Consider the following 139,054-nt stretch of genomic DNA (forward strand, 5'->3'; position numbering starts at 1 on the left):
GGTTGGTGGATGAGAGCCAGACAGCTTCACATTTCCTTGTATAATTTTTATGTGAGCTAGTTAATCAGCATACAGATATTCAGAATTTTCCTAAGCTGAAGATGTACAACTGAAAAATTAAAACTATTCAGTGACTTTCCCTTGTTCTCAGGATAAAAGCCAAAATCATTAATGGGCCTAGAAAGCCCTGCATGGTTTGGCATCTGCCTCTTTCTTTGCACTTCACCTCTAGTCACTCAAACCCTTGCTTACTACACTCTGGTCACACTGCTTCAGGGGCATTGTACATACTGTACCAAAATATGATACATTACTAAAATTATTTTGCCCTCCCATTAGAAAATATTTCAAATATAACAATAAGTATATAAAATGCTAACTGATAAAATATGCTCATAAGGGAACTATTTGAGGAATTCTGGATTAATGCAATAAAGTTTACATTTATCAAAAACAAATTACTTTTTATGAATCACATGTCTTGATAAAATTAAACATGCTGGGCAAAGCTAAATGTTATTTGCTTTTTTAAATACAATATTATTTTTTATCCAAAGAATTTGAGGAAGCTCTAAAACCAGTTTTAAAGAGTGACACTACACTCTTCTGGTTCCCCTCTGTCTGCTCCTTAAATGTATGTACATAACAGGGGGAAAAAGCAGGGAGATGTAGAATAAAACAAACTTAAGAGATATAACAACCAAACGTGATGTGTGGACCTTATCTGGATACTGACAAGAAAACAATAAATGAAAGTCATCTTTGTGGTAATCAGGAAAAATTTAATGTAGCCTGGGTATCAGATGGTTTTAAGGAACTACTGTTAATTTTGTTAGGTATGATAATGGCATGATAGTTACATGAAAAAATAAGTCCTATCAGTTAGACATGCATACTGAAGTATTTAGGAGTGAACAGACATGATATCTGGATTTGCTTTAAGATATTCCAATAAAAGGCAAAGGAAGAAACAGATACAAGGGGATTATACTAATGTACATTGAACACCCAGAATAAACTCTGAATGTTAAAAAAAAGAGGCTACAAAAAGACAAAAAGAAAACACCAGTGAATGTTTTTTATAATCGAGGGATAGGAAAGGCCTTTTTAACTATGGCTTAAAATGCAGAAGCCAAAAAAGAAAAGATTGATAATGTCGACTACTTAAAAAATATCTTCTGCATGACAGGGAAAAAGTCATGAATTTTTTTTTTTTCAAATGAGCAATGAAAAGCTGGAAAAATACTTGCAACTGATAAAAGAGAGCTAATCTTCCTAGTTTATTAAGAGGCCTTAGAAATTGATATGAAAAAGACATGTAATCCATTAGAAAAAGGAGAAAAAGACATAAATGCACAGTTCAGGGAAAAAGGAATATGAATTCCCCATATATAAAAAAATGCTCAACCTCACTCATAATAAGAGAAATATACATTAAGATACAAATAGAATTTTTACCAATCAGCTTTGGGAAACAAGCATTCTCATATATTTTGGTAGGTTAATTCCTATGGATAATTTGGTAATTATCAAAAATACAAATGAATTTATTCTTTGACTCAGTACTCCTAATGAGAATTTATGTCTACAGATATACTTGCATATGTATACAAGGATATTTATTGGTATACTGTTTGTAATTAATAAAAGATTGGAAATAGCCCAAATGTCCATCACTAGTTTAGTAAATTATGGGATACCAATACAATGGAATACTATGCATCTGTTTACAAAACAAAGGAACCTCTCTATATATACTGATATGGAAAGACCTCCAGGATACATAGTTAAGTGAAAAAAAAGTAAGAAAAGGAATAATTCATCCTTTTGAATAAATAAAGGTTGGAAGTGATAATGACATATATCTTCGTTTTCTTGTATTTACATAAACAATGGAAGTATACACAAGAGCTAATAAAAGTAGTTACTTGGAGGATAGGGAAGAGTGGTGTAGATAGGGAAGGGATGGGACTTAATATAAACCTTGATTTATTGTTATATTTTTGAACCATTTGAGTATATTACATATTCAAAACAATATAAATAAATAAAATTTTAAAAGTTAACTCCTCAGCAAACCTTCTTCATTTTATATCATACAAGATTAAGTCTTTTCCTTTACTGTTCTCCCACATTATTTTGTATGCAGTTTTTTATAACACTCCACAGTTAGTACCATAATTTTTGTTTATTTTCAGTCAATCCTACAAAGGTATGAACTTAAGTGTAGAAATCTTATGTTAATGCATCTCTGTCTGTTTCATAACGTGCACAGTGCCTGGCATGTGATAGTTGCCCAATAAATTGTCTTTTGAATGAATATAACTTTTTCAGGTACACCTTGTCTTAATGAATCTTTTCCTATAACATCTTGCTTTTGCCTCTTTTATTGCATTTGTAACTCCCTTGTAGTAGAATTATTTACTTAGATGTGTTTGTCTTTATGAGATTGTGAATCCCTGAAGTATAGTAGGTATTCATTTAGGATGGTGAACTTAGAGACCTTGAAAAATTAGAAATAATTTTTCCATAATTATTAACAAATGATACTAATACTATCATAATATGTAGTGATATCTAAGATGAGCACTCTCCAGTAAAGTAATAGAGTCTTGGTAGTGGAAAATAAGAATCTAAACTTTGAGAAAATCTTTGTTCATTACACTGATGCCTTTATCCATGGAGACTTCACACATCCTGCAGTCCATTATTCAAGGGTATGAAAAATCTATTAAGCTGTTTTTTTCAATCTATTTTTGGTTTAATTTCCAGAATTTCAATGATTAATTTTGAAATACGTTAGTGGTATTTAGTCGGACTTTATAGAAGAACAACATTACATAGAACAACACTAATGAATTGGAATTGAAATTCCAAGAATGATAGGGATATTATCCTAGAGCACATAAATTACTTGAATGCATGAAAGTCCCTTGACCTAGCTGAAATGTAGTTATTTATATATTCATTCATTCAGCAAATATTTTTTGAGCAACTACTATGCTAGGCATTCTGAAGTATCACAATATAAATAAAATATGGTCTTTGTCCTCAAGGAGGCATTATAGCATAGTGGTTAAGAACACATTGACAAAAAAAATTATAAATCACTATATTGTACTCCTGTAACTTATATAATATTGTACATCAACTATACATCAATAAATAAGAATGTGAAAAAAAGTGCACGTGAAATCAAATAAACCTACTTTTGAAATATTGCTTCTCTCTTTACTAGTTACATTAGCTTGAGTAAGTTATTTAAACACTGTGCTTAGTTTTCTGTCAAAAAGGGACAATAATAGTTACTTCAGAGGATTTTCATGAAGGTTGAAATGAAATAATGGACATATAGTGGTATACACAGTTGTTGGCACATAATAACCACTCCTAAAGTGTTTCTTTTCAGTCTTATCGCCTAAAAATAGAAGTGTTCTTTTCTCCAGTCAACCTTTTCATCATATTAGCATTCATCTGCTTTATTATAGTATATCACCCCATACCAAATACTTACAGGTAGACTTGGTATTCACACATGGTACGCTTATCCTAATTCTCAGGCTCTATGAGGCATGGGGGAACAACTTCCTAGAGTAGTGAGGATTTTAGTGAATGGAATTGATGAATGATTATTAGTAATCTTAAGAAGAATAAAAGAGGTTCCATAAGACTGATGATGGGAGGATATCATGTTATTTATTTGAGTGAAACAATGGAATTCTAAGAAAGATTCTAAATGTACTAAAAGGTACTTTGAAAGGAAATGGTGATCACTAAACGTCAGTATGGGTTCACTAAGAATATATTATATATATTATGCTACTCCAGTAGACCACTGTTACCTAACTGGTATCCTTCAGAATATTGAATGTTAATACGATAGTGCTGCTAAAACAAACATACAATAAAACCACACACACACACACACACCAAACTTTTCTATGACCAAATAAATTTAGGAAACATGAGATTAAGCAAAGTTAAACATGCCTTCACATGTATTTACTGTAGGACTTTTCAGTGTCTTAATACACTAAAGTATGTTATATTTTTCCAGTAGCATAACATAGCACATAGTATTTCCCAAATGGTAACATAGAACTATTTTGTGGTGTGTGTGTGTGTGTGTGTGTGCACATTACTTATCAACATTACCCAAACTAATATATATATATATACATTTTTTTTTTTTTTTTTTTGCTGTACGCGGGCCTCTCACTGTTGTGGACTCTCCCGTTGCAGAGCACAGTCTCCGGACGCTCAAGCTCAGCGGCCATGGCTCACGGGCCCAGCCACTCCGCGGCATGTGGGATCTTCCCGGACCGGGGCACGAACACGTGTCCCCTGCATCGGCAGGTGGACTCTCAACCACTGCGCCACGAGGGAAGCCCCCAAACTAATATTTTATAAAATTGTTTTGGGAACACAGGTCTAGTTTTTTTCTTTATAGTTACTAGAGTAGTAGAAAGAATAATGAGCAGACATATTTCAGTTTTTAGAGGGCTGAAAAAATTAATTTTATTAATCTAAGATGAAAAACTGTCTTCTAGATGAGTCGGCTTTAAAAATTTTTCTTGCATAACCCCTGAAAGAATTTTGAAAAAAGAATATCCTCTCACACATTTTTAAGTTGACATCAAATGTTTTTCATCATAATTTAAAATTTATTTTTTTTAGTCTGTATTTCTTTTATTGGAGTATAATTGCTTTACAATGGTGTGTTAGTTTCTGTTTTATAACAAAGTGAATTAGTAATACATATACATATGTTCCCATATCTCTTCCTTCTTGTGTCTCCCTCCCTTCCACCCTCCCTATCCCACCCCTCCAGGCGGTCACAAAGCACCGAGCTGATCTCCCTGTGCTATGCGGCTGCTTCCCACTAGCTATCTACCTTACGTTTGGTAGTGTATATATGTCCATGCCTCTCTCTCACTTTGTCACAGCTTACCCTTCCCCCTCCCCATGTCCTCAAGTCCATTCTCTAGTAGGTCTGTAAAATTTATTTTTTTAAAAAGTTGGATCACAGGACATTCCTGGTGTTGCAGTGGTTAAGAATCCGCCTACCAATGCAGGGGACACAGGTTTGAGCCCTGGCCCAGGAAGATCCCACATGCCGCAGAGTGACTAAGCTCGTGCACCACAACTAATGAGCCCACACGCCACAACTACTGAAGCCTGCATGCCTGGAGCCTGTGCTCCATAATAAGAGAAGCCACTGCAATGAGAAGCCCGTGCACTGAAATTAAGGGTAGCCCCTGCTCGCCACAACTAGAGAAAGCCCACGTGCAGCAACAAAGACCCAGTGCAGCCAAAAAAAAAAAAAGTTGGATCACAGATGCTCAGAATTGCCTTCATTATAAACATTTTTAATGGCATACTCTATTTATTGGTCTCATACATAGAGTACTTTTAGTTATATATTTAGTAAATCAGTATTTATAATATAATAGCATGCACAAACCCAACACTCAAAAGGAAACTTTGGTCTTGACAGTAATTTGACTTTTAACCATATACCTTCCCCCTGCTGTTCCATTCCCCTGGGACACCTATCCTGAATCCTGTGTTCACTGTTCCCTGGCTTTCTGTTTTATTTAGCTTTATTGCATTTGTTTTTATTCTGAAGATATATATCTTATATATCATATATGTAATATATATATAATTTTTGATGTTTTAACTTTATAAAAAAGGCTTAATGCTATCTATAACCTTCTGGAAATTAATATTTTCATTCAACGTTATTTTTCTAAGGTTCATGCATATTTTTGGACATCTTTGTTTATTATTTAAAAAAAATATTTTATTCAACTATGTAACATATGTAAAACATATATACCCAAAAAAAGTGTGCAAATCATAGGTACAACTTGACGAATTGAAATAAACAAAACTGTCTTACTACTACCTATATCAAGAAATAGATATATGTAGGTATTTGATATATTTTATATTATTTAAATGATGTTTCAAAAAGTTCATTTCCGAAGTTTGTTGTTAATATGTTGGAATAGTATTTTATTTATGTATTGATCTTGCAACCAGCTATTTTGCTAAATAAATTCATTTATTATTTAAAGTAGTTTATCCATACACTTCTTGGATATTCTATATACATGTATATTATTTATAAAAAATACATTTAGATTTCTTCCCTCCTATAATTTATGTCTTTTCTCTTAACACCTTTATTGGAGTATAATTGCTTAACAATGGTGTGTTAGTTTCTGCTTTATAACAAAGTGAATCAGATATACATATACATATATCCCCATATCTCTTCCCTCTTCCATCTCCCTCTCTCCAACATTTCCTATCCCACCCCTCTAGATGGTCACAAAGCACCGAGCTGATCTCCCTGTGCTATGTGGCTGCTTCCCACTAGCTATCAGTTTTACATTTGGTAGTGTATATATGTCCATGCCACCCTCTCACTTTGTCCCAGTTTACCGTCCCCCCTCCCTGTGTCCTCAAGTCCATTCTCTAGTACGTCTGCGTCTTTACTCCCATCATGCCCCTAGGTTCTTCATGATCATTTTTTTAAGATTCTACATATATATATGTGTTAGAATACAATATTTGTTTATCCCTTTCTTTTTTTTTTTTTTTTTTTTTGCGGTACACGGGCCTCTCACTGTTGTGGCCTCTCCCGTTGCGTGGCACAGGCTCCGGACGTGCAGGCTCAGCGGCCATGGCTCACGGGTCCAGCCGCTCCGCGGCATGTGGGATCCTCCCAGACCGGGGCACGAACCCGTGTCCCCTGCATCGGCAGGCGGACTCTCAACCACTGCGCCACCAGGGAAGCCCTGTTTATCCCTTTCTGACTTACTTCACTCTGTATGACAGACTCTAGGTCCATCCACCTCACTACAAATAACTCAGTTCCGTCCTTTTTATGGCTGAGTAATATTCCATTGTATATATGTGCCACAACTTCTTTACCCATTCATCTGTTGATGGACACTTAGGTTGCTTCCATGTCCTGCCTATTGTAAATAGAGCTGCAATGAGCATTTTGGTACATGACTCTTTTTGAATTATGGTTTTCTCAGGGTACATGCCCAGTAGTTGAATTGCTGGGTCGTATGGTAGTTCTATTTTTTAGTTTTTTAAGAAAACTCCATACTGTTCTCCATAGTGGCTGTATCAATTTACATTCCCACCAACAGTGCAAGAGGGTTCATTTTCTCCACACCCTCTCCAGCATTTATTGTTTCTAGATTTTTTGATGATGGCCATTCTGACCTGTGTGAGATGATATCTCATTGTAGTTTTGATTTTCATTTCTCTAATGATTAATGATGTTGAGCATTCTTTCATGTGTTTGTTGGCAATCTGTATATCTTCTTTGGAGAAATGTCTATTTAGGTCTTCTGCCCATTTTTGGATTGGGTTGTTTCTTTTTTTGGTATTGAGCTGCATGAGCTGCTTGTAAATTTTGGAGATTAAACTTTTGTCAGTTGCTTCATTTGCAAATATTTTCTCCCATTCTGAGGGTTGTCTTTTGGTCTTGTTTATGGTTTCCTTTGCTATGCAAAAGCTTTGAAGTTTCATTAGGTCCCATTTGTTTATTTTTGTTTTTATTTCCATTTCTCTAGCAGATGGGTCAAAAGGGATCTTGTTGTGATTTATGTCGTAGAGTGTTCTGCCTATGTTTTCCTCTAAGAGTTTGATGGTGTCTGGCCATACATTTAGGTGTTTAATCCATTTTGAGATTATTTTTGTGTATGGTGTTAGGGAGTGTTCTAATTTCATTCTTTTACATGTAGCTGTCCAGTTCTTACAGCACTACTTATTGAAGAGGCTGTCTTTTCTCCACAGTATATTCTTGCCTCCTTTATCAAAGATAAGGTGACCATATGTGTGTGGGTTTATCTCTGGGCTTTGTATCCTGTTCCATTGTTCTATATTTTGGTTCTTGTGCCAGTACCATACTGTCTTGATTACTGTAGCTTTGTAATATAGTCTGAAGTCAGGGAGCCTGATTCCTCTACTTCCATTTTTCTTTCTCAAGATTGCTTTGGCTATTCTGGGTCTTTTGTGTTTCTATACAAATTGTGAAAATTTTTGTTCTAGTTCTGTGAAAAATGCCAGTGGTAGTCTGACAGGGATTGCATTGAATCGATAGATTGCTTTGGGTAGTAGAGTCATTTTCACAATGTTGATACTTCCAATCCAAGTACATAGTATATCTCTCCATCTATTTGTATCATGTTTAATTTCTTTCATCAGTGTCTTATAATTTTCTGCATACAGGTCTTTTGTCTCCTTAGGTAGGTTTATTCCTAGATATTTTATTCTTTTTGTTGCAATGGTAAATGGGAGTGTTTTCTTAATTTCACTTTCACATTTTTCATCAGTAGCATGTACGAATGCAAGCAATTTGTATGCATTAATTTTTTTCCTCTTACTTAACCAAATTCATTGATTAATTAGCTCTACTAATTTTCTGGTAGCATCTTTAGGATTCTCTATGTATAGGATAATGTCATCTGCAAACAATGACAGCTTTACTTCTTCTTTGCCAATTTGGATTAATTTTATTTATTTTTCTTCTCTGATTGCTGTGGCTAAAACTTCCAAAACTATGTTGAATAATAGTGGTGAGAGTGGGCAAACTTGTCTTGTTCCAGATCTTAGTGGAAATGGTTTCAGTTTTTCACCATTGAGGATGATGTTGGGTACAGGTTTGTCATATATAGTTTTTATTATGTTGAGAAAAGTTCCCTCTATGCCTACTTTCTCAAGGGTTTTTATCATAAATAGGTGTTGAACTTTATTGAAAGCTTTCTCTGCATCTACTGGGATGATCATACGGTTCTTCTCCTTCAGTTAGTTAATATGGTGTATCACGTTGATTGATTAGCATATATTGAAGAATCCTTGCATTCCTGGAATAAACCCCACTTGATCATGGTGTATGAACCTTTCAATGTGCTGTTGGATTCTTTTTGCTAGTATTTGGTTGAGGAGTTTTGCCTCTATGTTCAGCAGTGTTGTTGGCCTGTAGTTTTCTTTCTTTGTGACATCTTTGTCTGGTTTTGTTATCAGAGTGATGGTGGCTTCGTAGAATGAGTTTGGGAGTGTTCCTCCCTCTGCTATATTTTGGAAGGGTTTGAGAAGGATAGGTGTTAGCTCCTTTCTAAATGTTTGTTAGAATTCACCTGTAAAGCCATCTGGTCCTGGGATTTTGTTTGTTTGAATATTTTTAATCACAGTTTCAATTTCAGTGCTTGTGTTTGATCAGTTCATATTTTCTATTTCTTCCTGGTTCAGTCTTGGAAGGTTGTGCATTTTTAAGAATTTGTCCATTTCTTCCAGCTTGTCCATGTTATTGGCATAGAGTTGCTTGCAGTAATCTCTCAGGATCCTTTATATTTCTGCAGTGTTAGTTGGTACATCCCCTTTTTCATTTCTAATTCTATTGTTTTGAGTCTTCTCCCTTTTTTTCTTGATAACTCTGGCTAATGGTTTATCAATTTTTTTTATCTTTTCAAAGAACCAGCTTTTAGTTTTTTCATCTTTTCTATCGTTTCCTTCATTTCTTTTTCATTTATTTCTCATCTGATCTTTATTATTTCTTTCCTTCTGCTAACTTTGGGGTATTTTTGTTCTTCTTTGTCTAACTGCTTTAGGTGTAAGGTTAGGTTGTTTATTTGAGATGTTTCTTGTTTCTTAAGGTAGTATTGTATTGCTATAAACTTCCCTCTTAGAACTGCCTTTGCTGAATCCCGTAGATTTAAGTTGTCATGTTTTCACTGTCATTTGGTTCTACATATTTTTGATTTCCTCTTTTATTTTTTCAGTGACCGCTTGGTTATTAAGTAGTGTGTTGTTTAGCTTCCATGAGTTTGTATTTCTTACACATTTTGTCCTGTAATTGATATCTATTCTCATAGCGTTGTGGTTGGAAAGATACTTGATACGATTTCAAATTTCTTAAATTTTCCAAACTTGATTTGTGACCCAAGGTATGATCTATCTTGGAGAATGTTCCATGAGTACTTGAGAAGAAAGTATATTCTGTTGTTTTTGGTTGGAGTGTCCTAAAAATATCAGTTAAGTCCATCTTGTATAATGTATCATTTAAAGCTTGTGTTTCTTTATTTATTTTTATTTTGGATGATCTGTCCATTTGTGAAAGTGGTGTGCTGAAGTCCCCTACTATGATTATGTTACTGTCATTATCCCCTTTTATGGCTGTTAGTATTTTCCTTATGTATTGAGGTGTTCCTATGTTGGGTGCATAAATAATTACAATTGTTATAGCTTCTTCTTGGATTGATCCCTTGATCATTATGTAGTGTGCTCCTTTGTCTCTTTTAATAGTCTTTGTTTTAAAGTCTGTTTTGTGTGTTATGAGAATTGCTACTCCAACTTTCTTTTGGTTTCCATTTGCATGGAATATCTTTTTCCATCCCCTCACTTTCAGTCTGTATGTGTCCCTACATCTGAAATGGGTCTCTTGTAGACAGCATATATACGGGCCATTTTTATATCCAGTCAGCCAATCTATGTCTTTTGGTTGGAGCATTTAATCCATTTACATTTAAGGTAATTATCGATATGTATGTTCCTATTACCATTTTCATAATTATTTTGGGTGTATTATTGTATGTCTTTTCCTTCTCTTGCATTTCCTGTGTAGAAAACTTCCTTTAGCATTTGTTGTAAAGCTGGTTTGGTGGTGCTGAATTCTCTTGCTTTTACTTGTCTGTAAAGGTTTTAATTTCTCCATCAAATCTGAATGAGATCCTTGCTAGGTAGAGTAATCTTGGCTGTCTATTTTTCTCCTTTATCACTTTAAATATGTCCTGCCACTCCCTTCTGGCTTGAAGGGTTTCTGCAGAAAGATCAGCTGTTAAACTTATGGGAATGCCCTTATGTGCTATTAGCTGTTTTTCCCTTGCTGCTTTTAATATTTGTTCTTTGTATTTAATTTTTGATAGTTTGATTAATATGTTTTGGCATGTTTCTCCTTCGATTTATCCTGTATGGGACTCTCTGTGCTTCCTGGATTTGATTAACTATTTCCTTTCCCATATTAGGGAAGTTTTCAACTCTGTTCTCTTCAAATATTTTCTCAGTCCCTTTCTTTTTCTCTTCTTCTTCTGGGACCCCTATAATTCGAATGTTGGTGCATTTAATGTTGTCCCAGAAGTCTTGGAAACTGTCTTCTATTCTTTTCTTTGTTTTTTCTTTATTCTGCTCTGTAATAGTTATTTCCACTAGTTTATCTTCCAAGTCACTTATCCTTTCTTCTGTCTCAGTTATTCTGCAACTGGCCCCCTCTAGAGAATTTTTAATTTCAGTTATTGTGTTGTTCATCACTGTTTGTTTGCTCTTTAGTTCTTTTAGATCCTTGTTAAACAGTTCTTGTATTTTCTCCATTCTATTCCCAAGATTTTGGATCATTTTTCTATCATTTTTCTGAATTATTTTACAGGTAGACTGCCTGTTTCCTCTTCATTTGTTAGGTCTGGTGGGTTTTTTCCTTGCTCCTTCATCTGCTGTGTGTTTCTCTGTCTTCTCATTTTGCTTAACTTGCTGTGTTTGCGGTCTCCTTTTTGCAGACTGCAAGTTCGTAATTCTCGTTGTTTTTGGTGTCTGTCCCCAGTGGCTAAAGTTGGTTCAGTGGGTTGTGTAGGCTTCCTGGTGGAGGGGACTAGTGCCTCTGTTCCCATGAATGAGGCTGAATCTTGCCTTTTTGGTGGGCCATTCCACATCTGGTGGTGTGTTTTGGGGTGTCAACAGCCTTATTATGATTTTAGGCAGCCTCTGTGCTAATGGATGGGGTTGTGTTCCTCTCTTGCTAGTTGTTTGGCATAGGGTGTCCTTCACTGTAGCTTGCTGGTCATTGATTGGAGCTGGGTCTTGGCGTTGAGATGGAGATCTCTGGGATACTTTCACCCTTTGATACTACATGCAGCTGGGAGGTCTCTGTTTTACTAGTGTCCTGAACTTGGCTCTCCCACTTCAGTGTCACAGCCCTGACACCTGTCTGGAGCGCCAGGAGCCTATCCTCCACATGGCTCAGAATAAAAAGGAGAAGATAAAAAGAAAGAATAAAATAAAGTTATTAAAATAAAAAATAATTGTTAAGGAAAAAAATTAGGTAATACAATAATAAAAAGGAAAAAAAAAACCGGACAGACAGAACCCTAGGACAAATGGTAAAAGCAAAGCTATACAGACAAAATCCCACACAGAAGCATACACATACACACTCACAAAAAGAGAAAAAGGGAAAAAATATATATATATATATAATTGCTCCCAAAGTCCACCTCCTCAATTTGGGATGATTCATTGTCTATTCAGGTATTCCACAGTTGCAGGGTATATCAAGTTGATTGTGGAGATTTAATCCACTGGTCCTGAGGATGCTGGGAGAGACTTCCCTTTCTCTTCTTTGTTTGCACAGCTCCCGGTTTCAGCTTTGGATTTGGACCCCCCTTTTCGTGTAGGACACATGAGGGTGTGTGTTCTTTGCTCAGACAGGACGGTTTTAAAGGAGCAGGTGATTCGGGGGCTCTGGGTCACTCAGCCCGGGGGCAAGGGAGGGGTACAGATGCGGGGCACGCGTGCTGTGGCAGAGGCCAGCGTGTCATTGCACCAGTCTGAGGCATGCCGTGTATTCTCGTGGGGAAGTTGTCTCTGGATCATGGGACCCTGGCTGTGGCGAGCTGCATAGGATCCCAGGAGGGGAGGTGTGGATGGTGACCTGTGCTTGCACGCAGGCTTCTTGGTGGTGACAGCAGCAGCCTTAGCTTCTATTGCCCATCTCTGGGGTCCACGCTGATAGCCACGGCTCACACCCGTCTCTGGAGCTCCTTTAAGCAGCACACTTAATCCCCTCTCCTCACGCACCAGGAAACAAAGAGGGAAGAAAAAGTCTCTTGCCTCTTCGGCAATTCCATGGTTTTTCCCGGAATCCCTCCCAGCTAGCCGTGGTGCACTAGCCCCCTTCAGGCTGTGTTCACGCAGCCAACCCCAGTCATCTCCCTGGAGTCCTACCTCCGAAGCCTGAGCCTCAGCTCCCAGCCCCTGCCCACCCCAGCGGGTGAGCAGACAAGCCTCTCAGGCTGGTGAGTGCTGTTCGGCACTGATCCTCTGTGCGGGAATCTCTCTCTTTTTCCCTCTGCACCCCTGTTGCTGTGCTCTCCTCCGTGGCTTCGAAGCTTCCCCCCTCTGCCACCCACATTCTCCGCCAGCGATGGGGCTTCCTAGTATGTGGAAACCTTTCCTTCTTCACAGCTCCCTCCCACTGGTGCAGGTTCCATCCCTATTCTTTGTCTCTGTGTTTTCTTTTTTCTCTTACCCTATCCAGGTACATGGGGAGTTTCTTGCCTTTTGGGAGGTCTGAGGTCTCCTGCCAGAGTTCATTCGGTGTTCTGTAGGAGTTTTTCCACATGTAGATGTATTTTTGATGTATTTGTTGTGAGGATGGTGATCTCCACATCTTACTCTTCCGCCATCTTGAAGCTCCTCCAGTTGTGTTTTTATATTGCAGTTACAGACATTCTAACATTTTGAAAGGAAATATAAATGACTACAAACAGACACTTAATGAAGAAGGCCACAATAGGAGAACTTGCTCTACAAGTTTTCACGATGCCCGTCTCTGGGGTCTGCGCCAGAAGTGGGCATAGTAAAATTGATAGTAATTAAGGTAGTGTGGTATTGACACAATGATAGATAAACAGACAAGTGGAATAGAAGAGAGATACCAGGAGCAGACACATGCATGTATGATCACTTGATCTTTGGCAAAAGTGACATTGCAAAGTGGTGCAAAAAGAATGTTTTTTTCAATTACTAGTGCTTGAATAATTTTATATCTATTTGGAAAATATTAAATTTTATCTATATCTCATACCTTACATGAAAATCAATTCTGGGTGGATTGTAGCTCTAAAAGTAATTTAAAAACCACCACAATAAAGCTTTTGTAAATGAATATGAGAACATCTTCATGTCCTCAGGGTCTGGAAAGCCCTCTTAAATAATTGACATGAAACCAATTAACCATAAAGGAAAAGATTGATGTATTTAAATAAATTAAAATTAAGAGCTATTGTTTATAACATGAAACTATTAAGTCAGGCTGGAAGACGTTATTTACAGTACAGATAAGGGACACAAAGCTGCTATTTGGGATAGAGACAAAGAAAGGCAAACAAACTTAAAAATGGGCAAAAGTTCTGAACAGATATACTGCAAAATAAAATATCAAAAAGACAATAAATGTATGAAAAGGTGCACAACTTCTTAGTATACAGGGAAATGCACAATAAGATTACCATTCCCCACTAACATGAGAGCTAAAAGAGAAACACTGGGTCCTGAATGAGAGTCCCATAGTACTCTACATGATGCTAGTCATACCATGCTTGGAGCATGATATTCAGTTCTGGGGATCACCCTTTGCAGAAGAGAGAAATTGACAAACCAGAGCATATTTAGAGGAGAGACCTCTAGACATCTATCACAGCATATGAACAATGGTTAGAAAAACTGGAAATATAAACTTGGAGGAGAGAAGTCCTCCTGTTACAAAGGCTTTCACAAGAATAGAGATGAGTTAATAACTGGAAATTATTAGTATCAAAGAAAAATAAAAGAAAATAGTTCTGAGCTCAACCTCATAAATTATTTTCTAAAGTTTTGAGCTCACGCCAAAATGGAATGGGAATGCCGCAGGAATTGTGAGTTCACTGTAACTGGAGGTGTTCACAAGCATTGCCCAGGCAACTACTTGATGAGGTTATTATTACTAGGGTGTGGAGGAAGCTAGGGCTTTAGACTGACTTCTGAGGCTCTTTTAAGATTTATAGTTACATAAATCATGGTGTGTTTGCATGTGTTTGTGTATGTGTATGTGTGTGTGTGTGTGTGTGTGTGTGTGAGAGAGAGAGAGAGAGAGAATGGGACCTCAGAGCAGGCCACTCTTTGGAAGAAATAATACCTGAGAAATCAACCTCCACCCTAACTTCATCACATTTCTTCTAAAGACAAATGAGTTATCTTCACAGGTTGACTCACAACTCTTCTCGAATCAGTGATAACCAATGAAAGAATAAGGGGCCAGTGACCCTTACTCTAGGTATCAAAAGGTTTTTAGAAATAGTTGTTTCTCTTGCCTGGAATCCCATTGTTCCCTGAGATATTTTCTTGTTACTGTTCAGGGACAATGGATGAAATGACATTCTAACTCTCTTCTGGAATTCTGTACAGTGCTAACAATGTTGTCTTGCTTTTCCAAGCACAGAACATTTTTCCCATGGGTATGTGGCACCCTCTAGCGGCCACAACTATGGACATAATGTCTTGGGAGAAATCAGAATTCTAGACCCAACCAAGACAATTTGTGGCACCAAGTCCTAAAGTCGTGTCCTGCTGATGCACAACACCATGTAGCAGGTGACTGAGACAGGCTTAGAAATCCTAAGTACAACACTCTGTCATTGACCTACCCTATTTCCACTGCAGATATTGCCCTTGCTGCTGACACTTGGAAAGAACAACAGTAAGTCCTTCAGAGTGCAGGGGGTTTTTGTTTCTGTTTTGTGTTTTTGGATTTAGATATTGTTGTAATAATGTGCTGTCTCTTAATAGAAGAAAAATGTTATATTCCTAGTCTCCCATCTGCCAGAGCAGTCAGAGAGGTGGGGACCAGGGAATCATTGAATAACATTGTTGGTGGTTCCAGCTAACTATCAAGGCTCTTTGAATATCATCAAGATCCCAGCCATTGAGAGACCTTCAAGATGGCAAAGGACTAAGATGCAGAGACCAACTTCCTCTCCACAAATACATCAGAAATACATCTACATGTGGAACAACTCGTACAGAACACCTACTGAACACTGGAAGAAGACCTCAGATTTCCCAAAAGGCAAGAAACTCCCCAAGTACCCGGGCAGGGCAAAAGAAAAAAGAAAAAACAGAGACAAAAGAATAGGGACGGGACCTGCAGCTCTGGGAGGGAACTGTGAAGGAGGAAAGGTTTCCACACACTAGGAAGCCCCTTCGTGGGCGGAGACTGCAGGTGGCAGAGGGGGAAAGTTTTGGAGCCACGGAGGAGAGCGCAGCAACAGGGGTGTGGAGGGCAAAGCGGAGAGATTCCCGCACAGAAGATCAGTGTGGACCAGCACTCACCAGCCTCGGAGGCTTGTCTGCTCACCTGTTCACCTGCCGGGGTGGGTGGGGGTTGGGAGCTGAGGCTCTCTTTCTTTATATATATATATATATATATATATATATATATATATATACACATATATATGTTTTTTTTTCTTTTTCTCTTTTTGTGAGTGGGCATGTGTATGCTTCTTTGTGTGACTTTGTCTGTATAGCTTTGTTTTTACCATTTGTCCTGGGGTTCTGTCTGTCCATTATTTTCTTTTTTTTTAATTGCTTTTTAATTTTTTTGAATTTTTGTTAATTTTTAATTTTTTTTACTTTAATAACCTTTCTTTCTTTCTTTCTTCTTTCCTTCCTTCCTTCCTTCCTTCCTTTCTTTCTTCTTTCTTTTCTTTTCTCATTTTTCAACTGAGCTGTGTGGCTGAAAGGGCCTTGATGCTCTGGCTGCATGTCAGGCCTGTGCCTCTGAGTTGGGAGAGCCATGTTCAGGACATTGGGCTACCAGAGACCTCCTTGCTCCATGTAATATCAAAGGGCAAAAGCTCTCCCAGAGATCTCCACCTCAGCGCTAAGACCCAGCTCCACTCAATGACTGGCAAATTATAGTGCTGGACACCCCGCATGAAACAACTAGCAAGACAGGAACACAACTCAACTCATTAGCAGAGAGGCTGCATAAAATGATAATAAGGTCACAGACACCCCAAATCACACCACCGGATGTGGTCCTGCCCAACAGCAAAAAAAAAAAAAGATCCATGCTCATCCATCAGGAAACAGGCACAAGTCCCCTCCACCAGAAAGTTGACACAACCCACATAACAAACCTTAGACACTGGGGACAGACACCAAACACAATGGGAACTATGAACCTGTAGCCTGTGAAAAGGATACCCCAAACACAGCAAAATGAGGAAACAGAGAATCACACAGCAGACGAAGGATCAAGGTAAAAACCCATCAGACCAAACAAATGAAGAGGAAATAGGCAGTTTACCTGAAAAAGAATTCAGAGTAATGATAGTAAAGATGATCCAAAATCTTAGAAATAGAAAGAAGAAAACACAAGAAACGTTTAAGGACTTAGAAGAACAAAAGAGCAAGTAAACAATGATGAATAACACAATAAATAAATTTTAAAATTCTCTAGAGGGAATCAATAGTAGAATAACTGAAGCAGAAGAACAGATAAGTGACCCAGAAGATAAAATATTAGTAATAACTACCACAGAGCAGAATAAAGAAAAAAGAATGAAAATATTTGAGAACAGTATCACAGACCTCTGGGATAACATTAAATGCACCAACATTTCAATTATAGGGATCCCAGAAGAAGAAGAGAAAAAGAAATGGACTAAGAAAATATTTGAAGAGATTATAGTTGAAAACTTCCCTAATATGGGAAAGGAAATAGTGAATCACATCCAGGAAATGCAGAGACTATCATACAGGATAAATCCAAGGAGAAACATGCCAATACACATACTAATCAAACTATCAAAAATTAAATACAAAGAAAAAGTATTAAAAGCAGCAAGGGAAAAACAATAAATAACACACAAAGGAATCCCCATAAGGTTAACAGCTGATCTTTCAGCAGAAACTCTGCAAGCCAGAAGGGAGTGGCAGGACATAATAAAGCAATGAAAGGGAAAAACCTACAACCAAGATTACTCTACACAGCAAGGATCTCATTCAGATTCGATGGAGAAATTAAAAGCTATACAGACAATCAAAAGCTAAGAGAATTCAACACCACAAAACAAGCTTTACAACAAATGCTAAAGGAACTTTCCTAGGTAGGAAACAGAAGAGCAGGAAAAGACCTACAATAACAAACCCAAAACAACTGAGAAAATAGGAAGATACATACAGATAATTACCTTAAATGTAAATGGATTAAATGCTCCAACCCAAAGACATAAACTGGCTGAATGGATACAAAAGCAAGACCTGAATATATGCTCTCTACAGACCTAGGGACACATACAGACTGAAAGAGTGGGGATGGAGAAAGATATTCCATGCAAATGGAAATGAAAAGAAAGATGGAGTAGCAGATCTCATATCAGACAAAATAGATTATAAAATAAAGACTATTGCAAGAGACAAGGAAGGACAGTACATAATGATCAAGGGAACAAATCAAGAAGCAGATATAACAATTGTAAATATTTATGCACCCAACATAGGAACACCTCAATATATAAGGCAAATGCTAACAGCCATAAAAGGGGAAATCAACAGTAATGCAATCATAGTCAGGGACTTTAACACCCCACTTTCATCAATGGACAAGTAATCCAAAATGAAAATAAATAAGGAAACACAAGTTTTAAATGATACATTAAAAAAGATTGACTTAATTGATATTTATAGGACAGTCCATCCAAAAACATCAGATTAAACTTTCTTCTCAAGTGCTCATTGAACATTCTCCAGGATACATCATATCTTGGGTCACAAATCAAGCCTTGGTAAATTTAAGAAATTGAAATTGTATCAAGTATCTTTTCAGACCACAACATGATAAGACTAGATATCAATAACACGGACAAATCTGTAAAAACTACAAACACATGGCGGCTAAACAATACACTACTAAATGACCACAAGATCATTGAAGAAATCAAGGAGTAAATAAGAAAAATACCTACCCACAAATGACAATGAATATGTGATGACCCAAAACCTATTGGATGCAGCAAAAGCACTTCTAAGAGGGAAGTTTATAGCATTACAGTCCTACCTCAGGAAACAAGAAACATCTCAAATAAACAACCTAATCTTAAACCTATAGCAACTAAAGAAAGAAGAAGAAAAAAAAAAAACAAAGTGAGCAGAAGGAAAGAAATCATAAAGATCAGATCAGAAATACATGAAAAAGAAATGAAGGAAACAATAGCAAAGATCAATAAACCTAAAGGTTAATTCTTTGAGAAGGTAAACAATATTGATAAACTATTAGTCAGACTCATCAAGAAAAAAAGAGAGAACACTCAAATCAATAACATTAGAAATGAAAAAGCAGAGGTAACACCTGACACGGCAGAAATGCAAAAGATCATGAGATTACTGCAAGCAACTATATGCCAATAAAATGGACAACCTGGAAGAAATGGAAAAATTCTGAGAAAAGCACAACCTTCTGAGACTGAACCAGGAAGAAATATAAAATATAAACAGACCAGTAACAAGCACTGAAATTGAAACTGTGATTAAAAATCTTCCAACAAACAAAAGCCCAGGACCAGATGGATTCACAGGCGAATTCTATCAAACATGTAGCAAAGAGCTAACCCCTATCCTTTTCAAACACTTACAAAATATAGCAAAGAGACAAACACTCCCAAACACATTCTACAAGGTCACAATCACCCTGATACCAAAACAAGACAAACATGTTACAAAGAAAGAAATCTACAGGCTAATATCACTTATAAACATAGATGGAAAAATACTCAACAAAATACTAGCAAACAGAATCCAACAGCACATTAAAAGGATCATACACCATGATCACGCGGGGTTTATCCCAGGAATGCAAAGGTTCTTCAATATATGCAAATCAATCAACGTGATACACCATATTAAAAAATTGAAGGAGAAAAACCATATGATCATCTCAATAAATGCAGAAAAAGCTTTTGACAAAATTCAACACCCATTTATGATGCAAACCCTCCAGAAAGTAGGCATAGAGAGAACTTACCTCAACATAACAAAGGTCATATATGACAAACCCACAGCCAACATCGTTTGCAATGGTTAAAAACTGAAACCATTTCCGTGCAGATCAGGAACAAGAAAATGTTGTCCACTCTCACCACTACTATTCAACATAGTTTTGGAAGTTTTAGCCATAGCAATCAGAAAAGAAAAAGAAATAAAAATTGGACAGAAGAAATAAAGCTGTCACTGTTTGCAGATAACACGATACTATACATAGAGAATCTTAAAGATGCTACCAGAAATCTACTACAGCTAATCAATGAATGTGGTAAAGTAGCAGGACAGAAAATTAATGCACAGAAGTCTCTTGCATTCCTATACACTAATGATGAAAAATCTGAAAGAGAAATTAAGGAAACTCTCCCATGTACCACTGCAACAAAAGGAATAAAATACCTAGGAACAAGCCTACCTACGGAGAAAAAGACCTGTATGCAGAAAACTATAAGACATTGATGAAAGAAATTAAAGATGATAGAAATAGATGGGGAGATATACCATGTTCTTGGGTTGGAAGAATCAACATTGTGAAAATGTCTATATTACCCAAAGCTATCTACAACTTCAGTGCAATCCCTATCAAACTACCACTGACATTTTTCACAGAACTAGAACAAAAACTTTCACAATTGGTATGGAAACACAAAAGACCCTGAATAGCCAAAGCAATCTTGAGAAAGAAAAACAGAAGTGGAGGAATCAGGGTCCCTGACTTCAGACTATACTACAAAGTTACAGTAATCAAAGCAGTATGTTACTGGCACAAAAACAGAAATATAGATCAATGGAACAGGATAGAAAGCCCAGAGATAAACCCATACACCTATGGTTACCTTATCTTTGATAAAGGAGGCAAGAATATACAATGGAGAAAGGACAGCCTCTTCAATAAGTAGTGCTGTAAGAACTTGACAGTTACATGTAAAAGAATGAAGTTAGAACACTCCCAAACACCATACACAAAAATAAACAGGAAATGGATTAAGGACCTAAATGTAAGGCTAGACACTCTAAAACTCTTAGAAGAAAACATAGGTAGAACACTCTATGACATAAATCACAGCAAGATCCTTTTTGACCCACCTCCTAGAGAATTGGAAATAAAAACAAAAATAAACAAATGCGACCTAATAAAACTCAAATGCTTTTGCACAGCAAAAGAAACCATAAACAAGATGAGAAGACAACCCTCAGAATGGGAGAAAATATTTGCAAATGAAGCAACTGACAAAGGATTAATCTCCAAAATTTATAAGCGGCTCATGCAGCTTAATATCAAAGAAACAAACAACCCAATCCAAAAATTGGCAGAAGACCTAAATAGACTTTTCTCCAAAGAAGATATACAAATTATCAACAAACCCATGAAAGGATGCTCATCATCACTAATCATTAGAGAAATGCAAATCAAGACTACAATGGGGTATCACCTCACACCAGGCAGAATGACCATCATCAAAAAATCTACAAACAGTAAATGCTGGAGAGGGTGTAGAGAAAAGGGAACCCTCTTGCACTGTTGGTGAGAATGTAAATTGTTACAGCCACTATGGAGAACAGTATGGAGGTTCCTTAAAAAACTAAAAATAGAACTACTCTATGACACAGCAATCCCATTACTGGGCATGTACCCTTAGAGAACCATAATTCAAATAGAGTCATGTATCATCACAATGTTCATTGCAGCTCTATTTATAATAGCCAGGACATGGAAGCAACCTAAGTGTCCATCGACAGATGAATGGATAAAGAAGATGTGGCACATATATACAATGGAATATTACTCAGCCATAAAAGGAAATGAAATTGAGTTATTTGTAATGAGGTAGATAGACCTAGATTCTGTCATACAGAGTGAAGTAAGTCAGAAAGAGAAAATTAAATACTGTATGCTAACACATATATATGGAATCTAAAAACAATAAAAAGATTCTGAAGAACCTAGGGTCAGGACAGGAATAAAGACAAAGACGTAGAGAATGGACTTTAGGACACTGGGAGTGGGAAGGGTAAGTTGGGACGACGTGAGAGAGTGGCATGGTCATATATACACTACCAAATGTAAAATAGTGAGAAGCAGCTGCATAGCTCAGGGAGATCAGCTCAGTGCTTTGTGACTACTTAGACTTGTGGGATAGGGAGTGTGGGAGGGAGGCTCAAGGTGGAGGGGATATGGGGATATATGTATACATATAGCTGATTCACTTTATTATAAAGCAGAAAGTAACACACCATTGAAAAGCAATTATACTCCAATAAAGATGTTAAAATAATATATAAAAGAGGCACACTCATTTTGGAGACACTACTCCACAGTGTATTAAAATATAAAAATTAAAATGTACCTACATTCTTACCTAGATATAAATATTTTAAAAACTATTATTAAGATTTTATAGTTTGTTTTAAATTTAAAATCATTCAGCACCATGCAATTGATTAAATTATGCTTGACAGTTATTTCTCTGCAGCTATTGTATATACTTGGGAATTCTGCTGATGTAGAAAAAAATCTAAACTCCAAATTATTTTCAACTGAAATGAAATTTTTATGAATACCAAATTTAATATTTAAAGAAGTTGACATGGTAATATTTTGTAGATATTTCATTAAATATTTCCTAATTGTGGTTTTATAGTCTTCATTCTGTGTTATAGGGTAAATAATATATTAACTTTCTCACAGTTTAAAAGTAGGGGAAATTTCTGCTCTAGCAATTGTGGAGTTGGTAATCTGAACAACCCTCTTACAAAAGGCACTTTAGAATTTTAGAACGCACTTAACAAAATCTTAAAAACTTCAAAGACCTTGACAAGAAAGAGAGGAATTACCAGTGTAAGAAAAGGGGATGAGAGAAAAGGGAGTCAGGAAGATGGCAGAAGAGTAAGATGTGGAGATTTCCTTCCTCCCCACAGATATACCAGAAATACATCTACACGTGGAACAACTCCTACAGAATACCTACTGAATGCTGGCAGAAGACCTCAGACCTCCCAAAAGTCAAGAAACTCCCCACATACATGGGTAGGGCAAAAGAAAAAAAAGAATAAACAGAGACAAAAGAATAAGGATGGGACCTGCACAAGTGGGAGGGAGCTGTGAAGGAGGAAAGGTTTCCATACACTAGAAGGCCCTACACGGGAGGAAACTGCAGGTGGCAGAGGGGGGAAGCTTTGGAGCCATGGAAGAGAGCACAGAAACAGGGTTGCAGAGGGCAAAGTGGAGAGATTCCCGCACAGAGGATCGGTGCCAACTGGCACTCACCAGCCCGAAAGGCTTGTCTGCTCACCCACCAGGGCAGGAGGGGCTGGGATCTGAGGCCCGGGCTTCAGTCGGAGCTCAGGGAGAAGACTGGTGTTGGCAGCATGAACACAGCCTGCAGGGGGTTCATGCACCACAGCTAGCCGGGAGGTAGTCCAGGGAAAAGTCTGGACCTGTTGAAGAGGCAAGAGACTTTTTCTTCCCTCTTTGATTCCTGGTGCGCGAGGAGAGTGGATTAAGAATGCTGCTTAAAGGAGGTCCAGAGATGGGCGTGAGCCGCGGCTAACAGCGTGGACCACAGAGACGGGCATGAGACGCTAAATCTGCTGCTGCCGCCACCAAGAAGCCTGTGTGCGAGCACAGGTCACTATCACCACCTCCCTTCCGGAGAGCTTATGCAGCCAACCACTGCCAGGGTCCCGGGATTCAGGGACAATTTCCCTGGGAGAACGCACAGCGCACCTCAGGCTGGTGCAACATCACGCCGGCCTCTGCCTCTGCAGGCTCGCCCTGCATCTGCACCCCTCCCTCCCCACGGCCTGAGTGATCCAGAGCCCCCGAAGCAGCTGTTCCTTTAACCCTGTCCTGTCTGAGCAAAGAACAGATGCCCTTCGGTGACCTACACACAGAGGCAGGGCCAAATCTAAAGCTGAGTCCCTGGGAGCTGTGCAAACAAAGAAGAGAAAGGGAAATCCCTCCCAGCAGACCGAGAAGCAGCAGATTAAAGCTCCACAATCAAGTTGATGTACCCTGCGTCTGTGGAATACATGAATAGACAACAAATCATCCCAAATTGAGGAGGTGGACTTTGAGAGCAAGGTTTTTTATTTTTTCCCATTTCCTCTTTTTGTGAGTGTGTATGTGTATGCTTGTGTGTGAGATTTTGTCTGTATAGCTTTGCTTTCACCATGTGTCCTAGTGTTCTATCCGTCCGTCACTTTTTTTTCTTTAAAATTGTTTTTTCTTAATAATTATTCTTTATTTTAATTATTTTATTTTATTTTATCTTACTTTGTTTTATTTTATTTTATCTCCTTCCTTCCATCCTTCCTTCCTTTCTTTCTCTCTTTTTCTCTCCTCTCTTTCTTCCTTTCTTTCTTTTTTCTTTCTATCTTTCTTTCTTTCATTTTTCTTTCTTTCTTTCTTTCTTTCTTTCTTTCTTTCTATCTTTCTTTCTTCCTTCCTTCCTTTCTTTCTTTCTTCCTTCCTTCCTTCCTTCCTTCCTTTCTTTCTTTCTTTCTTTCTTTCTTTCTAATTATTCTCCCTTTTATTCTGAGCTGTGTGGATGAAAGTTCTTGGTACTGCAGCCAGGAGTCAGTGCTCTGCCTCTGAGGTGGGAGAGCCAACTTCAGGACACTGGTCCACAAGAGACCTCCCAGCTCCACATAATATCAAATGGCGAAAATCTCCCTGAGATCTCCATCTCAACACCATCACCCAGCTTCACTCAACAACCAGCAAGCTACAGTGCTGGACACCCTATGCCAAACAACCAGGAAGATAGGAACACAACCCCACCCATTAGCAGAGAGGCTGCCTAAATTCATAATAAACCCACAGACACCCCAAAACACACCACCAGTACGTGGACCTGCCCACCTGAAAGACAAGATTCAGCCTCATCCACCAGAACACAGGCACTAGTCCCCTCCACCAGGAAGACTACACAACCCATTGAACCAACTTTAGCCACTGGGGACAGACAACAAAAAAAAATGGGAACAACGAACCAGCAGCCGGCAAAAAGCAGACCCCAAACACAGTAAGATAAGCAAAATGAGAAGACAGAAAAACACACATCAGATGAAGGAGCAAGATAAAAACCCACCAGACCTAACAAATGAAGAGGAACTAGGCACTCTACCTGAAAAAGAATTCAGAATAATGATAGTAAAGATTATCCAAAATCTTGGAAATAGAATAGAGAAAATGCAATAAACGTTTAACAAGGACCTAGAAGAAGTAAAGATGAAACAAGCAACGATGCACAATACAGTAAATGAAATTGAAAATACTCTAGATGGGATCAATAGCAGAATAACTGAGGCAGAAGAACGGATAAGTGACCTGGAAGATAAAATAGTGGAAATAACTACTGCAGAGCAGAATAAAGAAAAAAGAATGAAAAGAACTGAAAACCATCTCAGAGACCTCTGAGACATCATTGAAAACTTCCCTAATATGGGAAAGGAAATAGTTAATCAAGTCCAGGAAACACAGAGAGTCCCATATAGGATAAATCCAAGGAGAAATACACCAAGACAAGTATTAATCAAACTGTCAAAAATAAAATACAAAAATAAACATATTAAAAGAAGCAAGGGAAAAACATCAAATAATGCACAAGGGAATCTCCGTAAGGGTAACAGCTGATCTTTCAGCAGAAACTCTGCAGACCAGAAGGGACTGGCAGGACATATTTAAAGTGATGAAGGAGAAAAACCTACAACCAAGATTAGTCTACACAGCAAGGATCTCATTCAGATTTGATGGAGAAATTAAAACCTTTACAGACAAGCAAAAGCTGAGAGAGTTCAGCACCACCAAACCAGCTTTACAACAAATGTTAAAGGAACTTCTCTAGGCAAGAAATATAAGAGAAGGAAAAGACCTACAATAACAAACCCAAAACAATTTAGAAAATGGAAATAGGAACATACATATTGATAATTACCTTAAATGTACATGGATTAAATGCTCCCACCAAAAGACACAGACTGGCTGAATGGACACAAAAACAAGACCCATATATATGCTGTCTACAAGAGACCCACTTCAGACCTAGAGAGACATACAGACTGAACGTAAGGAGATGGAAAAATATATTGCGTGCAAATGGAAACCAAAAGAAAGGTGGAGTAGCAATTCTCATATCAGACAAAATAGACTTTAAAATAAAAACTATTAGAAGAGACAAGGAAGGACACCACATAATGATCAAGGGATTGATCCACGAAGAAGATATAACAATTGTAAATATTTATGCATCCAATATAGGAGCACTTCAATTCATAAGGCAAATGCTAACAGCCATAAAAGGGGAAATTGACAGTAACACATTCATAGTAGGGGACTTTAACACCCCACTTTCACCAATGGACAAATCATCCAAAATGGAAATAAATAAGGAAACACAAACTTTAAATGATACATTAAACAAGATGGGCTTAATTGATATTTATAGGACATTCCATCCAAAACCAACAGAATACACATTTTTCTCAAATTCTCATGGAACATTCTCCAGGATAGATCATATCTTGTGTCACAAATCAAGCCTTGGTAAATTTAAGAAAACTGAAATTGTATCAAGTATCTTTGCCGACCACAACGCTATGAGACTATATCAACTACAGGAAAAGATCTGTGAAAAATACAAACACAAGCAGGCTAAACAATACACTACGTAATAACAAAGAAAAATACTGAAAAAATAAAAGAGGAAATCAAAAAATATCTAGAAGCAAATAACAATGGAGACACGATGACCCAAAACCTATGGGATGCAGCAAAAGCAGTTCTAATAGGGAATTTTATAGCAATACTATCCTAACTCAAGAAACAGGAAACATCTCGAATAAACAACCTAACATTGCACCTAAAGCAATTAGAGAAAGAAGAACAGAAAAATCCCAAAGTTAGCAGAAGGAAAAAAATCATAAAGATCAGGTCAGAAATAAATGAAAAAGAAATGAAAGAAACAATAGCAAAGATCAAGAAAACTAAAAGCTGTTTCTTTGAGAAGATAAACAAAATTGATTAACAATTAGCCAGACACATCATGAAAAAAAGAGAGAAGACTCAAATCAATAGAATTAGAAACGAAAAAGAAGTAACAACTGACACTGCAGAAATACAAAAGATCATGAGAGATTACTACAAGCAACTCTATGCCAATAAAATGGACAACCTGGAAGAAACCGACAAATTCCTAGAAATGCACTACCTGCCAAGACAGAATCAGGAGGAAGATGAAAATATGAACAGACCAATCAAAAGCACTGAAATTGAAGCTGTGATTAAAAATTTTCCAACAAACAAAAGCCCAGGACCAGATGGCTTCACAGAGGAATTCTATCAAACATTTAGAGAGAAGCTAACACCTATCCTTCTCAAACAGTTCCAAAATATAGCAGAGGGAGGAACACTCCCAAACTCCTTCTACGAGGTCACCATCATCCTGATACCAAAACCAGACAAGGATGTCAAAAGAAAATGAACTACAGGCCAATATCACTGATGAACAAAGATGCAAATATCCTCAACAAAATACTAGCAAACAGAATCCAACAGAACATTAAATGGATCATAGACCATGATCAAGTGGGGTTTATTCCAGGAATGCAAGGATTCTTCAATATACGCAAACCAATGAACGTGATACACCATATTAAAAAATTGAAGGAGAGAAACCATATGATCATCTCAATAGATGTAGAGAAAGCTTTCAACAAAATTAAACACCCTTTTATGATAAAAACCCTGCAGAAAGTAGGCATAGAGGGAACATTCCTCAACATAATAAAGGCCATATATGACAAACCCACAGCCAATATCATCCTCAATGGTGAAAAACTGAAAGCATTTCCAGTACGATCAGGAACAAGACAGGGTTTCCCACTCTCACCACTCTTATTCAACATAGTTTCAGAAGTTTCAGTCACAGCAATCAGAGAAGAAAAGGAAATAAAAGGGATCCAAATAAGAAAAGAAGAAGTAAACCTGTCACTGTTTGCAGATGACATGATACTCTACATAGAGAATCCTAAAGATGCTACTAGAAAGCTACAAGAGCTAATCAATGAATTTGGTAAAGTAGCAGGATACAAAATTAATGCATAGAAATATCTGGCATTCCTATACCCTAATGATGAAAAATCTGAAAGTGAAATCAAGGAAACACTCCCATTTACCACTGCAACAAAAAGAATAAAATATCTTGGAATAAACCTACCTAAGGAGACAAAACACTTGTAGGCAGAAAATTAAAAGACACTGATGAAAGAAATTTAAGATGATACAAATAGAATGAGAGATATACCATATTCTTGGATTGGAAGAATCAACATTGTGAAAATGACTCTACTAACTCAAAGCAATCTACCGATTCAATGCAATTCCTATCAAACTACTACTGGCATTTTTCACAGAACTAGAACAAAACATTTCACAATTTGTATGGAAACACAAAAGACCCCGAACAGTCAAAGCAATCTTGAGAACGAAAAACAGAGCTGGAGAAATCAGGCTCCCTGACTTCAGACTATACTACAAAGCTACAGTAATCAAGACAGTATGGTACTGGCACAAAAGCAGAAATATAGATCAATGGAACAGGATAGAAAGCCCAGGGATAAACCCACACACATGTGGTGACCTTATAATTGAGAAAGGAGGCAGGAACGTACAGTGGAGAAAGGACAGCCTCTTCAATTAGTGGTGCTGGGAAATTGGACAGGTACATGTAAAAGTATGAGATTAGGTCACTCCCTAACACCATACATGAAAATAAGCTCAAAATGGATTAAAGACCTAAATTTAAAGCCAGAAACTATCAAACTCTTAGAGGAAAACATAGGCAGAACACTCTATGCCATAAATCACAGCAAGATCCTTTTTGACCCACCTCCTAGAGAAATGGAAACAAAAATAAAAATAAACAAATGGGACCTAATGAAACTTCAAAGCTTTTTCACAGCAAAGGGAACCATAAAGAAGAACAAAAGACAACCCTCAGAATGGGAGAAAATATTTGCAAATGAAGCAACTGACAAAGGATTAATCTCCAAAATTTACAAGCAGCTCATGCAGCTCAATAACAAAAATCAAACAACTGAATCCAAAAATGGGCAGAAGACCTAAATAGACATTTCTCCAAAGAAGAGATACAGACTGCCAACAAACACATGAGACAATGCTCAACATCATTAATCATTAGAGAAATGCAAATCAAAACTACAATGAGATATCATCTCACACCAGTCAGAATGGCCAACATCAAAAAATCTAGAAACAATAAATGCTGGAGAAGGTGTGGAGGAAAGGGAGCACTCTTGCACTGCTGGTGGGAATGTGAATTGGTACAGCCAGTATGGAGAACAGTATGGATGTTCCTTCAAAAACTACAAATAAAACTACCAAATGACCCAGCAGTCCCACTACTGGGCATGTGCACTGAGAAAACCATAATTCAAAAAGAGTCAATTACCAAAATGTTCATTGCAGCTCTATTTACAATAGCCCAGAGATGGAAACAACCTAAGTGTCCATCATCAGATGAATGGATAAAGATGTGGCACATATATACAATGGAATGTTACTCAGCCATAAAAAGAAACAAAAATTGAGCTATTTGTAATGAGGTGGATGGACCTAGAGTGTGTCATACAGAGTGAAGTAAGTCAGAAAGAGAAAGACAAATACCATATGTGAACACATATATATGGAATTTAAAAAATGTCATGAAGAACCTAGGGGTAAGACAGGAATAAAGACACAGATCTACTAGAGAATGGACTTGAGGATATGGGGACGGGGAAGGGTAAGCTGCGAAAAAGAGAGAGAGTGGCATGGACATATATACAGTACTAAACGTAAAACAGATAGCTAGTGGCAAGCAGCCGCATTGTACAGGGAGATCAGCTCGGTGTTTTGTGACCCCCTAGAGGGGTGGGATAGGGAGGGTGGAAGGGAGGAAGATGCAAGGGGGAAGAGATATGGGAACATATGTATATGTATAACTGATTCACTTTGTTATAAAGCAGAAACCAACACACCATTGTAAAGCAATTATACTCCAATAAAGATGTAAAGATGTAAAGAAAAAAAAGTTCAAAAAAAAGATACTAGAAAACAAAAATCATATTAAAGCTAAAGCAAAAAAAAAGAAATAAGATCAATGAAGAAATCAATATGACTGAAAAAGAAGATAGAAGATCAGTGAAATCCAAATCTGTTTCCCTGAGAAGACCAACAAACTCAATAATCTTCTAGCCAAACAGATCAGAAAAAAAAAATAAAGACGCAAATTTCTAATGTCAGAAATGAGAGAGGCAATACCACTAAAAGTTCTACACATATTAAAAGGAGAATAAGACAATATTATGAACAACTTTATGCCAATAAATTCACAACTTAGGTGAATTTGAAAAAAAAAAAGAAAAGAAAAGGGGATGGATTTTAACTTCAAAGAGCTCAGTGATGAGTTAGCGCTGCTTTTGCCCAGAGTGGGCATTTGCTGAGCAAGATAATGAAGCTTCTAGGCAGACCTTCTCTTTCAGCATGCGGAATGAAAATAACCCACCTGGAGACAGCTAACCCTGAGAGGGGTGTGAGAGCATAAGCAGTCTCCACTTGCAAAAGGTAAAAGCTGTCCTGATGAATTAAGTATCAGTTAAGGCAAGGAGATAGAAGGAAAATTCAGAGAAATGTTGATGTGGGAGAGTCTTCTCATCATAAAACAGAACCTCTAGTGAATACAGCAAAAATGCTTCAGAGGAGTGAAGCATGGAGATTGAAACCTGAGGTAGAATTTCTGGATGTGAGACGTCTTCTAGTTTACATCCTATGTCATATGCACGACCCATATCTACCAGAATTTATTAGACACCTGTGTGAAACCATTCCATATGACAGATATCCTCAATTCTGTAACCTTCATATTCTATCTGTTCACCTGTGCCCATGCCATTCACCCCAATTCTACCACTGTATGTACATCTCACTGAAACTGTCCTATGCCCTCCAGCTCAGCAGGTGGCCCAAAAATTCAGCACAGAGAACCAAAATGTATGTTTCTGTGTAGTGCTGTACTCATTCTAATGCCATTACTAGTATGAGTGCCTGGTGCATCTAAAGAGGTATGGGGCAGGGAAGTATATGTAGGAACTTACCTGCCACCTCAGCAAAGTTCCAAACGTTAGGGACTTATATCAGGAAAATCAGTGAGGGAGAAGAGGAGAGTAAAACCTGCCAAGAACTGTCCTTAGATTCCATTCTCTACAACCATGGCCATAAAGCCTCTACTCAAACCTCCCCAACCGAATTCTTGTGATTGGGAAAACATCAGCTAGTTTTTCAATGAAATCAACATTCTTTTCCTCTCAGATCAGGGCAATACTGGGTCCAAATTATAACATTATAACAATAGGCTGGAGTAACTCTCCAGTTTGCCAGCAATTGCACATCTAAGAATTTACTTTGAAAAAACTTTTAGAGATGTGGGCAAAGATTTATTGATAAATGTATACTGCAGTCCTAACTACATAGAATAATTAAAAACAAGCAATATGTTCAACAATACAGAAATGTTTAAATACATTTTGGTACATCTGTAAAATGGAATCATGTAAAGCCATTAAAATCATGTAGGATAATATTTTCTGTCCTGTGCTAAGTTTTAAAATATATTTTCTAAGTGACAAAGAGCGATTTAAAAAATAGTATGTATCTTGTAATAAATTTGAAAAATACATTCTCTCTCTCTCTTCCTCTTTACCACTTCTCTCAACCCCTCAACCCACCCTCATCTATCTATCTCTGACTAGGTTGGAAAGGCTTATGCCACCATATTAAAAGTAGTTACCTCCAGATACTACTTTTAATATAGTAGTATTACTATATTAAATAGTAATGTGGGTGATTTTTTTCTTGTCAACGTTTGTTAAGTTTTCTGCACACAGTATAAAATCATTTTATAATTTATGAAAAATATTATTTCATTAAAAAATGAATAGATTTCCTGTGGCAATTGGTCACAAATACTGTTTGAAAACCCTTGATCCATCTTCTTTAATCAGACCTTAACCTTTCCAGTTGAATTATATGAACAGATGGTTTTGGAGACTGCTCTATGAACTATTAAAATGAAGCAAAAATGACCATTCTAAAATGTACATTCCAGAGATGGTTAACTATAGTAAGGAACAAGTATAATATAACCTACAATGTTATTTTCTAGGATAAAATCATTGGTAAAGCCCCCCTGCCCCTTGTATCCCAAGTATTGTTAATAAGGACCAATAGATTTTGCTTATATATGAATTTATGGGGAAATTTTTCACTTAGGTTAATACATCTGTATTTAAAAGAAATGAAACACCAGGAATTGTCTTCCCATTTCTCAAAGTTCCTGATAAGATCCACTGGACTCATTGCTAATCCTGTCTGCCACTCAGTTTTCTGGAGATATTAATTTTGTCATATGCGTATGTAGAATACATAGAAGAGTTTTCCTTTCTTTCTCTTTATGTTTTTCATCAATTCAAAATAAACTATAGGTCCAAATAGAATATATATTGACCACTGAGAGGTGGTAGGTTAGATTATGTTATTATATGGCAAATTATGCCCATTATGCCAAATCACAACCTGAAGGAAGATTTTCCTGTTCTGTGGTCTAAGAAGCACAATAACAGTCACCCTGATGTTGACCATGGTGAGGGTGGCTAGGTCACCCTGACTTACTTCAGCCTGATCATTTGTATAAAGATTTTTATTTGCATCTAATAAAGGTAAGAGTTGGACAGATGGAGAAGGCAGAAAAGTATGACGATGTGGGGAAAAGGCAAAGAAAGGAACAGGAAGAGCCAAGGCATGGAAATGGTAATAAGTATGGTTATTGCAGTGGAGAGTCACCAATGATTATTCAAGGAAGTTAGTTTGGGGGAGCAATGGGTAAGACTGTATGGATAGTGTAGGGCCAGATTATGGTGGGAGCACTTTAGAAACATAATCTAGCAATGGAAACCTATTTTTTTTTTTCTGTGTGTGGGCCTCTCATTGTTGTGGCCTCTCCCGTGGTGGAGCACAGGCTCCGGATGCGCAGGCTCAGCGGCCATGGCTCACGGGCCCAGCCGCTCCACGGCATGTGGGATCTTCCCAGACTGGGACACGAACCCATGTTCCCTGCATCGGCAGGTGGACTCTCAACAACTGCGCCACCAGGGAAGCCCTGGAAACCTATCTTAAGTATTTCAGCCTACATTGTCTTTAGTGACACATGAAACTGATATTTTAGGAAGAAAAATAGCTAACAATTATTGAGTACTTTCCCTGTTACAGGCAGTGTATTAAAATGATATTTAAGAGGGTGGCCTTTGGAGTTGGTTGGACTTGAAGACCAATCTTAACTCTGGAATTTACTAGCTAAATAATTTTAGGAAAATTATTTTCCTGGGTTTGTTTCTTCATCTGAAAAATTGATGTGATAATATCCACCTCTTGAGGTTGTTGTATGGATCACAGAGTTTGGAGAAGGGAGAATCTGTGAACAGGGAACAGTTAGGAAGCTGTTACAATTACTGAACCTAGACAAAGATGATAAATCACTAGAATGGAGAGGGAGGACAAACTTCAAAGTAAAAGTAAAGAAGTAGGGCAGGCAACTGACACCCTTTCTCCACTCTCATTCATCTTGCAAGTTCCTTATTTCTGTTCATTTGACATAATTTGGGAAGGTGAAATTACACTTTTGAAGTATATGGTCCCTCTCTGGGCATTACCAATTGTTTGCTCATTTCCCTAGAGCTACAAATAACCATTTGCTCTCTCTGTTCACCATTTCCACGTCTCCTGCAACATATGATACAAACTCCCTTTCCACAGTCAGTTAGAAAGCAAACAAAACGTAACAGAAATCTTTCACGTTCTTACACTGTATTTTCCTTTTTTTTTTTTTTTTTTTGATTTGCAGTTTCTTCCTCCATTCTTGAGTTTGCCAGTCAATCAGGTTTCCTGCAAATTCTCACGGAAACAGGATTCCGTAATTTAACACAAAGCAAAACTCAAAAAGAAAACCAATCCTGCTGTTTCTGGGCTTTGGGAAACTTGATACTTTTCCTAAACCTTCCAAGGCAGCACTCAGTGCTTCAAGGTCCAATTCCTGCCACCAGCTAACATCAGAACAATCACTACGTAATAGGAGTCTTAAAATGCACGAGGCTTTGAGAACTTGGTCTTTATCACTAGTGTCTGGATTCAACGCAGAACTTCCTCTTTTAAAGAAGACATCTTATTTGCATACACTTCTGAGCAGGAAGTTACACGCAGAACTTTGAGTCTACATGGGAAAAGATCCTTCATTGCAATCTAATTTAATTCAACGCTCTCTCTTTCTTTTTCTTTCTCCTTTCCCTCTTCTCAGAGAGGGAATGGTCAAAAATAAATGTTTCAACAGATCTCGCGGTGCTATTCGAGATTCCCAATTTAAAAAAAAAATTTAGAAATGATGTAAACGAGCCTGTGCCTTCCGGGGTTTGGGGCTGGGACTGCCGCCCTCTGAGCCCAGTGAAAGCAGCCAAGAGAGGAGGCGGGGCTCTGGCGAGTTCCCCTTCCACCTTCCCCCACCCTTCTTTCCCAACCTCTGTAAGGCCCCTAGCTTGATTCCAGCCTTTGCTGCAGCTGCTCTCCAGGCGTTTGCAGGACTCAAGCAACTACAGCCGCTGTTCCCAACCAAGATGGTGATCCGTGTGTATATTGCATCTTCCTCTGGCTCCACGGCGGTAAGGAGGGTGGGAAGCCCACCTTTGTTGTTTTTCTACACATCAGTCTCCTGCTGCCCCAGAACCGTTAAATTGCAGAAGTTAGTCTGGCAGTTTCTCCTTCGTTAGACACCCGCATTTCCCACCCCACCCCCTTCTTCCCTTTCTTCTCTTTGTTGCATCGATTTCATTTTTCCATGGAGTTTAGCTTTGTTTGCCTAGTGATGTTAGTCCCACATTTCTTCTCTGAAGAAAAAAGAAAGCTACCGAGTTTTGGTAAATGGGAGATGGTGGTATAGGGTCTTTGGGGTTAGGTGAAGAAGTCAAGAAAGTCTCACACTGGTAAGTTTCAAGAGTGGGACATTTCACATATTTGCTGTAGGTACTGAGGCAGGGGCAGGAGTGCACATCTGTAAAGGATGTAAAACATGCTGTTAATGATGATGACTGAGTGGATGCCTACTGAGGCACTGTGATTATATTTCACAGAGTGAGACCCTTGTAATCAAATAGTTATATTTTGCCACTGTGTAGGAGGGGGTATTTAACTTCAGCCTAAAGAGTCTGTTATAACTAGACAGAATGGGAGCAGAAGTTGGGAACAATGATATAAAGTTGTGGGTTTTCTTTTTAAACAATGTAACAAGGGACCTGTTTTTCCCTTCCATATTGTCCCTTATTTTGACCTTTTCTTTTCTTTCAAAAGATGCTACTTCAAACAGTTTCTAACTGCTTCAAATACATTGAGAACTGGAAGGGAACTAACAAGTGCCTTCTTGTGTATTTGCGGATTCCAATGGTGGCTTCTTCAAATGATAGGGAAACCCTCTCTCATCCCCCATGCTCTTAATTTAGAATAACAATTTTCACCAGTTGTGGGGAGAAATAGGCTAAGCTGGGGTGAAAGCAGAGTGTATATTCATGGTAAATGAAAGTGTCTCTGTGTTTCACAGCTCAGGAGAAAAGCCAACAGTGGCAAGAGCAGATGTGTGGGATCAGAATGTAGAATGTATGAACCCCCTCCCTCTTCTGAGCTTCAGAGCAGCAGCTATCCCATGTTTTCTGTTGTTGTGTTTTTGTTTTTGTTTCGTTTACCCCCTAAGAGGGTTTGGAATAGAACTGAAAGTTGTGTGAAATCACAAGGAGCTTGAACCTTCAACTTGTCTTCTCTGGCTACCACTTGTGGGTGTGTTTAGACAGTTTTGAAATAGAATACTTAAAGTTACACTTTTGGAGCAAGTTTAGGTTGGAAAAAATAAAACTTTTTATATTGTCTTTGAACTTCACTTTATGAGCCTCTTGCCTTATTATTTTCCATATATATTATGATATTTAAAATAATGTTAAAGCTGCCCAGGGTCTCAATTCCAATAAAATAATTGTAAAATTTAAAACATCAGCTTAATACCTTTAGTTAAATCCCTAATTAGGTTGGGCAGATCAGCAAGCTAGTTTTGGTGATTTCACTTTGGGTGACATGCAGTTTCAGTACTGCTATTTATTCTTTGCTTTCTTGCTCTTCTACCCCTCCCTGAAAAGCAGATTCAAGATGAAACACCTTTCAGAATTTCTATTCAAATAAGAACAACTATACCTCTCTCTTTGTTAAGACTTAAGTTTCTTAGGGCCTTAAAAATGACTACTGTCTCCTACTATGTACATTATTAGATTCCATTGTTGAAGACTATGCAAATAAGAAATATTTATGCTTTTTTTGTTTTGTTTCAATTGTTTTTCTTATGGGTAATTATAAATTTGTTTGTTGTTGCAGTAATTATAGTTCCTATGAACCTGATATCAAAATTCTACTGCATATTGCCAAAATAAATTCTTATTGTATTATAATCTTATAGTACTTTTAAATAATATTAAAACAGGATAAAATGAGTATACTTCAGAAGAGCTCCTTTGTAACATAAATGGGGACTCTTCAGCTTGGAATACTAAGGTTTTTTTTCCTTTAAGAAAGCTGTCATGTTGTTTTTAACATACGGTTTAGAAATTTTGGGTCAAACATCCTAACACGAATCCAGCAATTGTACAATGTGAGATGCTTCTATAAGTGACTAAGCATAGTTTTCTGAAGAGCATTTAAAAGAAAGCTTTTGGTTTTGGATTGTGAATCTTTGACTATTTTCTTACTCCTGCTAGTGATTTTCATAAAAATAACCAATACTAGATGTTGTATCAGGCAAGGGAGGATCTATGATGATTGTAACTTAGTGTGACCTTAAGACTCCCTTTCCTTCATAGACCAATTAAAAAAAAAAAAAACTTTTCAAACTTGTACTCAACTCTGCCCTAATACAGAGGTATAGCACTTGCTTCTCAAAAGTTTATAAATGAGGGCTTCCCTGGTGGCGCAGTGGTTGAGAGTCCGCCTGCTGATGCAGGGGACACGGGTTCGTGCCCCTGTCCGGGGAGATCCTACATGCCGCGGAGCGGCTGGGCCCGTGAGCCATGGCCGCTGAGCCTGCGCCTCCGGAGCCTGTGCTCCGCAACGGGAGAGGCCACAGCAGTGAGAGGCCCACGGACTGCAAAAAAAAAAAAAAGGTTAGAGATGAAAGCAGGTATATTGGGTTTTCTTGTTTTTTTTTTTTTTTTTTTTTCTGCCTCTCCCGTTGCGGAAGACAGGCTCTGGATGCGCAGGCTCAGCGGCCATGGCTCACGGGCCCAGCCGCTCCCGGGGCATGTGGGATCTTCCCAGACCGGGGCACAAACCCGTGTCCCCTGCATCGGCAGGCGGACTCTCAACTATTGCGCCACCAAGGAAGCCCAAGGTACATTAGTTTTTGCAATGGATTTCTTGATAGTAGCCATAATAGTGTTAGTAAGTAGGAACACTTAAGTGTGTCGGGTAGAATCTCAGTTTTTCTTGGCAATTTCTAGTCCTATGAGTTAGATACTATGATTATCTCTATTTTCAGGATAAGGAAATACAGGTTTAGAGAGGTTAAACAACTTTCTCAAGGTCACACAAATAGTAAGCCACAGAGCTTGAATTCAACACAAGCTGTTTGAATCCAAATGACATATGTTTAAAGAAATACATCGTCCCAGTGATGCATGACAGCTAGGAGGCATGCAGAGATAAATGTGAACATGAGATGAGAGGTACAGAAGGGAGTAAGTCCTGTAAGTGGAATTGCTTGGGCATATACATACAGGAGAATAGAAAAATGAGGAGCTAGTGTAGAGGAGGGTTAGCATGTCTAAAGGTGAATGTCAGTAAGTAGGCTTAATTCACTGAAGGCCAGGAAGATAGAGAAGATGCAGATTTGGAACTGGTCTAGTATAGGTCAAGGTGAAAATTCAGGTCTTAATACTTTTTTTTTTTTATGAAAACCATTTAGCAAGAATGCACCTCCCAAGTTTGTCAGTAGGAAGTGATTTCTGCCTGTTCAAAACTGTTTGTGCATGTTTTGACCTATTGTAACAAAATAATATATGCCATATTTTTTCCTCAATATTGTAATGTCCTGTAAGTTTGCATTTAATGGAAAAAGACTAGTAAGCACAGAACCTATAATAAACTTAATAAATTTCAATAACTTTTAACAAAAATCAACATTGGCCTTTGATCAGGATTGTTAAAGAGATGATAGCTTGGAGAATTATAACTGGTTTGGAGTTTTCTTCCCATACTTCTTTTCCTCAGATCCATAATAATCTGCATTTCACAGTCTCTATGCATTTTAGATGTGCTTGGTGTAGAAATTTTAAGATTGTGGTAGATAGATAGATTGTAGATTTCTGAGGGTATTGTTTATGGTCTAACTTTTGTAAAATGATCTCTTTTATGACTGCTAAAACATAAACTAGTTGTAGCTTGGATTGTCCATATAGTAAATTAAATATATGTGATTTCCCTCTGTGGTGTTATTCTGTGCACGAGTTATAGAAACAAGCAAATAAAATGAACACTTGCGATTGCCAAATCATTAGTCACTAGGCAGTATTTTCTTCACTGGGATAATATGGATGTAGAACAACAAGCCACAGTTCTTCATCTATATGATCCAAAAGTAATTGCATTTAGGTGAAGAGTATTTTGCTCCTCTGTCTCTTTTTTTTTTCATGGGAAGGCATTTTATTTTAAATATGACAGTGTGTATATGTCAATCCCAAACTCCCAATCTATTCCCCCCCCACATCCCCCCTGGTAACCATAGTTTATTCTCTAAGTCTGTGAGTCTGTTTCTGTTTTGTAAATAAGCTCATTTGTATCATTTGTTTTGATTCTGCATATAAACAATATCATATGATATTTGTATTTCTCTGTCTGACTTACTTCACTTAGTATGATAATCTCCAGGTGCATCCATGTTGCTGCAAATGGCATTATTTCATTCTTTTTAATGGCTGGGTATTATTCCATTATATATATATATATATACCACATCTTATTTATCCATTAATCTGTCGATGGACATTTAGGTTGCTTCCCTGTCTTGGCTATTGTAACAGTGCTGCAGTGAACATTGGGGTGCATGTATCCTTTCCAACCATGTTTTTCTCTGGATATATGCCCAGGAGTGTGATTGCTGAATCATATGGTAGCTCTATTTTTAGTTTTTTAATGAAACGCCATACTGTTCTCCATGCTCGCTGTACTAATTTACATTCCCACCAACAGTGCAGATTTCCCTTTTCTCTACACCCTCTCCAGCATTTATCGTTTGCAGACTTTTTGATGATGGCCATTCTAACTGGTGTGATGTGATATCTCAATGCAGTTTCGATTTGCATTTCTCTAATAATTAGCAATGTTGAGTGTCTTTACATGCGCCTCTTGGCCATCTGTGTGTCTTCTTTGTAGAAATGTCTCTTTAGGTCTTCTGCATATTTTTGATTGGGTTATTTGTTTTATTTTTGATATTGAGCTTCATGAGCTGTTTGTAAATTTTGGAGATTAATCCCTTGTCAGTTGCTTTGTTTTCAAATATTTTCTCCCATTCTGTGGGTTGTCTTTTCATTTTGTTTATGGTTTCCTTTGCTGTGCAAAAGCTTTGGGGTTTATTTAGGTCCCATTTGTTTATTTTTGTTTTCATTTCCATTACTCTGGGAGATAGATCAAAAAAGAGCTTGCTGTGATTTATATCAAAGAGTGTACTGCCTATGTTTTCCTCTAAGAGTTTTATAGTGTCTGGTCTTACATTTAGGTCTTTAATCCATTTTGAGGTTTTTTTTGTGTGTCTGGTGTTAAAGAATATTCTAATTTCATTTTTTTATATGTAGCTGTTCAGTTTTCCCAGCACCATTTACTGAAGAAACTGTCTTTCTTCTATTTTATAGTCTTGTCTCCTTTGTCATAGATTAATTGCCATAGTTATGTGGGTTTATTTCTGGGTTGTCTATCTTGTTCCATTGAGCTATAATTCTGTTTTTGTGCCAGTACCATACTGCTCTGATGACTGTAGCTTTGTAGTATAGTCTGAAGTCATGGAGCCTGATTCCTCCAGCTCTGTTTTTCTTTCTCAAGATTGCTTTGGGGCTTCCCTGGTGGTGCAGTTGTTGGGAGTCCACCTGCCGATGCAGGGGACATGGGTTCACGCCCTGGTCCAGGAAGATCCCACATGCCGCAGAGCGGCTGGGCCCATGAGCCATGACCACTGAGCCTGCGTGTCCAGAGCCTGTGCTCCACAATGGGAGAGGCCACAACAGTGAGAGGCCCACATACTGCAAAAAAAAAAAACACAAAAAACAAAAAACAAAAAAGATTGCTTTGGTTACTTGGGGTCGTTCGTGTCTCCATACAAATTTTAAGATTTTTTTGTTCTAGTTCTATGAAGAATGCCATTGATAATTTGATAGAGATTGCACTGAATCTGTAGATTGCCTTGTGTAGTATAGTCATTTTGACAATACTGATTCTTACAATCCAAGGACATGGTATATATTTCCATCTGTCTGTGTTGTCTTTGATTTCTTTCATCAGCATCTTATAGTTTTTGGAGTACAGGTCTTTTGTCTCCTTAGGTAGGTATATTCCTAAGTTTGTTATTTTTTTTTGATGTGATGGTAAATGGTATTGTTTCTTTAATTTCTCTCTCTGATCTTTCATTGTTAGTGTATATAAATGCAACAGATGTCTGTATTAATTTTGTATCCTGCAACTTTACTGAATTCATTGATGAGCTCTAGGAATTTTCTGGTAGCATCTTTAGGATTTTCTGTGTACAGTATCATGTTGTCTGCAAACAACGACAGTTTTTCTTCTTTTCCAACTTGAATTCCTTTTATTTCTTTTTCTTCTGTGATTGCCATAGCTAGGACTTCCAAAACTATGTTGAAAAAAGTGGCTAGAGTGGACATCCTTGTCTTGTTCCTGATCTTAGAGGAAATGCTTTCAGCTTTTCACCATTGAGTATGATGTTAGCTGTAGGTTTGTCACATATGGTAGCTTCTCTGTCTCTGTATTTATAAATTGAACATCAATTTGATGTATGCTATGGTCTTTTTCGTAGCTGCCAAGGTTTGTTTGAATGCTGTGTAAAGGTATTCATAAACTAAGAGAAAAATTAGAAACTCTTCATGAGATGACTGTTTGGATATGCTTTTTGGATGCCCTGAACAATGGAAAATGGGAGCTCTCCGTGGCAAATGCGGGAACTCAAGATCATTGCCTTCAGATTGGTGCCCTATATTTGGTGACTGATTTCCTTAAACACACAGCAACAATGGCAAAGCCTTTGGAATACTTTGGTCCAATTTAAAGAGGCTTGGGAAACAGTTATCAATGATGGTGATTATATGGTACTTGAAAGTAGAATGGTTATAAGAAAGAATATATTGCAGAAGGGTAGTAAAAGTTTCCTAATCTGGTAGGATAAAGGGATAAAATAGGTTCATTTTCGCTCAAAGACTAGTTACTCTATTGAGGAAAGGGTTTTGATCAATAAACCATAAGGTCAACCCTCCCCCTAGGTTGAGCTGGAAAAAAAAGATTGAAGCCCCAGACACAATCAGTTAGAATGTTCTAATTCTCTGTAGTTAATCTCTAAATTCTTTTCTAAAATATATATTGTGCCATAAAACATATATCTTTTACAGGAATATTTTCTGCTTTAATTGAATTTTCAAGGGTGAATGTTGTGTTTCATTTCTTACCGATAAAATTAAACAGGTTGACAATTTGTTGATGACTGTCTGACGATATGTTTGCTTTCAGCTCTAATTTTCAACCCACCAGAAAACCTTTTAAACCCAGTACTTAATTACTTCCTCTGATGCAGACCAAAATTAAACAAACATATGTTTAGAGAGAAGGGGCAGCTCATTTATGATGACTATTTTTATTAATATGAGAGCAAAGCTGACTTTTCACACTTGGTCAATAGAGAAGAATTCTAAGCAAGGGGATTATTTTCTAGCTCAGTCCCTCACATTCTGGCTTTATTAGTTTGTTTGAACTGTTTTAGGTTGCCAGAACATCAGGCAAAAGTTAAATATAAACTGTAAAATATCACGACCAATTAAAAAATTATATATTTAATAGTATTCAGTGTTAGTGATGCTAGATTTTTGTTTCATTACTTTTCATTAATGTGACTAATCAAGATTTGACTTTAGTAATAGTAAAGCCTAACATTTATTTATGCATTGTGTATGTCAGGCACTGTACCCAGTGCTTTACATACTTTATTTCAATTAGTTTAATACTTGTGATAACATTTTGAGGTAAGTACTAGTAATAGATCCATTTCATGTAAGTGGAAGGGATATCTCTAAGACCCAGAAACTAGGTACATTGCTCAAGATAAAACAGTTACAAATGGCAGAACTGGGATTAGAACCCAGGTTGTTCTGACTCCAGAACTGGCTCCTAAACACTGTGCTATTTACACTCCCTTTTAGAGTAGAGATATTGGACAGAAATTGTGTCAATAATACATTAAAATCTTATCATGTGATTGGGAATCTATAACTGCCATTTAATAACTGGATGATGCCTGAAAAGAAAGAGAAAGACTGGATGATGCCTAACTAGGCAAATGTGTCTTCATCCATAATCTGCATGTGAGAGTTAGGTGAAAGTGAGGGAGATAGGTTAGTAGCAACATTTTCATATACAATTTAGTTCTTTTTAAAATAAAATTGCCTAACCAAGGGCACATTTTTAAATAGCATTTGTGACACATATTGAACTTTTATGACTTTGGTTCTCTTCCCTGAAAACTATCTTTGTGTGGTTATAGACCAGCATAATTAAAATGTGGCTTTTTATGATTCTATAAATCTGAATTGATCAAGAAAGCAGTACATCTATGGCTTGTAAACTCTGGTTCTGGACTCTAGTCTTTGAGTTCTGTTCTTTCTGCTTAGTCCTTTCTGGAAATAAGACCCTATCATAGAGTTAGAGCAGAGCCAGTTTTGCTGAGGGGATTTCCAGCAGTGAGTCAAGACAAAAAGAACTTCACCTTTTAGACACCGGAGAAAGTTCATCCCAGTTAAGAGTTACAACATGGGAAAATTTTGTCTGTTTGTTTCGCCACTACTCAGCCAATTGTTTTACCATTAGTGCAGCATATTTCTCAACACTGAAATTAAAACAGTAAATATATATTTAATAATGGCTGTATTTTATGAGAAACCATTCTATCCAGTGTGATTTGGAAGCAAGATGAGTGTAGACAAGTACTTAATATGTTAAAAATATGATAAAACATTGCACTTTAATTTCTCATGCAAATAATTTGTCAGCTTTAGTTGATAATAATAACAGCTATCATTCTTTGAGCTCTTAAAATGTGCCAGGCATAGTGGTAAGAACTTTAGGTGTGTTATTTAATTCTTGTGACAACCCAATTACGACAGTATTCCTATTATGTCCATTATTTTCTTCCTTTTTTTCATTCTTTTTTATTGTGATATAGTTGGTTTACAATATTATATGTTTCAGGTGTACAACTAGTGATTCACAGTTTTTAAAGGTTGTGCTCCATTTATAGTTAATATAAAATATTGGCTATATTCCGTGTGCTGTACAATATATCCTTGTAGCTTATACATTTTACACATAGTAGTTTGCACCTCTTAATCGCCTGTTATTTTGCCTATTTTTAGGAAGAGGAAACAGGCTCAGAGAGCTAGCAATGTCAGAGAGCTAGCAAAGCACCCCTCGTGTCTGTCTGATTCCAGAGCCCATAATCTTAACCTTTATGCAGTTCTGCCTACTGAGTGTTATTTATTCATTACCCAGCATGAATGTAGCTATGAAACTACTTTAAAAGTCATTGTAAAATTGCTTTTCTTCTGAACTTGGAAAATCATGAAAAGTACTTCTTAATTGGTCTATAGCAGTACCAAGAATAATTCTAGTGGCCTGTTACATCATGTAAAAAACTTAAAATTCTTTAGAGCAGACAATTAAAGTCATAATAGCTTAGTGTATATGATTAGTTAGATTGCAGAACATGTACTTTTATCCCAATATAAGAAAATTACCTTGTGTAAGGCAGTCTAACTAAAAGTAGATAAGACACATTGGTTGGGGAAGGGAATTTAAGTTTTTAACTAGAGCATGTAGATTTAGGGTGAGGTATGCGTTATGTCCTGTTGTCTGTGTGATTTGAGTACATCACTAAACCTTTCTTTGTTTCTCATTACCCTAACAAGTGAAATATAAATGACATAAAATTAAGAGTATTATGGAAGAAAACTTCTGCAAGTATCGTCATTGGAAATCTATTACTGAAAATTGTAGAACCTGATCTCATACTTTCAGAAATTTAAACATAATTAATTGGTCTTGCACATCAACTAAATATTTTGAACTCAAAAAATGGAAGTGGTTGGGGTGAAGATTTTTCAATGAGTTTCTACTTAAAAAATTTAGAAATAAATGTCTTAACTTAAATCTTCAGAGCAATATTGAGAGGGCACTCAGGCGTGGTGGTGGTGATATAGAGACTGGGCCAGGCAATAAGACAAACACCTGGTGAGTTTTTTAACATCTTAATTGGAGTATAATTGCTTTACAATAGTGTGTTAGATTCCGCTGTATAACAAAGTGAATCAGCTATATATATACATACAACCCCATATCTCCTCCATCATGCATCTCCCTCCCACACTCCCTATCCCATGCCTCTAGGTGGACAAAAAGCACCAAGCTGATCTCCCTGTGCTATGCGGTTGCTTCCCACTAGCTATCTATTTTACATTTGATAGTGTATATATGTCCATGCCACCCCCTCACTTTGTCCCAGCTTACACATCCCCCTCCCCGTGTCCTCAAGTCCATTCTCTATGTCTGCGTATTTATTCCTGTCCTGCCCATAGGCTCTTCAGAACCATTTTTTTTTTTAGATTCCATATATATGTGTTAGCATATGGTATTTGTTTTTCTCTTCCAGACTTACTTCACTCTGTATGACAGACTCTAGGTCCATCCACCTCACTACAAATAACTCAATTTTGTTTCTTTTAATGGCTGAGTAATATTCCATTGTATATATGTGCCACATCTTCTTTATCCATTCATCTGTTGACGAACTCTTAGGTTACTTCCATGTCCTGGCTATTGTAAATAGAGCTGCAATTAACATTGTGGTACATGACTCTTCTTTGTTGTTTAATTAATTAATATATTTTTGGCTGTGTTGGGTCTTTGTTTCTGTGTGAGGGCTTTCTCTAGTTGTGGCAAGCAGGGGCCACTCTTCATCACATTGTGCAGGTCTCTCACTGTCGCGGCCTCTCTTGTTGTGGAGCACAGGCTCCAGATGTGTAGGCTCAGTAGTTGTGGCTCACGGGCCCAGTTGCTCTGCAGCATGTGGGATCTTCCCGGACCAGGGCTGGAACCTGTGTCCCCTGCATTGGCAGGCAGATTCTCAAGCACTGCACTACCAGGGAAGCCCTACATGACTCTTTTTGAATTATGGTTTTCTCAGGGTATGTGCCCAGAAGTGGGATTCCTGGGTCGTATGGTAGTTCTATTTTTAGTTTTCTGAGGAACCTCCATACTGTTCTCCATAGTGGCTTTATCAATTTATATTCCCACTGAAAGTGCAAGAGGGTTCCCTTTTCTCCATACACTCTCCAGCATTTATTCTTTGTAGATTTTTTGATGATGCCCATTCTTACTGGTGTGAGGTGCTACCACATAGAGGTTTGACTTGCATTTCTATAATGATTAGTGATGATGAGCATCCTTTCATGGGTTTGTTGATAATCTGTATATCTTCTTTGGATAAATGTCTATTTAGGTCCTCTGCCCACTTTTGGATTGGGTTGTTTGTTTTTTAGATATTGAGCTGCATGAGCTGCTTATAAATTTTGGAGATTATTCCTTTGTCAGTTGCTTCATTTGCAAATATTTTCTCCCATTCTGAGGGTTGTCTTTTTGTCTTGTTTATGGTTTCCTTTGCTATGCAAAAATTTTTAAGTTTGATTAGGTCCCATTTGTTTATTTTTGTTTTTATTTCCATTTCTCTCAGAGGTGGGTCAAAAAGGATCTTGCTGTGATATGTCATGGAATGTTCTGCCTATGTTTTCTTCTAAGTGTTTTATAGTGTCTGGCCTTACATTTTGGGCTTTAACCCATTTGAATTTATTTTTGTGTATGGTATTAGGGAGTGTTCTAATTTCATTCCTTTACATGTAGCTATCCAGTTTTCCAAGCACCACTTATTGAAGAGGCTGTCTTTTCTCCATTGTATATTCTTGCCTCCTTTATCAAAGATAAGGTGACCATTGGTTCATGGGTTTATCTCTGGGCTTTCTATCCTGTTCCATTGATCTATCTTTCTGTTTTATTGCCAGTACCATACTGTCTGGATTACTGTAACTTTGTAGTATATTCTTAAATCGGGAAGCCTGATTCCTCCAATTCCGTTTCTCTTTCTCAAGATTGCTTTGGCTATTAGGGGTCTTTTGTGTTTCCATACAAATTGTGAAATATTTTGTTCTGGTTCTGTGAAAAATTCCATTGGTGATAGGGATTGCATTGAATCTGTAGACTGCTTTGGGTAGTAGAGTCATTTTCACAATGTTGATTCTTCCAATCCAAGAACATGGTATATCTCCCCATCTGTTTGTATCATCTTTAATTTCTTTCATCCGTGTCTTATAGTTTTCTGCATACAGGTCATTTGTCTCCTTAGGTAAGTTTATTTCTAGGTATTATATTCTTTTTGTTGCAGTGGTACATGGGAGTGTTTCCTTAATATCTTTTTCGGATTTTTCATCATTAGTGTGTAGAGATGCAAGAGCTTTCTGTGCATTAATTTTGTATCCTGCTACTTTACCCAATTCATTGATTAGCCCTAGTAGTTTTCCGGTAGCATCTTTAGGATTCTCTATATATAGTATCATGTCATCTGCAAACAGTGACAGCTTTACTTCTTCTTTTCCAGTTTGGATTTCTTTATTTCTTTTTCTTCTCTGATTGCTGTGGCTAAAACTTCCAAAACTATGTTGACTAACAGTAGTGAGAGTGGACAACATTTTTTTGCTCCTGATCTTAGAGGAAATGGTTTCAGTTTTTCACCATTGAGGATGATGTTGGCTGCGGGTTTGTCATATTTGCCCTTTATTATGTTGAGGTAAGTTCCCTCTATGCCTACTTTCTGGAGGGTTTTTATCATAAATGGTGTTGAATTTTGTCAAAAGCTTTTTCTGCATCTATTGAGATGATCATATGGTTTTTCTCCTTCAATTTTTAATATGGCTTATCACATTGATTTATTTGCATATATTGAAGAATCCTTGCGTTCCTGGGGTAAACCCCACTTGATCTTGGTGTATGATCCTTTCAATGTGCTGTTGGTTTCTGTTTGCTGGTATTTAGTGGAGGATTTTTGCATCCATGTTCTTTATTGATATGGGCCTGTAATTTTCTTGTTTTGTGGCATCTGTCTGGTTTTGGTGTCAGGGTGATAGTGGCCTCATAGAATGTGTTTGGGAGTGTTCCTCCCTCTGCTATATTTTGGAAGAGTTTGAGAAGGATAGGGGTTAGTTGTTCTCTAAATGTTGATAGAATTCACCTGTGAAGCCATCTTGTCCTCGGCTTTTTTTGTTGGAAGATTTTAAATCACTGTTTCAATTTCAGTGCTTGTGATTGGTCTGTTTATATTTTCTATTATTTTTTCCTTGTTCAGTCTGAGAAGGTTGTGCTTGTCTAAGATTTTTTCCATTTCTTCCAGGTTGTCCATTTTATTGGCATATAGTTGCTTGTAGTAATTTCTCATGATCCTTTGTATTTCTGCAGTGTCAGTTGTTACTTCTCCTTTTCATTTCTAATTCTATTGATTTGAATCTCCTCCCTTTTTTAATCAATGAGTCTGGCTAATGGTTTATCAATTTTGTTTATCTTCTCAAAGAACCAGCATTTAGTTTTATTGATTTTTGCTATTGTTTCCTTCATTTCTTTTTCATTTATTTCTGATCTGATCTTTATGATTTCTTTCCTTCTGCTAACATTGGGGTTTTTTGTTCTTTTTTCTCTTATTGCTTTACGTGTAAAGTTAGATGGTTTATTTGAGATGTTTCTTTTTTCTTGAGGTAGGATTGTACTGCTATAAACATCCCTTTTAGAACTACTTTTGCTGCATCCCTTAAGTTTTGGTTCATAACGTCTTCATTGTCATATGTTTCTTGGAATTTTTTGATTTCCTCTTTGAGTTCTTCAGTGATCTCTTGGTTATTTAGTAGTGTAATGTTTAGCCTCCTTGTGTTTGTATTTTTACACATTTTTCCCTCTAATTGATACATAGTCTCAGAGCATTGTGGTTGAAAAAGATACTTGATACAGTTTCAATGTTCTTACATTTACCAAGGGTTGATTTGTGACCCAAGGTATGATCTGTCCTGGAAAATGTTCCATGAGCACTTGAGAAGAAAGTGTAATCTGCTGTTTCTGGTTGAAATGTCATATAAATATCAATTAAGTTCATCTTGTTCAATGTATCATTTAAAGCTTGTGTTTCCTTACTTAATTTCATTTTGGATGATCTGTCCATTGGTGAAAATGGGGTGTTAAAGTCCCCTACTATGATTGTGTTCCTGTTGATTTCCCCTTTTATGGCTGTTAGCATTTGCCTTATATATTGATGTGCTCCCATGTTGGGTGTGTAATATTTAAAATTATTATATCTTCTTCTTGTATTGATCCCTTGACCATTATGTAGTGTCCTATTTTGTCTCTTGTAATAGTCTTTATTTTAAAGTCTATTTTGTCTGATATGTGAACTGCTACGCTATCTTTCTTTTGATTTCCATTTGCATGGAATATCTTTTTTCCATCCCCTCACTTTCAATCTGTATGTGTCCCTAGGTCTGAAGTGTGTTTCTTGTTTTTGTATCCATTCATCCAGTCTATGTCTTTTGTTGGGAGCATTTAATCCACTTACATTTACGGTTATTATCAATATGTATGTTTCTATTACTATTTTCTTAATTGTTTTGTATTTGTTATTTTAGATATTTTCCTTCTCTTTTGTTTTCTGCCTAGAGAAGTTCCCTTAGCATTTGTTGTAAAGCTTGTTTGGTGGTGCTGAATTCTTTTAGCTTTTGCTTGTCTGTAAAGTTTTTAATTTCTCTGTCAAATCTGAATGAGATCCTTCCAGGGTAGAGTAGTTTTGGTTGTAGATTTTTCCCTTTCATCACTTTAAATATGTCCTGCCACTCCCACTCATTTCTGGCTGGCAGAGTTTCTGCTGAAGAATCAGCTGTTAACCTTATGGGGATTCCCTTGTATGTTATTTGTTGTTTTTCCCTTGCTGCTTTTAATATTTATGCTTTGTATTTAATTTTTGATACTTTGAATAATATGCATCTTGGTGTGTTTCTCCTTGGATTTATCCTGTATGGCACTCTCTGTGCTTCCTGGACTTGAATGACCATTTCCTTTCCCATATAGTTTCCTATTTTCAACTATAATATCTTCAAATATTTTTTCAGTCCCTTTATTTTTCTCTTCTTCTTCTGGAACCCCTATAATTCGCATGTTGGTGTGTTTAATATTGTCCTAGAGGTCTTTGAGATTGTCCTTAATGCTTTTCATTCTTTTTTCTTTTTTCTGCTCTGCAGTAGTTATTTCCATTATTTTATCCTTCAGGTCACTTATCCATTCTTCTGTCTCAGTTATTCAGCTATTGATTCCTTCTAGAGAATTTTTAATTTCATTTAGTATGTTGTTCATCATTGTTTGTTTACTCTTTAGTTATTTTAGGTCCTTGTTAAATGTTTCTTGTATTTTCTCCATTCTATTTTGGATCATCTTTACTATCATTACTCTGAATTCTTTTTCAAGTAGACTACCTAGTTCTTTTACATTTGGTTGGTCTGGTGAGTTTTTACCTTGCTCCTTCATCTGCTATGTATTTTTCTGTCTTCTCAGTTTGCTTAAGTTACTGTTCTTGGGTTCTCTGTGTCGCAGGCTGCAGGTTCTTAGTTCCCGTTGTTTTTTGTGTGTGCTCCCAGTGGGTAAGGTTGGTTCCGTGGGTTCCATAGGCTTTCTGGTGGAGGGGACTGGTGCCTGTATTCTGGTGGATGAGGCTGGATCTTGTCTTTCTCGTGGGCAGGACCACGTCCAGTGGTTTGTTTTGGGGTGTCTATGACCCTATTATGATTTTAGGCAGCCTCTCTGCTAATGGTTGGGGTTGTGTTCCTGTCTTGTGAGTTGTTTGGCATAGGGTGTCCAGCACTTTAGCTTGCTGGTCATTGAGTGGAACCGGGTCTTAGTGTTGAGGTGGAAATTTCTGGGAAAGCATTTGCCCTTTGATATTACATGAGACCAGGAGGTCTCTGGTGGACCAATGTTCTGAACTCGGCTCTCCCACCTCAGAGGGTCAGACCTGACACCTGGCCAGAACACCAAGACTGTTTCAGCCACATGGCTGGGAAGTAAAGTGAGAAAAAGAAAGAAGAAAGAAAGAAAGAAAAGAAAGAAAGAAAGGAAGGAAGGAAGGAAGGAAGGAAGGAAGGAAGGAAGAGAAAGAAAGAAAGAAAGATAAATTAATAAAATAAAATAATATTATTAAAATAAAAAAATATTTAAAATTAAAAATGAAAAAAACTAATAAAAAAAGAGAGAAAGAAAAAAGAAAGCAACCAAAGCAAAAAACAAATTCACCAGTGATAACAAGTGCTAAAAAACATACTACAAAAAAACAAAATGAACAAAAAAAAGGACAGTCAGAACCCTAGGACAAATGGCAAAAGCAAAGCTATACAGACAAAATCACACAAAGAAACATACACATACACACTCACAAAAAGAGAAAAAAGGGAAAAATAGATAGATATATAGATAGATAAAAAAGAAAGAGATCAACCATATCTATTAAAGAAATCTACCAATGATAATAAGCTCTATATGCTAAACTAAGATAAACATAAAACCAGAAACAAATTAGAAGCAGAATGCTAACCCCAAATCTACAGTTGCTCCCAGAGTCCACCACTTCAACTTTGGGATGATTCGTTGTCTATTCAGGTATTCCACAGATGCAGGGTACATCAAGTTAATTGTGGAGATTTAATCTGCTGCTCCTGAGGCTGCTGCGAGAAATTTCCCTTTCTCTTCTTTGTTCACATTGCTCCTGGGTTTCAGCTTTGGGTTTGGCCCCCCTCTGCATGTAGGTCGCCTGAGGGCATCTTTTGGGAAGTTTGAGGTCTTCTGCCAGAATTCAGTTGGTGTTCTGTAGGAATTGTTCCACATGTAGATGTAGTTTTGATGTATTTGTGGGGAGGAAGGTGATCTCCATCACTTACTCCTCCACTGTCTTGAAGGTGCCCCCACACCTGGTGAGTTTTAAAGGGTATAAGTAGGAAGTGTGACAAGATCCAGAATAAGGCCAATTCTATACCAGACTTGGAGTTTATGTGATTTTTTAAAAAAGAAGTTGTTGAAAGGCAAATATAAAAATATTGTAGGATAATGTGACTAAACATTTACTTTTGTCCAGTTGCATTAGGACTTATCATTATACTTTGAAGTTCAAATTGAAGAATGATTTTTGTTTGGTATGTATTTGTATCCCTTTTATTGTATGGTTATGATCAGGGTCTGCATGGGGGCTTAAGAGAGGTGTATGCATATATCTGTCTTGGCATTTAGTCTGACTCTACCAAAAAGTTGACCTTGAACTAAAGCTACACATCCCAGTGGATCCTTACACTGCCCAAATGTCAGGGACTGTGTGGGGGAGGTCCCACCAACCACAGAGCATGTATGTTCTTTCAGAAATTTGGTGACTCTAGATTTCATGAAAAGTGATGTACCATGTGATGTTTTGAAACACAAAGCATCTAACACAATATTATCTAAATAATTCATGTCTGGTTACCTAAGTAGATTTACTATAAATCAATATCTAATTACTTTTTGAAAATCATTCATTTACAGAGATGGATTTTAGTTTTTCACTGCATAGCGTGGTTGAATAGAGAAGTATTAGAACTGTACTTTCAGGTTAATGTATAAAACTAGGGTCACAGTGCGTAAATGTCTTATTGCTTGGAATATATAGAGAACATCTAAAAGGGGGCTATCATTATAATAATTAAATTCCATATTGTGCAACAGCTTATGTTAAGAGATTCTGTGGGAAGAAAATTGCATAACCTGAACTTTTGGGTTGTCAAAACATGTATCTCTCCAGTAAGCAATTAAAAGGAAAGGGAGTTAGACAATTTCCTAATGAGTGAGATAATTATGACATAATTCTATACCCATGTTTGCAAAAGGACCACCATTTGATGTCCTTATAAGGCTTCGTGAAAATATTTGAAGTTGCAATGGTGGACATTAATTTATGTGTCTATTTTGTTTTAATAAAAATGTATAGCAATTTTCATTTCATATGATTAGTTGTAAACCTTTATTATATGTAAAAGAATATGATAAAGAAAGACAGATGCATGTTGTTGTATATAATAGCATTAATTTTTTTTCTAAATATTTTCTCAAGCTATAGAGATTATTTCTACTATAGTAATTGTTTTCAAGTTACGTAACGCAGGTTTCTGTACATAAAAGAACAGATATTAAAGCCAAGTCAAAACATTGAACAAACTTAATAGTATATGTATACATACATACCATATAAACACTTGGCGGAGATGCTCAAGTGCAGAGCCTTACATAGGGTAGACAGTTTGAATAAATTATATGGCAGGTCCTGCTAATGCTGGACCTATAGGCTGTGTTGGGAATTTTCTTCCTTTCACCCCCAAATTTATTAAGTCATTGAGAAAACATTTATTGCCATCCACTGGGCTAGACTCTGGACCCAGGTCCTCAAGGGAAAAAAGCCAGGAATAAAGATTCCTAGCCTCTTCCCTGAGCCAGAGGACGTGAGGTAGTATGGAGATATCAATTTTAGGGACTATGTTATACAGTCTACAAATAAGGAGTTGTATGTGAGGGACTCAAAGGCAGAAGTACCTCAGGAACTACTTGCCTGAAAGTTGGTATGCTGTCTCACAGGAATCAATATTCTACCTCCCAACGAATGTCTCAAAGTACTTTGTCTACCCCTTCTAGTCACCCTGATGATGATCTCCTCCTTGAATAACTATTCTGAAAACAACAATAGTTTATTAGTTCAATTCAAGCTTTACTTAGTTTTCCTGCCATTTGACTAGAGAAGGGTGTGGGAAGTAGATCCTAGGCACAATTTGTACTTTCTTCTTATATGTGAACATTTTTCACAGGCATGATTATTATACAGTTACGATTAAAGCCAAATGTAGCAGTGATGACAAATTAAAGATTTGTGGTATCATTGCCTAACTATTTCTATCAGTTACCTTGGGATTCTGGAACAAAGCATGCTATGCCCCTTTTTCATTATCTGAAAAATGCCTTTTAGATTTCTCTATAATCCCTTCACTTTGGGACCACCCTGACCTTGAGCTTTTGTGTAAACAATTATGCCCTACAAAAATCTGAGATGTATTCATTAACTCTTTTATTTATAACACCCCAACCATTTTATGTTCGTTCTCCCTTCCTGTTTTCCTTGGCTGTTTCTTTTTTTTCCCCAAGAATTATAAGATTAAACCAACAGTATGGTTTAATGTTTGGTTCAGGGTTCTACATATCAATGCCTTTTATTTACTTTGGGTTTAACTCATGCCACTGCTATGCTAAATTTGATAAGGATCATCTCTTAAGCCAGACTTTCTAGTGTGGAAGCTATTCAGTGTTTGCCTTTGGTCAAGCATATAGCAAAGAGGCTAAGTGCTGAAATAATCAATATTTCTCCTTACGTTTCCACCAAATTATTAGATAAATAAAGAAAATTTTAGCTCCTCCTTCCCCCCCCAACATATTTCTAACTCTCCCCACCACAAGCATTTGAACCTGATCAAAAATGGTCCATCCATTACCAAGATTAATAGCATCGAAATCCAGTTGGGCCTTATTTTTCTTGTGGATAAATTTTCTCCTAGTACCAGACTGTTCTTAAAATAGCATTATGGGGAATTCCCTAGCGGTCCTGTGGTTAGGACTCCACTCTTTCACTGCAGGGGACACGGATTCTGTCCCTCATTAGAAAACTAGTATCCCGCAGGCTGCGTGTGGTGGCCAAAAAAAATAGCATTATGGCTTTCAAATGTTTATAACAGTGCTTTAGTGGGCTAAAGCAACTATATCTAGATAGAAAGGGCATGGTAAAAATTAATCTATTTTTTGATTAATGTCACTTGTTATTAAGAAACCTAGAGTATAACACTGGAAGTCCCTTCTTCATTGTGAAAACAAAAATGGCTTTCACTCTTTTCCATTTTTCTCAGCATCAAACATGCTAAAAATAAAATATTAAAAGCATCTGGGTAGAAGGAATCATAGGAGGTCATCCAGTCTATACACATAATGACTGTCTGTGAACTGTCCCAGAAAGATCGTAATCAATTTTCTCTTAGAAAACTCTCCAAAGAAGGAAATATACAACCTCCCTTGATAATATGCTACAGTACTACTTTCTATTCCTTGTTGTTCTAGACTCTGGGACTAAGATTGTGGAAATCTGGGTGACCAGTGAAGGTTATTTTTTACCTCTTTTTGTATAGTGAAGAGAAAGATTAGATTCTTGAAGCCGTGGAAGCAAAGGAAGTAAAGCACTGTACAGTACATAGAGATCCACCAATAATCAATTCAACACATATTTCCTGAATACCTGCTGATAAAAATATTCAGCTCTGTGGGGGACAAGGTATTCATCCTGAAAGAGTTTACAACCTACCTTGTTTTGGAAAGCTTAAAATAGGTCTGATTTTTTTTTTCCTCTTCTCTTCTGCCCCTCTCTTTTTAAGGAAGCATTCTGGGCCTTGCTCATGCCTGTAGATTAGTACACTCTAAGATCATGCCATAAGAGAATATTCCCATATATTGGTTATTTTGTGAGATGTGATTTATTGAATTTATACTAATCTCAAAATCAGCATCAGAGTAAAAAAAAATCATGAAAAAACATTTTAAAATCAATAATCCCCTAAGTCCAAGTATTGGGCATTGTTCATTCATAATAGTTGAATGTGTTATTAATGAAAAAAATCATATGGCATGGCTAATGTAAGACCTAATGTGATGCCTTTAAAAGGTTCAATTTTGAGAAAAATATTTTGTTATAAAATTATGGATTATACTACTTACTGTTGTAGAGAAAACACAGCTGTTTTAGAACTCTGAACTGAAGGCTGTGACTTTTTAATGTTGTTTAATAGTAATTTGTTTGGAATCCTTCTGATCATTAGTGTACTAATCAACAAGGGAGCCTTGGATCAGGGAGTAAAGGCGTTAGGATAATGATTAATCTCTATGCTTTTTTTCCCCATGTAAAATAGAAGAAATGACCTTATCTCCACTTCCCACGAATGTTAGATTTTTAAAAATGTGATGAATAGCAAGTACTTTGAATTTCTTTGAAAGGAAATAATTTTTATTTAGCAGCCTGAAACATTTTGGTAAAACTCTTAAGGCAGAATGGTCTTTTCTATTTTTCTTTTATAAGTTGGCATTTTGCATTTTGTTTTTAGTAGTCCAAGATTAGGCTTTAAGAGAACCTCAACTCCTTGTTTTCTTTTGAAATCCTAATATTGCACATGAGAGAGTTTTACCTATCATTCTTTTCCATTGAAAATTAACTAACCTGTCTCTCGCTTTGTCACAAGCAAGAGAGAGGCATGGACATATATACACTACCAAACGTAAGGTAGATAGCTAGTGGGAAGCAGCCGCATAGCACAGGGAGATCAGCTCAGTGCTTTGTGACCGCCTGGAGGAGTGGGATAGGGAGGGTGGGAGGGAGGGAGACGCAAGAGGGAAGAGATATGGGAACATATGTATGTATATAACTGATTCATTTTGTTGTAAAGCAGAAACTAACACACCATTGTAAAGCAATTATACTCCAATAAAGATGTTAAAAAAAAAAGAAAATTAACTAAACTGTTAAGGAGAAATACTATAGACTTTTATGTTGTCTCTCTCCTTCTCTCTCTCTCTCTTTTCTTTCCTCTACTTCCTCCCTTCCTCTCTCCTTCTCTCTCTGATTCTTTTCTATGCCCTTGTAAGAATTCACAGTGATATGCAGTTAGTTGAATGTGACGTTTAATAACAAAGTTGAGACCTGAAGAAGTTATATTTTAAGCTAGGAAAAGGGTACTAAGAAAAGATTATACAGGACCTTCAACTCAACTCTAGAAAATAGGCTAATAATGCTGTTTGTGAGATTCACATTTCCGAATTGGAGTTGACACATATAAAAACTTATAAATGTATAATATTATTGTGTTCTAGAAAAAGAATTTTATGCTATTGAAAATGATCACATTCTTTTCATTGATAATCACTCTTTTCAGATGATTTCCTCCTTACCCTTCATTTCTTCTGAATCTATGTCAGTAGCTCTTATGCTTATTTGTAAAATATTAAAAATCTACTCTCTTTGGGTATTTTTCAGCTATTTCAGGCAAATTTACAATAGGTTCCGGTCTCGAGACCTTACTAAAATTTAAACAAATTTTGTGAAACCGTATTATATATACCCCAAATATGGCTTCTTTAAAGTAAAATTTATGAACCAGGAAGACAAGCTGCAGCACAGGTTATGTGCTTAACCCCAAACTACATAGTTCGAAGCAAAACTGTGAGTGAATCAAGAATAGACACTAAAAGGCCTTTTCTGGGGGTCACAATCTGTGAGATTAAGATGGTTTGTATATACTAACTTAATTTTATACAAAAGCTTATTTTGAGTCTCCTTTATGATTCCACTGCATTTGTCTTAAACTCCATTTTTTGACATAGTATAATAAAAGGACCACTAATCATCCTTTGTTCAGCCTTTTTTTTTTTTTTTTTTTTTTTTTGTCAACAGTCTTTTTCCCCAACTCTGGGACTGGGAACACAGTTTTGTTTTGCTTTTTGTGTTTTTTGAAATTTTTTTTGGCTGTACCTCATGGCATGTGGGATCTTAGTTTCCTGACCAGGGATCGAACCTTTACCCCCTGCATTGGAAGCATGGATTCTTAACCACTGGACTGCCAGGGAAGTCCCCAGTTTTGTTTTTTTTTAAACAAAGTCATTACAGAAACCATGAGGGGGTGGTGGTGTTAGTTTCTTCTTGGAGATTGCTGCTTAAAGCTGACTCAATTTCTGTCTTTTCTAAAGAAGATAATAGATCAGATAATGACCTGATGAGTGAAATGTAGAGCTAAGTAAACCTGGCATCCTCCTAAAGGCCCTGCACAAATGGAGACTATATTTCTCTCAACACCAATACCTTTCTTCAAGGCTTTCAAGCCTGAAGAAAGTTCTGCCACCCCTAATACCAGTTCTATTAATTTTATATAATTAAGAGTAAGGAAACATAATGATCCTAGTTGGACTGTTAATCAAAATTTGGGCCACTACCAATTATATTGTAAATAAAGTCAAGGCCTCAGAAAGAAGATTGCTGTACCTTAACCTAAGTATGGGCAGTAATTTAATTTTTCTTTGGAAAAAAAATGAAGTTTCTTTTTAAAATTAGGCCTTTGTCACATTTTTAGGCATCTGCATTGAGCCCAATGTTCTTTTGAATATTCTTTGGTGAAACCTATGTATTTATAAATATTAGCTGACCTTTTGCTCCTATAAAGTTTTTTTTCCCCATAATGAGTGAGGTTATGTTGATAATATTATCTTGAGAAATAGGAGGACATAAATTAGGAATCTTAGCATCCATTTGATAATGTATATATTTCTGAGAACTACAGGGTAAAATGCCAGCTGACTTAAATTGATACTTTATCTTTTATTGGGAGAAAAATCGTTCTCTCAATTGTCTCTCCCTCTGCAATCCATTCCACACAGGATCCTCATATTAACCTTCCTAAATATACTTTAATCTTTTCCAGAAGACACCCTCAACTTAGGTTATGTGTCTTTTTATAATCTAGTAGCACCTTGTGCATATTTTTATATCATAGCATATTGGATTGGCCAAAAAGTTCGTTCGGGTTTTCATATGAAAACCCGAACGAACTTTTCAGCCAACCCAGTATTATAATTTTCTGTTTATATCTGTCTTTCCCACTAGACTGTGAACTCCTTGGGCTCAGGGTCTTTGTTTTGTGCACCTCTGTTGTATTCTCAGTCTGTAGCACAGTGCCCAGTCCCCAGAACTATGTAATCAATACATGGTTATGGACTTAGTGGGTGTATAAATGAAGGCATGTGTGAATAAAGCACTTGATTTATCCCAAACAATGATTTCAGTAAAATCATGGATTTAATGTGCTAATTACCTATTTTTTCTATTACACATTAGCATAAACACATACAATTAAAGAAACATCTTTAATCAGGTACTAAAAATCACCTTGTGTGCCATCAATGGAAAGCGCTGCACTAGAGGCACTGTTTGGTCCAGACATCTGAGTTTACTACTTCCTGCATGTGTCAGGTATATCATCACCTCTGTGCCTTTGCTTCCAGTGTTTCCTCCACCTGAGTTATCATTCTTTTCCCATTCCACAGGCCTTGGTCTTACCCATCTTTACCACTCCTCCCTAATGAAGTCTTTTCTGGCTACTTAAAGTAAGGCAGTTCTCTCTACCTCTAAACTCCTTTAGCACTCATTTTCTATGTTTCATAAGGGGTACTCATCACACTGTTAGCTATGTTCTGATTACTCCATTAAAGTCTCTGAGGATGGAGACTATATCATATATGTCTTCAGTTCCTAGCCCAGAGAGACGTTCAGTAAATGCTTGTTGCTCAATTACTTTTCTCAGTGATGTTATTGCCTTAATAAAATAAGCAACATTAGTGTAAGATTTTATGTGGAAGGAATTGTATCTATCAGTGAAGTCTAATTCAAGACCCATATAATTTTTTAGGTGAACTGGACCTATAGCCCAATCTGTCTAACATTTTACCCAATGCAAACATGTTTTTTAACAGCCTTTTAAATATTGACCTTCTCCATGGATACTTCTAGTAATTCTTCAAATAGATTGCTCCATTGTCAGAAAACTCTGGTTAATGTATACTAATAACTACTACTATTAACTCCTAAGTTAGTAAATAGAACTTCTAGAAGATATCCAAGTCCTAATTTCTGGAACCTGTGAAGATTACCTTAAAAAGGGTAAACTTCACAGGTTCCAGAAAAAGGGACTTTGCTGCTATGGTTCAGTTAAGGATCTTGAGATGGGGAGATTATTCTGGATTATCTAGGTGGGCACTAAATGTAATTATAAGGGTCCTTATAAGAGGGTAGCAGAGGAAGATTTGATGACAGAAGGGAAAATAGGAGATATGATGATGGAAATAGGTTGAGAGTGATGCAAGGAAGGGGTCATAAGCCAAGAAATGCAGGTGGCCTCTAGAAACTAAAAGAAGCAAGGAAAACAGAATCCCTCCTAGAGCCCTCAGAAGGAACCAGCGCTGCCACCATCTTGATTTTAGTTCCATGAAACTAATTTCAAACTCTGACCTCTAGAACTGTAAGTGAATAAATCTGCATTGTTTTAACCTACTAAACTGATGGTAATTTCTTTTTGTGACCATAAGGAACTAATAGAACTCCCAGCTCTGCCATTGATAAGTCATATATTCTTGGCCAAGTCACTTAACTCTGTCAATGTTTTTGTTTCTCTTAGGTAAAGAGAATGGATTTAACATTGCCTATATTACAGATCATTCAAGCCTGTTGTGAGGAAATTCGTAAAGTTGTACCTGAAATAAATGCTTTGGGCTTTTACAACAGAGATATCATCATGAAAAATGGAGGGCCAAAGACCAAATGAGAAATTGGTTGTTAGACCCCCAACACCAGTTAAAAACGTGGTGCAAATTTTTAGATACTTCATGGATTTTAGACTGCCACATTTTATTTTGATCTGAAGGAAATTCCAGAGCTATTACTAAGGCAATCAGTTAGTCTCTCATTTAAGAGTTCTATTTTATTTTTCTGTTTAAAAGCAACCAAAATGTTCTCTTCTGTACATTTCCCACCACCATATGCCCTTACTCTGCTGATCTATTTCAGAACAGAGAGCCTGTCTCATTGCTTACAAAACCCTTGGGGCTCGAATCTATGTGGAGAATGCACAATAATTCCTGAACAAACTATCAGATGGGACTGTTGACAGCTTCCTAGTTTGAAGGAAACCAGTTGTCTTATGTTTTCACTTTTGCTTTAGAAATGAGTTATTTTTTACTTGCTGTCTTGATAAGTCTCTAAAAGGCACAAGGATTTCATTTGCTTTTTAAGCTTTTAGTAGTAATAATATTTTACTTGCAAATATTCTTTAAATCATAGGATTTTTGAAAATCAGTTGTTGTTTTTTAGTTATTGTAAGCTGGATGTGCTATTAAATTGCCTAAGCCAAGAGTGGGTTGAGTACAATGAATGGTGAAATAATGCTTGGAGTATTAACCCACATGATAACATATTTCACTCATTTCATGGATTTGCACTCTCTTGTAATTCACAGAAGTTATTACAAAATAAACTGTGACCATGTTCACATGTTCATGTTCTCTCATATATTTCACTAAGCAGGCAATTTTAGATACTAGGGCTCTAGGAAATACGATTACAGTGATTGCACATAAATATGTATAGACCTTTCTTTGTGATAGTTAATGTGTTTACAAGAACAGTCCATTTTAACAGTCCAGAGTATATAGCTAATCCACTTTGTTTATATGTTTTGTGTATATAACTCTAAATTCTTTTTTTCAACAAAATGACATGAAGTGTGACACATGACGTATAGCTTGTGAGTTACATCTAGAACTTAGAGGTTTTAAGGTTAGCCCCACTGAAGTTTGGGAATCCTGAGTGGCCTGGATGGAATGGTGGTCCTCTTTTGAAAAGAACATAGATAATTGATTAACTCTTTTTTAGGGAAGTCTGTGATGCATATTCATCTCGGCTGCCTAGAATTCATTTTCTAGGAGGCTACGGAGGAGGTATCAATGATTAAATTACATGGGGTTACTAGTAATTAGAGAGTTTCCGGCCATGTGGTATAGTGGAAAATATACTGGATTTGGAGTAGAAAGTTCAGAGGTTGAGTTTTAGTTCCACCATTCATAGCTATCTTATAGTTTCCCTAGTTTCTGTGAACCTCGGTGACCTCAACTAAAAAATGAGTATACTAATACTTGTTCTACCTATTCCATTAGGTTATCGTAATGAATGAGTGAATATATATTAATTTATCAAGTATATTTTGAACATTTTCTATGTGCTTGGTTCTGTATTAGGCCCCAGGGATTCTGCAGTGAACACGATTGACAATAACTCCTACTTTCATTAATCTTACATTCTGATGGAAAAATTAGTAAACACATAAATAAATATGTAATTACAACTTGTGATAAGTGCCATGAAGGAAGAAGACAGGGTTTAGCATGAGAGAGTAACAAGAGACTTACTTTAGGTAGTGTGGTCAGGGAAGGTCCCACTGTGAAGGTGATAATTAAGCTTAGTTCTGAAGGAAAAAAGGAAGAACCTGGTAGATGACATGCAAGAAAAAGAACATTTCAGGCAGAGGAATAGCAACTGCAAAGACCGAGAGGAGGAAATGAGCTTGGCATACTTGAGGAATACAGACAATCCCTGGTATAGCTGGAACAAATTGAAAAATTTGAAATAAAAATGGAGTAGAAGTCAGAAGATAGAACAAATAGAGCCTTGATAGTACAATGGCAAACTTTATGAACTCTAAAATCTTCTGTAAGTTTAAAGTGGTGATAGCATTGGTGGCACCACTATTATCAACATAATATCCCTAAGTTCTTTCATCCCTTTAATATGTGGTCTTAAGTGACTCGACATGTGAAGATAAGCCTGTGGATTCCTGTATTTGTACTTAGAGCTAAATGGGATGAAAACCAGATTTCTCTCACTTGCCTTAAGATCAAAAGTATGCTAGGTGTCTTCCATGATTACTTTCCCCCAAATGAGATTATTGGTTCCTTGGAGTTCCTAATTAGTTCATACTAGGTTGAAGAGTTTTAGCTGTTTGTAACATCAACAGTTTCATTCATGTAAAATGAGTAGAGAATTCTTCTATCGAGAGTGGCCACTAGAAGGTATACGTCTTTACATAACACTTTTCAGGTAAAACAAGGGCTTACTTTTCCAACTAGTTTCTGGAGGAGATAGAGATTCAGGGAGAACTGCACATCCCTTACCCTACCTGGATTATCTGGTTGTTAAAATGGAAGACTTCTTGGGACAACAACATAGCAGAGTAGGAAGTGTCCTTAGAAATTAGCTATTTCATATTCCTTGTTATATATATAAAGAACTGTAGCTCAGGGACTAGACTCCAGGTCACTTGACTCCCAGGTCAGTGCTTTTTAGAACAATGTGTTCATATGTTGAAGTAAGGCAAATATGTTCACTAGTTGGTGGTCTGTGGCTCTTCAGGGAGAGAAGCCAGAAAAAGCATGTTGAATTGCCCTTGGAAAATTTTCAAGTAGAAATGGGTTTAAATATTGTTTTAGTAGAAGCCTGTGAACACAAGCATTGTTCACTCTTAATCTTTTATGAAAATAGTTTTCTGCCAACAAGAATAATACATTTCACCAGACATATCTAAAAAGATGGACTTGCAGATGAAGTTTTTTTTATTTGTAAATTTGGAGTCAAGCAAATACTTATCACTCCTAACTCCTTTTGTCATTTAAAACAGCTGTGAAGAACAGTGTCTTTTTTTTAAGTGAGGAGAGTTGAATTTCATTTTGTGTATATTATTAGCCTTTGAAAGTATCAGTATCTATCGTTTGTCATTTTTAGAACAGAAAAATTAGGTTATATTTTTGGACACTTCCTTTTAATAATCTTTTCTATCTGAACCTAAGGATCTAAACAAAGTAGTAAACTGTATTATGGGATTTTTCCTCTGTTAGAAAGCAGTCAACTTGTTGCTATAGCTGATTAGAAGGGGGATTCCTAACTCTTAACAACTGCTAGTAGTTATCAATTTAACTGAATTGCTATCTGTTAAATGATGATTGTGTTGTCAATTTTTGTGAAGAACTAGTCAAATTTTTGCTGAAAAGTTAAGTATAGTTAAGTTCAAAAGAGATTATCCAATATGTGTAAGATTAAGGTGTGCTAGCAGTTTTCAAAATGACTCATAATTTAAGTATTTGAATAACATTGTGATATTATATATATATATATATATATGTATATATATATGTATATATATATTTTGTCTGTCTCTGGTTCCTGGCACAGAACTCCTAAAACCTTTGGAGTATCCTTAGAGATAGGAGTGCCTTTTGTTATTCATAATGGCACCTTTCAACCACACCTGAGTTTATGCTAATGAGGTGGCTCTTGTCAGAGTGGGGCCTCTAGATAGCTTCCAGGATTGGGGGACTGGTCTCCAGAGACACCAACCAATAGATTAGAGGGTTAGAACATTTACCCCCCACAACCCCGGGGAGGGGAGAAGGTCTGGAGATTGAATTCAGTCACCAATGGTCAATGATTTAATCAATCATGCCTACATGAAACCTCCATTTAAAACTCCTAAATGACAGGGTCTGGGGAGCTTCCAAGTTTGTGAATACTATATTCACATTCCAGGGGGTGGTTCACCTTGACTCCACAGGGACAGAGGCTCCTGTGCATGGGGCCCTTCCAACCCTCACCCTATTTACCTATTCAACTGGTTGCTTATTTGTATCCTTTATAATAAACTATAATAGGAAGTAGAGCACATTCCTGAGTTCTATGGGTTGTTCTAGTGAATTATCGATGCTGAAGGGGGCTTGTGGGAGCTTGAATTTGTAGTTGGCCAGGCAGAAGTGTGAGTCACCTGGGAACTCTACTTGTGGTTGGCATATGAATTGAGGGCAGTCTTGTGGGACTGAGCCCTCTAATTTGTGGGATCTCATCTAACTACAGGTAGTGTCAGAACTGTATTGATGGATACCCAGTTGGTGTTGGAGAATTGGTTGTTGGTATAGAAAAATGACATGTAGTTGTCAGAAAAACCACACAGTCATGTTGGTCAGTTTGTTTTGAGATTAGAATGTGAATATTTGCCATTTAAATTCCAAGAGTCTTTTTTGATTCTGGTTTCATAACCTTATTAGCTTCTGTAGGTTACAGCAGTAATATCTCTATGAGAACATTTTGAAGCCTTATACTATATGGAACTCAGTCAGATAAAGACTAATGCCAAGTTGATAGAAGGACCCCAGTTGTAAAAATGGCTGCTTTGGGTACAAGACTGCAGTAGCAATATTCTCTGGGCATGAGCAAATGAAATTAAATGAGACAATGTATGTGGTACTTAGCATAATAATCTGCCACAAAGTAGATGCTAAATATATTACATATATGTTCATATATATGTGTATATATATATGTATCTATCTATCTATCTATATATGTGGTTAAAAATGATTAGATAAAACAATTTAGGAGATACAAACTTTAACGCTTCATGAAGCAGGCCGTCTCTATTCAGAGAACTGCAAAATGGGACAGAGGGCAGGAAACTTTTATAAGATGAAGAATAATGAACAAGGAAGAGAAAAATAGAAAATACTTAATTGGTTGGGGTAAGAAGGGGTAACAAAAAACTTTGTTTGGGGTAAGAAGGCCCAGGGTTGGCTTGGCGTTTGGGGATTGGCTGACTGGATATACTGCATTTCGGTCAAATGGAATATTTACAGGGACATGAAAATGGTCTATGTTTGGGTTTGCTGACACAGCACCCTAGGCAGGAGCAGCTCCATCTTGTGTCTAGAAATTTATTTCAACTATACAGTTGACCCTTGAACAGCAAGTTTTGGAACTGCACAGACCCATTTATAGGTGGATTTTTTCAATAAATATAGTATCTGTTTTTTTTCATTTTACAGATCTTTAAGTTAACTAAGTTTGGGAAAAGTTAGTGTTTAATTAGAGATCACAATATGTGGAATCACAAGAACTAGGGTTTGAATCCTGATTCTATCCAAACTGTTTCAGCTTCCTGCCGGTGGGTGAGTCATTTATCAATCAATTTTTTTTGAGGCAGAGATTTCCCCTGCTGTATGGGGATTTTTGACAGTGTCGGGGGGCAACACCCCTAACTCCCACCTTCTGCAAGGGTCAACTGTGTGTGTGTGCACATGTGCACACACACACACACACACACACAGACACACAGAGAGTAAAAACAGTGATAGTTAAACCTAACTTCCTTGGCTGCTATAAAGTTTAAGTGAGATAAAATGTTTAGCACAGTGCTTAAAACAGTAACTGTTCAGTGTTATTTGATATTATTGGTTTTATTATTTTTAAATTATTATTATTTTACTAGTTATTATTTATTTTTATTATTGTTATTATTATTGTTATTATTTTAGGTATACCTGGATATATTCATATTGTCCCTAAACTTCTTTACTAGGTTCAACACTGTATACAAGTCATTTAATTCCTTCTGAAACCCAGTTAATAAAATGGGGGTAATAGTACATGTACATCACAGAATCATTGTGATGACTAAACAGGATGAAGCTCTTAATGTAGTGTTTTGCATACCGTTAAGTATTCATCAAATAGTAGTGATGATGATGATGATGATAAAGAAGATGATGTCTCCTGCCCTCTGGAAAATAAGTGTAGGCTAGCTGTTGCCTTTCCAAACAGTAAGACTTTTACTGCTTCACTGATACCTTCCCAGAACTCTTTTTCCTATTACTAAATTAAGACTTTCAACATGCATACCCATCTCTCTCTCTGTTCTCATGCCTTCCCCAGAGCTCTCATATTTGCAGTGTTTTTTGTGTGCCAACGACAACTTTTTATTTGTGAAAGCACTCTCGGCATGGATTAGCTTACTCTTTTGGAGATCCAGCTAAAAACTGTAATGAACACTGCATATTGTAAAATAATGGCCCAGTATTTGATTCTTCTTTAGACATTCAGGGTCAAATCCTCAAAATGCCTATGAACCAGAATCTGACCCTGCACTTGTCTGACTCATCTCATTTACCTCCCCACAATCCTGGCCCTGTCAGATCATGTCTTATTTAAAATTTTGATATTTTGTTCATTATCTATACTTGCATTAATTTTTAATTAAAAATTTCTTTAACATGTTATCTATCTTGATTACTGAGCTTTTCTGTGACTCTCAAATTTTCAGTTGAAGTGAGTACCTCACTTCCTTCACCCTAGTCCAGGCTTGCTCGAAACAACTGGAGAATGTCATACAACAATAGAAACACGTGATAGTGGGAGTCAGCTTTTTCAGAGTATAAACATGGAAATCTACCATAATATTAGTTAAATTTTTACTATCCTTTGGCTAAGAAAATAAATAATAACAAAAACTACTATACCACTTTCTATGGGGATATATGTATAGCTGATTCACTTTGTTATAAAGCAGAAACTAACACACCATTGTAAAGCAATTATACTCCGATAAAGATGTTAAGATTTCAAAAAAAAAAAACTACCATAAATTTGCTAACACTTTGAAATGAATTTGTATTTTAATTTACACAACAGTATCTATACATATTAGAAAAGAGTTGTATGTTTTAGTGCAAAACTTATTCTTTTAGTCTCTAGAAAATGCTTTGTGTACTTAGAGATTTGTCGGCTTTTTGCAATAATTGTTCTTCCCTCTCCCTCCCCCTCCCCACAGTGATCTCTGGACCACAGATCAAAAACTACTGCTATAAGAATTCAGATCTAAGAAAAATCAGTGCGCCTAAAATATATTCTAGGGAAGGTAAGGCTTGAGTTTGAAGAATGAGTAGGACAAAAGGAGGAGATGGGTGTGGAAAGACTTTCTATTTATTGAGTGCCTTTGGGGATCCAGGCTCAAAGCCAGGCACTTTATATTCCTCTTCTCATTTAGCCCTTACATCTCTAGGATGTAGGTGTATTATGCCCATTTTACATATAGGAAAACTGAGTCTCAAAGTGCTTGAATAACTTAGCCTAGGACTTACAGCCAGTAAATTTGCAGAGCCAGTATCCATACCCAGCATTTTACATTATCATTAATCTAATAAGAAGGGCAGAAGTCAGCTACTGTTAATGCTGGTAAAGAAAGTGTGAATTTGAACTGGTAAGCCTGGAGGCCATAGAAATTATAGCAGTTGTACTTTCTCACTTGGCAGACCCACCTTAATTACCTCAATGTTTTTGAATATCCTGTTGAGAAAACTTATGTTGTTTCTAGACTATCATTCAACAGATTATTTCATCTTTGACTTTACTATTAATGTTTAACTCTACTGCCTGGACTCATTCTGTGGTCCAGAATAATCTATTTTCAACAGGCCATCTGAAGCAGGGCATAAAAACATCAGTGGTCCTGTGATTGACTCTCTAAATTCCTCAAATTGCACATGAAGAAGTAGCTTCCCATTACAAATAGGTTGCACCAAAGTAGAAATACCTTAACTTGCTCACTTGCTGAAAATAATAAAGCAAGAAGTATAAAATCAATTATGCATTATTCATGAGGAAATGGTTTTCCTTACTTTCTCTTTAGTTGTCTTTGATTAATTTTGCAAAGTGCATTTGTGAATAGTTCACTGAAACTTTTATTTTTAAGATTTCAATGATTCTTTTCTTCCAATGTTGTTCTGATTATTTTACATCCAAAGATAGCCAGTAGATGTGATTGTTGATTACATTATTTTAAGATTTCTGTTACAGCAAAGTGTTCTTCATTGAGTTTTTTTCCCGTATAACATGGAAGAACTTTCTTCTATTGTCAGAGGATTCAGGACATTTAACATAGTAATAGACTTTATGAAAATTTCAAAATTTTTAGATGAGATGTAATTGGAATTACTCATCATTTTATCTCCCCCATCCTGTCTCCCTCTAAAATTATTAAACCTTTCTGGATCTTGAGGCACACAAATACTTGATCATGATTGTAAAACTTGGTGGTAAAGGTTTACCAGGTATGTTTTAATATCATGAAGGATTTTAATTCTGGGCTTTAGACTGTGTCCTTTTTCCCTACCTTTAAAATTTGTGCATCAGTGTCTTTGCCTCATGCCAGTAGTTACTGAAGGTATTTATGAGCTGGCAAGTAGTCATGAAACACCTGTGTTTCCACAGGCTGCATAAGTTCAAATCCCATGTAGTAGTTTAAACCACCATTTACTGGCAGTTGTCTTGAGTAGGTTACTCAACTTTTCCCGCTCAGAGACTCTGTTCCTTTATCTGTCAAATAAATATAATAATATCAACGTTACAGATTTCTTTTGAAGATTAAGAGAAAATGTGATATGCTTCACACTGTGCCTAGTGCATAGTGGATACGATAAAATGTAAGGGATGATGATGATGCTTAACTTTAGCAAAGTAAACGTGTTTATGAGCTTAAGGATTTGGGATCTAGTATGCCTGTCAGAGACCACCTACCAAGCTGTCTCAGAAACGTAGCTGTCCTTATCCTTTGGGAAGTTTAAAGGAGTTTCTTCCCATTTAGGTCAACACAGAGCATTGAGTAGAGTTCCCTGTGCTGTACAGTCAGCTCTCACTAGTTATATATTTTATTCATGGTATCAATAGTGTATATATGTCAATCCCAATCTCCCAATCCATTCCAACCCCCTCCTTCCCCCCTTGGTATCCATACATCTGTTCTTTACGTCTGTGTCTCTATTTCTGCAAAGAAAGAGGAGTTTCTAATTTAAAAAACCCAGATCTTGGAAGAATGGGGCAAAGAGGACAGAGGGGAAGAGGTCAGAAAATTTATCTTTTTAATGCTTGGGGTTCCTAGGTAGTTGGGTATCTCTGAAAGGCTGAAGTGGAAATAGGGAGAAGGAGAGAAATAGTGCCTCAAGCAAACTGAGAAGCAGTAGTTCAGTTTCTTATACATGATTTACACACTGCTCACTTGCACCTAGAGGGGTGTTTTTTAATGCAGATCCCTGGGCCATGTCTAGAACTCCTGAATTATATTCCAAGTCACATTAAGGTTTGAAAATCCATTAGTACAGAGAAATCAGATTGATCTGGGTTCAGATCTCTATTTTGCCACTTATTAACTATACTCATGGCTTCCATCCTTCTCAAGTGTCCCTGCCATCTCTGCTCTTAGCTCCCTCTTTCCCTTCTTTTCCTCTTGTTATTTTATAACCTAAACCAACCACACAAACTCACTTAGGCAGTTGTGCACTAGCCATCCTTTTCCCTGAGACCATTGAGATGTTATCACTTGACTAATCCTTACTGAACTTGTACAATTTTCTAGCTGACAACTATTTTTATTTGTTTATTTCTCATTCTCAATCGTTGGTCCTGACATGGCTGACAGCCCTCCTTTCTAGTTTCTATGTGGTTTGAGTTACTACCCTGACCAATCAGATGCTGAGTATTTTTTACTTTTCTATTAGTCTACCCAATTTACAGGCTTTATAGCAAACTTAACTCAAGGGCACAGACTGAGATGTAAAACTTCAGCTTATAAAAGCTAAAGACCCTATCATCACTTCCTTGTACCCCAGTGCTGATAATGTCCCATAGCTTGTTCAATAGAAAAGAGCACATCTGCTGGGTATGGGGGAAATGGACCAGGAGGCTGCATTTGAGCTGGATCTCAAAAACTAAGCAATATTTTCATTATTAGAGAAAGGGAAAGATCATTCCTGAGAGAGGCAACAGTCAGAGCAAAGATATGACTAGGGGACTCAATGTTAGGTGTTCAATAAACATTTCATTGTTTCTCACAGTGTATATGGGGATCACCTGCTTCAGAAATCTCACAGGATGCTTGTTCAAAATTTCATTCATGGATGCTGTAAACCTATTGAATTAGAATCTATGGGAATATGACTCAAGAAGCTGCATTTTGAGCAACAGGGACAGCGTCAAAAAGCAACAAGTAGCTATGTATAACTAAGACTATGGAGCTGAGGACCTGGGAAGACAAAGCCAGGTGTTTTTTAAAGGGCTAAAAACTACATAATTTGGAGACTGAATACTGACTTTCTGAAAGAAGTGGCAGTGTTTGAAATTAGTCTCAGTCCATGGAACCAACCGAGATATAATACATAGGATTTTAGGAGAAAAGGAAGGAAACTGATCTGAAGTCCAGTAAGTTTTGTGATTGTATGTGTGTATGTGTGTGTGTGTGTGTGTGAGAGAGAGAGAGAGAGAGAGAGAGAGAGAGAGAGAGACAGAGAGAGAGAGAGAGAGAGAGAGAGAGAGAGAGAGAAAGAGAGAGAGGAGAGAGAGAGAGAGAGAGGGAGAGAGAGAGAGTGAGAGAGAGAGAGAGAGAGAGAGAGAGAATAGGATAACAGTGCAAAGAATTACTGATATGGCTTTGAAGTACCAGGGAACCTATAGTAAGAAAGCAGACACAGCCTGGAGACTTTGAGACCATGGGGATTAGATAGACTTAAGTGAGGAGTATGATAGTGAAAGAAAAGTTGGATGATTATATTGAATTACATATTTATTTGATTATATTTTCAAAGTTCTTTCACATACATTTGCAGTAATACTCACGATAACTTATAAGTGTAAGCACCCATGTTACTCTATTGGACATTAGGAAGCAGAGGCCCAGAAATTTAAGTGACTTGCTTATGATTACATATCTAGTAGGTAGAATAGACAAATTTTTAAACAAGCTTTCTGACTCAAAGTCCAGTATTATTGCCAATACAACAATACTGCCTCTCTCACCTCTGGATATAATAATAACTTCAGTAATAACAACAACTTAACATTAATTGAATCATATGTGTCAGACATTGTTTAAAGCACTTTATATATATTAATTCATTTTGATCCTCTTTCTTATTGAGTGATTTTTGTCTGTCAAAGATTGGTTTCCCATCCTGACTTCTAAAATCTTTATATTTAATATATGTGCCTTTCCTATATAGACCCGCATAACTCTATGAAACAGACCAAAAGAAAAAAAAAAGTGTGAGAAAAGCCAAGAAAAAGGAGTGGTGGAAGGACACATAAATTACAGAACTGGACAGGTCATGTTTACTTGAGCTATGTTCATGAAGCCATCTCTGCCAATCAGTTGTGATACCGTAGATAAGTAGTAAGGCACCACCTAATTTTAAAGTGTTGATCAACATGAAAATTTTAACTGAGCCTCATCTTTTATGAACCTTGAGGAATTATGACTATATGCAGCACATAATTTCATGCCTGTAGCTCAAAGGTATATTTTTCATCTTTGAATTGTTTCCCTTCTCAAAATAGACAGGCAGAGAGCAAAAAACAGTTGTGTATATATAGTAATCTTTGAACTTTAACCAATTCTAGATAGCTCTTCTAGTGGCTCATACATCAAGTATTTGGTTAACAGCTTTAAGAAAGAGTCTTTACTGTCCACAAACAGAGGACATTTTAGGAGTTGGGGAGAGGAAAATAAAATTCTAGGAGTAGTCAGAGATGTTAGCAAAGCATTTTTACTTACTTCACTCCTTTGCCTGACTCTTTTCTGGCTTAGTTCTTGGGCCTGAAAGTTCGTATATTCAGCTTTTTCTGAGTTCCTTTACTTCTTATTTAGAATTAGACCAAAACAGGCTTTGATTAAAAAATGAAAATACTGCTTACAGTGGTAACAGTGCCAATAGAATAAATCCAGTTAGTATTCTCAGGACGGGAGAACCATCAAAGTGATGCATTATGTTTTAAATAAGATCTTGAAGGGGTCTTTACTTAAAAGTATTTATTGAGTACTAGCAATGTATAAGGCATTCTGTTTGGTATTCTGAGGGACACAAACATAAATTAGGTATGTAACCTGCCCTTGAGGAGATTGTAATCTAGTAAGGATAACAAGACTTATATGTTAATATGTGTATATATTTTTTTCAGAATTTTTTTTCCACACAAGGACTAGTAGGATGAGCAAGTGTGCTTTTTCTCAACAGTTAACTGTGAGAGTAGAAAGCAAAAGAGAAGCAGAATGAATTGATTTACCAATTCTTCATTCTCTACTGTGAATAGCCATTATATGTTTATAATAAACTGAAACCTCTTCACTTGTAAAGATAGCATTTACTGAATATATCATCTTGTTTTGCTGTACCAAGGTAGTTTTTAAAAAATTCTGATAGTACATTTGTTATCATACTCATGGGTTGTTTCCTCCTGAAAATAGAAGTCTTCTAGCTCGATTTATTTAAAACTTAACTCATCGTCTTTACTCTCTGCCATTCCCCTCACCATTCTTCCCTTCTTAGATATACTGCCCCCCAACATATACAATACACATACATATCGAAGGTCTGCCTTCACAATGTCCTGTGTTTGCCAATGGTTCCATGTTATTGTAAGTATCATCTTTTAATTAAATGAGATAATTTGTCTTAAAAAGCCTAGTCCATTAATTAGTACATATTTAGTTCCCTTGCACTTGTCCCTTTGTATCCTGGAAGTCATCTTTCATACTGATACTTTGATAACTTATGGAATTTATCAGTTAATCACTGTCTGAAATTATTTTGTCTATTAATTTGTTTTCCTATTATTAGATTATAAACTGTTTCCTCTCATTAGATTATAAACTCTGTGGGGGCAGAAACCTTCCTTGTCTGTCTTGTTTATTGCTCTTTCTCTGATGCCTAGAACCAGTGCCAGGAACCTAATAGACTCGGCTCAATAAATACATGTTAAATGAGTGATTGATTAAATAAATCTTATTCCTTAAACTTTCCCAACGTATCCATCAGTGAAGCCTATCAATTTTTCTTTTAATAATGTCTCTTAGATTCTCCTCTGCACTTTTACAGCTCACACCTTCCAATTGACCCTGTACCCTTTAAACCTAAACAATAACTTCTTACCCATAGTCTGTTTTCAACTCATCCATATCAACTCATCCATCCTGCATACTACTGCTATTCTAATTTTCCTCAAACACTGTTTCCCTCATCTCATTTCATGGCTTAAGAACCTTCTCCAAATGCTTATTGGTTCAAATGAAAGTAATGGGTGTAAAAGCTTAAAGTGCTATGTGAAGGTTGTCTTTCTGTTGCTTACTGGATTGTAAGATTTACCAGCAATCATTTCCATCCTGCCTCTTCCATTGTTATTTCCTTTCTAAAACACCTATGGATCTTTCACTGTAGTCACCCTGATAACCTGATGGAAGCTCTGGAGCTTCCTCCCAAAGACATACACATATACATTTTAGGGGAGTCGCAGACCCTAAGTTCTAAGTTAAGAATCCCTTTCATAATCTCACAACTAAGCATTCCATCAAATAACGTCTTGTACTGCTGTAAAGTTTCACATGCCTATGAGCTCCCTTCTTATGTAGTATTTTATCTTCTCTTGTGGTCCCCAGAGAATGTAGTGCAATGCTGGGCCCAGAACAAACGTTTCATAAATACTTGGTGACCTGACATACAGACACTTATCCATTTGTTTCTGTGAAAAAGCTAATAATAAGAATTCAGCAAAAGGGTTGAGAGAAACCGAGAAACCAGTAAGTAACTAGTAGTTAAGAAGAATATCTGTGAACTGAAATGACTAATGCTGCAAGGGGGTAGCACAAGGGAATTTGGGGGGGGAGTCAGAGAATTTTCTGATTGTGGTGGTGGTTACATGATTCTATGCATTTGTGAAAATCCATAGAAATGCATACCAAGTGAGTGAATTTCACAGTGTATAAGTAAAAATAAATTTAAAATATTTTTAATATAGTAGAGGTTTTTGTTTTTTTGCCACACCACGTAGCTTGTGGGATCTTAGTTCCCCAACCAGGGATTGAACCTGGGCCCTCAGCAGTGAGAGCATGGAGTCCTAACCACTGGACCACCAGGGAATTCCCTATAGTAGAGGTTTTAACTTTTAAAATTCAGTCTACTAAGCAGCATTCTGGTCTCCATGTTTTAGAATTATGGACTTGTGATTATTCTAATCTAAGTCATAATACTTTCTATAATGCAAATTTGGTGTTGTACTTCCTCTTCCTCGTCTCTTTTTTCCTCCTCCTCCCTTAAAATTAATTTTTTGGTATGGTTGGTGAAAGTTTGCATTCATTGGTATACAGTAGCCTAATTTATATAAAGTTTACAAACTTCAGCTAAATTTTTTTCCTTTAAAGAACAAATTTTCAGGGCCAAATTGTGGTTCTTCATAAGGGGAGCCATATGTACATTAAAAATACAGAATTTAGACCTTAATTTAAGCTTTTTTTCCCCTCACTAAATGGTGTTCACAAACAAGCATGTCTTTTTTTCAATTGTACTAGTAGATTTATTAGAATCATGTATTGAATGTATGCAAATGTGTTCCTTCCCTCTGCTGGATGGAAGAGCTAGAGACCTTCATTCTGTGTCCTGCTGCCCCACTGAATAAACAGAAATTATGGGTATCTCCTTTCTAGACCAGGCCATGCCATATAAATCAGTTCTCTTGCCGTGAGGGAGGGTTTGGTGAGGGCCCTACTCTGTGCTAGGCTAGAGGGAAAATTACTCCGATATACCAGATCTTGATAGAAAAGGGTGAAATAATTGCAGCTGTCCTTTCAATGGAAAATTTTAACATTGCAAATAAATTCCATCTGTGTCTGCACATGTAGTAGTTACAAAAAAATATGCCACCCTTAACTTTTGGTCAAACGACTTCATGGTGGTTCGATAAGAAAGACCAGAATTTCCAGACCTTCACTAAACACACCTTCATCTAGATGAATGCCACAGATCATACTGATCAGAAGTTGTAATGAGAATTGTTCTCTGAACTTGTCAGCAGCTGTGTTGATTTAGAAATGAATGTATTCAGTACAGCCTCAAGGGAAATATATTCGATAATATACCATCTGGTGGAGAGTAGAAACGAAATACAGTTTTAACTTATACCATAGATCTTACTCTAAATTTCTGATATTTCAAAAAAAAAAAGCCTGCTGGTTTTAAATGAATACTACATAATTAAAGAAATTTCCCAGGACTTTCCCAAAGCAGGGAACACCTAACTCTCTCCTTTTTACCAGAAACTAAGTTGGGCAATCTAATAAATTGTATGGTTATTGCTTGCTTTTTATACATTTTAAATCCGTTTTTAATTTTAGTTCTAGTTTTGAAAAGAAAGTAATGCTGGGAAAATGTATTAGACAAAAATATGTACTAAAATGGATTAAACTGCTTAAAGTATGTTTCTGTAAGTCTTAAAAGAAAGTAATTTTATATTTTAATCTTATACTTTTCTAAAGCCATTGGTTTTTTTCATTGACTACTGGTTACCTTACTCCTTTTCAATCCTTAGAATGAAAACTTCCCTAATTATTTAAAATATACTAGCATTATTTTCTTATTTATACCTCAATTACTTAACTTCCATTTGTATAATGTGGTGGATTCAAGCAGCTGGAGTCAAGCTGCTTACTTTGAATCTCCATTCCACCATTATCTCACTGTGTCTTCTTGGGAAAGGTTAACTGCTCTAAGAGCTGTATTCTCATCTATTAAAATGAGATAATGCATGTAAAGTGCTTAGTGTAATATTTAGCACATGACATAAATATTTTAAAATATTTACCTATCAAAAATATTTTACTGAAGTGTAGCAAATTGAATTTAGTGTCCTACTAAATTTTAAACTTTTCTAAAACAGGAATGGTGTTTTCTCCTTTTATGTTCCCTGAAGAGCTAGGCTGTGGAACAAGAACTTATCTACAAGATTTCGGGGTGGGCGGGGGGAGATTTCATGGACTGAAGAAAATAGAAAAAATATTTAAAATTATTTTTAAATTAAGTACAGTATAGCAGCAAATCTCTTTAAACTATGTTCAACACTCTTACTTGTTTTTACACTAAGAAAAGTAGATTTAGTGATTTTTCCCTGTTACCCTACAGGACTAGTCACCGAAGTGTTTATGTGTCTAAAACCTAATGTTAAAAATTTGCAGGATACTATGATGAAGAATCATTAATAAATACTTCTCATGTAGATCTTTTAAAAGTTCCATTAATGCTTAAGGAAACTGCATATCTGCCAATCAACAAACAGGTATTATGAGATTTTATTGCTTTGGTAGATTGCACAGAGTTAATAAGTAACATTCAAATTTTAGAAAGGCCATGATAGGCATGGATTCAATACTTGTTTTCTGTTAATTATACCTGTGATTCTTTTCTATAGAATGAGTGAGTCAGATGCTTAGGGAAATTAGATATATGTCAGTAAATTATCTACTATCAGATCATGAGGTGATTCCTTGGAATAATTCATTCCCCTGTGCATATAAATTTTAATGAAGAGAATATATCTTATTGGCTTCCCATGGAAAATGTCCTATAATCTGTTGTAAGCAGTGAAACACTTTAAAAATCATAAGGTAAAATGAGTATTTTAATTTCAGCAATTTATATTCCTTACAATTTATGCTTCCTTTTAATATTGATTAAAATCAAAACAGAACAAAATAGAAAGCAATTATCCTACATAGCATTTTAGTAGTAACACCAGACATTAAAATCCTTCTTTCATATACTTTACTTTCAATAAGAATTCTGTAAATATAACTGCCGGTTTTTTTTCTTTTTTAAACTTGACTAGTATTAGATTTATTTCAACAAATCTTTTCCTGAATCAGGAACAAAATCCTTAGGGTAAAAGCATATTTACAGAGAGAATAAATGCTTTGCAGCTTGTCTAGACTTTAAAATGAGATCATGATTTAGTTTCTGTCTTTTGGCACACATATGGATATTTGGGTTTAGAGTGAGAGAAGTTAAAGATGTAACATTGGTCACAAGAATTGATTTTACAAATAAACAACCCATATTATGAGGGACTGCTGAATGAATGTGTTATCCCTGGATGTAGAAGAGTTCAGTCTTATAGAATCCATGATTTCTATTTTTAATTGAATTGCTATACAACTTCACTCCTACAATTTTCTATTCAGCCAGGTGGTGAAATTATAGGATTTCATCACCCAAAACTGCATTTGATGTTGATATTAGCTTCACCTTCAGAAATGTATAGGACAAGAGCTGAGAACTCTATAATAGCCAAATAGGTTGTACATGGTAGATGCTGGCAGACAGTTTTCCATTCATCTCTTGTATTTGTGTACATCTTGTAAGCAGAGGCAGTGACTTTTTGTTCTTTATTATCTTTTCAAGGATGCAAACAGCCTTAAAAAATGAGATAGTGTCTGTCTCTGAAGCAAAGGGAAGATTTGCTTACTGCTCATTATGAAAGATCCAGGTTCCCTAACTTGGCACCCTGTGTCACCCTATAAGAATTGAGGATCAGGGAATAGGTACAAGAAAATGCTAATACTCTGGCTACTGCTGTTGCTATGACCCAGAAATCTCATGTTTTCTGCCACCATCCTTAAAACTGTGGCAGGTTTACTTATTAGTTTGCAAGTGGAGTAAAAATAGCAGACATTTCACCATCCTCGACAGCAGTTCCTATTGCTGGACATGCTGTTGTTCTCGATGGTCATAGTCCAAATAACAATGGTAGCAATTAAATTGCACCAAAAAGTCACTGATGAGCCCACAGAACTACCTGACTTAGGCCTCTTTTGTTTTAGCAGCCTTAGCTTGCTAGTTGGTTAATTTCTTGGACCATTTGATCCTAGTCTTATTTAACTAATTAGGTAATACATGGCAATTGTTCTCAGCTGGACAGTTTGGAATATGCTTTATGGCTTGAGTATGGGAGTATATTCATATTGTTCTCTGGAATGTTCATGTGGGGCACACTCTTCAGGCTTCAGACTAATTTTTTCTCCTATGGCAAATGCATTTGTTTGGGCAAGGATACAGAATGCTCTGAGTTGCCATGCTCCCTTGAAAGGAAAGTGTTTAATTTCCTTTGTTATGAAATATTAATCACCTCACCAATTATAGAAGAAAAAAATCAGTACTACAGCGAAGTTAGTGTGAAATGGTAGTATTTGTTTTTTTTGTTTGTTTGTTTATGTGTTTTCTGAAATCACAGGCAGCCCTTTAGGTGTAAGGATTATGCTATGGACCCACCATTAGCTGGATGTGGTTAGCAGTTATTTTCCCAGAAGGGTCTAGAGAGAGTGACCAGGGACATGCAGTTTTTTGTGTATGTGAAGGTAACCAGACCAAGAATTATTTACCAACTGAGCCTACAACCCTGAAGAAACATTCATGTAAAAAAACTTTTAGATTGTTAAACATTTAGTAATATACATTTCTTTGTGGATATTCTCACAAATTCCATAAAAAAAGCAAAAAACATGTAATCATCATATGTTTGTGTAAGGCTGCTTAAAGTCCTTTACCTTAAATAGACTGTAACTGAGGGTTAGCTTTAAATTGGGTGGCTATATTTGTTTTCAGTATGAAAAAAAGTGAACTCATGCCTATTTGTCTCACTATATGACAGTAATAAAGCATGCTATTTAGTTAGATAAGGTTTTAATTATTTGGAAAGCTGACCCTGTGATCTAAAATCTGACAATTATTTGTGAAAATTGCCCCATTAGATAACGTATACAAAGATTCACTATCTCCTGTTATTACAGATTTGATAAAATAGTAATTTTAAGGGTAAATAAATTGAATTTAAGGAAGATGAACTGGAGCATTTTGTGCCATTTCCATGAATTTGATCAATGTGAAAAGATTATGGTTCTTTTCTGCATTTGATGCTTTGCTTCACGGTGGGTGTTAGACTGAGATTCTCTGCCTACTTTGAGTGATGCCATTAGCAATAGGTCAGACCTCCCTGAAACATTCTTTATGTTTTGTTCCCCTTCTGTCTATTGCTACAATAATATGACTCTTGAATTTGAAAAAGTAATTGCCTTAAAATATTTTTATTGTACTGAGGGAGAATTTGGTCATAGCAAAGAGATGTCTTTGGGTTGAAAATTCAGTAAGTCATATGTAAATACAGCTTCCTTTCCCTCTGATAAAGTAAAAGGAAGTGGAGAAATCATTTTCTTTCAACCTAGAGTGATTAGAAATTGCATTTCTGAGAATGTGCATGTGTCTTTGTCTGTGTGAGTATTATTGTTTTTCTTCACAAAATGATTTGGGGGACTTTCAGAGATTGAGTCAATGACTTCCTTACTCATTGTTCACCAATATTTTTGGTCTTCCCTTTTTCACAGAAACAAATATTGGTGGATTTTTACAGTGAACACTAGCTGAGTGTTGTGAGTATGTTTTGTGATTCAAGTTGACTTAACTTTGGAATTTTTTCTACTGCTTCAGATTTATTTATCAATTGGGAGCCTTTTAATAGATGCCAGGAAAAGAAGCCAATCTATGAAAAAGAACAATTTTACAATATGGCAGGATGTTTTTAATGGAAATTGACTAGGTCTCAAGGAATGTATTGCTAGACAATATTTAACTGCCAGTCAATTTTCTATTAGATTCTCTTATATTAGAAGTACTTTTTAATGGATTGTTACTAGAGTAATTTTTTTTACTTTGGTAGACACTTTTTCTGAGCACAATGCTGGGATTTTGATGTAATGCAATAAATAGTTGCATCTTTCTGAGGTTTCTCATGGAGAATTTTACAGTCTTTGAGTGGTCCCTCAAACATTTCCTGGATTTGCTAAATAGCCCACCTTACTTCTCAAGAGCCCCATGAAGTGACTGAGGAAAGTCATTAGACTTTACAAATGTTCAGGCATCAGTCCAGCATTTTACAAACCACTCATCATGACTATCTAGTGACTACACTGCTTGATTTAAATACCTCTTTTATCATCTTCATATAAGTATATTTTCTATTGATATTGATAGCAGTTTATCAAAAGATTACATTGAATTGTGCAGATACAATTTTCTTATATTTGATTCCAGAGTCTGGCTCCTTATCTGCATATCCTCACTATCATACTGCTCCAGAAAGGCTGTCCTATATTGTGATTGATGCACTATGGGGTAATTCATTGTTTTTAATACCTTGAAGGCAGGGGTTCTCTTTCAATTATGTATAACTACAGTTCCTTATGTATATTTAAAGTAGCTACATTTCCTTGAGAGCTTATCTCATTTATTTATTCATTCGGTGCATATTTATAGAACACCTGCTATGGGTCAGATATGATTATAGACACTGTATAGAATGATAAGCAAGATAGATGAGGTTTCAGCCTTCAGAGACCTTATAATTTACAATCTAGCATATTTTGTGGCAGTCAGTGTTAAAGGCACATTGCTTCTGTTGTCTGTAATTTTCTGTACAACAGTTCTGGGAGGCGAGTATTATTACTCTCGATTAATAAATGAGGAATTTGAGAGTCAGAGAGGTTAATCAACTTGCTCTGTCACACAGATAATAAGTGAAGGATCTGAGATTCAAACCCAAGTCATTTGGGTTCTGTATTAGTTTTCTATGCTGTTTAACAAATTACTATAAATTTAGTGGCTTAAAATAATACACATCTATTATATCACAGTGCCTGTAGGTCAGGAGTCCTGGTATAGCTTAGCTGGGTCCTACAATGCTGTAATCAAGGTGTCAACCAGGACAGGTTTCTCATCTGGAGACTCTACTATAAAAGAATCCATCTCAAACTCATGTGGTCATTGGCAGAATTCATTTCCTTGAAGCTGTTATATTCTTGGCAGTTGCTTCTTTGTATCCAACAAAGGAGAGAGAGACTCTAGTGTGAGTCAGCTAGAAAGATAAAGCCTTGTGTAATAACATCATCACTAGAGTGACATCCCAACACTTTTGCCATATTCTACTGATTGGAAGCAAGTAACAGCTCCTGCCCACACTCCAGGGGAAGGGATTCTATAAAGAAGTAAATGCCAGGAGGTGAGGATCATGGGGGCCATAGTCAGTGGTCTTTCCATTATATTGTATTGCCTCTACTATGAGTTCAATATACATGAATTGATTTTTTGAAATATTTTTTAAAAATTATGTAAAGCTATATAAAACCACTGGAAAAGTTTGGCAGGGGGAATTCCCATAATCTCATAATCCCAGCACAGCTTAATTAGTCATCTGAGCAAGGTGCTAAGCCCTCACTCCTGTTCTAAGAGGTTGTAATAATTGTGTTTGAATTCCTGTCTAATCTTTTAAAAACATACATAGTTCTCCTTTTCACAGTTGGAATCACAGCTAAAACATGATTCTGTAGACTTCTTTTCTCACTCTTTATATCATAACTATTTTTCCTTGTTGCTACATAATTGTACAGTGGTCAGTTTTAATGTGTTCATAGCAATCTTTTGAATGATCACATCACTGTTTATTTAACAAAGTACAAATGGTTGGACATGCAGGCAACTTTCAATTCTCCACCACTAAAAAACAAACAAATTAATGAAAACAAGAAAAACACACCAAAACATTGCATAACCTCTTCAGGCACACAATTTCTACCCTCTTTTGGATTATTTACTTAGACTAGGAATCTAGAAGTGAAATTACTGGATCAAGGAACATGAAAGTTTCCATGGCTCTTGATGTACCCTCTCAGAATGCTTTTGGTTTTATTTGACTTTGACTGAATTAGCAGCTTTCAAAATTACCAAGGCATATTGATAATGCTAATTAGAATTCTATGATCATTGGAAAAAAGGACAGTATCTTACCTGCTGTTAATCATGGGGTTTTGGTAGTGAGAAGTAGGGGAAATTATCTTTTCTTTATGTTGTTCTATTCTTGAGTTTAAATGAGGACAAGGATCCCTGCAGGCCTTATCTTTAGTATCAAATGATGTCACTTATATGGATATTTTTCTTAGTCATAGTGTAGGACAGTGCCTTCCTTACAATGGGGCAGACACTATTCTCATGGAGCTCTTGGGAAATCTGTATTTCTTTCTGTAGGCAGATTGGACTAGTTTATTTAGATGTAATACCCTGTTGCCCACTTCGGCTGCACATTTCACAGTAGCCTTTCCTGCCGCAGAAAAGGAAAGGATGAAAAAGGCAAAGCTGGTGTAATATATGGTAGACTGGATCATATTTGTCATCCAGTCAGCACTAATAAAAATAGATTAATTGCTTATTACTTTTCTTGTGATTCAAGAACTTGGAGTTCATGGTTGCAGGTTTTTTTTTTTTTTTAAGTATCTGTTGTGAGCTGGAGAATTTAACTACCATATTTGGTTCTCATGTGCCTGCCCTGTGACCTTACATCAGCCTGTGGGAGGATTTGTGTGTTTTTGCTTACCCTTATATGGCTGCCTGGCGAATCTGTCTGACTGGAATTTGAAGCCCTGTAGCATTTGCAGGAAGTGTGGCTTTAGGAGAAAGCTGTGGTTTTAGTAATTAGGTTTCCTCACTGCCAGAATTTGTTTCATAGAGAGGTGGTGAGTTGGAGAACATCTTTGCTGACTATAAAATCACCAGCGTTTTATACCTCTTCATTTTATATCTCTTCATATACCAAATTCCCTTCCTTCTATTATGACAAAATTCTCCTAAAGAGGAATGAAATCTGTATAGTAACTCACTGTACTGAGTTGATAATGATAGTGATTAAGGCAGGGAGGTGGAAGCTGAAATGAGGTGGTCCGTTTATTTTTAAATTCTTAGTGCAAGCAATCTGAAATTTTATGGAACATAAAATCCACCTATGTTAGACTAGTAATTGTCACAAATATTTAGCTTTGATGTTTGATTGTATTGTAACAGTGTGATTTGTTTCAAGGAAGGCTTTTGCTTTAAGGACACTCCAAAAGCTGCCAGAACAGCCTCAAGCACCTGTTACCCTATTTCCCCCTCAGCACTCATTTCCCATAGGCACCTTTGGTCACAAGTCACTGATACTTTCGTGGAAACACTTTGGACTATCCTCAACTTCATATTTTATTTGTCCAAACAATTGGACTGTTCTCAACTTCATATTTGTCCAAACATATGACAGTTTTAAATGAAGATAACTTTTTCTTCTTTTGGTATAAGCAATGGAATTAATATGAATCATTGATTCTTCATGGTAACTTTTTCTTACCAAGTATTAAAGTTCCAGGAGGCTTTTATTGCTTTTGGCATGTTTCTTTGTTTCATTATCACAGTACTTCAGAGTGGGAAATGACTGAAGGGGTCATCTAGGAAAATCTATCCTGTGTATTAAACTTTTAAAAAAATCAACAGGTTTTCTTGCCCTTACTTTAGACCAAGCTTTGGAATTAAGAAGGATACAAAAGAATTATGAGCCATTTCTGCACTCATGGAGATGTCATTAAGTTGACAGACAGTCTAATTAGCATGAGATAACAAGTATGGTAATATTTTGTTATTCATTATGCTTAGTGTTTAAGTGGTGCCTTTTACTTTGACAGATCTTGGGCAAGTGTGTGCTTAGGAGAAAGTTTCTAATCCATTTGAATATTAGTTTTTCATCTGTGAATCTGGAATGAAAATAGCAGCTCATAAGATTTTTGTGATAATTAAATAATGTAAGCAAGTATAGTGCCTGGCCCATAAAAAACACTTAGTCAATAATATTATACTATAATTTAGAGTAAGAGTAAATTTGGTGCAAAGCAGAGAGGGACATGCTACATATAAAATTCTGCGGTCCATTGTTAGCACACCCTAAATCGGGGTCTGTGTCCCTTTGTTTCCCTTTATCAGCCCATTCCTAATCCACACATTTCCCTTCAGCAGAAAGAGACCAGTCTTTGATTAAGGGATGGCTATATTCAATTGCTTAAATCACCTGCTAGTATGGAATTTATAATCTTATAGTTTATAAATTCCTTGAACCCATAAATAACATCTCTATCTTATTTTATTTTTACTGATATTAAGGTAAGAACAATGGCCTTCAGGCCCAGTGTGTACTTAGGAACTTCATTCTTTCTTTTACTCTTTTTTCACAGAAAGATGCAACTTTATTTTTTATCCAGTATTACTGAGATATAATTGACATACAACACTGTATAAGTTTAAGGTGTACAACATAATGTTTGATTTACATAATCATGAAATTATTACTACAATAAATGTAGTGAATATCCATCAAGTCATACGGATACAAAATTAATTAAATAGGAAAAAAACATTTTCCTTGTGAAGAGAACTCTTGGGATTCACTGCCTTTTTTAATATATATCTTTATTGGAGTATAATTGCTTTACAATGGTGTGTTAGTTTCTGCTTTATAACAAAGTGAATCAGTTATACATATACATATGTTTCCATATCCCACCCCTCCAGGTGGTCACAAAGCACCAAGCTGATCTCCCTGTGCTATGCAGCTGCTTCCCACTAGCTATATATTTTACCTTTGGTAGTGTATATATGTCCATGCCACTGTCTCTCTTTGTCACAGCTCACGCTTCCCCCTCCCCATATCCTCAAGTCCATTCTCTAGTAGGTCTGTGTCTTTATTCCTGTCTTACCCCTAGGTTCTTCATGACATTTTTTAATCTTCAATTCCATATATATGTGTTAGCATACGGTATTTGTCTTTCTCTTCCTGACTTACTTCACTCTGTATGACAGAATCTAGGTCCATCCACCTCATTACAAATAGCTCAATTTAGTTTCTTTTTATGGCTAAGTAATATTCCATTGTATATATGTGCCATATCTTCTTTATCCATTCATCTGATGATGGACACTTAGGTTGTTTCCATCTCTGGGCTATTGTAAATAGAGCTGCAATGAACATTTTGGTAATTGACTCTTTTTGAATTATGGTTTTCTCAGGGTATATGCCCAGTAGTGGGATTGCTGGGTCATATGGTAGTTCTATCTGTAGATTTTTAAGGAACCTCCATACTGTTCTCCATAGTGGCTGTACCAATTCACATTCCCACCAGCAGTGCAAGAGTGTCCCATTTTCTCCACACCCTCTTCAGTATTTATTGTTCCTAGATTTTTTTATGATGACCATTCTGACTGGTGAGAAATGATATCTCATTGTAGTTTTGATTTGCATTTCTCTAATGATTAATGATATTGAGCATGCTTTCATGTGTTTGTTGGCAGTCTGTATATCTTCTTTGGAGAAATGTCTATTTAGGTCTTCCGCCCATTTTTGGATTCAGTTGTTTGTTTATTTGTTATTGAGCTGCATGAGCTGCTTGTAAATTTTGGAGATTAATCCTTTGTCAGTTGCTTCACTTGCAAATATTTTCTCCCATTCTGAGGGTTGTCTTTTGTTCTTCTTTATGGTTCCCTTTGCTGTGAAAAAGCTTTGAAGTTTCATTAGGTCCCATTTGTTTATTTTTATTTTTGTTTCCATTTCTCTAGGAGGTGGGTCAAAAAGGATCTTGCTGTGATTTATGTCATAGAGTGTTTTGCCTATGTTTTCCTCTAAGAGTTTGATAGTTTCTGGCCTTACATTTAGGTCTTTAATCCATTTTGAGCTTATTTTTGTGTATGATGTTAGGGAGTGATCTAATCTCATATTTTTACATGTAGCTGTCCAGTTTTCCCAAAACAACTTTTTGAAGAGGCTGTCCTTTCTCCACTGTACATTCCTACCTCCTTTATCAAAGATAAGTTGACCATATGTGTGTGGGTTTATCTCTGGGCTTTCTATCCTGTTCCCTTTATCTATCTTTCTGTTTTTGTAGAAGTGTCATACTGTCTTGATTACTGTAGCTTTGTAGTATAGTCTGAAGTCAGGGAACCTGATTCCTCCAGCTCCGTTTTCTTTCTCAAGATTGCTTTGGCTCTTCAGGGTCTATTGTGTTCCCATAAAAATTGTGAAATTTTTTGTTCTAGTTCGGTGAAAAATGTCAGTGGTAGTTTGATAGGGATTGCATTGAATCTGTAGATTGCTTTGGGTAGTAGAGTCATTTTCACAATGTTGATTCTTCCAACCCAAGAACATGGTATATATTTCCATCTATTTGTATCATCATTAATTTATTTTATCAGTTTCTTATAATTTTCTGCATACAGGTCTTTTGTCTCCTTAGGTAGGTTTATTCCTAGATTTTTTATTCTTTTTGTGGCAATGGTAAATGGGAGTGTTTTCTTGATTTCATTTTCAGATTTTTCATCATTAGTGTATAGGAATGCCAGAGATTTCTGTGCATTAATTTTGTATCCTGCTACTTTACCAAATTCATTGATTAGCCCTAGTAGTTTTCTGGTAGTATCTTTAGGATTCTCTACGTATAGTATCATGTCATCTGCAAACAGTAACAGCTTTACTTCTTCTTTTCCGATTTGGATTCCTTTTATTTCCTTTTCTTCTCTGATTGCTGTGGCTAAAAATTCTGAAACTATGTTGAATAAGAGTGGTGACAGTGGGCAACCTTGTGTTGATCCTGATCTTAGTGAAAATGCTTTTAGTTTTTCACCATTGAGGATGAAGTTGGCTGTGGGCTTGTCATATATGGCCTTTATTGTGTTGAGGAAAGTTCCCTCTATGCCTACTTTCTGCAGGGTTTTTATCATAAATGGGTGTTGAATTTTGTCGAAAGCTTTCTCTGCATCTACTGAGATGATCATATGGTTTTTATCCTTCAATTTGTTAATATGGTTTATCACGTTGATTGATTTGCATATATTGAAGAATCCTTGCATTCCTGGAATAAACCCCACGTGATCATGGTGTATGATCCTTTTAATGTGCTGTTGGATTTGGTTTGCTAGTATTTTATTGAGGATATTTGCATCTATGTTCATCAGTGATATTGCCCTGTAGTTTTGTTTCCTGGTGACATCCTTGTCTGGTTTTGGTATCAAGGTGATTGTGGCCTCCTAGAATGACTTTGCATTGTTCTTCCCTCTGCTATATATTTTTAAGAGTTTGAGAAGGGTAGGTGTTAGCTCTTCTCTAAATATTTGATAGAATTCGCCTGTGAAGCCATCTGGTCCTGGGCTTTTGTTTGTTGGAAGATTTTTAATCACAGTTTCAATTTAAGTGCTTGTGATTGGTCTGTTCATATTTTCTATTTCTTCCTGGTTCAGTCTTGGCAGATTGTCATTTCTAAGAATTTGTCCATTTCTTCCAATTTGTCCATTTTCTTGGCTCAGAGTTTCGGGTAGTAATCTCTCATGATCTTTTGTATTTCTGCAGTGACAGTTGTTACTTCCCCTTTATCATTTCTAATTCTATTGATTTGATTCTTCTCCCTTTTTTTCTTGATCAGTCTGGCTAATGATTTATCAATTTTGTTTATCTTCTCAAAGAACCAGCTTTTAGTTTTATTGGTCTTTGCTGTCATTTCCTTCATTTCTTTTTCATTACTTCCTGATCTGATTTTTATGATTTCTTTCCTTCTGCTAACTTTGGGGTTGTTTTGTTCTTCTGTCTCTAATTGCTTTAGGTGCAAGGTTAGGTTGTTTATTCGAGATGTTTCCTGCTTCTTAAGTACGATTTTATTGCTATAAACTTCCCTCTTAGAACTGCTTTTGCTACATTCCATAGGTTTTGGGTCGTCGTGTCTCCATTGTCATTTGTTTCTAGGGACTTTTAGGTTTCCTCTTTGATTTCTTCAGTGAAAACTTTGTTATTAAGTGGTGTATTGTTTAGCCTCCATGTGTTTGAGTTTTTTACATATCTTTTCCTGTGATTGATACCTAGTCTCATAGTGTTGTGGTCGGAAAAGATACTTGACACAATTTCAATTTTCTTAAATTTACCAAGGCTTGATTTGTGACCCAAGATATGATCTATCCTGGAGAATGTTCCATGAGCACTTGAGAAGAAAGTATGTTCTGTTGCTTTTGGATGGAATGTCCTATAAATATCAATTAAGTCCATCTTGTTTAACGTACCATTTAAAGCTTGTGTTTCCTTATTTATTTTCATTTTGGATGATCAGTCCATTGGTGAAATTGGGGTGATAAAGTCCTCTACTATGAATGTGTTACTGTTGATTTCTCCTTTTATGGCTGTTTGTATTTGCCTTATGTATTGAGGGGCTCCTATATTGGGTGCATAAATATTTACAATTGCTATATCTTCTTCTTGGATCCATCTCTTTATCATATATAGTGTCTTTCTTTGTCTCTTCTAATAGTATTTATTTTAAAGTCTATTTTGTCTGATATGAGAATTGCTACTCCAGCTTTCCTTTGGTTTCCATTTGCATGGAATAACTTTTTCCATCCCCTTACTTTCAGTCTGTATGTGACTCTAGGTCTGAAGTGGGTCTCTTGTAGAAAGCATATATGTGGGTCTTGTTTCTGTATTGATTCAGCCAATCTGTGTCTTTTGGTGGGAGCATTTAGTCCATTTACATTTAAGGTAATTATCAAAATGTTTGTTCCTATTCCCATTTTCTTAATTGTTTTGCATTCGTTATTGTAGGTGTTTTCCTTCTCTTGTGTTTTTTGCCTAGAGAAGTTCCTTTAGCATTTGTTGTAAAGCTGGTTTGGTGGTGCTGAACTCTCTCAGCTTTTGCTTGTCTGTAACAGTTTTAATTTCGACATCAAGTCTGAATGAGATCCTTGCTGGGTAGAGTAATCTTGGTTGCAGGCTTTTCTCCTTCATCACTTTAAATATGTCCTGCCACTCCCTTCTGGCTTGCAGAGTTTCTGCTGAAAGATCAGCTGTTAACCTTATGGGGATTCCCTTGTTTGTTATTTGTTGTTTTTCCCTTGCTGCTTTTAATGTGTTTTATTTGTATTTAATTTTTGGCAGTTTGATTAACAGGTGTCGTGGCATATTTCTCCTTGAATTTATCATGTATAGGACTCTGTTCTTCCTGGACTTGATTAACTATTTCCTTTCCCATATTAGGGAAGTTTTCAACTATAATCTCTTCAAATATTTTTTCAGTCCCTTTCTTCTTCTCTTCTTCTCTGGGACCCCTAAACATTGAATGTTGGTGCGTTTAATGTTGTCCCAGAGTCTCTGAGACTGTTCTCAGTTCTTTTAATTCTTTTTTCTTTATTCTGCTCTGCAGTAGTTATTTCCACTATTTTATCTTCCAGGTTACTTATCCATTCTTCTGCCTCAGTTATTCTACTATTGATCCCATCTAGAGTATTTTTAATTTCAGTTGTTTGGCTGTTCATCGTTGCTTGTTTCATCTTTATTTCTTCTAGGTCCTTATTAAATGTTTCTTGCATTTTGTCTATTCTATTTCCAAGATTTTGGATCAGCTTTACTATCATTATTCTGAATTCTTTTTCAGGTAGACTGCCAATTTCCTCTTCATTTGCTAGGTCTCGTGGGTTTTTTTCTTGCTCCCTCATCTGCTGTGTGCTTTTCTGTCTTCTCATTTTGCTTATATTACTGTGTTTGGGGTCTCCTTTTTTCCGGCTGCAGGTTCGTAGTTCCTGTTGTTCTTGGTGTCTGTTCCCAGTGGCTATAGTTGGTTCAGTGGGTTGTGTAGGCTTCCTGGTGGAGGGGACTAGTGCCTGTGTTCTGGTTCATGAGGCTGGATCTTGTCTCTCTGCTGGGCAGGCCCATGTCTGGTGGTGTGTTTTGGGGTGTCTGTGGACTTATTATGCTTTTAGGCAGCCTCTCTGCTAATGGGTGGGGTTGTGTTCCTGTTTTGCTAGTTGCTTGGCATAGGTTGCCCAGCACTGTAGCTTGCTGGTCATTGAGTGAAACTGGGTGCTTTTGTTGAGATGGAGATCTCTGGGATATTTTCGCCATTTGATATTATGTGGAGCTGGGAGGTCACTTGTGGACCAGTGTCCTGAAGTTGGCTCTCCCACCTCAGAGGCACAGCACAGACTCCTGGCTGCAACACCAAGAGCCTTTCATCCACACAGCTCAGAATAAAAGGGAGAAAAAGTAGAAAGAAAGAAAGAAAGGGAGGGAGGGAGGAAGGAAGGAGGGAAGGAAGGAAAGAAAGAAATAAAGAAGATAAAATAAAGTAAGATAAAATAAAATAAAGTTATTAAAATAAAAAATAATTATTAAGAAAAAAATTTTTTAAAGAAGAGAAAAAACAGGATGGATAAAACCCTTGGACAAATGGTGGAAGCAAAGCTATACAGACAAAATTTCACACAGTAGCATACACATACACACTCACAATAAGAGGAAAAGGGGAAAAAATCATAAATCTTGCTCTCAAAGTCCACCTCCTCAATTTGGGATGATTCGTTGTCTATTCATGTATTCCACAGATACAGGGTACATCAAGTTGATTGTGGAACTTTCATCCGCTGTTTCTGAGGCTGCTGGGAGGGATTTCCCTTTCTCTTCTTTGTTCTCAAAGCTCCCAGGGCTCAGCTTTGGATTTGGCCCCGCCTTTGCATGTAGGTCGCTGGAGGACGTCTGTTCTTCGCTCAGGACGGGGTTAAAGGAGCAGCTGCTTCGGGGAGTCTGGCTCACTCAGGCCTGGGAGAGGGAAGGGTACGGAGTGCAGGGAGAACTTGCGGCGGCAGAGGCTGGCGTGACGTTGCACCAGCCTGAGGCATGCCGTGCGTTCTCCCAGGCAAGTTGTCCCTGGACCCCAGCACCCTGGCAGTGGCAGGCTTCACAGGCTCTCATGAATGGGGGTGTGGATAGTGACCTGTGCTCACACACAGGCTTCTTGGTGGCGGCAGCAACACACTTAACATCTCATGCCTGTCTCTGGGGTCCGCACTTTTAGCCGCAGCTCATGCCCATCTCTGGAGCTCCCTTAAGCAGCGCCCTTAATCCCCTCTCCTCGCGCACCAGGAAACAAAGAGGGAAGAAAATGTCTCTTGCCTCTTTGGCAGGTCCAGACTTTTCCCTGGACTCCCTCCCGGCTAGCCGTGGTGCACTAACCCCCTTCAGGCTGTGTTCACGCCGCCAACCCCAGTCCTATCCCTGCGCTCCCACCGAAGCCCAAGCCTCAGATTCCAGCCCCACCCACCCCGGCGGGTGAGCAGACAAGCCTCTCGGGCTGTTGAATGCAGGTCAGCAGGGATCCTCTGTGTGGGAATCTCTCCTCTTTGCCCTCCACACCCCTGTTGCTGTGCTCTCCTCCTTGGCTCCAAAACTTTCCCCCTCCACCACTCGCAGTCTCCGCCCATGAAGGGGCTTCCTAGTATGTGGAAACCTTTCCTCCTTCACAGTTCCCTCCCACTGGTGCAGGTCTCGTCCCTATCCTTTTGTCTCTGTTTATTCTTTTTTCTTTTGCCCTACCCAGGTACGTGGGGAGTTTCTTGCGTTTTTGGAGGTGTGAGGTCTTTTGCCAGCGTTCAGTAGGTGTTCTGTAGGAGTTCCACGTGTAGATGTATTTCTGGTGTATCTAAATTAGTAAGCAGGAATCCGGATTTCAGGACTCTCAGTTCGAGTCCCGTTTCCACCATTCCAATTCAGGCTGATGATGTTTCTTCCCAAACATGGTGAGGAAAAACAAAACAAAACAAAATCAAACAAAACATCGCTTTTTGTTGGTTTCTTGGAGCCAAGGAGCCTATTTATGGTCTCTTTGAACAACAATCCAGCCAAAGTGGGACGCTGGGCCCTGCCGTGTTGTGAGGTGCGGGCAGGATGGAACCAACAGCCTCTGGGCCACGCAGCGGAGTTACTGTCTTTAACAACTTTCATATATAGTATATAGCTGTTTTAATTATATTTCTTAGCTGTACATTACATCCCTAGCACTCATTTATCTTTTTTTTTTTTTTTTTTTTTTTTACTCATTTATCTTATAACTGGAAATTTGTACTTTTTGACTACCTTCATCGAATTTCCCCTCCCTCCAACCTGTGCCTCTGGTAACCACAAATGTAATCTCTTTTTCTATGAGTTTGTTTTACTGTTTAGTTTTGAAGTATAATTGACCTATGACACTATGTTAGTTCCTAGTACACAGCACAGTAATTCAATATTGCTATACGTTTCAATATGATCACCATAATAACTCTAGATACCCTCTGTCACCTTGCAAAGATATTACATAATAATTGTCTATATTCCCCACACTGTACATTTTATACCCTTAACTCATTCATTTTGTAACTGGAACTTTCTGCCTCTTAATCTCCCTCACCTATGTCTCTCCTCCCCAGCTTTCCCTTCCCTCTGCCAACTACCTGTTTGTTCTCCTTATCTATGACTCTATTTCTCTTTTGTTATGATTGTTCATTTGTTTTGTTTTTAGATTTGACATATAAGTGATATCATATAGTATTTGACTTTTTCTGTCTGACTTATTTCATTTGTATAACACCCTCTAGGGCCATCCATGTTGTCACATGTGGCAAGATTTCATTCTTTTTAATGGCTGAGTAATATTTCAGAGTGTAGGGACATCCCTGGTGGTGCAGTAGTTATGAATCCGCTTGCCAATGCAGGGCACATGGGTTCAGTCCCTGGTCCTGGAAGATCCTACATGCTACAGAGTAACTAAGCCTGTGTGCCACAACTACTGAGCCTGCACACTAGAGCCCATGAGCCACAACTACTAAGTCCCTGTGCTGCAACTACTGAAGCCCAAGTGCGTAGAGCCCGTGCTCTGCAACAAGAGAAGCCACAACAGTGAGAAGCCCTCTCACCACAACAAAGAGTAGCCCCATCTCGCCACAACTGGAGAAAGCCTGTGTGCAGCAATGAAGACCCAATGCACCCCCCAAAATTAAAAATAAATAAATAAAATACACAACATAAAAAAATTAAATATTCCAGTGTGTATATATACCACATTTTCTTTATCCATTCATGTATTTTTTTAATTTTTATTTTTATTTTTTGCTGTATGTGGGCCTTTCACTGCTGCAGCCTCTCCTGTCGCAGAGCACAGGCTCCAGACGTGCAGGCTCAGTGGCCATGGCTCATGGGCCCAGCCACTCTGTGGCATGTGGGATCTTCCTGGAATGGGGCACAAACCCGTGTCCCCTGCATCAGCAGGTGGACTCTCAACCACTGCCCCACCAGGGAAGCCCCTCCATTCATGTATTGATGGGCATTTAGGTTGCGTCCATATCTTGGCTATTGTAAATAATGCTGCAATGAATATAGGTGTCCATGTATCTTTTCAAATTAGTGTTTTCATTTTTTTTGGCTAAACACACAAGAATGGAATTGCTGGATTGTATGGTAGTTCTATTTTTAATATTTTTGGAAAACTCAGTATTGTTTTTAAATAGTGGCTGCACCAGTTTATATTTGCAGTGTTACTGCATGAGGTTTTCCTTTTCTCCATATCCTTGCCAACACTGGTTATTTGTTGTCTTTTGGATAATAGCCATTATGACAGGTATGAGGTGATATTTTGGTATTGATTTCCCTGATGATTAGTGATGTTGAGCATCTTTTCATGTGCCTGTCCATCTGTATGTCTTCTTTAGAAAAATTGTCTATTCAGGTCCTCTGCCCACTTTTTAATCAGCTTGTTTTTCGTGATGTTAGTTGTTTGAGTTTGTTGTATATTTTAGATATTAACACCTCATTAGATATATTGTTTTTAATCTCCCATTAAATAGACAGCCTTTTCATTTTGTTTAGTTTCCTTCACTGTGCAAGAAGCTTTTTAGTTTAATGTAGTCTCATTTGTTTATTTTTCTTTTGTTTCCATTGCCTGAAGAGATATATCTAAAAAGTATTGCTGAGACTGATGTCAAAGAGCATACTGCACATGCTTTCTCCTAGAAGTTTTATGGTTTCAGGTCTTACATTTAAATCTTTAATCCATTTTGAGTTTATTTTTGTATATGGTGTGAAAAAGTAGTTTGGTTTGCTTCTTTTACATTTAGCTGTACAGTCATACCAGCACCATTTATTGAAGAGGCTTTCTTTTCCCCACTGTATATTCTTGCCTCCTTTGTCATAGATTAATAGGCCATATAATGGGTGCACCTCTGGGCTCTCAATTCGGTCCCAGTAATCTGTGTCTGTTTTTGTGTTGGTACCATACTGTTTTGATTACTGTAGCTTTTTAGTAGAGTTTGAAATCAGGGACTTTGATACCTTCAGCTTTGTTCCTCTTTCTCAAGATTGTTTTGGCTATTTGGGGTCTTCTGTGTTTCCATAGAAATTATAGAATTATTTGTTTTGGTTCTGTGAAAAATGCCATTGGTGTTTTGGTAGGGATTGCGTTGAATTTGTAGATCACCTTGGATAGTATGTTAATTTTAACAATATTAATTCTTCCACTCTATGAACACAGTATATCTTTCCATCTGTTTGTGTCATCTTCAATTTCTTTTATCAGTCTCTTATAGTTTTTCAAGTACAGGTCTTTTATCTCCTTAGATTTATTCCTAGGTATTTTATTCTTTTTGATGTGACAGTAAATAGGGTTGTTTTCTTAATTTTTCTTTCTGATAGTTTGTTTTTAACGTATAGAAATATAATGGATTCCTGTATATTAATTTTGTATCCTGCAACTTTACCAACTTCATTGACGAGTTCTAATAGTTTTATTGTGGCATCTGTAGGATTTTCTATATGTAGTATCATGTGATCTGCAAATAGTGACAGTTTTACTTCTTCCTTTCTAATGTGGATTCCTTTTATTTCTTTTTTTTCTGTCTGATTGCTGTGGCTAGGATTGCTAATACTGTGTTGAATAATAGTGGTGAAAGTGGGCATCCCTGTCTTGTTCCTGATCTAGGAGGAGGTGATTTCAACTTTTCACCATTGAGTATAATGTTAGCTGTGGGCTTGTCATATATGGTCTTTATTATGTTGAGGTGTGTTCCCTCTATGTCCACTTTCTGGAGAGTTTTTATCATAATTGGATGTTGAATTTTATCAAAAGCTTTTTCTGCATCTATTTAGATGATCATATGGGTTTTTTCCTTCCATTTGTTAATGTGGTGGATCACATCGATTGATTTGCTGATATTGAAAAATCCTTGCATCCCTGGGATAAATCCCACTTGATCATGGTGTATGATCCTTTTAATATATTGTTGGAGTTGCTGTGCTAATATCTTGTTGAAGATTTTTGCATATATGTTCATCAGTGATATTGACCTGTAATTTTCTTCTTTTGTGTGAGATCTTTGTCTGGTTTTGGTATCAGGGTGATGCTGGCCTCATAGAATGAGTTTGGAAGTTCCTTCCTCTGCAGTTTTTTGGAATAATTTGAGAAGGATAGGTTTTAACTCTTCTATATGTTTGTTAGAATTCACCTGTGAAGCCATATGGTCCTGGACTTTTGTTTGTTGAGAGTATTTTAAATTATTAATTCAATTTCATTACTGGTAATCTTTCTGTTCATATTTTTTATTTCTTCCTGATTCAGTCTTGGGAGATTGTACATTTCTATGACATTGTCCATTTCTTCTAGGTTGCCCATTTTATTAATGTATAATAGTTCATAGCAATCTCTTATGATCCTTTGCATTTCTGTTGTGTTGGTTGTAACTTTTACCCTTTTATTTCTGATTTATTGATTTGGACCCTCTCTATTTTTTTTCTTGATGAGTCTGGCTAAAGGTTTATCATTTTGTTTATGTTTTCAAAGAACCAGCTCTTAGTTTCATTGTTTCTTTTTCTATTGTTTTTTTTTCAGTATTTCATTTATTTCTGCTCTGCTCTTTATTATTTATTTTCTTCTACTAACTTTGTTCTTCTTTTTCTAGTTCCTATAGATGTAAGGTTAGACTTTTATTTGAAATGTTTCTTGTTTTCTGAGATAAGCTTGTATTGCTATAAACTTCTCTGTTAAAACAATTTTCACTGCATCCCATAGTCTTAGGACCATTGTGTTTTCATTTTTATTTGTCTCCAGGTATTTTTTTATTTCCTCTTTGATTTCCTCAGTGATTCATTGTTTAGTAACATAATGTGTAGTCTCCATGTGTTTGGTTTTTATTTTTTGTAGCTTTCTTTTTTAAATTGGGGTATAGTCTCTTGACCATATTGTGTTAGTTTCTGCGGTACAATGAAGTGAGTCAGCTATATGTATGCATATATCCCCTCCCTCTTGGACCTCCCTCCCCAACATCCCATCTATCTAGGTCACCACAGAGCAGTGAGCTGAGCTCTCTGTGATATACAACAGGTTCCTATAGCTATCTGTTTTACACAGGGTAGTGTATATATGTCAATCCCAATCTCCCAATTGGGGAAAGAGGGGCAGGAGGAATTGGGAAATTGGGATTGACATATGTACACTATTGATACCATGTAAAAAATAGGTAACTGATGAGGGAATACTGTGTAGCACAGGGAACTCTACTTATGCACTGTGGTGACCTAAATGGCAAGGAAATAAAAAAAAGAGGGGATATATGTATATGTATAGCTGATTCATTTTGCTGTACAGTAGAAACTAACACAACTTTGTAAAGCAACTCTACTACAATAAAAATTAATCAAAAAAAAAGGAAAATAGGGGGCTTCCCTGGTGGCACAGTGGTTGAGAGTCCACCTGCTGATGTAGGGGACACGGGTTCGTGCCCTGGTCCAGGAAGATCCCACATGCCGTGGAGCAGCTGGGCCCATGAGCCATGGCCGCTGAGCCTGCGAATCCGGAGCCTGTGCTCTGCAACAGGAGAGGCCACAACAGTGAGAGGCCCACGTACCACAAAAAAAAAAAAAAAAGAAAGAAAGAAAATGCAGCTGTTTATCTTATATTTTATTTCTTGTCTCATAGCACTATGGTCAGAGAAATGCTTGATATGATTTCAGTCTTCTTAAATTTACTGAATTGTTCTGTGGCCTAGCATGTGATCTATCCTGGGGAATGTTCCATGTGCACTTTAAAAGAATGTGTATTCTGTTGCTTTTGGATGGAATGTTCTATATATGTCTGTTAAGCCCATTTTGTCTATTGTGTCCTTTAAGGCCTGTGTTTCCTTATTGATTTTCAGTCTGAATGATCTGTCCATTGATGTAAGTTGGCTGTTGAAGTCTCCTACTATTATTGTGTTACTGTCAGTTTCTCCCTTTATGTCTGTTAATATTTGCTTTATGTATTTAGGTGTTCCTATATTGGGTGCATATATATTTACAATTGTTATATCTTCCAATTCTGTGTTTTAAACTCTATTTTTTCTGTGTACAAAGGAACTCATGTACACTGTTGGTGAAAATGTAAATTGGTGCAGCCACTATGGAAAACAGTATGGATGTTTCTCAAAAAACTAAAAATAGAACTACTATATGACCCAGCATTTCCACTCCTGGGTATATATCCAGAAAAACCCAAAACACTAATTCAAAATGATACCACACCCTGATGTTCATAACAGCATTATTTACAATAGCCAAGATATGGAAGCAACCTAAGTATTCATCAACAGATGAATAGATAAAGAAGATGTGGTATATATATACATATATACAATAGAATCCTATTCAGCCATAAAAAAGAATGAAATTTTACCGTTTGCAGCATCATGGATGGACTTGGAGGGTGTTATGCTAAGTGAAATGAGTCAGAAAGAGAAAAACATATACTGTATGATATCACTTATATGTGGAATCTAAAAAATACAAGTGAATATAACAACAACAAAAAAGAAGCAGACTCACGGATATAGAGAACAAACTAGTGGTTACCAGTGGGGTGGGGGGAAGGGCAATACAGGGGTGGGTGAATGGGAAGTACAATATGGGTGAATATAGCCAATATTTTGTAGTAACTGTAAATAGAAAATAATCTTTAAAATTTGTATACAAAATTTTTAAAAAAAATTTAAGAGATGGAAACAAAAAATAAGAATGTACTGGCACCATTGTCCTTGAAGTAGAATGAGCTCACAGAAATGGCTACTGCCAGAGTCTGTGTCCTAGTGTGATTCCTAGCTGCCTCCTGCCTCTCTGGGAGGCTCTCCAAGATCAGAAAGTTGGTCTGACCCAGGCTTCTTTCGAATAACTGCTTCTGCCCTGTGTCTCAGAGTGTGTGAGCTTCTGTGTACCCCTTTAAAGAGTGGAGTGTCTGTTTCCTACAGCATTCTGGTTCTTCCAAAAGTAAGCCCCACTGGCCTTCAAAGCCAAATGTTCTGAAGGGTCATCTTCCTGGTGCAGGACCCTGGGCCTAGGGAGCCTGCTGTGCATCTTGGATCCCTCACTCTTTGGGAGGAACCTTTGCAATTGTATTTATCCTCCCATTTGTGGGTCACCTACCCGGGGGTATAGGTCTTTTGACTATACCTCATCTCTATCCCTCCTACCTGTCTCTGTGGTTTCTGCTTTATATCTTTAGTTGTTGAAGACCTTTTCTGCTAGTCTTCAGGTTGTTCTCATTGACAGTTGCTCTGTAAATAGTTGTAATTTTGGTGTGCCTGAGGGAGGAGGTGGACTCAGAGTCTTCCTACTCTGTCATCTTGGTCAGTCCATGAACTGCATTCCTGACTGAATGGTAGTGTCTAACATCACCTAGGCAGGAGTCTGACACTAATCCTTTCCTAGCAGCAGAGGATCCTAGAGTTGGAATTGGGTATTCCAGTTACTTTTTGCTCATAATAATTTGAAGATTGATTAGATTGTGTGCATACTCATTTGGATGATAATGGGAACAAAATCACGGTCTGGTAAGTAGAATTTAGAATTAAATTATGTAGTAAGAACACATCAAAAAGTGGTATTACTCTTTGTAAGAGCTTGTTGACCTTATATAAAAATCTCTTAAGAAAAAATATCCATGCAAAATATCTTGAAGCTAGACAGGGCAATGTATTGGAACAAACTTAATCATTGGAATTAGAGACATTTAGGTTTGAATACCAGATCTGCCACTGACTAACTTTGTGACTTAGGGTAAATTTACTTAACCTTTTTGAGCCTCAATATTCTAATCTATAAAATGAGGGTAATAATATTTACCTTACAGAGTTATTATGAATATTAAGTTAAATAATGTATCAAAACACCTGCTTTAGCAGCTGTCACTTAATTGGCCTTCTATAACTGATATGAATAATAAGACAATATCTGTCTCCCAGTCTTGTCTATACTCAAAATTCCTGTGAATTTGGGAATAACTCCTGAATACCTTCTGATACCCCAACGTATGCTGGATGAACCCATAGCTTCTTTGAGTCCAAAAGCTCTAAATCTTGTGAAATTTTTGAGCTTTAATTCTTCTAAGCTTTGCTTAGAACAGCTGCTATCTCCCTACCATGGAATGTGCTAGCAATGAGGTGCTCTGTTTGGGTCTGGAGATTTCTGAAAGCTGTATTTTATAATCAGCTTTGTTCTTGGATTGCCAAGTGGTAATTTGGAGAATAAAGACTTACTTTGCTAGTTAGGGATGAATGAGAGTCTATGTGCGAACAGTAATAACCAACAATATCTCCCTGCACTCAAATTCTAGGTAATTGGAATTTATATTGTCATATTGTACATTCCAGTCATTAGTACTTCAAGGGTTCAGGAAATATCTGATATTGAAAACAGTGGCTAAAACATAACTAAAACCCACCATTAAATGGCATTTTCTCCAATCCCTTTTGGAGAACCCATCAATCTAATATGATGCACGAAATGTTTAATCCTGGGAATTCTTTTGAAGACATATTTCCAGATAACACTTAATCTTTGAGAAATCCAGCCCAGTCAGCCACAAAGACTAATGCATATTACTTTAGAATAGGCTTTTATAGGTTTCAGATTATAGCTACCTACTTTTCTCAAACTTCCCTGACTCTTTTGAAACTTTCTTAGAAAGTATTGTCAGATTCACAGTATGCTGTAAGAGTTTTAAAAAGAGACACTTTTCTTGCTTTATGTAGCTGGAGTTATTTTTTCCAGATTTATTGATGTATAATTGATTTATTGAATTGCTTCCAAAACATAGAGTGTGGAAATATAATCATCCAAAAAACACCAGACAAACCTGAATTGAGGGGCATTTTACAAAATACCTGACCAATACTCCTCTGAACTGTCAAGATCATGGGAAACAAGAAAAGTCTGAGAAACTGTCACAGGCCAGAGGAGACTAAAGAGACATGACTAAATGTAATGTGGTATCCTGGAAGGGATCTTGAAACAAAGAAACAGACATTAGTGGAAAAACTGGTGAAATCCAAATAGTCTGGAGTTTAGCTAATAGTACTATACCAATGTATCAGTGTTGGTTTCTTAGCTGTGACAAATGTGCCACTGTGAGGTAAGGTGTTACAATAGGGGAAACAGAGTGACAGTTATATGGGAACTCTCTATATTATATCTGCAAATTTCCTGTAAATCTAAAATTATTCCAAAATTGAAGTTTATTAAAATAAAAAACTAAAAACAAGCATTTTGGAGGTCCTGGATTTAAAATGAAGTTGTTAGATCAATCAGTATTAACTACTTTGTGTCCAGCCTATGAGGTGAGCACTATGTAGGAAAGCTTAAACAAAAGGCATGGCCCCTACCTTCAGGTGGTTTAGCAACTACTTGAAGAGATGAGACTTTGACATGTGAAAAGATTAGCAATCATTGGTACTATTTGATTAAGCTCCAAACTGGGTGATACTGACTGTAGGAAGTCAGAGGGAGAAGACTGGAGTGGCCACCAAGGGTTTCACAGAGGGAGTGCACCTGGATGAATAAGTTAGAATTGTATCAGTGGAAAGAGGGGAGACTTGCAGTAGAAGGTAACAAAGAGAAAAGCACTAAGGTCTTGGGCATAGCAAACTCAGGGAAAAATAAAGGCAGCTTGATATGTTGTGGGGCGCCCAGGGAATGCATATTTTTAGAGAAGATAGAACATTATGCAGAACCTTGAAAGTTAAGCAGTAGGGGGTGAGGTTGAAACTGGCCACAGGGAACCAGTGTAGCAGCAGTAGGATTACAGTATATGTTTTGATTCTGTGGCTTTCAGCCTTTTGTCAAATTTGTCTATTATTTATTAATCTGCTAACACTTCACTCAGCATGTACATTTGATAAGACTATGTGGGGATGAAATTCACCTGCAAGAGATGAAAGTATAGTCATGCTCATTTTCTGAATTAAAAGGGCTTTTCTTGACTAAATGAAATTTCAGTTCTGAATAATCTCATCTTTATAAGATAATGAGAATTTGGGAATGATTCCTGAATACCTTTCTTGCCTGGCACTTTTCTCTGTCCATACTGTTTCCCAGAGTCAGAAAGAACTTTAATCCTGCTGTTACTGACTCAGTAAAAGCTTGTTTTTACTTTCTTTTTTTTAAAAAAAATTATTTATTTATTTACTTATTTATTTTGGCTGCATTGGGTCTTCACTGCTGTGCACGGGCTTTTTCTAGTTGTGGCAAGCGGAGGCTACTCTTCATTGTGGTGCACGGGCTTCTCATTGTGGTGGCTTCTCTTGTTGTGGAGCATGGGCTCTAGGTGCACAGGCTTCAGTAGTTGTGGCACACAGACTCAGTAGTGGTGGCTCGCAGGCTCTAGAGCGCAGGCTCAGTAGTTGTGGTGCACGGCCTTAGTAGCTCCGCAGCATGTGGGATCTTCCCGGACCAGGGCTCAAACCCATGACCCCTGCATTGGCAAGCAGATTCTTAACCACTGCTCCACCAGGGAAGTTCCTGTTTTTACTTTCAAGTGAGTAGTGCATTGTGTTCAGATAATTTTGCTCTTTGAAAAGGTTGTTGGACTTTCTTTTTTTAAAGTGATGGGTACATTGCTTATTTTAAAAAAGTAAAGAATGGGAGGGGTCTGATGCCCTTGCACTTTCTCATCTGTTTCTCTGTAAATTTAAAGTACAGAAATACGCCTCTATACCAGCTTTGCCCACTCAGAACTATTAAGTGACCGAGCTCTTGACAAAGGGGAGACATGGGCTACATTGTTTTCAGTGTAGTCAACAACAAACCAGAGGCCTCATGACATTCCATTCAGTTCTTCTGTGTGCATGCTGCCCATGTGCAAGCAAGTCCACAAGTTGGTGGGCTTAGGAACTCAATGGGGTCAGTTTAGACTGGTCAAGGGGAAAGAGACCATAATAACTAGGAAATCAAATTCAGTAAATGAGGCTATTTGGAAGAGAACATAAGATATCTCAGCTTTTGTTGTCTTTCTATTTTGTATCACATAGTTTAGAAGAACTCTTTCATATATTTCCGTCTTATTTCCCCAGCAAGATTGGGAATTCTAATATGTACTGCATGTATTGAAAAAGAACAGGGTTTTGCAGTCAGATAGCTTTATATTTTTAATTTAGTACAGGCAATTAAGAGATCATTCTTCTTGCGCAGGTATCTTAACCTATCTAAGCCTCAATTTCCTTTGTTGTAAAATGGGGATAATCGTACTAACCTTTCAGAATTGTTATGAGGATTTCAGGGGATATATGTACATAGCCTCACAAAGAGTTTGGTACTCAGCAAGCACTTAACAAGTCTTAGTTCCCTTTCTCCTTAAAGGTCTTTATCTGGTACAAATCTTAACCCAGTACTAACATATAATAAGGCTTGGAAATTTCCTCTTGGGATTATCTTGGGAGGCCATTCCTGGAGCTTTTTTGTGTACCCCTCTATTAGAATTATATAGGGACAACTCTGGCAAAATTCTAAGGCAGACAAAGAAACTTCACTGTTTCCTTGCCTTTCTTCTCTCCAGGCAATCCCTCCCTCCACTCCAAATATGCACACTGTCTGCCCTTTCTATGAAGACCAAACTGGTAAACCGGTCATGGTAGAGTTTCAAGAATCAGAAGAATTGAATTTTAGGGTAGATGGTACTCCCAGTGCTCCTTGTTTCACAGCCTCCTGGGTCTACACATACAGCCATGTCTGAAGGAAATGGAGAGAGACTGCAGTTCCTTCTGACTCTGGAAAAAGCTCCAGATTAGAAAGGGCTGGATCCTCTTTAATAAGTGGTGCTGTGAAAACTGGACAGCTACATGTAAAAGAATGAAATTAGATCACTCTCTAATACCATACACAAAAATAAACTCAAAATGGATTAAAGACCTAAATGAAAGGCCAGACACTATAAAACTCTTAGCAGAAAATATAGGCAGAACACTCTATGACATAAATCACAGCAAGATCCTTTTTGACCCACCTCCTAGAGAAATGGAAATAAAAACAAAAATAAACAAATGGGACCTAATGAAACTTAAAAGCTTTTTGCACAGCAAAGGAAACCATAAATGAGGAAAAGACAACGCTAAGAATGGGAGAAAATATTTGTAAACGAAGCAACTGACAAAGGATTAATCTCCAAAATATACAAGCAGCTCATGCACCTCAATATCAGAAAAAACAACCCAATCCAAAAATGGGCAGGAGACCTAAATAGACATTTCTCCATAAAAAGAGAAACAGATGGCCAACAAACACATGAAAAGATACTCAACATCACTAATTATTAGAGAAATGCAAATCAAAACCACAGTGAGGTATCACCTCACACCAGTCAGAATGGCCATCATCAGAAAATCTACAAACAATAAATGCTGGAGAGGGTGTGGAGAAAAGGGAACCCTCTTGCACTGTTGGTGGGAATGTAAATTGATACAGCCGCTATGGAGAACAGTATGGAGGTTCCTCAAAAAACTAAAAATAGAACTACCATATGACCCAGCAATCCCACTCCTATGCACGTATCCAGAGGAAACCATACTTCAAAAGGATACATGCACTCTGATGTTCATTGCACTATTTATAATAGACAGGACATGGAAGCAATGTAAATGTCCATTGATAGATGAATGGATAAAGAAGATGTGGCACATATATACAATGGAATATTACTCAGCCATAGAAAGGAACAAAATTGAGTTATTTGTAATGAGGTGGATGGACCTAGAGTCTGTCATACAGAGTGAAGTAAGTCAGAAAGAGAGAAACAAATACCGTACACTAACGCGTATATATGGAATCTAAAAAAAAGGTACTGATGAACCTAGTGACAGGGCAGGAATAAAGACACAGATGTAGAGAATGGACTTGAGGACACAGAGGGCAAGGGGAAGCTAGTATGAAGTGAGAGAGTAGCATTGACATATATACACTACCAAATGTAAAATGGATGGCTAGTGGGAAGCTGCTGCACAGCACAGGGAGATCAGCTTCATGCTCTGTGACGACCTAGAGGGGTGGGATAGAGAGGGTGAGAGGGAGGCTCAAGAGAGAGGGGATATGGGGATATATGTATACATATAGCTGATTCACTGTGTTGTACAGCAGAAACTAACACAACATCGTAAAGCAATTATACTCCAATAAAGATAAAATTTAAAAAGAATGGGCTGGATAGATGAGATTTTTCAGAACTGATAAAGAAAAGCCTTTTTAACCCAGAAAATTAGGCATGACTGTACTTTCTTTACTGTGACCACCTTAAGACATAGCTGTTTTTGAGAAACTGCCTTTAAATATCTACATTCTCCTCTTTTCACACAAGGCTCTACTGAAATTACTTGAGCCTTAACATCTCTCTAGACATAATGTGGTAGAATTGCAACTGAAAAAGAAAGTAATAACAGTATTTGGGGAGGCAGACAGCGGTAAAATAGCAAACCTTACATTGTGCTCTTATGCTGCCACATCTTGGAACATCTGTCAGGAGAACTCCAGGGAGCTAGGGGTAGAGATAGGAGATCAACAAGAAAATTCTTAAGAGTCTTACCCTAGATTTGTTGTAGACTTGTTGGTAAAGAGATGTGAATTACAAGTTTTACATGGCTGATTGTGACCAAAGCATTTTTTAAAATATTTCAAAACAGGCAAGCTGAAAACAAGTGTTTCTTGTTGTGGTTATACCATTAGATTAAGCAGTAGGAAGCCAGTGGCTTAAGGACTCATGACAGTATTCATTTAAAATGTATACAGATCTCTTTTTGTTTACCAAATGACTACACAGTGGCAACACTGCAGTAGTCTAGTGCCAAACAGACTAACTGGGGATTCAGACTTGATTTTCCTTTTGGGTGTATTTTGTAAGTAGATTAGTAAAAGACTGAAAAGGCAGCTTTAAATTCTATTTGTTCATGCTTCCTTCACCCCACTCTTAAATCGATAGGCACTGGCTAGGAAAAGACAGTCTTATTATTTAACTACAAATTAGTGTAGCCCTTCTTGTGGCAGCATTTGAAACAAACAGAACCAATTGGAAGGAATTTATATATCTGAATTTCTCTTTGCAGAAGTTGACTGGGTCACAAATTATAACCTATTTAAAAAGACAAAATACACACCCACACAAGTGTTTATTCATTTAGAGACTTCAATTATGTGTAAGAATTTAGTCATAGAAATTATGAGCATCCATTTAGAAAGTTTCCAGGTTTATTTTGTAATACTGTACCTTTATTGTTCTAGTTCAATATGCTGTAATATTTGTGAGCTGGACAATATTGTGTAATATTTCACAGCTGGGCAATTATATTAAACTTTACTAAGTATATCATGCTTTCACTAAAACCATAGACTGCATGCAATATAGATGGATGTAGTATGCAGCATGTGTGCTGTCAGTATTAAGCTTAGTCTAAGTGGCATCACTCATAGCAATAAGCACTTGCTCTCTCTTAAATTCCTTGCACTCTTGGCTTTGTCATTCACTTGACTCCTCTCACCTGACCACCTTAGCTTCATATTTAAATACCATGTTATAATTGAAAATTTTAATATATCTATGTCTAATACCTCCCTCTAGATTGTAATTTTAGGAGGGAATCTGCTATTTTTCTTTAGACATTTTAAAGAACCTGATAAATTTCTTACATACTTAAGAGGCACCAAAGAAATATTGTTGAATAGCTATTAAATACAGTTTCGGACAATCATTTTAGATTTTAGTGCATCACAGTTGGAACCTCTGTTGATCTTCAATAAAGTGTTAGCTGAGAAAATGTGACAGGTTGATTATAAAACAAGACAAAACCCCATCTTGATTAAATGTGTTGTTGTAGCTCAGCACTTTCATGAAAAAGACTCTTGTTTACTTGTTCAGTTTCTGTTCCAAATGATGAAAATTGACACATAGAGTTTTGTAACATTCTCAAGGAAATATTCATTTCTGTTAACTGTATGATGCTTATTAAGACAGGAAGTAGACTCAGGTCGTTTGGAATGACTTTCAACAAAGGCTAAAATTAAGAGAGGCTTGTAGATAATCGGGAAACACACCTTGCCACTACTCAAACTTTTGAGTTAATTGCACTTGAGGTTATTGATATGTATCAGCTGTCTTTTCTTCTTCATGATTAGATGTGAGCATTTAAGTGAAAAAAAGAAAAAGTTGGGTTGATAAAAGGATCTGCGAACTGAAAGCTCTTCAATCCACTTGTGAGACATTAACAACAAAATAATAGAGGGAAAACTATATATCTTCTGTTAAACCACAAATCTTGATCCATGTCTGAATTCATTTCTGCTAGTTCATTAACACATTTTTGTTGAATATGATAAAAATAATAAAAGCTGTTTGTTCAACAATATAACTTCTTGTCCTTTGGGCCCTAGATTAAGAAGAAACAGCAAGATGTGCTTGGTTTCTTAGAAGCTAACAAAATAGGATTTGAAGAAAAGGATATTGCAGCCAATGAAGAGAATCGGAAGTGGATGAGAGAAAATGTACCTGAAAACAGTCGACCAGCCACAGGGTACCCCTTGCCACCTCAAATTTTCAATGAAAGCCAGTACCGTGGGGTAAGGAACCAATTAAAATTCTTGTTTTTTTTTAAAAATGGATTGCCTCAAACCCATCCACTTTCTTTTACTCCCACCCCATATCTACACACAGTCATTTCTCCTGTTCATCCTCTACATCCATCCTAGGCAGCTAGGGTATTTTGCCTTCTACTAGAAGGCAAATGGATGAGTCATTCACCAAAAAATTATCTGTGAATGTATAAGTACAGACCAGAGCATTTATATTATTTCCAGTATGTCCATGAAGAAGCCACTGAAAGCAGGTGAGCTGTTTTACTTATTTAGATTAAAATTAGTTTAAAAAGAGGAATATCTCAGTTTCTGCTTCAAGGTAGTAAAACTTTTATTTGAGTATTATTAATGAATTTTCTTAAAATTTTGAGTTAGCTAATTGAACTAATGTATGGATGAGGGAAACAGGAGTAGAGTTTTTACTTTTTGACTGGGGCTTTCAAGTTTGTCATCTTGGTTAGCCTTCATTTAAACCATGAAGTAGTTCCCTTCAATGTTCATTCACTGTGTATTTAAGTAACATTTGTAGCCTGTGGCCATTCTAGGTACCATGGCAAGTACAAGTATGTATAAAACAAAGCCTCTTTTCTTAAAGAGCTGATTGGGAGTGTTGTGTGGGTAGAATCAAACACACCTGAAACAGAGAGAGTGGTTATGAGGCCACATCCATGTGATGACATGGTACAGAAAGCATATGTAAGGGCTATAGGAATTTCCAGTAAAGAACTGTTTGCTTTGCTGTGTCCTCAGAATTAGCATAATTGAGGAACAAATGTTTTTAGAGCCAGCAATCCAAATCTTCTAACTCATGTGTTTAAATGGGAGTGAGAAGGAGAACACCTAGGGGAGGGTATGGCAAAATTGAGAAGTTCATTAGCATAAAATATTTTCTCTGTGAATTGAATTTGTCACTTCTGAGGAGGGGCCAGAAGATTTCTTCTTCTGCTGCAAACAGGGCCAATGTGTAAAGACATATTATGTAGATAAGGAAAAGACAATTAGGCTATTCATTTAGATGGTGAAACCTCAGTGCTTCTCTATTTGAAATTTCTGCAAATTGTCGACTCTCAGGGGCTGAAACAGGCCTCAGAGGTCATCCAGTCCAATCTAAGCCCGCATATGTTGTCTTAATCTCTCCTTTTTGAAGCAGGAATTTCAATTTGTTTGACTTTTAAAAAGAAACACATTTTGGGTTATAAGGGTGATGTTTGAGAAGCCAAATTTACCTGGTTTATTTCTCCCTTGGAAGCCATACTATAAGGGAATGGAGTATGTTATGGAAAAAAAGGCAAGTATCACTGAGAAATGGGAAGATGAAAAGGAAGATGCAGGAGGTGAGACGCAAATCAAACAAATATTTGTTAATGGAAAAGGAATCCATTTTCTATTGAGTGCCTGCTGTGTGCCAGGCACTGAGTTAGGAGTTTCATAACAATAATTAAGATTTGTCCCTATACAGACGTTAGGGAGAAAAGTGTATAGCAACCATTCATAGAAAGCATATTATATGTCAGCTATTTTGCTACATACTTTATGTGTACTATATTAATCAGTTCTCATACTAATCTCATGAGGTGTAGATATTGTTATTCCTGTTTCATAGATGAAGATATTGAGGCCTAGAAGAGGTTAACTAACTTCTTAAATCATACAATTATTAAGTGATGCAACTAGAATTTAAACCTAGATCTGTCTTATTCTGAAGTTCTTACTCATTCTGTTAAACCACTGTGCTGTTAATTTTTCTGTTTACTCAAAGATCCCATCTTCGTTCTTTTCTTGTTTCATTCTGTATTGTGGGAGGCTGACCTCAGCAAATTATATTTCCCAGTGTCCATTGCCAACTGGCTGCCTATTAGGTTTGGCCGGTAATAGGATGCACTGGTTGGATGAGTGGAGGGCAGGAGGAGAGGAAAAGCCAAGGTATCCCCCCTTTTTCTGGAGGTGTCCATGACAGTGGCTACATCTCCTTTGTGGTACCAGCTCTGTAATACTACCTTCTTCACTTTTCCCTTCAGCAGTAGCTGTGGTAGCAGCTTCCTGCTATTTCTAGTCTCTGGGCTGCCTCACTGTCTCCTGTCAGCCTTTCAGCTCTTTAATCTTTTGTAAGTGGTTCTTCATATTAAATTCCCTTGTTTAAACTGTCCCAAGGTTTCTCAACCTTGGCAATACTGATATGTTTGGTTTATGGGGGCTCCCTTGTGCATTGTAGAATGTTTAGCAGCATCCCTGGCTTCTATCCATGAGTGCTAGTAGCACCCTCCCAGTTGTGAAAAAACAAAAATGTTTCCAGATTTTGCGAGACATCCCTGGGGGAAAATTACCTCCTTTTTTAGAATCATTGAGCTATAGCTTAGGTTCTATTTCCAGATTAGGATGTGACTGAAACAATTACCCTGCCAACATAAATGAAGCTCTGCTATAAACGATACAAAATTTTTAAGGGTAATCTATGTTCTGAAAGAGCTTATGCTGTGTATATGAAGAACTAAAGTACATTTTCATGAAATAATTAATATGATACAACTATATGGTAGCATACATTCTGGATTAATGTTACTGGAATCCCAAATATGTAAATAAAGTATATTTTCCTCAAGAGAATTCCTATAGAAGAAGCAGACAATGTTTTGTTTACTCTTGTATTCTTAGCACCAGGAACAGTGATTGGCATGTAGTAGGTGCTCAATACATATTTGTACAATAAATTAATTAATCCTGATTAATTGAGAAGATGATATTCTTTTCTCTCAGAGCTACAAATCTGTTTCTGTGTGTTAAGTTCAGGGCCAACAAATAATGTACTGTGATCCCCAAACACCTGAAACAGAGATAACTAGATTACCCTACATAGTATTTTATGATCAGATTTCAATGTATTTGAAGACCTGCTTTCTTTTCACATGAGTTTAAAGGTTGACACAGACTGTTTTTATTGATTTGATTATAGTAAGAAATGTCTCTTGTATAACTGTTAGGTTCTTTTAACTAGCATTTTGAGGTTACTTCCAAGTGGTTGAGTATAGATATGATGTATATTGCTTGTTTACCTTGAGTAACTTATAGGTCATGTGTCTCAGTATGGATTTTGTATCAAGATTCAATTAGTTTCACTTTGAATAGTGAGTTCAAAGAATATAGGAGGCTGGTCATAAATGCCTGTTGTTTATGATTTAATCCTTTGTCGACATCGAGGGTACACAAAAAGATGCTTTGAGACAATCCTTGAGGAGATCTCTGTGGCTCTAAACAATACTGACTGTGTCAAAAGAGTTCCTAAATGAGAGAAATTCTGATGTTTCTTGAGTTAGGGGTCAGATTTAGGGTCATCAATGGCTTGAGAGGCCGTAAACTTTATACCTCCAGATCCTCCAAGTACCAGGAACTATATATGCTAGAAAAGAACCTTTTAATTGGTGATCTGTTGGTGAGGCAACCTCTAGAGAAGCCAGCAAATTATAAGTTCATTTTACCTCTAATAACTCAGCCAAAATGCCAAGCTTATCTCTGTGTTTTTGCGTTTTTTTAGAGAAATTTTGAAACACTTTATTTTTTTTTAATTTTTAATTTTTTTAATTTTTTGGCCATGCCATGAGGCATTTGGGATCCCCAACCAGGGATAGAAACTCTGCCCCATGCATTGGAAGGGCAGAGTCTTAATCACTGGACCACCAGGGAAGTCCCTCTCTGTGTGTTTTAAGTCAAACAAACTAAGGCCAGGTATAGACAATGGCTGTGTTTTCTAAGTATATTTGCTATTTATTATATGTCATAGTCAAATGTAGGCAGTTCGGTTGTTACTTTTGGAGCATGCATGGTGGTTTAGAGGATGACAATGGGAAGCCCAACTGAATTTAGTCACGTGAAGCTTTTATTGGATCCCCGGATTGTTTGCTCCTCCAGTCATATTTCATGAAAATCTCATAACCTTCCTCTGAACACAGCACAGATTTACTATTCTTATGGCCATGGGATAGCTAAAATCTGGTCTGCTGTGGGTTCTGAGGGCATCTCTACCTTAATGAATAATGCAAGAGAAATAATGGCAAACTGGAACAATAGCCTCCTCCCAAAAGTAAGCAACATCTTACTGGCAAATAGTTGGCTGCTTTGGGCTATGGAGAAAGCTGCTTGCCCTGAGGCAGATTTAAGTTCTATGCAGTATGAAATAAGTCCTTTTGCTATTTCTGTCTCACAGATCAGCATATCTTCTAACCCACATTAATTGGGATCCAATAAGCCTTGACTCTTTACTACTCCTTCCAGAATTCTAGCATTATTGAAGTTAGCTAGCCTGTTTGCCTTCAAAGATATTGACCAGTCAGATAATTTTGAATTAATTTCCCCTTTTCTTTCCTTTGTTGGTTGTATGTTGCTAATTCTTGTTGCCTTCTTTTATCAAGGACTATGATGCCTTCTTTGAAGCCAGAGAAAATAATGCAGTGTATGCCTTTTTAGGCTTGACAGCCCCACCTGGTTCAAAGGTATGATTCATTTTTTCCCCTTCTTTATAGGCCATTTTATTGCTGCTGGGGTTTTTTAATCAGTAAGATTTGCACGTTATTAAGTACTCAGATTAAGCCAGAGGCAGTGCAACATAGCTAAAAGGAAATGTCCCTGCTCCGCATACACTTAATCCCTAGTAGGGAAGACAGATGTGCATAATTAAATACATAAAGTATGTGGATAGAAGGTAGGCTGAGTGACTTCCCTATCAAGCTGCCCAAGGCAGCAAATTTCTCATTGACCCATTCACAAATAAGTGGTTAACAATTTTAAAGACACCATTATTCCAGTTGCCATGTATGGTATTACGTGGACAGAAAGCATCTTAGTTCAAAGTAATCTTCTTGTCAGTATCTATTGTCCTTGTGTGACATCAAATGCTATAGTCACCTATTCAAATTAACTAAGAGCATTTGAGTATCAAAACTCATCACTAAATTGCTGGCGGAATTTGGAGCTTTTCCCCTGCCAACAGCAAATTAATTTTTCAAGTGGTGGTGTTCCCAGGGAAGATCATACAAATAAAAATATAAAAAATTAAGTCACCTGTTTAAAAAAATGTCTCAGAGCTATGGACTTTAAATATACGTTTGCCTTTTACCATATTTCTTCTCCACAAAGGCTGGTTTAATCAAAGTGTATGTCCCCTGCTCTATCATTTTACATTTTGTTCTCAGAAGCTAATTTTTGTTAAACAGATTCTTCAAACTCCAGCTCCTTCTCCAGTTTTGAGAGTCTGTGTTATTGTCTGTATTTTCACTAGAGACTGTTTAGAGGCATTGTTGTCTGAGTCACTATGAAATTCTGTTTTCTTGCCAAACTTTCTTTTCCCATGGATAAAATGTCTTATTTTAGGCTTTGTATAATTTAAGTTGTAGGAAATCTTAGGTAAGGCATTTTTATTTAAACAAGTTAGTAAAACCCAAGTTAAGTCATTGATTTCAGTGCATATTGGAGGAAGTATAAAGGAAGGATAGTCTGTTTTCTGTGACTGATGACTCTCTTTCCTTCAGTGAAAAGTATGAGCCATTCATTAATTTATTCATTCAATAAATATTTACTGAGTGTCAAACATTGACTTGATACTGATGGTAGGGCAAATACGGAGAATACAACATAATCTCTACCTTCAAAGTGTTTATAACCTAGTGAGGAACATGTATACGAATAATTATACAACAAATATGTCTACAAATAATTATGATATAGTATGGTAAATTTTGTATGGTTGGTATGAATAAAGTACAGTAAGCATCCAAAGGAAATAATCATAAATTACTACTAAGGAGTTTGGGGAAGGTTCCACAGAGGAATTGGCATTTGAGCTGTTAGGGATTCTAAAACACTGAAGTAACACTAGGCGTCTTTCACAGTGGCTGCAATAGGAACCACTGCATTGGGATGTACCTGCACCCAATGGTATGTTCAGGGAGCAGAGTATAATGCAACATGAATCTACTATAGAACATATTAAATAAGGGAGATGCATTAGGAGGTAATATTGGCTAGGTAGGATGGGGCCAGATTATGAATACTGTGCTAGATACTTTCGGCTTTATTCTCTAAGCATCTAAAAGCCATGGTAGGGAATGAGAGAAGACAATTATGTGATTATCTTTGTATTTTAAGATGTGATTTGATCTATGTCTCAAGAAAATAAATTTGGCAGATGTGTGGATTGTGAAACATTGGAGAAATTAGATATTAGAGATGGGCTGACCCATTAGAGTATTCCTTAAGAGTCCAGAAAAGCAATGGAGAAGGCCTAAAGTGGGACTGCAGTTACAGAAAGGAAAAGATGGATTTAGGAGACACAGAAAAATCACTTGTGATAGGATTTGGCAATTTATGAGATGTTTATGTATGGAAAGAACTGGGAAGGATTGAAGCTATCGCTGAGGCTTCTAACCTGGGTGATAGGGAAATGAAGCAAAAGTCATGGAGGAAACAGAAAAGTGAGTGATCCAAGGGAGGAGTTAGTCTTGGAAAAGAGAGAAGGCACGCAGTTTTCTTCTGAGACTGGATAGAATGAAGAGAGAAGGATAAAACGAAATTTTAATGTGTGGGGAGGTTAGGGAAGTTCACATTTGAAAATGTCTTATCTTTAGTATGAGGTAAGAAGAATGATCATCTGCTAGGAGTGATGGGAAATTTGAGAATTGAAAAGATGCATTTGCTGAAAATAAGCTAAAGAGTAGGCAAAGATCATGAATGGAAGGATGGCTGAGCAAGATGAAATTCCCTGTTGAAGTTAGAGTTGATGAGCCCACAGTTGAGCCAGTCAGTTTGTTTACTGTGGTTTTTTTTTTTTTTCATCCTTGTTTAACCCTAGAAGTAGGAATAGAGTAAAAGGACAGCAGATGTTATCAAGGATTGAACTAGAAGGAGCTGATAGATCGGGATAAAGAAAAGAGGTCTGGAATTGACAGTGGAGTTGAAGGGTGGATTGGTAATAGGGAGATTTTGAATGTTAGTATTTAATAGGTTTTTCCCAAGATTAAAAGTGATAAATTTGATATCAGAAGGATGATTTTTCTATCCTTCAGCTCAGCTTTCAGAGTTTTCCCCTTTAATTTAACAGGACAATAAGTCTTCCAGAAAGAACTGGCTGAAAAGAAAGTATACGCAATAAGAAATACAACTAATTAACCCGCATTGGAAAAGTGCATTCATAATAAAAAGAAATGTGATAAAATGAGATACAATATTCATCTGTGAAGTTAACAAAGATAAAACAAAGTGATAATGCTCAGTGCTGAGAAGTGTGCATTAAAACGTATTCTCTCATATATTACTGGTGATGATATAAATTGGTACTACTGTTTGAAAACCGAAATAGCAAATATATATCAAGGACCTCAAAAATGTTTATACTTCTTCATCCAGTAATTGTACTGGGTAGTAAGGCCTAATGAAATAATTCATACATCGAAAAGTCTTTATGGATAAAAAAATAAATCAAAATGTTATTTTTAATCTTAAAAAATTTGTAAACAAGTTAAATGTCTAAAAATAGGGTCAACAGAAGTGATTTATCCACTGAGTGAACTCATGCTCTTATTAAAAAATGAGAGTTTGTGAAAAGATACATTATAATGAGCTACAGAACTGTTTTTACTGTGTAATTAGCATTCTATTGATAATTACATTTAAAATCTATGTACAGGACAAAAAGAGACTGAAAGGAACCATAGCTAATAATATGAATGTTTTTCTTTTTTCTCCATTTATTTATTTTCCAAATAATTAGAATACATTCTCTTTACATTTAAAAATTATTGAAAGCCAGTGCACTGGAAAGCTTGATTTAAAAGTACCCAATGGCAAATATTTCTATAAGGCAAGGAATCCTCTGTAAGACAAATAATTTTTTTTATTCTCTTGTATATTAGATGCAGTTAAACATGGTATATAAATATTTGCTCTTTACTCTTCTATTAATACAGAAGATAATTTCATAGCACTAGCATTTCTTACATTGCAGTATAGTTGATAGTTTTGATATGGAATAAAATAACTGATATATTTTTACTAAAAAATAAAAATCCAGTGATATTCATGTTGAGAGGAATACCACTCCTCTGGAAAAGCCGTGTTCACTAGTAGGTTGAGGGTATAGAACATGCTGGTTAAAGAAGTGTTCTCATTGGCTTTGGTTAAACCACCTAGCTCTAGGGAGGGCCATGAAAATCTGCTTCTGCTGTGAGATTTGAAGCATTCCTATTTCCAGTAAGCCCATCCCATTTTATTGCGTCTCCAAGAGAAACTGTATGTTAATAACACTTAGCTGTGGTGTTGGTCTTAGTGACTAGGCAGAAAGTGGAAAGGAAAACATTAGGAAAGAAGTCTGGATACCTGCAATGGACTAAGCATTGAGCTACACAGTTCACATTCATCTCATTTTATCTTTACTTCGTCCTTATGAGCTAGGTGTCCTCAATACCATTTTACAGAGGAGGAAACTAATGATTAGATAATTTAAGTAATTTGTCCAAGGTTACATAATAATTGAGTAGCAGATATGGAATTTGAACCCGGGATTATCTAACTCAAAACCAATGCATTTATAGAATGATGTATATAGTGGGAGTAGAGGGTGAGAACACATCATATGCCTGTTTCTAGAGCTCTCTGGTTGATTAAATAACTCATGATACTATAAATACTGGCTACTTACTTTTAGATAATAATAAAGCTTGTAGCACAATTTACATATTTGATGAATAAAACATAATTAGAAAAGTAAATAATTTAAATATGATGTATTCTTAAAGACAAATTACAAAGAAGTTTGAATTGCCTTTTGTTTTGGATTTTTGTGCTAGTAATTTCTTCCTTGAAAAAGGATAAGTGAGAGCTAAGGAATTTATGACAAATTACAACAAAGATTGATAAATGTAACTTTAGGGAACTAGGCTGTCTCCAAATTACTAGTTACTCAGAGGCATTACGTGCTCATAAGAAGAAGGACTTCACATTATCATATGTTCACATTTTTATACCACTGCTTCCCCACCTATATATGCTATGCTATTGAGGGGTTTTATTTATTTTTATTTTTTTATATTAATTAATTAATTAATTTATTTATTTTTAGCTGTGTGAGGTCTTCGTTTTGGAGCACAGGATTCTCACGGTGGTGGCTTCTCTGATAGCGGAGCATGGACTCTAGGCGTGCGGGCTTCAGTAGTTGTGGCACGTGGGCTCAGTAGTTGTGACTTGTGGGCTCTAGAGCACAGGCTCGGTAGTTGTTGCGCACGGGCTTAGTTGCTCCGCGGCATGTGGGGTCTTCCTGGACCAGGACTCGGACCCGTGTCCCCTGCATTAGCAGGCGGATTCTTAACCACTGCACCACCAGGAAAGCCCCACTGAGGGGTTTTAGTATAAAATTCACTGTGTTGTGTGAGGAAGTTTTTGGAAGCTTGTTCTATAAAATGAAACAAAATACATAATGTGGGTCTAAGATGTATTCATTTAGACAGCCGAACACCATGTTAGAAATTTCAAAAGAGCTTAGGGAAGTTTGTTTTTGGTTTTTGACTAAGAGTTTTGGAAGGTGAGTCAGTAGTGTATTACATATGTTTTGTTAATGATGTATTAAGAATGAATTACACTGTCCTCTGGTTTCCTTCTTTCTATCATTTCTACCTCTCTTTTTTTTTTTGGTAAAAATATAGCATCTTTTTGTTTGTTTGTTTTTTCCCCTTCTTCTGGGGTTAGCATCAGAGGCTTATTTTGGAATATGCAGCTGCTGTCACTCCTCCTGAGACTGTCAAGTACTCAATTAGTGACAGATGTTTAGAGTGACATTGTCTAGCATACATGATTTCTACAGCTCAAGTCTGAGGTTTCTTTCACCAGAGTCACTCTTGCCACCCATCCTTATTTGCAGAAACTTTCCTTGAAGTGTATTTTGTGTCAAGTACTATGTTAAGTGCCAGAGCACACCTATAGGTCAGAGTTCCTATGCTAGAAGTACTCACCATCCACAGGAATAGAAAGACAACCTTACCTCTTCGAGCCTACTGCCATGAAATTTAAAAGCAACAATACTTTAGCAAATAACACATTTTCTAAGTAGCTTAATCCTTAAACAAAACTCACGTGACTGTAACTATAGGTGACAATGTTTTAGAACACTCAATTTTTGTGAAAAATCATTCAAAATGGAACTTAGCTACTTTTAAATAAAATGTCAACTATAATTGTAAATCACTTGCTTTTATGGAATTATAGACAGTCCTCTATGACATCTGTTTCTAGGCAGAAGTTTCTATTTTTTAATTTTTCTATTAAGAATTTTTAAGCAGTCTTTTCTGGGGGCTATTTTTCTGATTTTGAATATTCTTAGCAATTTGAGATAATATAGTCTAACCAAAATACACACGGATGCCTGCTTTGTGATATTTAAATCTGTGTTGTTTGTTTTTCATTTCAGGAAGCAGAAGCTCAGGCAAAGCAGCAAGCATGAACCTTAAACATTCTGCCTTAAGCATCCTGACAAAGGAGTCTCCACTGCTTTTTATAAAATAGCAAAATTATCTTGGCTTCAAAAGAAATAGGCTTAATGTTGAAATAATAGATAGTTGTTGTTTTCACATGCAAACAATCAAAATGAATACATAATTAAAATGTGAACATTATGATGAGGAGAATGGGAGATGAACTTAAAATTTTAAGAGGTGTCATGGAATAGTATTGTTGTCTGCTAAGGCATTTTATGTACTTCAGTGATTTTAAAAAGCAAACACCTGTTCCCTTTTTTGATATTATTATTGCAGCTTAAGTATATCTGTAGCTCTACATTGAGTAACTTTAAAAGATGAGTGAGAAAGGAAGAATCTGTCTCTCGTTCCCAAATTGCCTCAATTTTAGTGAACAAAAATATGTACCTTTTTGATGTGAAATTATTGTGATTAAAAAGTAGTTGCAGATAATGTTTATGATATGTCAGACATTGTAATTTCTGATGGTAAGTATAACATTTACATTCTTTTGTAGTTAAAACTTCTATGTACTGAACCACAGGTTTTCTAGGCTTCTAAATGAAGCCTTTCATTGCATGCTTCAGTGATCGGAACAGATGACCTCCCACCAAAAATAAAGATGTATTCAGTTGACAAATTTCTTGCTTAAACTACACAGCTATGATGCAATCATGTTACTAAGTTGCTTGCCCCAGTGAAATATGCATATGTATGCTATGGAAGTAGGATGGCAAATAAGTTAAAAACGGCATCCTTTTGCAAAGAGTTCAGACTTTTTTTTTTTTTTTTTTTTTGTGGTACGCGGGCCTCTCACTGTTGTGGCCTCTCCCGTTGCGGAGCACAGGCTCCAGACGCGCAGGCTCAGTGGCCATGGCTCACGGGCCTAGCCGCTCCGCGGCATGTGGGATCTTCCCAGACCGGGGCACGAACCCGTGTTCCCTGCATCGGCAGGCGGACTCTCAATCACTGCGCCACCAGGGAAGCCCCAGAGCTCAGACTTTTAATTAAATATTTTAAAATAGGTTGGAACTCATTTTTCCCCTTTTAAAACCACTTGTGATCACGAATGCCACTATCTCTCAGATATTTGATCTTTCAGTTTCAGCTTAGGCATATATTGTATGAGTACATTAATCTAAGCAGAGAAAATCTTTTCTATGCCTCTATTCCAGTGAATAGCATAAGTATCAGATAAAAGGATCAATTTAAAAAATGTTAATTTTGAAAACTTCTAAGAAGATAAGAAACATTATGGCCTAAATCACCCAGAAGACACATATATTGTACTTTAGTTCCACATTAATATTGTACTTTAGTTTCACATTACTAAAAGCAAACACCTTTTACTTTAAATTACTTTATCATATCATTTGATGTATGCAAGTCTGTGCTCTTTGCCAAAATCAATATACAATGAAGACATGGCTTTGTTTACTGAGATTCAAACATGATGCAATGCTTTAAAATAAACTCAGTACTGTCAGAAACATAATTTTTGTGTTCGTGTTCGTGGAGTTTCTAAATAGTGTAATAATAATTTTAGAAGGGTAATATATTTTTTTAGATGGTGGGGAAGGAGAAAAGAGAAAATAATAGAAAGAAAACAATTTGAATAAACTTTCTAAATTTCCTATTTAGGACTCTGAATTTTGCAATACACACTAGATTCAAACAACTACTCCATTTTTTTGTGTACAAAAATATGCTATGGAGAACTCTAAAGTAAACAAGGTATCTTGTAATAAATTCTGGAAAATGCTAAAACATTTTTCAATATTTTCTCCTGAGCTATATCAAATGCAGATGATGATACTTGCAATATTATGTGGGCATTCTTACTTTAATATCAAATAAGTTAACACTGTCAAAAATAGACATTCTTTAAAAATAGATGACATTTTTGAGATGTGTATATCTACTAGACTATACCTTACAATTAGCATATATGTATATTTAAAGTAAAATGTTTTATTGAGTCTTGCCAAATTGAAATCTTTCTTTTTGTCAGCTGAATACTATATATCCTGTAGATACAAGAAAAGCAAGTGAAATTCTGAATATTAGACAGCTGCCTTCAAGGCTATGCTGAGGCCCCCCGCCACTTTTTAAAATTTTTATTTTATTTATTCATTTTTTGTCTGTGTTGGGTCTTCATTGCTGCACATGGGCTTTCTCTAGTTGTGGTGAGTGGGGGCTACTCTTTGTTGTGGTGCACGGGCTTCTCATTGCAGTGGCTTCTCTTGTTGCAGAGCACAGGCTCTAGGTGTGTGGGCTTCAGTAGTTGTGGCTCACGGGCTCTAGAGCGCAGGCTCGGTAGTTGTGGCACGTGGGCTTAGTTGCTCTGCAGCATGTGGGATCTTCCCGGACCAGGGATCAAACCTGTGTCCCCTGCATTGGCAGGTAGATTCTTATCCACTGCGCCACCAGGGAAGCCCCTGAGGCCTCTTTTAAGAAGGACTAAAGATGTTGCACTGTCCTAAAGACACACTAAACTCCAAGAGATAGTAGGAAGCTGCAATAACTAAGCCAGTGAAACCAGTACACAAGCCTGAAAGCAAAGCAGCGGGAAGGTGGGGTTTGGGTCTCTGGTATTGCATGAGCAACAGAGCCCCTGCTTTCCTAGATTGCTTTTGATTCAACTTTCTGAGGTTGGGAGTGTATACTCATTTTCTGAGATACCTACTCCCCAAAGTCTCCACCTCCATCCGTGTGCTGGTCTGCTCTGTTCCCTCCCATTACCAAGCAGCACACTAAGCAGGGTAGTAGCATGGTTCCCCACTGTTAAAGCTCTCTTGGTTTCCAGAACCAAGAAACAAGAAGCTTTAGAAACAGCTTCATTGGTAGTAGTAGTAGTAGTATTTAGGGAACAATATATAACCATCTACTTGTATGTATGAAATTAAACCAATAAAGATACAGATGTGTGTGTGTGTATGTATATGTGTGTGTATATATATATATATATATATATATATATATATATATATATGTATGTATATGTATATATATATATATTCACACAGCACCATCTACTATGACTCTTGGGGTATGTTAGGGAGTTAAGCAGGATTGCAAAATTCTTTTTGCTCTACTAAGGTTTTCCAGAAATGCCTATAAGGGAAGAGGTTTTTGGAAGCAGAGAGAAGAATTCCTAACTTCCTCCTGACAGGCAGGAACCCTAGGATTGAATGGAATTCCTTGTATCACGTGACTATTCTAGCTGGTGTGGGAAATGCCTTCATTTCCTAATGGCTCATTCAAGCTTCCAGATTATGGAACCTGATGGTGATCATGCAAGAAGTATCTGGAGAGCGGGAGCAGGCATCTTACTCTGCTAGGCAGCCTTTTAAATTAAGATTATTTTCAGCATAAGATGACAGACCACTAAGCGTTTCTCCCATCCCACCTCTGTCACTTGTACTAGAAGAAGTGCTCTTCAGTCCCCTTGTTATGACACCCCATAACCTTTATGCTTCATTTTTTAAAACCACTATATGAAATATAAAGGGGATTCCTCTGGACAAAAAAAAAAGGATCTAAAAACCCTGCAATTGAGGGGCCTTATATGCAAAGGGATAAATGTTATTACCCCAAGGGAGAGGACTGTATAAATACAGAGGGGTTTTATATGCATATTAACCTTATTTATCATTTTGGGTCTCTTTATTTCTTCCTGTGGAATTAAGTTAACATCTGGTGTCATTTCTTATTCCAGTATAGCTATATGCCCTTAGGACAACTTCCAGAACTTTCAGTTACTTTTGAATTTTCTTCAGTCAAATTGCTGTTTTGATGGGGGAATTTCTGCCATACTCCTTACTACACCATTACAAAAGCACAGCATGATTGTTTTTCATGATAAAATATATCTCATTTTCTCATTTCCTCCACAAGTTAAAACATTTTAACATTAGTTTTCTTTGGCTCTAACATGCTTGGAATGTACATGGAAATATAATATGCCTTCAGTCCCTCCAACCTATCATGCCATGGGATTTATGAGAAAAATAAGTTTCCTCAAAGTTTTATCAAAATGACACAGCCTTAAAAGTAGGTGATCTTCCTAGGTTTCTTATTAAAATATAATGTGGGAAGGTTAACCTCATGACCAAAGTTAAAAATGAAAGGACAAAGAAAAGGTCTCAATTTCAGAAATTGTTCAAGTCATTGAGATTCTTGAAGACCTTGAGTTATTAATTCATATTACTACTGGAGTAATTAATTTGCATTACTGCTGAATTAATATAGGAGAAGAGACAGACAGAAGTGGATACTTGTTTTAGCAACTTAATTTCTACTCTCCCACTTTTAAGTAAAGAAAAAAGAGCTACAGAGCATATAGAGCACCTTTTCCTTCTTCACTTTTTTCTTCACTCGAATCCTAATTATTTAGATTGTGACTGGGCATAGTGAAGGCTGTGAATCAACTCTGGGCATTCTGCTAGGTCATATGCCTACATAATTTTACTTAATCTTCACAACAGTCATGAGAAGTAGGTGTAATTGTTAAATTTATGTGTTAATTTGGCTAGGCTAAAATTCCCAGATATTTGGTCAAACACCAGTCTAGATGTTGCTGTGAAAGTATTTTTTTAGATGTGGTCAACATTTAAATCAACAGACTGAGTAAAACAGGTCACACTCCATACTGTGGGCAGACCTTTTCCAATTAGTTGAAGGCTTTAAGAGAAAAAGATCTAGACCTCCTGAGGAAGAAGGAATTATGCCTCCTGACTGCCTTTGGACTCAAGATTGCAACGTCAACTGTTGCTGGAATTTCCAGCTTGCTGTCCTGCTTTGCAAATTTCAAACTTTCAGACTTGCCACCCACTACAATCACATGAACGAATTATTTTAAATGGATGTATGTGTTTTTTCTATTGGTTCTGTTTCTCTGGAGAACCCTAACTAATACAGAAGATATTATTATCTCCATATTTTTTATGGAAAAACTGAAGTTCTATAACTTGCTTGGGTCACACAGCTGGAAAAGGGTAGTTACCTAAGTCTTAGTAACTCTAACATCAGTAGTTTTTCGTCACCCTAAAAATTATCATGAAAGGAATCTTCATTTTCTGCCCATCTCTACTCTTAGGGCCCATATAGGAAATAAATACATTTTTGAAAAATTGACTATAAAGTCAAATTCTGGGGCTTGAATACTTTTGTAAAATTTACTTACAGTTAAAAATTAAATCCTGGTCCTACTGAATATTGCTGTTGCTATGACAGCATAAAGTCTGAGCTGTGAAATGGAATTCTGAGGCAAATACATGCAAGCAATTTAGAAAAACAAAGAGGAAGTACAGATTTTACTTCAACGATTTTGCTTGTCCAATTTAAATCTCTCTCTTCACTCACAAAGCATTTTGATTCTTATGCTGACTTTATCAGCTCACTCAGGTGAAAAAGTCAAATAAGGTATTGGATTGACAGCTTCTGGCCTGACTTCAATTAAGTCAGTCAAAACAAGCAGGTTTGTTCATATAGATGGAGCTTGGGATAAATTATGGATAATTCCATTTCTTTTCACTTTTACTCTCAATAGAGGAAACATATGCAAATCACATGTGGTTTTAACTATTTCTAAGTATTAGTAAAATATTAAGTGAAAGCATTGGAGAAGACTGTGCATTAAATTTATAATAACTAGCTTGAAGTGGAGGTGGGAAAAACCACAAAGTAAGCACCTGGTATAGTGACTGACACCTCAGCAAGTGGTACATCGGTCTACATAGCTGATGGCAAATAGCCTTTCCAACTCCATTCTACATTTTTTGTTTGCTGCAATGGATTTGATATGCTCTGAGGAAATAAAAAATGCATTCCTGGTCATCAAAGAACTTTGTTTTAAAAATCTTTTTCTCTACATTTTATAATGTCTAAATTTTAAGGTGCTACTATGAGGGGTAATTATAATTAATCATTCAACCCATATTTTTAGTCACATACTGTATATTAATAGCAGGCACATTTTTAGGGGTAAGAATACTGCCATGAACAAGACATTATCTCTACTTTTAAGAAACTAATAGTGTAGTGTGGGATGATGTACAAATTGCTAGGCATTTCTAATACAGAAAGGTAAGTGGTGCTAAGAGAAGATTTAGGAGCGATACCTCATTATGTGTTGTATGTAGGAGGTGATCAGGCATACTTTCCTATAGGAAGTGATATATAAACTAAGACATAGAGGCAAAAAGGAGTTAGGTATAAAAGTAAGGGGAGTGCAGCAGTGTGTTCCCCGGCTTGGATGCAAGAGACATCATGGAGCATTAAAGAAACTATAAGTACATCAGCATGGCTAAGGTAGAGACTATCCGTGGTCAGCGCACATATTACAAATGTGGGGGTGCTTGTGATAAGAAGCTAGGGAGGTAGGCAAGTCATATATATATATATATATATATATATATATATATATATATATATATATGTTTGTTTGTTTGTTTTGGCTGCGTTGGGTCTTAGTTGCAGCACGTGGGATCTTTCGTTGCAGTGTGCGGGCTCCAGACCACATGGGCTGTGTAGTTTGCTGCACGCAGGCACTCTAGTTGAGGAATGTGGGCTCAGTAGTTGTGGTGCGCGGGCTTAGTTGCTCTGCGGCGGCATGTGAGATATTAGTTCTGGGACCAGGGATCAAACCCATGTCCCCTGAATTGGAAGGCGGATTCTTTACCACTGGACCACCAAGGAAGTCCCTTTAATATATTTTTATTCTTCTTTGAAACTTCCTACTGCCATTATTTGGCAGTCTGCTTTTGTAATGAGTGGTCCATGTAATTTTTTTCAGTTTAAAAATTAATTAATAGATTACTTTTTAGAGCAGTTTTAGGTTTAAAGAAAAATTGAGCAGAAAGCACAGAGCGTTCTCACATATTCCTCTCCATCTCCCAGTTTCCAGTATTATTAACATCTTGCATTATTGGAGTATATTTTGTTATGATTGATGAACCAATATTGATAAATTATTATTTACTCAAGTTCATAGCTTACATTAGGCTTTACTCTGTGTTTTACAATTCTATGCGTTTTGACAACTGTGTAATGTCATATCCATTAGAGTGTTATAATGTTACATTACATTACAGTAACATAATAATTTCATTGCCCTAAAAGTCCCTTCTCTTCCACCTATTCATCCCTCCCTCCCTGCCCCATTCAAGTCATTTGATTTTCTATCTGCTCAGAAATTTATTGCATTTTGTCATTTACTCATATGCTTTACATTTTACTTGATGTACTTTTTTACTTTTTTAAAAAAATGTTACATTCCTTAAGATTGGAAAGGATTTTAAGAGATCGTGTAGCCCAGGGATGTTAAATAAATTGCCCAAAAGCTTTTCTTACCCATTCCATTGTCCATGGAAGATATTGTTAAAGGATCATGGTGCTCTTTCCTACTGTGTGCCAGAATCCTTCTAAACACATTACTTTAGAAAGGCAATAACAATCATCAGATTTGGCACAAGAGTTAAAACCTATTTGCTACTTTAATCTTTTCTAAACCAACCTCATTTTACCAAAAAGGAAATTGAAATCCAGAAAACTCAATTGATTTACCCTAGGACACAAAGTTGGTAACTTGCAAAATAAGAATATTTTACAAGTTACTTATTCAAGAGTCTAGGGTTTCTTACTCAATCCAGTGATGTTTCTACTATGCCTCTCTTAGGGTCATCTTGAAAGAGAAGTTGGTGAAGTGACAAAAAAATCATTATAAAGTGCATACTTCAAGATTTTTTTCAAAAACATGCATTTCTATTTCCAATACTGATCACTTCTGGTTACAAAGCAATCACCAGTTAGTGCTTTTTAAACCTGATCGGTACAACTTTTTCTTCAAGGTAAATATGAAGTAGTTGCCCGGTATGGAAGACATGCACGTGGAGTTTTTCTGATTAAAATAGGTGCGTGTTTATATGTGTATTTGGGGGAGTATGAGTCATGCTGGCTCTACTTTCTCCCCCGTACTCTGCCAAACATCAAATAATTCTAGGGAACTCCTAAGACTCTAACAAGAATAGTTTGAAAGCCTTTGCACTAGGGGAACAAGTATTTATGCCTAAGGAATTATTAACTGTATATATTCATACTTTACAATATATTTCCACATCTCAGATACCATATATCTTTTCTTAACACAAAGGCTCATAGACTGATGTATCGATTATCTCCCCAAATTATGCCAACAAATTATTAATGACTCATCTTTATAATGTACTTGATTTAATAAACAGACTTCATATTAGATAATTAAATCAGGTCAAAGCTGCTACAGGAGACTATCTCTGTATAAGTAAGGTAAGATTATTGAAATATACCTTGCTTACTTATGCTATGTTATACACAATACTTCTGTTTTTTAAAAATTAACTTGAAATATATTCTAATCTCATTATTACACCCCTGTCATAGAAGGAAGGGACTCAGAACAATCCAAATGTTCTTTAGCCAGCCTCTCTCTCTCTCTTTCTCTCTCTCTCTCTCTCTCTCTCTCTCTCTCTCACACACACACACACACACACACACACACACACATACACACACAGTCTGAAAAATGTATATTTTTTTTAAAAAAGACTGTAAAAAAGCCTTAATTTTAGGTTTGGGTCATCTGTTTCAATACATTACAATAATGGCTTTCCAACTTTGTTGGTTATGATCTCCAGTGACACACACATCCTAAATCATGATAATAAATAAATGAATACACATCTATATGTGTATTTTTCCTTTTCCCACTTTCTCTAATGCAATTAGGAAGAGTCTACCAATCTCATTATATTTGTGAGTTTGACACAAATGTTCTAAGGCATCAAATACGTAGTCACCCAGAACCTTGCCTTTTATAAGTATTTTATTAGGAGTTCCAATGGCAATATTTTGCATTTCTCTATTAACACATAATTCCTGGACTATTGATTCCCATTTTACCATTGAAAATAGAGTCATTAATGCATTTAAAGCTGATAAGTTTAGAGAGACAATTGCAGAAACCTCAGAACCAAAAGAGAAAAAACTCAATCTTTAAGATTCTGTTCCTGTAAAACCGCTCTAGGTACCAAAATCTCTATCAGTGAGGGTTCTTCAGAGGAACAGAACAGAAGAACAAATAGGATATATATGCATATCTAGGATATATATATATATATATATATATATATATATATGTCCTATATATATGTAGGAATTATTTTATATCTGAATTATAAATATATATTAATTATTTTAAGGAATTGACTCACACAATAATGGTGACTGGAAAGTCTGGAATTTGTAGAGCAGATTGGCAATCTAGAAACTCAGATAGGAGGTAATGCTGCAGCTTTTTGTTTGTTTCCTTATTTGTTTATTTTACGAAATTAAACCTCCTTGTTCATTAAGCAGTTTATTCCCATTCCAACTCCCCCAAGCACCAGGCAACCAACAATCTGCATTCTGTCTTTATAGATTTATCTATTCTTGACATTTCATATAAATGGAATCGTACAATATGTGACCTTTTGTGTCTGGCTTCTTTCACTTAGCATAATGTTTTGGAGATTTATTCATGATATAGCACGTATCAGTACTTTAATCTTTTATGACTGAATAACATTCTATTGTTTGTATATACCAATTTAACTACTCATCTGTTAATGGACATTTGGGCTGTGTTCACCTTAGGCTATTATGATTAGGGCTACAATGAACGTGTGAGTACATGTATATATATCTAGGAGTATATGTTTGGGGTCATATGATAACTCTATGTTATGTTTGAGGGACTGATCAACTGTTTTCCAACACGGCTACACAATTTTGCATTTCTAACAGCAGTGCACAGAGTCCCAATTTTTCCGCATCCTCTCCAACACTTGTTAATATCTGTTTGTTTGATTTTTTTTGTTTTAATAATAGCCATCCTAATGGGTGTGGGGTGGTATCTTATTGTGTTTTTCAATTGCATTTCCCAAATGACTAATGATGTTGAACATCTTTACCTGTGTGTTGGCCATTTGTTTTTCTTCTCTGGAAACATATCTATTCAAGTCCTTGCCCATTTATTAATTGGATTGTTTGACTCTTTGTTTTTGAGTTATGAGTTCCTTATATATTCTAGATACTCCACTCTTACCAGACACAAGATTTACAAATATTCTATCCCATTCTGTATGCTGTTTCTTCACTTTCTTGATAGTCTTCTTTAAGGCGCAAATATTTTTAATTTTAATGAAATCCAATTATTTTTTATGTTTGGTTGCTTGTGTTTTGGTGCAAGAAACTACTACCTAATCAAAAGACACAAAGATCTAACTCTATGCTTATTTCTGAGAGGTTTATAGTTTCTGCTCTTACACTTATGTCTTTAGTCCATTTTCAGTTAACTTCTGTACCTGTATATGGTTTGAGATAGAGGTCCATATTAATTATTTTCCATGTAGATAGACAGGTGTACCTGCATAATTTCTTTAAAAGACAATTATTTGCATTAATTTTGTATCCTGCTACTTTACCAAATTCATTCATTAGCCCTAGTAGTTTTCTGGTAGCATCTTTAGGATTCTCTATGTATAGTATCATGTCATCTGCAAAGAGTGACAGATTTACTTCTTCTTTTTTGACTTGGATTCCTTTTATTTCCTTTATTTCTCTGATTGCTGTGGCTAAAACTTCCAAAACTATGTTGAATAAGAGTGGTGAGAGTGGGCAACCTTGTCTTGTTCCTGATCTTAGTGGAAATGCTTTCACTTTTTCACCATTGAGGAAGATGTTGGCTGTGGGCTTGTCATATATGACCTTTATTATGTTGAGGAAAGTTCCCTCTATGCCTACTTTCTGCAGGGCTTTTATCATAAACGGGTGTTGAACGTTGTCGAAAGCTTTCTCTGCATCTATTGAGATGATCATATGGTTTATCTCCTACAATTTGTTAAAATGGTGTATCACGTTGATTGATTTGCGTATATTGAAGAATCCTTGCATTCCTGGAATAAACCCCACTTGATCATGGTGTATGATCCTTTTAATGTGTTGTTGGATTCTGTTTCATAGTATTCTGTTGAAGATTTTTGCATCTATGTTCATCAGTGATATTGGCCTGCACAGAAATCTCTGGCACTCCTCCTATACACGAATGATGAAAAATCTGAAAGTGAAATCAAGAAAACACTCCCATTTACCATTGCAACAAAAGGAATAAAATGTCTAGGAATAAACCTACAACATAAATCACAGCAAGATCCTTTTTGACCCACATCCTAGAGAAATGGAAATAAAAACATAAATAAACAAAGGGGATCTAATGAAACTTCAAACCTTTTGCACAGCAAAAGAAACCATAAATAAGACCAAAAGACAACCCTCAGAATGGGAGAAAATATTTGCAAATGAAGCAACTGTCAAAGGATTAATCTCCAAAATTTATAAGCAGCTCGTGCTGCTCAATAACAATAAAACAAATAACCCAATCCAAAAATGGGCAGAAGACCTAAATAGACATTTCTCCAAAGAAGATATACAGACTGCCAACAAACACCTGAAAGAATGCTCAACATCATTAATCATTAGAGAAATGCAAATCAAAACTACAATGAGATATCACCTCACACCAGTCAGAATGGTCATCATCAAAAAATCTAGAAACATTAAATGCTGGAGAGGGTGTGGAGAAAAGGGAACAGTCTTGTACTGCTGGTGGGTATGTGAATTGGTACAGCCACTATGGAGAACAATATGGAGGTTCCTTAAAAAAACTACAAATAGGGCTTCTCTAGTGGTGCAGTTGTTGAGAGTCCGCCTGCTGATGCAGGGGACATGGGTTCGTGTCCCAGTCTGGGAAGATCCCACATGCCGTGAAGCGGCTGGGCCCGTGAGCCATGGCTGCTGGGCCTGCGCATCCTGAGCCTGTGCTCTGCAGCAGGAGAGACCACAACAGTGAGAGGCCCACGTACCGCAAAAAAAAAAAAAAAAAAAAAACAACTACAAATAGAACTACCATATGACCCAGCAATCCCACTACTGGGTATATACCCTGAGAAAACCATAATTCAAGATGAGTCATGTACCAAAATGTTCTTTGCAGCTCTATTTACAATAGTCCAGGGATGGAAACAGCCAAAGTGTCCATCATCAGATGAATGGGTAAAGAACATGTGGCACATATATACAACAGAATATTACTCAGCCATAAAAAGAAACGAAATTGAGCTATTTGTAATGAGGTGGACGGACCTAGAGTCTGTCATACAGAGTGAAGTATGTCAGAAAGAGAAAGACAAATATCGTATCCTAACACATATATATGGAATTTTAGAAAAGAAATGTCATGAAGAACCTAGGAGTAAGACAGGAATAAAGACACAGACCTACTAGAGAATGGACTTGAGGAAATGGGGAGGGGGACGTGTAAGCTGTGACAAAGTGAGAGAGTGGCATGGACATATATACACTACCAAACCTAAAATAGATAGCTAGTGGGAAGCAGCTGCATAGCACAGGGACATCAGCTTGGTGCTTTGTGACCACCTAGAGGGGTGGGATAGGTAGGGTGGGAGGGAGGGAGACACAAGAGGGAAGAGATATGGGAACATATTTATATGTATAACTGATTCACTCTGTTATAAAGCAGAAACTAACACACCATTGTAAAACAATTATACTCCAGTTAAGATGTAAAAAGAAAAAGACTGTTCTTTCCCCAGTGAATAGTCATGGTACCATCATCAAAAATTAATTGATCATAGATATATAGGTTTTATTTCTGGGCCCTCAATTCAATTACATTGGTCTATATGTCTACCCTTATGCCATTGCCACACTGTTTTGATTACTGTAACTTTGTAGTAAGTTTTGAAGTTGAGAATTGTGAGTTTCCAACTTTGTTCTTCTTTTTCAAGATTGTTTTGGCTATTTGGGGCTCCTTGCAGTTCCATATGAATTTGAGGATCTATTTGCCCATTTCTGCAAGAAAAGGCTGTTGGAATTGTGATATGGTTGAATTGAATCTGTAGATTGACTTGGGTACAGTACTGCCATTTTAACATTAAGTCTTCCATTCCATGAATGCAGGATGTTTTCCATTTATTCAGGACTTTAATTTCCTTCATGAGTAATTGGCAGCTTTAAGTGTATAAGTCTTTCATCTCCTTGATTACATTTATGCTTAGTTATTTTATTCTTTTGGATGCTATTGTAAATGGAATTGTTGTCTTAAACTTTTTTCATATTTTTCATTGCTCTTTTATAGAGCCACAACTGCCTTTTTGTCTGTTAATCTTTTACCCTGCAACTTTGCTGAATTAATATAAGCTCTAGCTGCTTCTTTGTGGATTCCTTGAGATTTTCTATATATAAGATCATGTTATCTGTGAATAGTAATAGTTTTGCTTCCTCTTTTCCAAATTGGATGTCTTTTATTTCTTTTTCTTATCTAATTTCTATGGATGGAACTTCCAGTAAATTGTTGAATAGCAGTGGAGAAAGCAGACATCTTTGTCTTGTTTCTGATCTTAGGGAGAAAGTTTTCAGTCTCTACCAATTTAGAATGATGTTAGCAATGTGTTGTTGTTGTTAATAAATTCCCTTTATCATGTTGGAGAATTTCCCTTGTAGTCCTAGTTTACTGAGAGTTTTTTTTTTTTATCATGAAATGGTATTGGATTTTGTCAAATGCTTTTTTGGCATCAATTGAAATGATTATGTGTTTTTTTTAATTTCCTTCTGTGAATATGGTGTATAGCAATAATTGATTTTCTTATGTTGAACCACTCACATTCATAGGATAAATCTCACTTGTGGTGTATAATCATTTTAATATGCTGTTGCATTCAGTTTACAAGTAATTTTGTGAATATCTTTACACCTATATTCATAAAAGATATTGGGCTGTTATTGTCCTTTCTTGTGATGTCTTTATCTAGCTTTGGTTTGAGGGTATGCTGGCTTCATAGAATGAGTTAGAAAGCATTCCATTGTTTTCTATTTTTCAGAGTAGTTTGAGAAAGATTGGTTTTAATTCTTTTTCAAAAGTTTGGCAGAAATTACCATTAAAATTTTCTGGTCTAGGACTTTTCTTTGTTTGGAAAATTTTGATGAGAGATTTAATCTCTTTACTTTATATAGTTCTCTCCAGATTTTCAATTTCTTCTTGAGTCAGTTTTGGTAGTTTGCATGTTTCTCAGATTTTTGCCCATTTCATTTGGGTTATCTAATTTGTTGTTCTACAATCATTAATAGTATTCTCTTATAATTCTTTCAATTTCTCTAAAATTAATAGTAATGTTTCCATCTTCTTTCCTTATTTTAATATTTTGAGGCTTTTCTCTTTTTTCTTTGTCAGTCTATCTACAGGTTTATAAATTTTGTTGATCTTTTCAAAGAACCGAACTTTGGTTCCATTGATGTGCTCTTGTTTTTCTATTCTTCCTATCTGGTCCATCCTAGAGAATAGTCCATATACTCTCGAGAAGAAGGTGTACTCTGCTCCTGTTGGGTGGAGTCCTTTATATGCTTAGGTTATATTGTTATTCAAGTCCCCTTTTTCCTTATTGACCGTCTATATTTCTAATTGATACCACCTTATCTGAAATAGCATATAAAAAATTTGCTCTTATACAGCTTTTTCCAAACACCCCTATATGTTGTTTTTTTATCACAAATTGCATCTTTATTATGTAACCAATGACACAGATTTTTATGCATTATCTTTTAATTCACATAGGAAATAAACAGAGGAGTTACAAACAAAAATAAAATAATACTGGCTTTTATATTTATCTGTGTAGTTATCAATGCTGTGATTCTTTACTTCTTTGTATGGCTTTGAATTACTGTCTAGTGTCCTTTCATTTTATCATGAATGAACCCCTTTAGCATTACTTGTATGGTAGGTCTACTGGTAACAAAATTCCTCAGCATTTGTTTATCTGGTGAAGGTGGTTTTTCTCTTGTATTATTTTCTGGCTTCTTTTTAGATTGAGTTGTAGTTGATGTACAATACTATATAAGTTACAGGAGTACAATATATTGATTCACTATTTTAAAGGTTATACTCCATTTATAGTTATTATAAAATATTGGCTATATTTCCTGTTTTGTACAATATATCCTTGTATAGTATTTATTTTATACATAATTGTTTTACCACTTAATCCCCTACTCCAAAATTTCCCCTCCCTCCTCCCCCTCCCCCCAGTAACAACTAATTTGTTCTCTATCTCTAAGTCTGTTTCTGTTTTTTTATATTCACTAGTTTGTTTCTTTTCTAATATTTCACATATAAGTAATATACACTACTTGTATTTCTCTGACTTATTTCACTTAGCACAATACCCTCCAAGTCCATCCATGTTGCTGCAAATGGAAAAATTTCATTCCTTTTATGGCTGAGTAATATTCCACTGTATCTATATCTATATCTCTATATCTCTATCTCTATCTCTATATCTATATCTATCTATATATATATAGAGATATGCCACATCTTCTTTAACCATTCCTCTGTTGATGAACACTTAGGTTGTTTCCATATCTTGACAATCGTAAATAATTCTGCTATGAACATTGGGGTGCGTGTGTCTTTTTTTTTTTTTTTCAGATGTATACCTAGAAGTGGAATTGCTGGGTCATATGTTAGTTCTATTTTTAGTTTTTGGAGGAACCTCCATACTGTTTTCCATAGTGGTAGCACCAATTAACAATTAACAGTGTATGAGAGTTCCCTTTTCTCCACATCCTCACCAACATTTGTTATTTGTGGTCTTTTTGATGACAGCCATTTTGACAGGTGTTAGGTGATATCTCACTGTGGTTTTAATTTGCATTTCCCTGATGATTCACAATGATGAACATCTTTTCATGTGCTTGTTGTCAATCTGTATGGTTTCTTTGGAAAAATGACTATTCAGGTCTTCTGCCCAATTTTTTTTTTTGGTGGTATGCAGGCCTCTCACTGTTGTGGCCTCTCCCATTGTGGAGCACAGGCTCCAGACGTGCAGGCTCAGTGGCCATGGCTCATGGGTCCAGTCGCTCTGCAGCATGTGGGATCTTCCTGGACCGGGGCACGAACCCGTGTCCCCTGCATCGGCAGGTGGGCTCTCAACCACTGCACCACGAGGGAAGTCCTTCTGCCCATTTTTTGATTGGGTGTTTTTTTTGTTTTGTTTTGTTTTGTTTTGATGTTGAGTCATATGAGCTGTTTATATATTTTGGATATTAACCCATTATTGGTCATATCATTAACAAATATTTTCTACCATTTGATAGGTTTTCTTTTCATTTTGTCTATGGCTTCCTTAGCTGTGCAAAAGATTTTAAATTTAGTTAGGCCCCATTTGTTTATTTTTATTTTCATTTCTTTTGCTTTAGGAAACAGATCCAAAAAAATATTGCTACAATTTATGTCAAAGTGTGTTCTGCATACGTTTTCTTCTAGGAGTTTTATGGTTTCTGGTCTAACATTTATATCTTTAATCCACTTGACTTTAGTTTTGTATATGGTATGAGAAAATGTTCTAATCTCATTCTTTTACATGTAGCTGTCCAGTTTTCCCAGCACCACTTATTGAAGAGTCTGTCTTTTCTCCATTGTATAACCTGCCTCTTCTGTCATAGATCAATTGAGTATAAGTGTATGGGTTTATTTTGGGCTCTCTATTCTGTTCCATTTATCCATGTGTCTGTTTTTGTGCCAGTACCATATTGTTTTGATTACTGGAGCTTTGCATTTTTAGTCTGAAGTGAGGGAGTATGATTCCTCCAGCTCTGTTCTTCTTTCTCAAAATTGTTTTGGCTATTTGGGGTCTTTGTGTTTCCATACAAATTTTAGAGTTATTTGTTCTAGTTTTGTGAAAATTGTTCTTCTTATTTTGATAGGGGTTGCATTGAATCTGTAGATTGCTTTGGTTAGTATGGGAGAATTAACAATATTAATTTTTCCAGTCCATGAACACAGTATAACTTTCCATCTGTTTGTCCTTGGCATTGTTTGCCTTTCTAAATTACCTAGTATACATGTGTACTTTTGAATGCTGTAATTCCCCAAAGAAACTCATTCCTCAGGTATTCCTCCGAAGCTTTAAGCAATGTATCCTATGTCTTAATTATAATTTTTGCCCCAGGTGTCTGTGGGTTTTTAATTCACCTTGCAATGTTTTCAAGCAATACCCACTGCTTTTCTATCCTGAGTGAGTCCTGAGTTAAAAACTTTTTAAAAAAAGATGTGTCATGTACTATAGTATTTTCTAGTGTTTTATTTCATTTTTAAGAAATGCTGGTGGCATACATCTATGTTAATTTAATTGTGTAGCCACTTGCCTTTTCAAAATATCTGCATTGCAGAATTTATAAAAGTTACTTGGGACTTCGCAGTGACTCTTGCTTTATTCCACTAGCTTTCTCATTTGTATTGTGAACTTGGCGGCATCTGTGTGTTCATCCTCTAATGGCGTAAGGGGAAACCTCTTCCTCTTTTGACTTCACCCATGACCCTAGATGGTTTTATTCCCTTTTATCTTAATTTTGGGAAATTGCACATGGGGCATAATATTAGTTTCCTGTGACTTACATCACAAATTACCACAAAATGGGTAAATTAAAAAAACAGATGTTTAATTTCTCACTACCCTGGAGGCCAGAAGTTTGAAATCAATGTGTTAACAGGTCTGCATTCTCTCTGGAGGCTCTAGGGGAGAATCCATTCTTTGTCTCTTTCAACTTCTGTTGTTTCCAGAAATTCCTTGGCAAGAGGTCATATCACTCCAATCTCTCCCTCAGTGGTCATGGTGCCTTCTCTTCTTTCTATAATATCGCTCTAATAAGGATTATTGTCATTACATTTAGGACTCATCTGGATAATTCAGGATGATTTCCTCATCTCAAGACCCTTACATTTACAAAGACCCTTTTTCCAAATAAGCTAATATTCATAGGTTGCAAGGAATAAGATGTGGACATATCTTTTCAGGGGCCATCATTCAATCCATTACAGGGGATTTAGAAGGGGACATGAGAAAAATGCCTTCTCAGGGGATGGATATTAACGTGTTGTATCTGCAAAATCAGTGCACTTTTTATGCTACCCAGATTAATAGTCCTTTGGGCAGCTCCAGTTAATGTTGTTATGCTGAATGACAATCCTCCTCAGTTTTCTTAGTCTCTACCTGAAAGCTGGAGGAATAAGGTGTTAAAGGAGAGAACATTTTGCACATAATAGGCATTTTCTCTGTTTTAAAGAATAAACTGATTTTAAACTGCAGATGTTATGCCTATATCCCTCTATTTTCTGGTCACCAGGTTCATAACATCTCTCATCATTCATTTCCTGAATTTGAAGGTTTCTATATCTGCTAGCTCACACTCAGCCACCTTTGATCCTATCTTAGAGTGGAATGTGAAACTGAATACACAAACAGACAAAGGCCAGCCCTCGTATAAAAATAGAACTGAAACACATAACCTGCAACAGCTAACTCAGGAAGCCCAACCCCAACCTCTGCAGTAAACTGTGCAGGAAGTCAAACAACTTCCTGTAAGAATCAGTCCAAAAAGACCAGAACATGATAAACTGCCACCTTCCCTAATTTTGGTCCTGCTTACAAATTGGAAGTAAGTGGAGGAAACCAAATATGTCCCCCTAACAGATTTAATCTAGGATGCCCTGCTTCTAGTTAGCCTGTTTTCAGCTTCCCCAAGGCGAACAGCTTCCAATCAGGACATATCTGAAGCCTTCCTATTTTTCCATTATAAAGCTTTCCCACTCCTTTGCCTGCCTTTGAGCTTCTGAAAAATGTAAGTGATGGTGGCTGACTACTAGTTATAGCAATCTCTGAATAACTTTTAATTGTTCTCATTTGGTTGGTCTTTGTTTATTCCCATAAGAGGCATGGGGAAGCTTGGGGTGCCCTTTCACTCTCTGTAATGGAGATGTAAGGCTTTACAAGGCTGCCCTCAATCCTATTACCATAGACCCTTACTTAAGAATTGCAACTTCCCAGTTGCGGTGCAGTGAGAGGCTGTGAGAATTCTCTGGCTCAACTTTAGAAATAAGAGTTACCACTCTTTTCTGTTTTCTGGTTCCCCTAAAACTAGCTGGGAGTTTTAAGGACTATATCTCCCATCTCTCTGGGGGTTTTGACCATAAGAAGGCCCAATCTGTGGGACTTCTTTTATAGGGACCCACACCACTGATTCACTTTTTTGCTGCCTTCTCTTCTTTCAGATCCTCTTCTTATTAAGAGCCTTTTACTTCGTCTATGCGATGGCTCCAAAATCTAGGTTTATCACGTATTAGCTGTGTAGCTTTTTGAAAATTACTACTTGGAAACTCATTTTCCTCATCCATAGAATGAGGATGATTATAGAACCTATCTCATAGAGTTGTAAGGATTAAATAAGGTAAGTTCATATAAAGCACTTTAGAACAGTGTCTGGAACACTGTGAGCACTGAAGAAGTATTGACAATTATGACTTTCAAGCGAGGTGAAAGTTCTAAACTGTTACTAGTGCTGCAATAAAATAGGTAATAGGTCATCTAGGTCATAAAGAAAAATGGTGTTTCATTCTCTAAGGGAGGAAGAGGTCACAAAAGGCACCTTAGAGGAGTTTTACTTGAAATATCTGTAATTATTTGTCAAGCAGATGGTGGGATGATGTAAGCCTGCAAGTGTGTACAAAAAAAGGCAAGATAATGCAAAGCTGATACATCCAGGAAACTACAAACAGGTAAGTAGGGTTAATGGTGGAGAGAGTTGGATGTAACTAAAAAGTGTGAAAAGAATGATCTACAGAAGTTTGTTTCAGAGAATGAATATGGAATTTATATTTTAACCTATAGATAAGCACTTCTCAAAAATTAGTGTGGTATATGAAGCTACTCATATAAAATCCAAATATCTTTGCCCAGCTTTAGAGGTCTGGGGAAAAGTCCAGGAATCTACATACTTATTAAGTTATCCAGATGATTCTGAGGAATGTGGTTTTCTTATACCAAACTATGAGAAACATTTTGCTGCAGGCTACATAGACTTGACTAAACTTATGTTTTGAAAGATCTCTCTAATTCTATTGTTCACAAGTTTAGGTTCACATTGAAATCATTAAAGGTGGGATCCAGACATGGTTTTTCAAGTTCTTCAGGTGATTCCAAAGTTCAGTCAAGGTTGAAAAGTCCTGACTTAGCAGCAATGCAAAGGGCAGATATTAGAATATTAAAACTGGAAGTAGGGAGTTAAGATATTACTGCAATGGCATGACAAGAGTGATGAGGACAGGAACAAGGGCAATAGCTGGAGAGCTGGAGAAGTAACTGAGGTATTAAGACTAGCTCATCTAGAGTCTGGTGATTGATTGCATACAGGTGTGAGGGAGTGAGCGATATTAAGAATGACTCAGGGCTTCCCTGGTGGCGCAGTGGTTTGAGAGTCCGCCTGTCGATGCAGGGGACACGGGTTCATGCCCCAGTCCAGGAAGATCCCACATGCTGCGGAGCGGCTAGGCCTGTGAGCCATGGCCGCTGAGCCTGCGTGTCCGGAGCCTGTGCTCCGCAACGGGAGAGGCCACAACAATGAGAGGCCCGTGTACCAAAAAAAAAGAATGACTCAGGATTCGGAGTTGGGGTTTGAGTGAATGGAGGTGCCATTCAGCAAGATAGAAACCACAGGAGGAGAAACAGATTTTGGAGGAAGACTACCTTATAGCACAGGTGGAAGTCAAGGGAGGGGTGACCTAAAATTTTTGTTATTCTTTGGTATTGGTTCCCAGAGTTTAGTGTACCAAAACAAAACAAAAAAAGTCACCTGGGGAGTTTGTTAACAATACAAATTCTTATTCCCTCCTTATTTCCATTTGAGAGGATTTGGAATGGAGTCCAGTGATCTTTTTATTTCTTTTCTTTTTTTAAACAGCCCCAGTACAGTATGTAAGCCTTTGTTAAATATACAGAGAAACATTTAAAAAATAATACTGAAAGTAAATTGAAAATTACATTAAAAGTCTATTTCATGACTATAAATTGACAGCTATTAGTGACTTAAAAGAAAAGTTTGATGTTGATAGATATTTAACAGTTTTTCTTTTTACACAGGTTTATAAAATGTTCAGTGTAATAGAGTGATTTTAATGCATGATGGAAATAGAAAGACTCACATGTTAGTGATTACAAATTAGTCTAGGTAGCAATTAACTTTAATGAAACAGTTCTATTGTCATAATTAGAAGTAACTGATGTATGTGGAAGTATATGTAGATCCACCTTGATAAACATCTTTTGTGTCATTGCTGCCCGTTCATTCCATCTTCAGGAATTTCAGAATCTTTTTGTTCTCCTTTGCCTTGTGAAACATTTCAAAATCCTAAAAAGACTTAAAATTAACTTATAATATCAATGTTGATAATTCCCAATTATGAAGTCACTAAACTCAAATGTCTAGGTGAGTTTGTTAATTATCTTGCCTGGGCCTTCACAAACTGCTGCCAGCTAAGTTTGATAAAAAATTCTCCTCAACAGACATTTCTCCAAAGAAGATATACAGAATGCCAACAAACACATGAAAGAATGCTCAACATCATTAATCATTAGAGAAATGCAAATCAAAACTACAATGAGATATCATCTCACACCAGTCAGAATGGCCATCATCAAAAAATCTAGAAACAATAAATGCTGGAGAGGGTGTGGAGAAAAGGGGACACTCTTGCACTGCTGGTGGGAATGTGAATTGGTTCAGCCACTATGGAGAACAGTATGGAGGTTCCTTAAAAAACTACAAATAGAATTACCATATGACCCAGCAATCCCACTACTGGGCATATACCCTGAGAAAACCAAAATTCAAAAAGAGTCATGTACCAAAATGTTCATTGCAGCTCTATTTACAATAGCCCGGAGATGGAAAGAACCTAAGCACCCATCATCGGACGAATGGATAAAGAAGATGTGGCACATATACACAATGGAATATTACTCAGCCTTAAAAAGAAATGAAATTGAGATATTTGTAATGAGATGGATAGACCTAGAGTCTGTCATACAGAGTGAAGTAAGTCAGAAAGACAAAGACAAATACCGTATGCTAACACATATATATGGAATTTAAGGGGAAAAAATGTCATGAAGAACCTAGGGATAAGACAGGAATAGAGGCGCAGACCTACTGGAGAACGGACTTAAGGATATGGGGAGGGGGAAGGGTGAGTTTTGACAGGGCGAGAGAGAGTCATGG

The 139,054-nt window shown here is 36.7% G+C and overlaps 1 protein-coding gene across 1 annotated transcript; it reads left to right on the forward strand.

Annotated features, from left to right (window-relative positions):
* Positions 1–34,374: 34,374 nt before the first annotated feature.
* On the forward strand, positions 34,375–117,471 carry SH3BGRL (SH3 domain binding glutamate rich protein like). Its single transcript, XM_065901033.1, has 4 exons — positions 34,375–34,644; positions 106,158–106,343; positions 110,762–110,842; positions 116,803–117,471. Exons 1-4 carry the CDS (start codon positions 34,600–34,602, stop codon positions 116,833–116,835), a joined length of 345 nt encoding a protein of 114 aa, XP_065757105.1. The 5' UTR covers positions 34,375–34,599; the 3' UTR covers positions 116,836–117,471.
* The last annotated feature ends 21,583 nt before the right edge of the window (positions 117,472–139,054 follow it).

Source organism: Phocoena phocoena, chromosome X (genome assembly GCF_963924675.1).
Source record: "Phocoena phocoena chromosome X, mPhoPho1.1, whole genome shotgun sequence".
Lineage (NCBI taxonomy): Eukaryota > Metazoa > Chordata > Mammalia > Artiodactyla > Phocoenidae > Phocoena > Phocoena phocoena.

Bases quoted from the DNA above. Each gene is read 5' to 3' on its own strand.
- SH3BGRL (XM_065901033.1), top strand. From the start codon at position 34,600: ATGGTGATCCGTGTGTATATTGCATCTTCCTCTGGCTCCACGGCG. The intron at 106,344-110,761 runs GTAAGGAACCAA...TCTTTTATCAAG, and splicing joins ATGAAAGCCAGTACCGTGGG to GACTATGATGCCTTCTTTGA. The intron at 110,843-116,802 runs GTATGATTCATT...TTTTCATTTCAG, and splicing joins CAGCCCCACCTGGTTCAAAG to GAAGCAGAAGCTCAGGCAAA.